Here is a 140,214-nt window from a genome sequence, read left to right as displayed (position 1 = left end):
TTCCCTGCAACCTCATCTCAACCAAGAGCAGGGCTAGCAAGGCCTAGGCAGCTGGAGGACAGGTGTCTGGTTTGAACAGGGACATCAGTTGGGCAGCCCAGGCCTGCACCCAGGAGATATTTCAGGGTAGGTGTCAGCCCAGCAGGGTGGGTAGGTAAGACGCCAGAAGGGAATGCAGCCTCCTCTCATTCCTGTGGCTTCAGGTACTGGCTAAGTCAGCCCTGAGTGACTCCATGGACTCATGGTGTCCGGGGCCTTGTGAGGGCTAAGGCACATCTTTAAAAGCTTATAATCACTAAATACTTCTCGTGTCAGCCCTGCCCTTGCCCAGCCCAGGAGAGCACTCTCTAGAGATGCATACAGACAGCTTCCCTGGGTCTCACTCTTGTGATACTGGAGATCCTGCCGGGGTCACCTCCCTCACACACAGGCCATGCTGTGAGCACCCTCATGTTGTCAGACCCTCACTCCCTCAAATGTTCTCCAGTCCCTAGGCACAGATGAGATTACATTTTTCAGGGACCTCCTCCAAGTGCCCACAGTTAACATTTGCAGGTGTGCAAAGTGTGCAGGCACCCACATGCTATCCATATGGATGTACACTTGTGTGCACTCAACATTCACACAAACACGCATATCCTGCTGCAGACACTCAGGGAAATCACACACACACGTTGGAAATATGCATACTGCCTACGTGACGTACTTTGTCCAAGTGTCCACAGGCACTCCTGCACAGCCCGAGATTTTCAAGTGAAACCTCACCTCCAGCCCTACTACCACTGCTAACCAGTATAAGCAAGGAGAAGCCTCAGCTGCTAGGAAGCTGCTATCTCTCTCTTGCCTCTTGGCGGAGCTGTCAGGTCCCCGACTCCAGCCCTCCCCCAATCACAGCTGCTGCCTGGGGAACCAGGTGAGCAGCGGGCAGCACCACTGGGCTGCACGCTGGGACCTAGCCAGGCTTAATGAGGGAGGAGAGGAAGATCCTGGTGATCCTGGACTCCGATAGGGTATGGGATGACCCCCTGTACAGATACCAGGTGCTCCAGGAAGGGAAAAGAAGCAGTTTGAAACAAAGTGGGGAGAGTTCCAGTAGGGTCAAGTGAGTGGAAAAGAACTGGAAGGTACCAGCAGGAGGCTCAAGAGGGAAGATGTGAGCGCTGTGGAGACAGGAGACAGGAAAAAAGGACTGCGGGGCGGGAAATAGGAAGATGGATCCCAGGAGGTGCATAGGAGATGAGGAGAAAAAAGAAAGGACAGTGAGGAAAGAAGGACCAGACAGGGAGAGAGAAGTGAGGGACAGGCTTGGGGCAGGAGGCAACACAGGGCAGAGCCCCAGCACATGGGGCAGGCAATATTGTGCCGTGGTCAAACAGTGCCAAGCCAGCCCTGGCCCCTGCTCTGCTTCCCTTTGCCCCTCCCTTATCCAGGCCCCAAATCTAAGGCACCCAGGCTTTGAGACCCCGCAGGCAAACAGGACTCACCTACCCACATGGAAGGCAGTGATGTTGGGGTACACTACCCTAGCATGTTGGTGGCCTCACCTGCCACCTTCCTGGCACCCACACAAGAACTGCTCCCAACAAGATCCAGGTGCCTGAAGACAAGTAGGAAAACTGAGAGGCACAGGAGGGAAAGCACCCCCCATCCTCTACTGTCCTAGCAGCTTCTGCAGAGCGTGGACAAAGCTGGACTCGGAGGCAAAGTTCCTGTTGCCTAAACCCCACCCCCAGCCCCCACCCTGCTGCCTGTGGAACCAATGGTGAGCACTAAAATGCAGAGGTGCAGAGCTGGTCAGTCTCATCTTTCATGACCCCCTCCTTCTCTTCCCCTGGCCCCACTCACAGCACTGGATAGCTCACATGTCTGAGGGTCTGGGAGGGTCTCAGAGGCCTCATGTCCCAGAGGGAAAAAGAAAGCCTGGACCCCAATCCCCTGCACCAGCTCTTTTTCATGGACACTTTGCTAGAACTCCTTTCCCGCCAGCCCCGCGAAGCACTCTCAGCTGGTCAACATGCTCAGAGCCCGTCTCAGCTTCACCATGTCATGCAGGTGCTGCTGGGCCCTGGGCTCTGCTTCTCTTTCTTTGTGTGCCCCAGAACTTGGTGCCCAGATAGAAGCACATTCATTAATCAGACGCTCTGGGTGGCAGGAAAGGGCTCCCCATCTTTCAGCTGAGAACACTGAGGTTCAGAGAGGCAGCATGTCTAGTCTAACATCGTGTGAAGTGGACCAGCCTTTGAAACCTGAAGGGAGGAGCTGGGGGAACCACTATCACAGCCTGGTCTTTCTCCAGGGGCAGCCTCCGCCTCACCCTTGTCCTTCAGTCAGAGTCCCACCATTTTTCTGTGCCCCTCCAGATTCAAACCCTCCCACTAGAGCAAGCCCACCTCACACTCCCGAGCTCTGAACTTGCCAAACACACACCCTTGATCATCCCACCCCCAACATCCCCCAAGAGCCTTTCGTGACACCTGAAGGCAAATTCGCCCTCTTCACTCCCATGGCACTGTAGCACCTGCCTCTGACCTCTTCACTCCCCGCTTAGAACCTTCCAGTAGCTCCCAGCTGCCCTTGAGGTAGAAGCACACTCAGAGAGGCATTCAAGACCCCTGATGCCAGAGATATAGCTCCATAGCACTGTCTGCCTGGCAAGTGCATGGTCCTGAGTTCAATTCCTAATTCCAAGAGGAAAAAAAAGACCCCTGCCAGCTTTCCTGGCTTCATCCCCAACCCTTGTTCTCCTCTACCCTCCCCTACTCTCAATGCCCCCCACATCTGCTCTCACATCATAAAACCACTCCCAGATCCCCAGCTCAGGATTCAGTTACATCTCCCCAGGTGTCTGCACCCCGCCCTTCTGTGTGGATCAAGTGCACCCCAGAGTCCTGCAGCCCCTGCGCCTCCCCCTTCCTAGGAGTATTCACCTCTGCATGATTGTCTGGGTCCCCTCTGGATTGTGACTGCTCTGCAGGCAGGGACACAGTCCATTCTGCTGGATGATTTCCCCAGCATCTCACACACTACTCAGCACCAAAGAGGTGTGCTATAAATATTGCCTGAAAGATTGTTAGACTCTAATGAGTCTGTGTGTCGGAAGGTGGGGCGAAGGGATGCACACTGAGGGTGAGAGAGCTGACTGTCAGTTTCCTCTGAGCCCCCACCCAGGGTTCCCTCTCTGAGAGCTAAGCCAGCTCCTCTGTGGAGTCTATGAGGAGTGACAGGCTCACTACAGAGCCTGAAGGCCCAATGACCACTCCAGGCATAACTGGCTGGAAACCTAGGGAGACGCAGGCACACGCTGTGTCCACACCAGGCTCCCTGGGCTCCCAGATTCCCTTAGATACCACAAGGCAATGGATGGCCTTAGGGGGCCCTGGATTCTCCAGCCTTCCAGCCAGACCGTAGGCCACTGTAGAGCTGTCCAGAGGCCCCAAGGTGACATCACTTCTTCTCAACAAAAGGTAGAACCAGGAGATGATGCATGTGGGCCCTGCCCTTGGGAAGGTCCCAGGTTGAGAAATAAGGAGTCAGCCTGATTCTGGGGCCCAGGAAGACCCAGGCACGTAGCCAGGCCCAGGCACAGACAGATACACGTGGGTGGGGGACAACAACAGCGACCGCGACTAATCTTCATTAGGCACCACTAAGGACGAGACTCCAAGCCGAGCAATTTGTAGATGTCTTTTCATTTCATCCTTACCATAACTCTCCAGAGTCAGGGATCATTCTTGTTTTACACAATGGAAATGGAGACTCGGAAAGACCTAGCACTTTGTGCCTCATCCCACGGCTCGCCGGTAGCAGACCTGGAACTCAAGCCCAAATCCACCAGCTCCAAAGCTATGCCCTTTTCACCCCACTTTGTGGTGACTCCAAATTCGAGGTGGGGAATTGGTTCTTCCGTTCTCCTAAAAGCCTCCCCACAGCCAGCAGCATAGCCCCCGCAAACCGAGGCTCCCCCATAACCTGGTTCCCACCTGCCTGTTCACCATCCCCTCCACCCACACCCACCACATCTTAGATTTCATTCTTGCCTTCTTCTAAGTTTTCCTCTCAGAACCTCCCTTTCTGCTGCTGTTGCAGGCTCAGCAGCCTGCCCATTCTACAGAAATGGAAACAGCTTCTTCAGTAGGTTAAGTAACTAGCCCAAGGTCACACAGCTGGGAAGCAACTGAGCCTGGTTAGAACTTAGGTCATTAGAACATCAAGTAATAAAACATTAATTTGTGTTCCAGATAATTAGGGAATGAGAATTAGCTGCTAATCTTTCAGGGAAGAAAAATCCAACAGGTTTCAGAGTAGACAAGGGCCAGCTAGTCCTTGAGAGGAAGGTAAGCGCTGAATGGTGAACTTGAGAAGAGGAAGTATAAGAAAAGTCCAGGGAAGAGCAAGGAGACAGAGAAGAGAGACACTCTCAAAATTAGGGAGACAATGTCACATGGTGGGAAGAGTTGGCATAGTGGCATGGGGGTCACTTGCTGTGTCCCCTCCAACTTGCTATATGATCTTGGGTAGTCACTCTGTCTCTGTCTCTGTCTCTGTCTCTGTCTGTCTCTCTCTCTCCCTCTTTCTCTCTCTTTCCTTATAGGATGGAGATACACTCCCAGGGCCAACCACTAAGTTACATCCACAGTTCTTTTTACTTTTTATTTTGGGACACCCTACTAAGTCACCCCAGCTGACCTCAAACATGCGATCCCCTTGCCTCAGCCTCACAGAGTGTATGCCACCATGCCCAGCTAGCCCTCCCCTCTCTTGATGCCTTATCTACGAATGAGGAAGAAATGAGCCTGGATGATCTCTGGGGTTCCACTTGCTCTGAAAAGCTAAGATTCTGATTGTATGTGTGTGTTGCTTCTGGGCCTTAAAACTCACAAAATCTGTTACCAGACTGTTGACATGGGGCAAACATTTGGACCCCAAGCACATACAGGGGCCAGTAGTCAACATGGCACCTGACAAGGGTGCCCAGGTCCTATACATCTCCTCTCACCATTAATGCATCTGTGTGTGTGCACTCACCACTGGACCCTCAATGGGAAGGGTCCTGCCAAACTGACACCCAGGGAAAAGGAGCCAAGATGGAACTGTAGCTCATAGGGAAGGACTAGAGTATGCCTGCCAGCAGCTAAAATACTAGGTCCCAGTTCATTCTCCAGGAGAAGAAGGGGGTCCTTGGAGAAGGGACCAAGGAGTAAGGGTGGAGTTCCAGGATTGGAGTGAGTACACTGCCAAATGGAGGAAGACTTGAGGTACAGGAGAAGCACCCAGTCACACCTGCACTGCACCAAACAAAGTACATTCCAGACCATCGGCAAAGGGACAGCCTTCCCTCAAAGCCTGTGGCACAGCACAGATGCCATGGAGAACTCAGAGCCGGTGGGTGCATCATCAGAGGCTGTGGGCATGAACATGTGCACACACACTCACCTTCACACACGAGCCTGCACAGACCCCCAGCTTGGACAGCCATGCCCCCTCTTCCAGACAGAGCCCTTTGAGCTGCTGTCCCTCCAGGGAACACACCCTGCCAATGACATACAGTCTTGGAAGCCACAATATCTTGTTGTCTCTTACTGTCCCTTTGTACTTCTGATGTGCCTGCTTCCTTTCTGACTCAAGATGTGCCATAAAGAGGCCCACCCAAGTCCACGGGACTGACTTCCACCCTCAGGAACACGAAGGCTGCTCTCATCACTCCCACCCATCTAATCTCCAGCTCCTGCCCTCCAGCACCCTGTCTTATTCACCACCAAGGCAGCAGGGAGCTCAGGAGTCCATGGTTCTCTAGTCTCCCCAAACTTCGAGATGGATCCCAGAGCTAGAAGCCCAGGTGTCCCACCAGCCCTCCTCCTGCTGGCTGTGAAAACTCAGGCTGACCTTCTATGTTCTACAAGGTCACGGTGAAGATTCTGTGAGAAATACCTGCAAAACCCTCAGTGAAAAGCCCTGAGCTTTTATCATTGTTTGTCTTTAATGCTACTTCCCTTTGTCCTTATCACACCACCGCCCCTTCTAAGACATCCTTCTTGGAGTCTAATCTCAAGGCTTTGTGCACTTGACTAGAATCTGAGGACCCAAGGTGGGGACCCAAGCCTCCTGTAGGAGGCTCAAAACGGCTGGTTAGAAGAGCCACCTCCTTGTAAGAGGACAAGGCCAAGAGGGAGATTACAGAGGCGCCGGGCCCTGGGCTGTGACATACACCTGCCACAGCTCCCGGGAGATCGGGGACCTGCCAACTTACCCCACCCCATGAGCTCATGGCTGCATCTGCCAGGCACTCTGGGAGCTGGTGCTGACAACAAGGCCTGGGCACAGAGCCCAAGGATGGGAAGGAAGGCAGGAAGACAGCCAAGAACCAGCCTCAGAGCTGTCCCCACAGGGCTCATATACAGCTTCCCTCCAGTTTCCACATAGGCTCGGTGGCCACCGACCCTCCATCTCTGCTTCTCTCAAGAGTCCTGGTACTGCTCAGGGCCTCACTGCCTCTGCCCTCTCCCCAAAGACAAGGGGTGAGCACGGCACAGCTCACTTTTCCTCCCTGACGGCTGGGCTCCCCTGTGGCCTTGCTGCAGACACAGGATGGAATGCCCTCCTTTTAAGAGTTTGCTGGGCGGGAGACAGAGCTAAATGCTGTCATTCCTGAGGTTACTCCGGGTATGCACCTAAATGCCAGTTATAAAGGGACTTTAAATCCCCAAATAGATGCTCTTGTCCCAGTTTCGGGGTGTCACTACAGATAGGACAAACCAGGAATCAATCCGAGCCTCAATTTTCTCCTGAGTCTTGAACTTCACCCCCTCCTCCTTCAATCAATTCATGGATGCACCTTCCAAGTAATCCCCCAATCCATGCCTGGGTCAAGAGACCCCTCACCAAGACCTCGTCAGACCCTGGGTTCAGCTTCCAGGACCCAACAAGGGATACCAGCTTGCAGCCACAGACACTGAATGGCAGGGGCTCTCTGTATCCCCTGACTTGTGGCCAAAGCCTCAGGTCAGCCTGGGGCTCTGTCTATGCTCTATCTGCTCCCTCTTCAGGGAGCAGATACTTGCATGTCCCAGCCCCTGTCCCCACCACAGAGCTGCCCTTCTAGCTCCCCATGCTGCCTCATGGCCCACTGTCTCTACAGGGACCCCCATGCCAGCTCAGCTATCTCTCCCTCTCCACTCACCTCCCGGGTCTAGGGCCAGGGCCACCCCTGCTCCCACTGGAGACCTCCCTGAGATGTGGCCATCTTCTTGCTCACAAGAGAAGTCCCCAAAAACCAGCAGTGTCTCTTTCTCACACAATGGCACACACACACACACACACACACACACACACACACACACACTGTCCTCCCTCCCCACCCACCCCCATGTTCTTTCTGTAAAGGAAGATCTCCGCCAGTTCAGGATCTCTATCTATCTGTGGTTTTTCTTCACCACCCAGGCCCAGGCTCTAGCCAGGAAATAGGCATAGTTGCAGACTTCTGGGTCCCCCAACTCCTGAGCAGGTAGGTAATGACTATCGAAGCATCCTTGCTGTCTACCCAGAATCTCCCTCCATCCCCACTTCCTCCTCCCTCTCCCCCATACCTCACACCCCACAGAAAAGACATATTTCCATGTCATTTTTCAAGTGTCACTAAGTGGGCTAGGCAGGCATGAGGCTTGACAGTCCCCACCCAGGAGGCAGGGTAAATTCCCAGGAGAGCAGGTCACTAAGCTGGGTCTCTGGGGTGGGGCCCCTAAAGATTGGCCAGTTGTGGAACAGTGCTGCTGTGGTGCCAGCTGCTTGCTGCTATCCCCATCTGCCCTCACCCCAAGAAAAGCCTTGTCCCTCCCAAATTCACTCCACGCTCCCCTGTTCTCAGAAGCTTTCCCTGGTCAACTCCACCCAACAATAACCACAGGCTTACTCGGAGTCCCCTCAGCACTTAGATCCAAAATTGGCTTGTGCCCATTTACTCCAGTTTATATATTACTCTGCAAATGTTCTCACAGAGCTATGCCTTCCATGATCATCACTATGGGTAGTTGTGAGAGTTCCCAGAGTTAATTAAGCCCATTTTGCTAGAGGATTAGTCCCTACCCTTAAGGAGTGCCAATGAAGACTCTGGAATCTAAGCCACATCTCTCTTGGTGCAGTTTTTTCCTCTTGATAATCAAGCAGTCTCACTCGATGCCTGATTAAACTTGATAAAACTTTCAACAATGAGCAGCTTATTCCTACATTCAAGTGCTTTCTTACTTTGATTGTTGGGGAGATAAGGTCATATAGAAACAGGAATCTGTAAGTGTACCCGGAAGAGATCAGCTTCTTCTCAGAAGCAAATTTCTTCCTTAGAGTCCTGCAAACACTTCCAAGACCAGGTCCCCAGCCCTGCCTGCAATCCCAGCAGTCTGAGGAACACTGAGACAGGAGCATTACAAGTTCAAGCCCAGTGTGTACAATCTAGCAACTTAGTGAGGCCTTGCTTCAAAATTTTAAAAAAGTAAAGGGCTGGGATGTAGCTCAGAGTAGAATCCTTGAGTTTATTTCCCAATGCCAGAAAAAAGGGGTGGGGGTGGGGGGAACGGGTTTACTCTTCCTGGTCTCAGAAACTCAGCTGCCCACCAATGCTTTGTCCCCACTAGCATATCCAGGGCTCCCTCGAAGGCCCCAGCAAGCTCTGGGCAGAGACCTGGGGTGGAATCTTGGTTCTATAGCCTCATGATTGTGTGGACTTAACTGTTCTGGACCTCTGTGTCACTTTCTGTAAAATGAACACTGGAAGAGGTGGTCGAGGCTGGAGCTGAGAAGTGACCATCATGTCAGACAGCAGGGTGCCGGAGCTATTTTGGTGAAGAAGCCACCCCACTCCCAGCCCACCACTGTCCTCAACAAGGCCCACACCAACAGTGAGATGGCATGTTCCTGTGGGCAAAAGACTATCCCTGGGATTCAGGGTGGGGCTGGGTTTTGTTTTGGTTTTTGGTTGTTGTTTGCTTGCTTGCTTCCCTCCCGCCACTCTCTGGTCTGCTTTTGTGGGAAGCAGTTTCTGATATCTTTACTCCACCCATGAGTCTGGCTGGCTAAGGCCCAGGATCATGGGGCTCTTAGCAGGGTACAGGTCCACAGGAGGGGGATGCGGGAGGCCCGCCCTACACCCTGCTGTCCAGCGCCTGTCTCCACGCTTCCTGCTGCTCCTGGATGCAGAGTTTGCACCTTGTGCAGGTAAATGCCAACGGCAGTGGCTCCTGGAAGTCGTTGGTGTCGGAGGGTGTGTGGCTCCAGCTGAGTATAAACCCTGCCCTCTGGGACCCAGTCACCCAGTCAGCACACACAGACCCTCAGCACAGGCTGCATGGTGAAACAGAGGAGCAGGGAACAACTTAAGGCCCCTCCTGTCCTGCCCCTGCTTGGAGGCAGTGGGCCAGGTGTCTCCAGCTTTTTAACCTCAACCTACAGGAAGAAGCACGTGTTACACAAAGACCAACACACACGCCTTCATTGGCAGTACTCCGCAAAGTCTGAGGACAGCACACGTCCTAAGGACCCTCGTCCTTTGGTCCAACCTGTGGCTTTGCTTTAAAGCCCTCATTGTTTTGTTTTGCTTTGCTTTACTTTGCTTTGTTTTGCTTTTTGAGTGAAGAGGAATTGTCTTAGACCACATATAAAATAGATATTATAAATAATATGTGTAAGTAACAAAACTTCCATATGTATACAGCATTATTATCACACCTTTTTTTTTTTTTTTTTTTTTGTCTTTTTGAGACAGGGTCTCACTGGGCAGTTCAGGCTGGCCTTGAGCTTGCTTTGTAGCCCAGGCTGGTCTCAAACTCGAAACGATCCTTCTGCCTCAGCCTCCCGAGTGCTGGGATTACAGGCATGAGCCACCACACCCTGCTTCACGGCATTTTTTTTTTAAAGAAGAGCAAAACAAAGACAAAAACAGAAATGACCAAGGCACAGGGTCAGTGCACACCTATAATCCCAACACTTGAGAGGCTGAGCCAAAAGAAGCACAAATTCAAATATAGCCTGGGAAACTTAGTAACTTAGTGAGCCTCTGTTCCAGAAATAAAAAATAAAAAAGGACTGGAGATACAGCTCAGTTAAAGACCCTGACCCCAGTACTAAAATTTAAAATAAAAAAAAAAAAAAATAGTAACGTGATTGCTGGGTGCCCAGCCCCAGTCTGAGTGTTTTTATACCCAGTTTGTTTGGTGCCCAGAGCAACCCCAGGAGGCAGGTGCTACTGCACCTCTATTCTGCAGAGAAGGACAAGGCCAGCAGCTTGCTCAAGGACCCCCAGATGTGTGTTCCCGAACTCGTACAGCCTTTACAAACCCCTTGTGAATGAGGCAGAGTATGAAGCCCCTCGCCTAAGCAGCCAAGAACCTCAGACCCGCAAGTGGAGCCAGCAGGTCAGTGGATCCAAGGCTGTAAGTGTACAAAGGAAAGATTGGCAGTTTGCAAAAAGGGGACAGTGGCCCTTCCCCAGCTCTTCCGTTCCCAGAATTCAGACAACCATTTTAACTTAATTTCCATACAACAGGAAGACTGGCGGCAGGAGTGACGCTTCCTTGGTGGCTCAACATAAGGCAGCTTCCCTGGACCCTGCCACCCAGGGACAGTCCCCGATCCCTTGCTCCCAAAGGTGGCCCCAGAGCATAGGTGACCTTGGGCACATGGAGCACTGCTCAGAAGGCTCACCGTGTTCCTTCACACAGGCAAGCGGGCATGCAGCCCAAGAGGTAGATGACCATGCTGGTCAGGCTGCTAGTGGGGTCCTGTGCACCCCTTGGGGAGGGGCATTGTTAGGCCCAAGCAGCAGTCACCCAGTTCTGCCCAGACAGAGGGCAGGGCCCAGACATGGGACTTCCTGCCCAGGAATGCCACCAGCCAGCTGAAATTCCCAGCCCACACGGCACCCGAAGGCTGCGGGAGGGGGTGGGGTCGGTGCTTCCCCCACCCGCACTGACTCCCAGCGGGAAATGTGTTGAGCTCGTCAACATCTCCCTGGCCACAGGGCCAGTGTCCCTTTGGCTCCTAAATGATGGGCAGGAGCCAGGTCATTAGGCAGGGAGACTGTCATTAGTGCAGGTGATGCCACCACGCACAGACAATGGCAAACAGTCATTAGTGACTGTATCACAGGGTGAAGCAATGCTAGTGGGGGAGGGACAGTGCGCTGCACTCATACAGAGACCCAGGGGACACATGTTCACACTTAGTCGCACACTCACCCAGGCATACACACCAGCCCTGTGACAAGAAACATGTGCACACACACCTCATCCAGGAAGTACACAGGGTCAAGCAGAAGCACACGCTTTCCAGGCCCAGAAGGAGAGGCCCACGTCACCCCCACACACACACCTGCCTCAGGACCCACAGCAGGGAAACCAGCTCAAATACAGGAAGGCAGTCTGGGCCAGAGCCCCTTGCGTTCACCCCTGCAGCCTCTCTGCTCCCAGCCTCAAGGCCAGGGCTGCCCCGGACTCTCATGAAATGGGCTGCAGTAGGCAGCTTCTGTCCCCACAGAAAAGGATCACAGGAAGGTGGCATGGGAATCAGAGGGGGAACCCTGGAAGCCAGTCTGTTCCGGTTTGGAGTTCCTCTCCCACCCTCCTTCCCAGGCACTGTGGGTCAAGCTGCAGGGCTGGAGGAGAGGAGAGGCAGACAGAGAGTGAGCAGAGCTTACCATCAGGCAGGGAGGCCACAGGGAGCCAAGTGGAGGCTGAGTCCTCTGGTCACTTCCTCCATCAGCCACTCACGGACTGGGTATATTCATTTCCTGTTGCTGCTATAACAATTTGCTATGAATTGAGTTGCTTAAGACAACATAATTTCCCTTACTTTTTATTGATTTATATGAACTGTGTTTATTCCTACAGCTTTGGACATCAGAAGCCTGAAGTGGATCTTACTGGGTCAAGTCAAAAATGACAGCAAGACTAAAGGCTCCAGAGAAGAATCCAATGTCTCATCTTTCCAGGCTTCTTCAGGCCACCCATAGCCCTTGACTCCCCATCCACCTTGAAAGCCAGCATGGCCTACCAAGTCTTTCTCAGCTCACACAATCTTCTGCCTCTATCTTCCACATTTAAAGGACTCTGGTGGTGACACTGCTCCCCTCCAATCCAAGATCATCTCTGATTATTCGCTTAATCACATCTGCGAAACTCTTTTGCCAAGCTTAGGACGTGAACCTATAAGGTATTACTCTGCTTACCATGTTGAGTGACTTTGGACAAGTCACTTAAAATCCAGAACCTCAGTATCTTCAACAACAAACTGAAAATGGCCCCAAAATGGTCATAGGAATTTAAAAGCTACAGGTAGCCCGGGATTTAGCTCAGCAACATAAGCTCCTGCCTGGCAAGCACAAGGCCATGAGTTTGACTCCCAGTACCAAAAATTAATTAGCTAATTAATTAACTAACTAAAAGTTACAGGTGTACTTGGAGCTCTGTCCTCCATCCATGCAGTGTCCTCTCCCCTTCAACTTCCTGAGGATGGGCAAGGAGTGACACGAAGGTGGGTAAGGGGCCTCAGCGGCCATCAAGGGGTCTGTGTGGACTTGGCCAAGGGTCGACAGTGGGGTAGGAATGGCAAGGAGATGTGAATGTCTGTGGGGATCCTCGCACTGAGGCAAGGGCAAAGACCTGTGGTAAGGCGGCCCTGACCCTAAGGGTGCACACCCCTGCAGTGACCTGGCACAGAGGGCAAGGCATGCCGCTTCCGTTTAGTCCTGCCTTCCTCTCCCTCACTGCTTCTGTGGGTTTCCAGAGCCTGGGGCCAGCAAGCAGGCAGAGGCCCCGACCAGGCTGCTATTACCTTGGTAAGTGCAGACTACGGAATGATGACCAGGAAGATACACGCCACGTAGGGGACTCGCAGGCTGGAAAACGGTCATTAGTCCTCCATCCTGCCCAGAACTGTTTGTTCATCTAAGAGGTACCCAATGGTATGGCAGAGAGGAGCTGAGGTCATCAGATTCTTATACCAACCCTGCTGCTGGTTAGCTGAACCAGTGCAGTCCCTGACTGAGCCCCTGTACACACTGGTTGGCACTCTAGCCTACACCTCTACTCCTCACCCCACCATCCTTTGTCTCACTTGTAGCTCATGCCAACCCAGTTTTCCCATCTTTCCCCCTTTCATCTTCCCCCAGCAACTCAGAGCTCAACTCAGCCTAAGGCCCCAGACAGCATGAGGGGGCCTGATGGGGCAGTGGATTATGTGGTGCAAGATCTGTGTACAAATGCCACTGACCCACACAATGGGGGCACAGTGGTTTGGGGCTCACCTTGATGTGCAGGGTGGTGACCTCAGTGACATGTGTGGGCACTAAACTTGGGCACTGATGTGGGCTATGGGGGCATAAGATAGTGCTTTAGGCCCCTCCTCCCTGAGATATAGCAGGGCTCAGGCTGTCCTTTCACAGACCAGCTACCTTGCATCCCACTGCATCAGAAGCTGGGCAAGAGGTGCTGGAGGAAGAACACAGAAAGATGGGAAGAGAATCACAGCTGCCTGCACACTGTAGGTCCCTGGTAAGCATCAAGTCCAACCATGGAGCTCCTACTGTGTGCTGAGCTCAGTGCTAGGAATGCAGAGATACATGATCCACCCAAGTAGATGAAGTTTCTGCTCCCAGGTATGCCCTGAGGCTCCCTGGATGAGGGGTCCAGCCGTGTACGGTAGGCTTGCAGGCCGGTGTCTCCTGGTCTGGCTATGGCTTCCCCAGGCTGCCAACCTGTTGGTTAGAGTGGAGCCCAGCTCCACCCCAGGCTGCTGCCATCCTGCCCAGATCTCTCAACAGGGAACAGAACATGGTTTCGGTCTATTATCAGACCAGATAAAGGCAGTAGCTGAAGCTCGAGAGAACGATTTGGGCTTACAAATAAGCATCTCCACATTCCCTACCACTCCCTCGGCCTCCTTTGTCAGCCACCCGCCTTCCAGTCCCTCTTTGTTCCTGTCTGAAAGCAGCCTCAGGGACAGGGACAACTCCTAAATAGCTGTGTGCAATGCTGGGAAAGGAAGGGGTGGAGCAGGAACCAGCTGGACAGGGGCAGCTGGAAGTAGGGGCTGGAAGGAAAGAGGTTCCAGAGGTCAGAGCACTGGTCTCAGAGGCAGTGGGGGGCATTCTTACCCCGAGGTTGCGAAGTGCACACCCCAGTCGCGACCCTGCCTTTCTCACCTTTGTATTTGCCCCATTCCTCAGCACAGGCATAGGCCCCCAAGAGAGATCCAAAACTCAAGGGCAGGTAAGACTGACGGTGTCTGCAGTGATCCCAATACTAGCAGTGTGGGCCGGGGAGGAGGGGAACAGGTCCCCAGACCCTGTCTCCTCAAGAGGACAGAAGAGGCCTTTGCCTAAGAGAAGCATAGAAACTGAAGCTTAAAATAGAGGGCACACTGTGCATAATTCAACAAATATGCATTGCATACCTACTCTGCCAGTGGCAACAGAACCAACAGCAAAGTCTCTTCTGTCATGAAGGATGCTCATGAGAGCTTTTCCACTCCGTGACCAAGGGAAGGGCTCTTGGTTCAGGGAGACTTCCTGCAAGAAGAGGCAGAAGGAGTGTGCTTAGGGCCACAGGGGACAGAGGGGGAGGAGCACTGAGTGGTTCTCTAAGGTTTATAAGGCTGTAGGAACCCTGCTCATGCCTCTGGAGGCATGAGCTGGACACAGAAGGTGGCACAGAGTTAGGCACCGTGAGGCTTTTTTCTGAGATTGGCATTTCTTAAAAAAAAAAAAAAAAAAAAAAAAACAGGCAAGAGGCCGCAGTGATTCCGCAGGAATCAAAGCAGCCTGGGCTCCCTTGGTCCTCCAGCTAACTGGTATCAATCCACAGGAGGAAGCCAAACTCCCCAGCTGGTTTCCTTTTGTGCAATCTTTCTTCCTGCTCCTCTCCACCCAGAAGCAAGTCTGGCAAGCAGGCCAAAGTGCCACCAGCATAAGCCAGCACCCACACAGACAGGCCCAGGTTGGGGTTTCCTGGGGAGGCCCGTCCAGGGAATGCTGCATGTGCCATTCTTGGGTTCTACCTCAGGAGAGGAGTGTGAGACCTCTGGCTTGGTCCCTGCCTTGCCCTTGGTGTATGTCTCTCCAAACTCCAGACCCAGTAAGTCCGCTGCCAGTTTGGAGAGCCTTCTTCTTTCTCTTCCTTTTGCGAGGGCACCCCACTTATGTCACCCATCAAGGCATCTGGTTGTGACAGGAAGTCATCAGAGTTCCCACTGGATACTGCCCACGAAACTGAAGGAGTAAGAAGCAGATCTCCAGGAGCTGAGAGGCAGTGTCCCACTTGACACTCGGAGCAGAGGACCCACGTCAGCCTGGGGCTCACTTGCATCAGCCCAGCTCAGTCTGGCAAGGAGGAAGACAGGTCCTGTGGGGCACACTCCAGAGCAGGCCCATGGACAGGGCATCCCATTTTGAACTCCTCAGCCCACAGAGTCCCAAAGCTCTTGTGGCATAGCCTCAGTCACAGCACAGTAGAACAAACAGCTTGTACAGACAGTGGCCTTTTACCCACTCCAGAAAGGCACCAACTGTGCGCCAGGCCCTGTGTCAGCGCTGGGACATAGAGGGTACAAACCTCTGCACTGTCCTTTGCTAACTGTGCTTGACCAGGGAGGCAGACACAAAAAACGTCAACAACCAACAATAAATAATTACAAATTGGACTAAGTGCTCTCAAGGCAGGAAAGTGTAATTAGCTGATGCTTCCTGCCCTGGCCCTCGAGGCTGCCCTCATTACAGAGCACAGTCGCCCAGCACCGCAGCAAGCTTCGTGGTCAAGTGCTTGGCATAGCAAGGAGGGTGACAAGTTTGAGGAACATTTATGGAACAAAACTGGAAAAAATAAGAGAAAGGAACTGGAGAAAAAGAATGATCATTTAATATAACCTACTTGTACAGGCCTTTGAGATGCAGAAAGGCCAAGCATTTGACCCCAAAGCACACAGCAGCTGAGTGGCAGAGCCCCAGGCCAGAAACCAGGCCTCTCCTATCCACAGGTCCCGGGTTCTTGGCCCCTCCATGCTGTCCCCAAGCCAGTCTTGAACTCTGCAACCTCCTAGCCATCTTGGTTGCCTTCTTTCCAGTCCAGTGCTGTCCAATAAAATTGTATGTGATGACAAGTTTGTCCTCTGTTTGCACCACCTGAGCAAACACACAGCACCCCTGCACTGTGCAGGGACACAGAGCTGTGGGACCAGGGCTGGGGGAGACAAGCTAGGGCTGAGGAGGAAAGGCAGGGAGGCACTGGGCCCAGAGCAGAAGCGGGCAGCAGGTGCAAAAGATCTTGCTTTCTATGACAACAAATCTTCTATCTCCAGAGCCACAGGGAGCCACTGAAGGACTCTGGGCCCAGGAATGAAATATTTTGATTGCAGCTTCTGTGAGCTTCCTAGGAAGCCAGAGTTCCTCTGAGTACTTCTGACACGCCAGTAATTCCAGCTCTCATCACCATCCCACACAGTTTCTCACTTTGCGGCTCATGATGACATGCCAGCCTGGACGAATCCTCCTCTCCCTCCAGGCCTTAAGCCACCGTCTCAGACACCCTCCTCAGGATCCACACCTTCCCTGCACAGGTCCCCAGAGTCTGTCTGGCCTGGGCAAAAGGCTCTGTTTTTCCATCCTTGCTGATATCAGTTTCTCTTTTTCGAGCCCCAGCCCTTCCCAAGCCTATCCTCAGTTCCCCAGCTCCCAGCTCTGGAGCCTTCAGAAATTCTTATCACATAACCACAAGTCACTCAAAGGCCCTTAGGCCCCATTACCAAGACTGGCCTCCAGGGCAAGGCTTCCCTTTTTCAGCTTTGGAACAGCCCTGTCATAGGGAACCCCCAGAGAAAGGAGGCCAGGCATTCCCAGCCTCATCAGGAGAGACCACTGAGCCCATGGGTGTGGATATACAGACACGTGTAGAGAGAGAATGAAGGATGAACAGCAGCCTAAGAAGACTCATCCGGAGGAGAGGCCCTCCTTTCCTTCATGCCCCTCTGCAGTGAGGCTGAGTGCACCCTAAAGAACCCAAACTCTTCCTTGGTTCACCTGCCCTGGCTCCCCAAGCCTCTGAGCCTGAGCCAGGCTGGTGTGTGCTCACTGGAACATTCATTCTGCAAGTATGTCTGGCTGTTCTGTGCTATGAGGCCTCCCTCCACAGGCCAGGCCTCAGGCCAAATGGGGAGCAGGGCAAAGAGGAGGTGCTGAAACTGTGACACAGGGATGCCATTCCCATAAGGCCATGCGGCCGGCCAGCCATGAACCAGATGCCTCTTGTCCCCAGGGATGAGGTTTTGGAGGAGGCTGGGCAGAACTCTGAGCTAACAGGAGACTGAGTGGGACCGACAGGCAGAAGGAAGGAAGGAGGCAACACAGGCAGCAGCAAATACAGGGGAGGAGGCAGATGAGAGGGAGACAGGTCAGAGGGCAGGAGCAGTGACATGCAGGAAGCAATGAGAGGCAGGACAAAGAGGACACAAGACAGCCTCCCCTTGGAGATTCTGAGCACTCGAGCCTCCTCCTGTTCCTGGCCTCTGGCCAGCCCTCTCTGTCTCCCGGATAAGCTGAACTGTGTCCTGTCACAAGTTACAGGGACCAGAAGCAACAGGGAAAGACTTGTGGAAAGAGAGAGGAGAGACTGAGATTCTCGTCCCTAGACCACTAAAGAACCAGCAAGACTCCAGAGTCCCATAAGATGCGCACACACACCCCTAGGTGAAGTTACCCACGCTCATCCCTACCTGAAGCCCTACACTGTTAATTAGGACACCCAGAAGGGATCTGGAGACTGCCCAGGTACATAAACACCCACCAAGAGGCCATCAGGCCTCTGCTCCTAGCTCTCAGCAGGCTTCCAGCTCCCCTGGGGCACAGGACTCTGGGTGGACCAGGCTCCTCTTAGGGGCAAGGAGGAAGTCCTGTCCAGGGATCGAGGAAGGTGGCGGTCCTCATGGATAATGCGAGGGGAGCCCCTGTTCAGAGTCAGTGGCCTGGATCAGATGACACTCAAGGTGTGGAGAGAGTCATGGCTGGAGCTAGGACAGGGAAAGGAACAAAGGACAAAGAAGGACAGGGAGAAGGAGGCAGGGCTGGACAGTTCTGGGAAGTTTTGTTTGTTTTAGGTTTTGTTTTTGTGGTTTTTTTTTGGCTGCCATTCCTGTTTGGCAGCCAGAACTGAGCCAGCCAAAGACTCCCTGAAAACGGCATCCAAGTTAGACTGCAGACCAGAGAGGAGGAGCAAGCAGGCCCCCACATCCCTGCCCAGGAAAGGATGCCCTCCATTTCTCAAGGAGGGAGGACATCTCCAAAGAGAGCCATATGGTGCCCCAAAACGCCAGCCTGGAAGCCAGACCTGTTAATTAGCTGTGACTTGACCACTGCTCAGGGACAGCAGTCAGAAAGCAGCAGCAGATTCAGGTGTGCAGAGATGTTTACGAGATCTGAGCATCTGGCTGAAAGAGCTGAGTGGGAAGATGGATCTGACTGGGGCCGACAGCAAGCAGCAGGAACCAGCCTCCCTTCCTCTCTTCTGCACTTCCTGGGGCTCCAGCTCTTAGAGGTAACAGCAGAAGGGTTAGAGCTCCTTCTCCAGCTGTCAACAGCCAATGCATGGAGGACTACCTGTGTGTCACTGACAACTTGTACACCCCAACGCCTAGCACAGACCCCTCGCCAGGCTCCTCCTTTGTACTGAGGGGTGGTAAGTTCAAGCAGCTCCCTCAAACAGTGGTCATAGCAAGCACTGAGGAAGCACTGGGGTCACAGCTGGCATCTAGTTGGTTGTTTTGGTGCTGACAGAGCCCAGATGCCACTGCCTGCCCCTTCACTTCCCCATGAAGCAGGCAAGGGTGACCAGGGTGGGGAAGGGCCTGGTGTTATTTGGTCACATGCCATTGGGATACCAGACCAGGGCAAAGATGGCAGAGGCTGGGGTGGCTGTGCTCACCGATGTTGAGTGGGGCAGGGTTCATGTGGCCAAGTGGAGGCAGACACCATCACACAGAGCATAGGTCTTTTGCAAATGGAAAGAGGGCTAAGAGATGGATGGAGGGAGGAAGGAAGAGGAGAGAAAGGGTAGAAAAAAGAATTAACAAGTCTTACATACACGTACCAACTTCCCACAATGAATGTAATTGCTGTGTACTGCAAATGTACACTAAAAATTTTAAAACATGTACTAAACAAAAAAATTTTTTGGTACTAGGAATCGAACTCAGGACCTTGCACTTCCCAGGCAGGCACAGTGCTGCTGAGGTATATCCCCAACAAAATTTTTTATTTTTAAAAATTAAAAAAAAATTGGGGGTGCTGGGGATTTAGCTCAGCGGCATAAGCACCTGTCTTGCAAGCAGGCGGTCGTGAGTTCGATCCCCGGTACCGATAAAAATGAAAAAGACAAAACAAATTTTTTTAAATTTTAAAAGACTATCACAGTGACCCAGTCACCTCGAAGTGCCTCGCCAACCCAACCCAGAAGCGGATCTTGGGTTCCAGGATTAGGAAAGGCCCATGGTCTCAGTGCAGAGTCCTGAGTCCTGGTGATGCAGTAACTACGTGTGGGCAAAAGGTTTGGACTGAGGCCCAGGATGCTGCTATGAGACTCCTGTCTTCCCTCTGGTCCTAGTGAGGGCTGGGACCCCTTCCATCCCTGACTATCTCAGTCCCTCTCAAATCCACTCCTCTCTCTGCTTGAGGGTAGTATGCTGTGCACAGGGAAGACACATAGAGCAGGCCACTGGGGCTGCCAGGCCAGGCAGAAAGGAAGAGTCTGGCAGAAGGGGTGGCAATTCCCTGGAAGGGAAGAGCGGAGACTCAGGAACTGGGGGGCTGAGAGACAGGCTTTGGCTGGCGGCTCTGCTGCCCCATAGAAGAAGCCTTATGGGGACCACCTGTGCCTTCCCCTTGTACTGCATGAAAGGGGTGAAAGGGCTAGAGAAGCAAGAGGGAATGAGCTGGAAGAGGAGAACATTCCGCAGCCCTGAAGAGAGCTACGCTTGACCAAGGCCATCTTGGCTGGGAAGGCGAGCACACTAGGTCGAAGCTGGTGACCCGACAGGTTCTTTGCTAAGTTGCCTATGGAGCCCAGGTTTTCATCCCCACTTCCCATATAAGGACAAAAGTCTGGTAACCTGCCCGAGGTGGCACCAGAGGCAGGCAGCCAAGCTGAATGTTGAACCCAACCTCACTTTGCCACCATCTCCTCCCGCCCTGAGACAGTGATGTGCACATAGCAGGCAGGAAATTATGAGCAAAGGCAGGCAGGAAAGGAAAACTAAACCAGGGAGACTCTTTAGCAGCTAGAAAATAAATAATAAAGGTGCTGTTTCCCAATGCCAGGCTGGCACAGTGCCCAGGACTGCTGCCCTGCCATCAGGAGCTCAGGGCTGCACTTGCCTCATCTTTTCCAGAATTACGTGGGCCCAGCTACATCAGCCTTCAGGTATGCAGGAGCTCTGTGGTGACAGGCTTCTCTCTTCTCTCTGCTTCCTTACTAAATCTGCCTTCTTCTTGCAGCCTCCCACTCCCAAACCATCCTGACAGCCCGGGCTTGGTCCCTTCCCCAAGCCAGCCAAGTTTAGTGGGGGGCCTGTGACCAGCCCTTCTGCAAGGCAGAGCCCCCTGCAGGGGAGGAGGCAGATGTGTGTGTGCTGGGAGAGGGGGAGGAGCACCACATCATCTAACAGGTTGGTCAGGCTGGGAGGCGTCCCGCCCTCCTGCAGCTAATGAGCATTGTGTGACAGGTGTTTGCATCTCAGTCCCCAGCAGGCTCTGGCTGCGACAGGAGGCGGCCGCCTGCCACCCGCCTTCCCTCTAAGGCTCGCTTGCTTGCTTGCTCACTGCACCCCACCAGGCCCTCCCGCTCCCAGGCCGGGGGTAGGGGCACCATGGCCTGCCGATCCTGCGTCGTTGGCTTCAGCAGCCTCAGTGGCTGTGAGGTGACCCCTTTGGGCAGCCCCCGGCCTGGGGCCTCTGGATGGAGCAGCTGCGGGGCCCCTGGGTCAGGGTTCAGCTCCAGAAGCCTCACAAGCTGTTGGCCAGCTGGCACCATCCCCAAGGTGACGGTGAACCCCAGCCTTCTGGTGCCTCTGGACCTCAAGGTAGACCCAGCTGTCCAACAGCAGAAGAACCAGGAGAAGGAAGAGATGAAGATCCTCAATGATAAATTTGCCTCCCTGATTGGCAAGGTGAGCAGACGTTGGTGGAGGGGCAGGGGACCAAAAGATGAAGAGTTGCCAGACGTGGGCAGGTGGTTGAGCTCTGCTTCCCTGAGCATTGGTCACCATGCCCCACCCCTCCCTCCAGCCAATGGGGTGGCAGCATGGCTCCCTGAGCAGGCTAACTCTGAGCAGAGAGATGGAGAAGGAAGTCCTGGTCCCTCCTGGTGTCAGGAAACAAAGGAACCCCAGGGTGGTCTCTGGGGGTCATGTCATGTGGCCTGGGTCACCCTATCCCCTCAGTGAGCTAGGGAGAAGCACTGAGCATTCCAAGGGAGTGGCTCCCTCAGAAAGGCTCAGGGAAGAACGGGCTTCAGTCCTGCTCCCATCCATCCCACAAGCCTCTGGCCCCACAGCGTCTCTCTCAGGGTAGCCCATCAGCTTCCCACGAGAAGAGCTGGCTGGGCCCAAGGGGTGGGAGGCTGCTGCTCGGACAGCGGCAAGTTGTGGGTCAGGGGAGCCTGGGTATATTAGGAGGCAGGAATGCAGGGAACAGATGCCTAGAGTTAGAACCATGCAGCCTCCTGTAGCCCACCTGAACAGAGGGAGCAAAGACCTGCTACCTGCAGCCCCCAAGCTTCCTTGACTCCACTGCCCACAGCCTGCAGCTGGTCTGGAGCACTCTTCCCTCAGGCAAGGGAGCTCCCAATGCAGCCCTGTCCGCCTCCCAGACCTGCTCCTCACTCACAGCTCTGAGAAGCCTCTTCTCAGCCCTCCCAGTCCACTCCTTCCTGTCCTGCCCAAGAATAACCATCATAATAGTAATTGTCATCATTGTAGCTAATTGTTTACTATACGCTGGGCACTGTGCTGGATGCTTCACATACTTATCTCTATTTCCTTTCACCGCAAGCAGACATTTTGTGCCCATTTTACAGATAAGGAAAACTTTGCCTTCCTGACCCTTCCAGAAAACAGGCTCAGCCTCCTGCCCCTGACTCTGCCCCTGTCTGCTCCTTGATCTCCTCTTCTCATAGCTGGTTACCCCATGGGTTGGAAGCTCACAGAGAGGGCAGGGAAGGAGTAATGAATGTGGAGCAGCTCTTCAAATCTGGGGTCCTGAGGGCCCCCTCCCTGTGCTGTCCTAAGGGTCCCCAGCAGGAACTTGGCAGAGGGGATGTGATTTGACCTCCACAGCAATACTGCACTGGCTGGTATTTTCCCACCTGTGGAGAACAGAAAATTGAGGACCACGGAAGTTAGGTGTCTTGCCCAGGGCCACATGACCAGCATAGGGTGTAGATCAGACTTGAACTCAGGTTGGTGAAGCACAAAACCTGCGCCCCTGAGACGGGGGCCATTTCTTTCCTCCCCTGCTCACATGTCTAGATCAGAGTTTCCCATACACATGTGAGGGCCCAGAGAGGAGTTGGGAGGGGAGGATGCTGCCTGGGGAGCAGAACGCTGCTTCCCACAGCTGCCGGGGGAGGTAGGGCCCTGCCAGGCGCCTCCCCACCGAACCCGGCTTCCTCCTGGCTTACTCCCTTAAAAGGAAGGCTGCACTCTGCTCTGTAATTTGGCTCCGAAGGATGAGTGGCTTTTCTCCCTTGAATGCCAGTGTTGATGTCAGCCTGTGCCTATGTGTGGGGACAGGGTGGGAGCAGGTGGGTATGGGCACAGGGAGGGGACACTCAGGGTTTGGGTCCGGTGCCCTGGGGCTAGGAAGGTCTTTAGTAGACCTAGAGCCTCCAGCCTTCAAACATGGCCTTCAAGCTGAGCGCCCTTTGTGGTGAAATACAGAAATGTCAGCACTGTGAGGCCCTTGTCCCCACCACCATCACCAGAAGGCTGTCTCCTAGTAAGAAGTGAAAGCAGGCAGTGGCTCAGAAAGTGAAATTTGGATCACCATCAATGGATTTAATCCTGGCTCCACCACTGGATGACTGTGCAGTCTCAGGCAAATGACTTAATCTCTCTGAGCCTCTGTGCATGTCAATATAATGGGCTCATCAATTCAATGGGACAATTTTTGAAAGCAGTTAGAACACACCTACTACATGATACATGTTTCATAGCAGGTGAATGAAAAGTAAAGTAAAAGGTTCTGGCCCCAGTTGCTCCTGGATTCCAGCTAGCTCCCTTGGGGGAGGAGCCCAGAGAAGTAGGGAGGGCGGAGGTGCCCTAATGGGGCGGATGGAGAGAACTTGGTGAGTAGGGATCTTCGTGGAGCTGGAGAGAGATGGGGAGGCCCAGGATAAGACGCAGTGCAGGGTGGTACCATTGAACAGAAAGGAAGGCAGGGTATCTCGCCCCACACTCCCTTCCAGGCCCTCTAAAGCAAGAGGAAGACCAGGAGGAAGAGAGGGGAGGAAGGGACACGTCCAGGAGCTGGCAGAGAGGCCTGGGGGCAGTGCTGTTTCTCCTACTTATTGGCTGTGTTTCCTCGAGGGAGCCACTTCTCCTCCCTGTGCCTCAGATTCCATGGGGGCCCCAAGTTCCTGCTCAGGGAACAAGTGGCAAGGCCACGGCAGTGAGATAAAGACAGGAATGGCAGCAGGAGGGCAGGGGATGAAGGGAAGGCAGGGTCCGCTTCCCACAGGGGCTGCCAGCCGGGCCTCTTGACCTGCAGACAGCAGAGCCCATGCAGGTGCACGGAGGAAGGACTGTCCAGGGACAGTCTGAAGAGGCTACAGGGAGAGACGCACCCCCAAAGAGTAGCAGCCAAGTGCCCAGAGACAGAGAGACAGAGAGATGGGGATCACATCTTCCTCTAGGATGAGTGACGGCAAAGGTGTCCATCTGCCTGGATGCAGAAGGACACAGACCAGCCCTTCCTGAGAAGGGGTTGTGTGGTGCATCGGTGAAGGCAAGAGATCTGACTAGGGCCTGCCTGGCCCAAAGGACTGCCAAGCAGACTCAAGGAGCAGAGTGATCTCCCCGCCCAGATGCTCCCCAACTCCAGCCAGCAGCTCCAGCTCAGGCCGCTCAGATTTCCCCTCTTCCCCACCAAAAAAAATTACCTTCCCCACGCTCTCTACTCAAGCATAGTCTAGAACCACGGAGTTGTGCCACACTGAGTTCTGGGCCTCTGGGCCTCAGTTTCCTCATCTGTAAAATAGAGAGCCAGCTAGACACCTCTGGAGCATAGAACATTGAAGTTAGACAAGGGAAGAACTTCCTGGTGTGAAGGTTTCTCTGTTGTTTATGGGTGGAGGAAGGAGTCTCACCTCTCTCTTGTCACCCCACCCTTACTGTAAACACAGGACTCCTGCTTGTCAAAACTGAGAGAAGGTGGGGTGAGCAAAGGCCTCCCCCCAACAACATTCCCTCTCACACACACTAAGCAAGCAGACACCTTCTTGCCCTCCATCCCCACTGAACCTGTTTGGCTGTGACAACAGTGGGTGGCAGGCTTAAGGCAGCTTCAAGAGGAACTTACCAGTGCAGATGGGAGGTGAGCAGAGAAACGACAGCCGACAAATGTCATTGTCAAATGCCAGTAACCAGCACTGCCACTGGCCTTGTCTACTATGAATGTCAAATGAGGCTTCCCAAAATCATGAGAGGGTCTTGGAAGATAAAGGAAAATGTGGAGTGTGGCTAGAGCAGCAAGAGAGAAGGGAGAGGGCCAGGGGTGGTCAGCCCAGGCAACAGCTGTTGGGGAAGCCTTTCTGGGAAGCTATGTGGCCCTAGACAAGTCACCCAACTCCTTGCCTCAGGGTCTCTATGAAACCCTCTGTAAATAAAGGGTAGAGAGTAGCTAGGCCCCAGGCTTCTGGCAGCTCTCAGCCGTGGTCCTGGAGCTGGGGCCAGCTCCAGGTCATATGTCTGTGGTCACAGGAAGCAACACAACTGATCACAGAGCCCTTATGACAAAAATAGCCCAACTGTGCAATAGCAGGGACAGCCATGCCTCAATAGCCTATCCATATCCTGGGCTTCAAGAGCAGGGACCCCAAACATGGAGCCAGTAGCTCCCAGTCTTCCAGGAGGGAGGCCGATAACCAGGACACATGAGAAGCAGAGGAACTGAGGTCTTGATGATAGAGGGAAGGAGGAGTTTTCCAAGCTGAGTCTCGGAGAGCTTCCTGCAGGAGGATTTCCGGGGCACACAAGAGGAGGAGAGGCAGGCAGTGCTGGCCACGGAGGAGAGGACAATGCCCAAGAGAGGCTGGAGGCTGGATGGACCAGGGAGGCCCAGGAACATCAGGCTGGCCTGAGGGAGGGGAGAAGAGACCTGAGAGAGATCCTGGATGGCATGCTGTTGCCTGGGATGTGGTCTTTGAGCCACCAGAGTGCTGGTGGAAGCCCCAGAGCAAGGCATGTGAGGAGCCAGAGGGCTCAGAGTCCTAGCATCTTCATCCTCAAGGCAAACCTGACCGGAGCCAGAGGCAGAATCCTGCTCAACAAGGGAAGCTAGTGTCTTGGGGCCCAAGTGACCCAAGAAACACTAGGAAACCTATGCTGCTATGGTTAAGAAATTCTCAGTGCAAACTGCCTGGATTCCAGGCCTGCCTCTGCCACTTGCTAATTTCATGACCTTGGGCAATTCTTTGACTTCTCTGTACCAGGTTCTCACATCTGTAAAAAGTGCTTGTAATACCAATGCTGTGGGCTGTTACAAGCAGCTGCCTAATGAGTTAAAGGTGGCAAACATTCAGAAACAGGCCTGGCACACAGTAGGTGCCACACAAACATGGGCTGTCATTACTATTCCAAGCACATCAGCAGGGTCTGCCCCCAACACCTCTCAAAGACAGGCAGATGACATCGTCCCCAGTTTCTAGCTGGAAAAACTGAGGCTCAAAGAGCCTGCAACTCTGGGACTGTTGAGAGGATTATCCCTGAAGTGCTAAGCAGCATAGACCTTGCTGAGCTTCCAAGGCAAGATGAGACCAGGCTTGCCTTGGGGGAGGAGCAGATGGGTCTCTGGTACCTCACATTCCCAAGGGTCTCCCAACCCAGTCCCAGATGGCCTTGGACAGCCAGTCCCATTGTGGGTACTGTCACACCCTAGTCACCTCCCTCAGCTAGCGCCCCAACAAGCCTCTGCTAACTTGCCCCGCCTCCATCTGCTCCTTATCTCAGCATCTTCAACTTGAATAATCAGAAACCGAAGGTTCCCTGCTCTCGATGCCAGAGGGAGGCCCCAGTGAAGGTGCACAGATGGGCAGCCACTTCCCAGGGAGCCCGTCCCACGGGCGCCCCGGCTCACCCATCCCTGGTCCACTCAGTGCCCTCCTGCTTTCCCAGGTGCAAGCCCTGGAACAGCGCAACCAGCTGCTGGAGACCCGCTGGAGCTTCCTGCAGGGCCAGGACTCTACCGCCTTTGACCTCGGGCACCACTATGAGGCGTACCAGGGCCGGCTGCAAGAGGAGCTGCGCAAAGTGAGCCAGGAGAGAGGACAGCTTGAGGCCAATCTGCTGCAGGTGCTGGAGAAGGTGGAAGAGTTTCGAATCAAGTAGGTGGCTTCCAGTGGGGGCCAGAGGCAAGGGCCTGAGGGTGGGGGTCAGGCTGTACTCAGGTGGGACACACTCCAGCCAGAGGAAGGGGCAGGAAGTTATAGAACATTGGTCTTCTTGAGATATTTACTGAGGGCTCATATGTGTCAGATGCCACTCTAAATGCCAGGGATGTGGCAGGGAACCTACAGCTGCCACCCTCCCCCCACTAGCTTACGATACAGACAGTGCTGTGTTGGCTTTTGTATGGCTGGCCCTTGAGTACTGCCATAGCCCTGTTCAAGAGGCCCCACTCTGGTGCTGTAAACACGCTTGCTTGTACCCCACACTGCGCTGGCATGGGGCACAACCACATTCCTAAAATGACAGCTGGGTTTCTGCTCTGAATATGGATTTGGATTTTGACTTCGATTGGCTGGAAAGGAGAGAGAGGCACCCAGTACAGGCAGGGGGCAGAAAGGGTGGGTTTCATCTGAATAAAGAAGCAAAGCCCTGTAGGTGACATGTGTGAGGGATTGAGGGAGCCCGGGAACTGCAGGACAAGGGAAACACAGCCTCCACATACCAAATGTGCTTACAGTTTAGCGAGACACAGACAGGCAAACAGCACATGAGCAGAGCAACCTGATGGTCACAGGCCAGGCCTGGGCACTAGACTGTGGGAGGGTTTAGCCTTTCCCACCACCATCACCTTCGCTAGCTCCTGTGTGAAATAGGAATGGCAGTGATTGATAGCAATCTCAGGAGGCAGGGAGAGGGAGAAGAGAACCCAGCATGGTGCCTGGAATTTATAAATGGCAGCTTTCCCAATCCCTAGAAGAATGAAGTTCCCAGAACACAGTTAGTCTTTGATATGAATTTGCGGGACTGAATTGGCAGGGTAGACCCTTGGGTAGCTCAGGGAAGAGGTGATCCCTTCTGTCAGGCAGTGGGCAGGGCTTCAGGGACACAGAGGCAGAGCAAGGGAGAAAATGTACCCTGCTGCACCCCTCTTTGGGTCTTGTCTGTCTGAGATGGGGCCCCAGCCACAGGAAGGGGAAAACAGATAGTTGAATGCCTCAACCCCCACTACTCCAGGACAGGGCAGCCCAAACCCTGCCAGTAGGAGAGGAAACCTACATTCTCCAGAGCAGCCAACCAAGCAGCCTATCTGACAATCTAGGGGTCTGAGCTGCGGCTTATGTCACCTACTACTTCCCCTGGGCTCTGCCCTCCCAAGTCCTAGGAAACACAGGCCTGACTGCCCATTCAGAAACTCTCAGCTTCTTAACACCTGACCACAAAGTCAGATCAGTCCTTCAGAACCCTCGGCCCCTGTCACCAGTTCCTAGGTCTTTAGCCCTCAGAGAATAACAGAATGGCTGAGTGGGATGCCTTGGTCCTCTTTCCATGAATAACACAGGTCCAGATAGGACAGGGCTTGTTCCTAGCCACACAGCCATGCAGTAGGACATCAGCCCAGCCAGACTGTGCCCACGAGAGCCCTACAGAGCTAGAGTCCTGTACAACCACTACTGGGTGTTTTCCTGTCTCAGCCTATCTGCCACACTAACTTGATGCCTTAAAATCAGGATGTCTCTCCCCCTCTGTGGGTAGGAAACCCACCTCCAGAGGGGCAAGAGAGACTGTGGGTCTACCAGCCAAAGCTGGGGAACACAGCCTGGCTGTGCAGAGCCTGGGGCCCCAGGAGAGGCGGGTGGAGCCCTGACAGGGAGGAGCCGGGCCCTGCCTCTGCAAGAAGATGAGATCAGCCTCACTCCAGAAATAAACAACTTACGGGGGAGGGGGACAGATGTGACAATCTAAAAAGGGCTTAAGACTGGTTTTTGAGAGCTGGTGGCTAGTAGACTGGCAGTGGATTGGGATAAGTGGGGGACAAGCTGTCTCCTAAAGCCTTGGTGCAGATGGAGGCCCCCAAGGACTTCTATGTAGCACGGACCCCACAGATTGGCTAGATTAATGCTTGTCTTACTAAGCACAAAACAAAGAGCCAGCAAGTGGAAACAACTGACTATGCCCACACAGCAAGTGGCTGTGGGATGCCACAGATGCTTGGGCAAGCTGGTGATGGATGAGCCAGCACCCGAGGGAAACGGGATTCAGATACAGCAGAGCATCACACTGTGTGGGCCAAGGCAGGCAACATACTCGCTGAGGAAGGGACCCACCCAGAGCCCAGAGGAGGCTAGCAGAAGCCTTAGAGGCACTGAGGTCCAGCCCCAGACAGGATGCTACGCTGCGTTCCTGCTGTGCCCCCAGCCTCAGCCCTGGGGCTCAGACCAGAGCCCTCCATACCACTCCTGGAGGGCCAGACCCCGCTTGGACTGAAGACCATAAAGAGGCTCTTCCAGCCTGAACTCCCAGCATCCTTCTCTGCTGGGCAGCGTTGGGGATTTGACTTCCCTCTATGCTCCCTTGTGTGTTCCCGGGGCCCTGGAGGGTCTCTATCCAGTAGCAACTCTCCCCATCTCTGGATAGGAAACCCACTTCTGGAGAGGCAAGGGAGACTGCGGGGTCCCCAAAAAGGACACATTGAGGGGTGCGAAGTTCTGACAGGACTCAGCAGCCCCAATCCAAAGTCTGAAGTTTCCTCCTAAGAGTTTTCAGAAGACAGAGCTCATATGAAGTCCGGGAGCAGGCCCCAATCAGAATTACTCAGTGACAATCAGAGCCAGGGTTATAAGACCTCAGCCTGGGAGGGAGAAAAGGGAACAACAGAAGGTGGAAAGGACAGAAGTGTGTGAGGACAGTATTGTGCCCCCAGCACACCTCTCTTTCCAGCTCCTGTCTGCCAGCTGGCAGGACTTGGCTGCCCCTAGGAGGTGGGGCTGAACCACTCACTTGCCTGTGAAAGGTGAGGGGCTCCCTAGCCCTGCCCTAGGGCAAGGCATTCCTCAGAGCCCCCCAGGTCCCAGGAGGAAGCTATACATGTCAGCCCAGTCCTGAGGATTCCTGTGTAGCCACCCCTGCTTCCTGAGGCTTCGCCCCAAGAACACTGGAGGACAGGGCTCCCATGGGTATCAGGGAGCCTTGTAAACACTTTATGTATTAACCCACTCAGTCCTCATGGCACACCATTATCACAACCAAAGCACACCATGGCAGAGGTTAGTCAGCAAGGAAGCAGAATCTGATGTCCTGTTCCACCAACACAGCACAAGTGCCCCTAGCCCTTCTCCAAACCAGTTTCCTCCTCTGTCAAATGAGGATTCACAGGACCTCCCCAGCTGGAGGCTCTGAGGGTCACAGGACAGGTATTGTGGGGGGCTTCCTAGCACAGGACCAACGGTAGCTCACATCACCTGTCACAGGGCATAGTCTCCCTGGTCTGCTCCTCTGGTCAGCACTAGTGATGCGGATGGTCAGAGCCCCCCTCAGACTCTGAACCCAAGGCATGGCCAGGGACCACATCTGTACCCACACCCCAAGATTCAGAGACCATATGCCCTGCGGGACCTGACCTCCCTTAGGTCCACTCTCCCTCAGCTCTTCTGTTGGGCTGGGTGACAAGACATGAGGGCAGGAAGGTCCAGCCAGTAGCACTGTGGCCATGGGGGCTGTGTGATTTGAGACTGGGGTAAGTGGGTGGCTACCCTGAGAGAGACCAGCAATCCAGGCATTCCCAGGAGAGGAGGGAAGGATGCAGAAGCCACAGGCTGGGGTTGGGAGTGTGAGGCCAGTGAGCTGGCCACCTGGCCATGGGGCCAAAGCAAAGTCTAACTGGAAGAAGAGGGAGGGTCAAGGACACAAGACTCCCACCCCACCTCCAACAGTGTCCTTGTTGCAAACACAAAGTGGGCTTGACTAGGGAAGAGACCAACCTGGGAAGAGATCTGGGGCACCCCTTAAAGTATGGACCGCACAGCAGGTACCCCAGCTACGGCAGCCAGGATGGACGTCGTCGACCTCTGTATGCACACATCCCTGGGCACCTGGGGCCCAGCACACACACGAGGAAGCCAGCAGATGAGAGATAAACTTACTCTGCACCAACTCTGTCACTCTGGACAGCGATGGCATCCCACCGGCTATCTATCGAGCAGGGGGAAGAAGGGTGGGGCTGTGGGAGAGAATGCAGGTAGAGGAGGAAGGAAGCGAGGAGGACTCGTGGCAGTGACTGTCTGGAAGGAACCAGAGAGATGAGGAGAGCACCCCAGGCCAGGTGAAGAGCTGAACGAGGTAGTACAGCCAAGCATGAAGAGAAAACCTGGGCAGTCATCAGAAAGAAGCCAGAGAACAGGAGCCACGTGCAGGGTACTAGGCATGCGGCATGAAAGACAGCGCTTTGCACCCCCAAAGGGGGAGCCACTCTCTCTAGTAAGCACAAGGCACAGAATGGGATAGCAGAGGCCCCGAGTCCCATCCAAAGAGAATGACCGAAACCCCAGCTCCTACCGTGTCCCCCTGAGTCCTCTCTTCTCCACCCCACCCAGGTATGAGGAGGAGATCTCCAAACGCACGGACCTGGAGTTCACCTTCGTGCAGCTGAAGAAGGTAAGCTGCCCCCACCTGGGGCTCTCCCTCCCGCTCTGATCCCCTTTCCTTCAGGCTTGTCCAGTTTCCTTTATGCCCGTGCAAAGTCCTCAGAGACAAAAGTCTCAAAAACAAGACACCAGAGTGATGCCTCTGTCCGCATCTTGCTCCTTTGCCCAGGCGTCAGTGCCCTTGGCCCTCCCTCCCTAGCACCCCACCACTCCCTCTCTCCACTTCTCACTGATGTTACTAACACCAGGATCTGGACACTGAGTGCCTCCGCCGGACTGAACTGGAAACCAAGTTAAAAGGCCTGCAGAGTTTCTTGGAGCTGATGAAAACCATTTATGAGCAGGTAAGTGAGGTCTCCTCCGTGGGCAGGGGACCCTGAAAAGAAGGAAGGAAGTCAGAGGGCATGGACCCGTCAGCAGCGCTCATTTCAGGGAATACAGGCAGCTCCCCACAGCCGCTCCCCAGGGATAATGTGTATGTCCTTGCATGTGCTAGGGTGCTAAGGGCATGCAGGGCTTGAGGTGTGTCAGGGCGAGGATTAGAGGCTGGCCTCAACCCAGAGGCCCTGAACAGCTATCCAGATGGAGCTGATCTTGCTAATGCCTGCCACCTAGAGCACAGGTGCACACAGCTCCAGATCTGATGGGCAAGCCTCTCACCCTCCCTGCTTTGGTCCTGGCTCCCAGACAATATTAGCTTCTAACAAAATAACCCAGGACTTGCAGAACAGGACACAGTAGCCTCCAGAACACACTCTCACTTTTCTCCTAAGTCTTCAGCTGCTCAAGGATAGACAATGACCCAGAGAGGCCTGTTGTGTTGCCAGCAGGTCACCAGGGGCCTCTGCTGGCCCCTGGATGCTGCCCCTCCACTCCACTGCTACCTTCTGGGCATCGTGCAGAATGAGCCTTCTCCTCTCTCCTCTGTCTCTCTCTGTCTCTCTGTCTCTGTCTCTGTCTCTCTCTCTCTCTCTGTCTCTCTCTCTGTCTCTCTCTCTCTCTCTCTCTCTCTCTCTCTCTCTCTCTCTCTCTCTCTCTGAGATGAGGGATTCCAAGAGATGCTCTTGTGCTCAAAGGCCCTTGCATGAGTATCTTCTGTATAACTCAGAGTAGGCAGAATGGTGTGTGCTTAAAACTGCTGATGCCAAGAGATGCCCATGTAGCCAAGCTCAGTCATCACACAGTAAAAAGGTCTGCTGTGGGCCCTGCGGTATGCAGACCCCGGCTTCACAGCCTCATCCTGTGGGAGACTAGACTTCATGGCTATGCACAGCCACAATCCTCACAAGTAGGCTCAGCCTGTCACCTGCCTTAACAGCCCTGCAAAGTGCCCTGTCCAGCACAACCTTCCCCAGCCAGGCCAAGCCCTGAGCACTTTCCAAGGCTCCAGGCCCATAGGCTGGCTTACATGGCCTAGGGGTTCCCCTGCCCAAATTCTTTGTGTAGCCCCATGGGACAGGGCTCCCCTCTGCTCCTTCAGCATCTCAGCATGCTCAGAGCTTGAGCTCTAACCCAGGAAAGAGGCCCCAAAATTGTGGAGAGCAGCCAAAGAAACCTCTGAAACCAGGGCCCCCAGGCAGGCCAGAGACACAAAAATTCTTGACCCCTGCCCCAAATGCCAGCCTCATGGACTCTATTTAGACCACTTCTGCTACTTTGGGCAAGCTATGTATCCCCTCAATTTCCTGATCTGCAAAATGGAGAGAGTCACGGTACCAACCTTATAGGCCTGTGATGCAAACTAAGCCCATTTCTTCACTGTACAAGTGTTTGCCACACGCCTATCAGTTGCCAGGCACTGCTACCCAACCGGAGCAAGGCAACTGTATGGTGTCTAGTGCTCCTTTTGGTAGCAGCAAGGTGGCAAATGGCAGTGGAAAGTGAATTCTGTTTCTTTCCATATCCAAGACAGCTTTTTTCTCAAAAGATTCCCCACCCCATTGGATCTTGAAACAACACTAATACAAATGAGGCACAGTTGCAATTTTAAGTTTTCTAGTAGCCACACTTTCAAAAAAGGAAAAAAAATTTGGTAATATAGTTTAGCTCAATACATCCAAAATATGGTAATTTCAATGTGATCAATATAAAAAAAAAGGTTAGTTTACACTCTTTTTCCTATACTAAATCTTCAGAATTAGGTGTGTGGTTTAGGCTCACAGCTCATCTCATTGTAGACCAGTCATGTTATGACTAGGACAGGTTTAAGCAAAGGGAGAGGCCACCACACTTCCACCAGGGCCGCCAGGGTGGAAGAGAAACACGGTGGAGTGTGGGGAGCCTCCGGAAGTCTCACACTCTAGTTTCAGATTTGGATTAAACCAGAAAACAATTGCTGTAAGGCTCATCCTGTGTCCCAGGAAACAGCCCTCCCCTCCCAACACACACACACACACACACACACACACGCACGCACGCACGCACGCACGCACGCACGCACGCACGCGCGCGTGCGCACGCGCACGCGCGCGCATGGCCAGGATACGCACAGAGCCCTTCCCTGCGGGCCCAGCAGGACCCTGAGCCCCAAGACAAAAGCTCACCCTCCCCCTGCCCACTGAGGTACCATCCAGCTCCCGGGCACAAGTGGAACCTGGATGCATCCAGCCTGAACGCAACCTGCCCCACCCATATCTCCTGGTTCCAAGGAGATTAGTTCTGGAATCTGCTGACAACCCCTGCAGCCAGGCACACCTCCTAGGAGCCGATCCCTGTGAGAGAAGCAGCGGCTGGCTAAACAGCACCCCACACTTCACCCCAGCTTCTTCACTTTTATCAGTTACGATAATGTCCTCAGCCAGTGCTTCCTGGGCACCTACTACATTCCAGGCACTGTGTTGAATGCTTTCCTGACTTAATCTTACTTAATTCCCTCAACAAGTCTGAATTAAAGCTACCAATTAAAGAGAGCAGCTTGGAGATGAACGGACTCAGTAACCAGGTGAATAGGAACATCTTCCTGTCTGGCTTGCTCAATCTTCAAAATGAAAAGAATGATAGCAGTACCTCACCAGGCCATTGTGAGGATTTTTTTTACCAAATTCTAAAGCACTTAAAGCAACATCTGGCACTGAGAAAACATCTAATAAACATTAATAATTTTCAGCTATATAATAATACCCATTTCACGGATGATAAAACTAAGGCTCAGAAGGGTTTACAAACTTGTCTAGGGTTACTTGACTAATAAGAGATGGAGGCATTGGAGCTAGGTATTAGCTTAGCAGCATAAGTGCCTGCCTTGCAAGGAGGCAGTCATGAGTTCGATCCCCGATACCAATAAAAAGGAAAAAGACAAAAAAAATTTAAAAAAAAAAGAGAGATGGGGGCATTCAGGGTACAGTGCCCTCAAGCTCTGCAGTTTACTAAGCAGCACTAAGTTACCCCACAGGAGTTCCTGTCTGCACTGTCAGGAGGTACTCAAAGAGGGCAGCCATGCACAGCAGCCTCCTCAGGCTCTGACTACCAGAGAAAGCCCTAAAGTGAACCATGGGCTTAATTCTTGCCAACTTGCAGATAGATGCTGGGGCCCCTCCCAGTGAGGCCCTTCCCCACCACAATCCAGCATTGTTATACCCTCTTCTCCAGAGGGGGGCAGCAAGTCTGGACAGATCTTCAGATGCTGTAAATGCTCCAATTTCTGCTTCTGTTTTCCACATTGTTGCCTGGTCTGCCTCTTTCCAGAAAGGGTGTGAGGCTGCCCCATCAGCTAGATTTCGCAGATTCCTTCACCCCTGTGGCATCTCTTGGCAGTACCCTGCCTTTTCCTGGGCCATATCAATTGCCAAATCCAGCCAGGACTGAAAGCACCACTGGGCTCTATCCAGACACCCCCATACTCACTGGTCCCCACACCACAGGGGTAAAAGGAGGGTGAGCTGTGAGGCCATGGAGACGTAGTCTGGAGCAAACCTCGGGGAAGCAGTAAGCTTTCCAGACCCTCTGAGAACAGGGAGGGGAAGATGAAAATGTCATCGTATTTGGGGGCAAGCTCCCCGCTGCTAGAGGAGGTCTGGGCTGAACCTAACATCATAGCAGCCCCTCTGCCTCACAGAGCCTGTACCCATTTTCAATAAGCCAGAGAGTGGGGTGCAGGCTTGCCAGCCTCAAGCCCCACCCTGCTCCTCCATAGCAGCCTTTATTCCAAACTGAGGTGCCACCTGGCCAGGTGTGGGTCCCAGACACTGGCATGGCTCTGCCAGGCCCTCGGGGAGCTCCCATCCAGTGGGGAGCGGAGGCCTACCTCCCTGGGCCCAGCCTCGGAGTGGGCAACAGAAAGACAGTGAGGGAACCAGCATGGGGTGAGGTTCATGGAGTGGGCCCCTGGAGCTGCCCCTTCCTACCATCCTCGCCTTGATCAGAGAAATGGAAAACGGCTGTGTGAGCAGAGGGCAGTGGGCGGCCCCCTGGCACCCTAAGAGTGAGGATTGAAGGGAAGCAGGAGGGGAGCAGCGGCCCCGCTCCACCACTCCTGGGAATGGAGGCTGAGGCCTGTCTGAGGACCCCTGGGCCCTCCCCACTGGCCCTAAACCCCCACATCTGTGTCTGTCCAGGAACTGAAGGACCTGGCAGCCCAAGTGAAGGAGCTGTCGGTGACTGTCGGCATGGACAGCCGCTGCCACATCGACCTGAGCGGCATTGTGGAGGAAGTGAAGGCCCAGTACGACGCCATCGCGGCCCGCAGCCTGGAGGAGGCCGAGGCATACTCGAGGAGCCAGGTCGGGTCTCAGGGTGCAGGGTGGGACAAGAGGAAACACGGGGCTGGGGGCAGGGCAGCAAGGGCAGGCAGGCATGGAGCATGTGAGCTCAGCCCCTGCCCGGGGCAGCAGGAGAAAAGGAGGCCACAGTACATGAGCTTCCGAAGGTCAGAGTCCGCCTACCAGTACCAAGGCTCTCCAACCAGCAGGACCTGGAGGGGCAGAGGGAGGTGGCAAAGGGGTGGGCTGCAGAGGTAAAGATGGGGCTGGGGGCTGAGAGAAGCAGGCCAAAGGCAAGGAGTGTGACTTCCTCGTGCCCTGACAGCTGGAGGAGCGAGCTGCTCGCTCAGCCGAGTATGGCAGCACCCTCCAGAGCCACCGCTGCGAGATTGCTGACCTCAACGTGCGCATCCAGAAACTTCGGTCCCAGATCGTCTCCATCAAGAGCCACGTGAGTTTCTGCAGGACCCATACTCATGCGCACTGAGTACACACAAGACCCCACAGAGTCCCTGAGCAGGTTGACTAGGGCCTCTGTGCCTCAGTTTCCTGACCTATCAAACAGGACTGTGGCACAACTTGCTTAGGCTCTGCACATGAGCACTGCACAGAAACGAGCTCTGTAAGTGGGCCAGAGCTGCTTGGACCCAGAGCTCCCCACCACGTCACCCCCTTGCCTCCCTGCTACCCACTCCAGCCATACCAAGAAAGGAATGGAGGGCTGAGTCACTGGCCACCGGGAAGCACAGCTGGGTCAGCCTCCTTTGGTGACTGCAACACTTCACGCTGGCCAAGGAAAGGGTCTCTGATGAATTCCTGCTTGCTGCATTGCAACCTCGTATGCAGCCAGGAATGCCACTGCTTAGCCTTCATACACACCAATGACAGGCGACTGCTGGCTGCAGCCCCCTCCCTGACCCCTCCCTCCTCACCACCTCCTTTCCTCTGTCTTGTGGGCTGCAGTGCCTGAAACTGGAGGAGAGCATCAAGGCAGCAGAGGAGCAGGGCGAGCTGGCCTTCCAAGATGCCAAGGCCAAGCTGGCCCAGCTGGAAGAGGCCCTGCAGAAGGCCAAGCAGGACATGGCCCGGCAGCTGCGGGAGTACCAGGAGCTCATGAATGTCAAGCTGGCCCTGGACATCGAGATTGCCACCTACCGCAAGCTAGTGGAAGGCGAAGAGAACAGGTATGGCCCAGGCAGGATAGGTGGGGCTGCAGAGGGCTGCGCCCCAGGCCACACAGGTCAGCCTTCCCTCCAGTGTGACACAGGGGACCTAGCACAACTGTATTGCAGGCCTGGTTCAGTATTTGCTGAGATCTTGCCCTAATGCATTAAACCCTCCATTTGCCCTTTGGAAACCTCTGGATTTATCAGTTGTGAGGAAAGTTAATATGACCATGCATACAAATATACATCTACTTATATGCATTTATATGCAAATGTTAGCCATTTATACAGATGAAAGAAGGGGCGGGGCCAAGTTGGGTAGCCAGTGTCACACAACAGGGCAACTCCAGGGCTGAAAGTGACAACCAAGAATTGCCCTCAACCTGCCAGCCCCCAGCTCCCCACCCCAAAGGAGCTAAAGCCACGGGCTGCCTCCACATTCTGCCATGCTCCCCCTCCCCCAGGATGGACCTGCCCTCCGCCTCTGCCACCGTGGTCAGCACCGTGCAGTCCTGGCCCAGAACCAGTAAGTCAACCTGCCCAAGAGCGATGGCAGGGAGGGGCACGGGGTGAAGGGATCATGACTCTAAGGGCGACATTTCAGTCACTCTCAGACCTCCAGCCCCTCCCTGCCCTACCTCTTTTGTCCCCTGTAGAGTCCCCCAAGCCAGGCCTCTCCAAGGCCCCCTCCAGAAGGAAGAAGAAGAGCTGCAGAGGACCAGTAATCCAAATCACCGAAATGTCAGAGAAGTACCTCTCTCAGGAGTCGGAGGCCTCAGAGTAAGGCAGCTGGACCCCAGGAGCCCCAGGAAACTCCGACTGCAGCGGGAGGGACTTAAACTAGACTCAAAAAAAAAAACATTCAGGAACTCCAGGTTGGCAAGGGACACAAACCCTGATACTGACCTGAGAGTCCCAAACTGGGACTGCTATTTTATGGGTAAGCGCCAGGGTAAGCGCCACCAGCTCCACTCTGACTTTGTTGTCCCAGTCCTCTCTTCCAACCTGCTGGTCACAGGTTTTCTCTGCTGAGTAAACTGGAACTTGAGGGGTCAGTTTGTGTCCACCTCTCACTCTTCTGAGGCTCTTCTCCAGCATGGGCTCTCACACCAAGGTGCTTCAGTTCTTTTGCCCAATGCTTGCCCTAAACTCCTGTTTAAAGCCTTGCCTTGCCTGTGCCTCAGAACTGAGGCTGGTCCCAGTGCCCTTGCCCAGGCCTTGGAGGGGCTGGGAGGACCACTTGGTCCTATGCCATGTCTGGGCTTCCCAAGGAGGCTGGTGCTGAGGATCCTTGGCTTTCCTGCACTTGGGCTCCCCTGACAGTATTAGGGACTAAGGGGAGAAGGGACCCTGGCCACTCAAGACCTGAGCCTGGACCTTAGATCAAACTGGATGCCTGTGCCCTGCTGTCCTCCTGTGGGCCCCTCCCAAGACACCACAGTCAGAAACAGGCAGGTGCCTCCAGCCAGCTCCCCCACCTCTCCAGAAGCTCCTCCTGCCGTGGTCTCCTTCCTGCACTTCTGGGCTGAGTGTTCTGCCCCCAGCCCAGGTCTCTCCTAGCCTCGACACCTGGCTCTGGTGCACTGGGCCCTTCGGACTCCTAGCCCCATCCTCGTGGTAAAAGCCCAGGCCACTTTCCCTGACTTCCGCTTCTCAGGGCCCTGTTCTCCTCCACACTTAGCCAAACAGCCTAGCCCTCCCCTCTCTGCATTCACTGAAGAGCCCAGGACACCCACCCCAAGGACTTACATCTTCTTTTCTTCCCTTCTGGCCCCTACCCTTCCCCATGTCCACTCTCCTTACCTGCAGCAGGCCATGAGGACGGGAGCTTCTGAGCCCTGATTTGGCCTGGAAACCCCGTGACCCCTTAAAAGGGCTCAGCCAAAGAGAAAACTTCTAATCCACAGGCAGACCTGGGATTGGTAGGTATGTTCCTGGCCCCTCTCTGGGGAAAACCAGCAGTGCCAGCATCACCTCCTCAAGCCTCTTCCCCTCCCTCTGCCCCAGCTACCCCTTCTCTTGCCTCTTCTTTTAGCCTGTCTGATCCCTTCATCACATTTTCCAGGACAGAGTGGCCTAAGTCCTTGACCTCACCTAATCCCCAAGGCCCTAGAGGCCTGCAGGGTTGCTGGTGGGCTATCAACTCTCAGGCCAAAGGAAACTCAGCCAGGTATTCATCCCTGAGGTCCCCAAACAGGGTGCTGATTGCTGCTTTCTTCTCGGGCTATTTATTGGTTTCCAAGGGAGCAAATCCTCAGTGGGAATATGAGATATGTAAAGTATATATTATTTTTTCATAACTTATGTGGCTTTTAACTTATTGCTTCCCTTCCTGTCTCTGCATGATCAGTGCTGTGTACTATCTGGACTTTAGACAACACATGTGCCAGCCACCCCACCTGACTGGGAAATGTACCCCCACTCCCTGCCAAGGGATGAATAAAGTGTTGAGATTTTTGTCCATGGATGAAACTGCATCTGCTTTACATCGTCTCTGGTCAATCAGACTGAGCACAAGATATTATAGATTCCTTCTGTCTCTTGTGGGGGAGTCTAAAGATCTCGACCCATCTGTGTTTCTAGATGTGATCCTCAGCTGGTTCAAGGGGCTACAGTGACACAAGACAATGTCATGACAGAGAGGTCTGGGCTAGGGGAAGTAAATTCCAAAGGAGTCTCTATTATAATCCAAATATTAAGTATTGTAATCTAAGTATTATAATCCCTTTTCTAATCTGCCTCACAACGGAAGATTTTACTTGTAATCCCATAGAAATGTTATTGGAATCCCAGCAAGTTAATTCCAATCTACCACCTCCAGTGTAACCCATGGTGAGAATAAAGACACCAAGAAATCCAAAGTTATGGGCAGCCAAGGGTCCTAAGTCCCATCCAAGTGAGGATATGTGGACAGAATTTATTATCTTATAAAGATGGAAGTGGCTCAAGGATGATGGGAACTACGTGACTGACAAGCTGGGCAGGTGGGGAGAAAAGCATCTCTGCAAAGTGCAAGGAGAGAGATAAACATAAATACCAGTCTGCAAGTAACTCAACTGGGATAAGCATATGAATGAATCCAGGAGGCTGTTGCTTCAGTTTCTGATTGTAAACTTTTGTACCCTGGGGAGTCATAGCCTATTTCAAGGCTCAAACCCAGCTGACATTCCTGGAGCTGACTGACTCTGCCATCCACTGCATTCAACACAGTTCGAGGAAACAGGAAACGGTCAGAGTAGCCTTAAAAATGACAGACGTGGGGGCTGGGGATTTAGCTCAGCGGCATAAGCACCTGCCTTGCAAGCAGGCAGTCGTGAGTTCGATCCCTGGTACCGATAAAAACGAAAAAGACCAAAAAAAAAAAAAAAAATGACAGACGTATCAGTACTTCAGCTGGCCTTATTTGCATTGCTCAGAACCCAATGAAGAGAAGGAAACACCACAGCCAGCCCTGGACAAATCAGTGCCTAGAGACAAAACTCAATTTAACCAATGCTGAAGCAATTGTTCTATATTCCAGGGGAGCGGCTCACATTGTCTCCTTCAAGTCCCCACCAAGTCCCCACCAGATAAATGGAGGGTGTACAGCAGATAAAGATGTTAGTAAGTTTCGTATCCTGGTCCACGGCACCACAACTCCCAGGCAATGATAGTAAGGTTTATCTTCCCACACTGGCGCCATGCCCTCTCAGGACGCTGTTGGCTGCTACAGGAAGGCCAGGGCCATTCAGGTAGCCCTCCCTTTTCTCCCCTTGGAATCATCATTATGCCACGCTGGGATATTTGGGGGCCTTATTGTCTTTAACTCTTCTGGTCGGCACCGTGAAACGCCCGGAAGCCACAGCAGTGATTGGGATTGAGGCTGCTTAGTCTTGGGCACATAGTTCTTCAGGGTATGCAGTACCAGCCCATCAATTTGTTGTGACGCTTTAGAGAGATGATGCATGATAGAGGAATTTAGCTCCACGCTAAGCACCCAGTAAGTGCTTGATAACAACGACAGCAAACACTGATTCTGAGACGTTCCCCCCTACCCCCGGCAGGACTGATATCTGCCCTCTCCTGCATCAGGGGGGCCTGACTTTTGGCTCAGCTTTACCTGTTCCCCTCCTCCCCAGGAGCAGCAAAGAGAGTTTGAGGGAAACTGAGGATTAGAGAGGTAAAGGAAGTGACTGCCCAGGCCACATTCCATTGAGGAAAGGTCAGCCGGCTGGGGCCTGCCCGGCCACGCGGACCACTGCCCTCTGCTGGCAAAGGCGAGAACGTTCCCAGCGAACCAGCTTGCCTTCCTCTCTCCTAGACCAAAGGGAGGGAAGGAAAGAGGTGGGGTGAGGTCGCTAAATTCTAAACCTAGGACTCCGGTTCCGTCACACTTGGCTCAAATTTTAGGTCTCAGCTCTGAGAGACCGTAGGGCTGAGCACCTTCTCAACCCACCCCGTGCCCCCTTCCCTGGAGGGCTGCTATGGCCTACTGACCTCAGTCTCTGACCCCCACCCTAGAACTGGCCCCTCACTTTCCAGGTCAAGGTCAAATGTCAAGTCCTCCAGAGACCTCCCTAAGTCCCCTAAGTCGCCCCACCTGTCTCCAATAGAGGACACAAGGAATCTTGCCTCACTGATGCCGGAAATTGAAACTCAGGCAACAGTATGAATCCACAGACAAAAAGCTTTGCCTAAGAAAAAAGAGGAAGAGACTTTAAAGGAAGAGAGACGAAGGAGACACAAGTCTGACAGAGAAGATCAGATTGGCCCATCAGCCAAAGGATGAAATAGTTTCTATGGCTTCCCAGAAGAGAGCTAGGGGCCAGGAATTTTGCACGAGCGCAGCATTTTTCCTTGTGTTTTGGGAGACTTCCTCCCTGTGGGCTGTGGATCGAGGCCACCGCACCCTGGGAGACATCCTGCTGTGTGTCCTCCTCCTCCCCCTTTTACAGTGGACCTGGTCTCTGTAATAAGGGTAAGGGGTCCGGGGCGTACGGTTCGTACATGGCTAGCAAGGCAGGAGGGAGGACAAGAGACACATCTTCCTGTTTACCGGGCCGCAGGTCACAAGTGAAGGCCGAGACACCTCCATCTCTTGTCCCCCACAGGGATCGCTGTCCGACTTCACTTCCACACTTCTTCCTGGTCCTGCCTTACTGCCGTCCTGGGCTGTGTGCCCTGCTGCACTGGCCAAGCCTGCCAAGTGATACCTGCTGACTTTTCCTGGGTACGCCAGGTGGCATCCACTCAGCAAAGGAGAATCCAGCAGAGGGACTCAGGGTGGGAACTGGGAGCTGGGACACGGAAAGCAGAGGGGTAGCACTGTAACACGCTAGGTTAGAAACGCAGGAGACAAGACCAGCCTTAGATGGAAAGAGGATCCAGGGGCCAGGCAGAGCTGAGTGCCTGGTTCTTAGACTTGGGGCAGCAAGATTAGAGAAATAAAAGTTTCTCAACTGGAACTAAAAGACTGGGTAATCGTCTGGACAAGGGAGCCCAGTTCATGTGGGTCTGCAGAAGGTGGACAGATGTGCTGCATGGTGCCCAGGGAGAGTATATATGTCACATGCAAGTTCCCTGCCAGGGCCCTCTGTTCAGAATCAGTAGACACTGCCCCTTCTCGGCCAGCTTTCTTATTTTTCTAATGTTTTCGAGGAGAAAAACCTACCCCACTACGCCCCCACTAAGGTATGAGATTTTGGTCATGATAGCCACTCAATTTCTACCCAGAGTAGAGCCAGAATTTGAGTGTGGTGACACACACATGAAATCCCAGCACTTTAAAAGACTAAAGCAGGAGGACTGCACGTTCAAGCCCAACTTGGGCAACTTAGCAACTGACCAACACCTTGTCCCAAACGTTAGTAAGTAAATAAATAAGTGGCTAAGGACGTAGCTTCGGGTTCAAGCTCCAGTACAGCAAAAAACCAAGAGCCACAGGGCTCCTGCCCCACTCCCATGCCCACAGTGGTACTAGCATGGCACAGCCCAGCCCTGAAGCCAGCCCCCTCCTGTCACGAGCTCTTCATGAAGGAAAGGAGAGGCCTCAGGCCACACTCAGCACTCACTGGACAAGCAACTACTGATCCTCTTGTGTGCCAGGAATGCTCTTGGCCCTGGGGACAGGCAGTGAAATTCCTGGTCTCCTGGAGCTCACATCTCATGGGGAAAGACAGACCAGAAAGAAATGCAGTGGTATGAAGTATGCAGTCAGACAGATGGCCAGAAGTGCCGGGAGGAAAACTAGAGCAGAAGGCTCCGTGAGGAGCGCGGAGAGCAGCCCGATGCACCAGGAGGCGAGGAGAGCCTCCCGAAAGGACAAGGGGCAACAGCAGGAACTGGAAGGCCACCCGCAGGGGCCAGACTGTGCCAGTCTCGTGGCCACTGCTAGACTTCATCCGACTGAAGAAGAGGCCTCAGAGCCGAGGAGTCTGGGCCTGACCTCCAAGGTAAGCAGCAGAGGCTCAGAGCCACATAGGGGTGTCTGGAATGTTCCAAAACTGCATGTGACCTGCAGTAAAAGACAGAAAGGACCTTTTTTGCCCATCTGTTTTTGTCCCATAATTTTCATTTCAAAGAAACAAAAGGAAGCGTGGTTTGCACTGTGAGTCGGTGGGACATGCCTCCCCCACCAACATGTCAGCTCCAGGCAGTGCCACCATGACAAAGTGCTTATCCCCATAATCCCCAGCCTTGTAAAGGGCCAGGCACCCTGCGGTGCTCATTAAACACTCACTGAGATGGGTGCAGACACACCGGAAATGAAGATGGCCCCACACTGCCCCACTTCCGGACAGGCAGAGTGAATGTTTAGGTCTGACCCAAAGTCAGACTCCAGAGTCCTGGCCTCATTGTCACCCAAGGCCTGCTCACTCTGCTCACCAAAGGGACATGCAGACTCTAGGGTTACCCAGGGCCTCAAAGCACCAACCTAGAGCCTCAGGGGAATTGGCTGCCTGGGGAGATTTTTCTCTGTCTCTCTCTCTATTTCAGGAGTGTGTGGGAGCAAAGTGTGAGTGCACCACTTTCTCTCTCTCTCTCTCTCTCTCTCTCTCTCTCACACACACACACACACACACACACACACACACACACACAGGTGGGTGTGCACCTGTGTTTCAACCACGCCTATGCCGCCGATCCCCACATCCACAGTCTCCGAGCGCCCCCTGCCGACCTCTGTCACATCTACCCTATCCCTGGGGGTTAGAACAATCCCAGGAGCAGCTGCTGGAGTTAGGCTTTGGCCTGAGCCCTTTTCTTGGCTGCTGTGACCCATAGGGGAGACTTAGCATTCCCACCTTGGACATTCTCATCTCTCCATTCCCCCTGGTGTCAGGGAGGACCGCCTGGCACATAGATATGCAGACAGAGCATACATGTGTCTTCCCCAGGCCAGGGCCCCTTCAGAGCATTTCTATAGGTACTAGGAGCTGAATCTGCATGACACAGATAGAGAGGGCAGTGCCAGGCCTCCCTGGACAGAGCACAGTGGGTCCTCTGCCTCTGCCCCTGGCTTCAGTCTCTCTCCTCCCATGGCCCTTTCTTTTTTTTTTTTTTTTTTAATTTTAAAGACATTAAGACAAAACAGGACATAACAGAGCAGATCAGAACAGAACAATGTAAGCAACACAGGATTTCATCAGAAGACAACCCGTAATTAACAGTAACTACCACGATGTCTCTTTCTTTGAAATAGTTGAGTATAACTTCATATACAATACTATCAAACATAACAAAATTGTATAAAAACATTCAAGAGGGCCGGGTATGGTGGCTCATGCCTGTAATCCCAGCACTCGGGAGGCTGAGGCAGGAGGATCATTGCGAGTTCAAGATCAGCCTGGGCTACAAAGTGAGCTCAAGGCCAGCGTGAACTGCATAGTGAGACCCTGTCTCAAAAAAAAAAAAGAAAAGAAAAAGAAAAAAAAACGTTAACGAGAATGAGTGTATTACAGGGCTTTCAGAACCAAACAAACAGAAAACAAACAATGGTTACTATATTATCTCATTTTCCATAGAAAATTTGTTAATACTTTCACACATAATACAATCCAATAAAGCACAGCATGACAGAGCCAATGGAAACAGAAGAGCAAGAGCATGGTAGGACTTCAGAGTAAGATGATATTACATCAGTACTGGCTGTTATAATGACTTGTTTCCCTCAAATTAGCTGTTCATACCATCACAGATAATGAAATCAAAAAACCAGGACAACCCATTACAACTGTGATCATTATAAGGCTTCAAAACAGTGTAATAGGGAATCATGATTACCATAAACTCTTATGTACTCTGATGTACTCTTACCATTTCTTACACTAGGAAGACTATACGATATTTATACATGTAAGTTTGATTTATTTTGCTTATGAGTATGGTCTCAAGTTGTGCCCATTGATTAGTAAATATCTCACCATGGCCCTTTCTTAATCACTTCTTGTACTTGCCATGCTGCCCTCCCAAAGTGCCCTTCCTTCAGCCTTCCAAATCCCCTGTGCCATCCACTAGACCATCACACATCCTGCCATAGAACTGACCTGGTGGCACAGACCTGCAGATTTCATAATGTGCTGAGTCAAGATCCTACTGAGGAGTGAGGAATGCCCTTTGGAGACAGCTACACATGGCACATGGTCCTCTGCCAGTATGTATGCACATGCATGTGCACACACGTGTGTTCATGTACAGGAACACATGCACATGTGTGCAGGTAAATGTGTACACTGTCCGTGGGCACTGTGTTTCACACTGCTGCACAGTAAATCTGTGTGCACACCTCCGTGCAGGAGTTCTGAAGACACTGGCAGATGCAGGCACACGTCAAAGCCCTCATCTGCAAACAAGCTCACACACACCCTTGGTGCTCACAGGCACATGTGTCCACATATGCTGGCATACAACTAGACCCTGCAGTCAGGCAGACCTCATTCTGAACCTTAGTTTGGCATTATCACTTCCTTGCTCTGTACAACCTTCAGAGCCTCAGTTTCTCTAAGTGGGTAAAAAGGGTGCCTCTCTACAAGGTTGTAAAAACTAAAGGAGCCAATGTGCACGGCAAGCCTGGTACACACTAAGCGCTCAGCAGTGTCAGCTGGCAGAACCTCCCCTTCAGGCCTGCATGACTGTGACTAGAAAGGAGCATGGGAGGTCCCCAACTACAGTTTGAGGCAGTGAGTTTCCTGAGCCTACAGCCCTCAGCACAGGCACACACATGTACATGAGGAGGAAGTGTGCGTACATATGTGTGCATGTGTCTGCTATTACAGAGGCTACATAGCTGCAAGCTGAGCTCAGGAGCACATGGGCCCACACGGGAGCCTGGCTCCTCTCAGCAGCCTGTCGGGACACAGCCTGGCTGGAGTCCTGCATTCCTGCTGTCTTCCAGGTTCCTCTTAGCCACAAACACTTAGGATACAAAGCAGAGAGGCCTTAGGGGCCTACCTGCCCTATGGGCCGCCCTAGGCCTTGCTTTACTGCAGTGAGTTGGGGGAGCTTTGGAGGGCTCTCCTTGAGACTGGGGGAGCCTGGCAGCCCTCCCTCTGGCCTGACAGTCACCTCCCCAACCCCATCTCCCCACAAGCTCATGGCTGCTGAGATTACGCCTGGGCATGGCAGGAGGCCCATGGTGTCTCGCCACACACAGGCTCTCCTCATGGCCTCCTGGAAAAAGAAAGCTGGCCAGTAACTCAGTGTCCTCCCTTCTGAGTCCCTTCAGAAAACCTTGCTCCATCAGGTCACTCCCATGGTCACCCTAGAGCCCAGGCTCAGCAGAGGAATTCCCTGTCTGGCTGAGAACAACCAGAGCTGACAGACTACCTCTGAAGCCCTTCAAGGGATCCAAGCCAGCCACGTGGCCTTGCTGGCTTCAAGGTCACACCTCCTCGGAAGTGTAGCTTTAGTCACCAAGCTCCCAAGTTTCAGATTCCAAAGGGCTGATGTGGACCACCAGCTCCCCAGCCCTGGGAGGACCTGCAGCCAGGTTCACGTAGACAGGGGCCACTTTCCTTTGCTCTCTGAAAAATAAACTAGCCTAAAAGTAGCCAGGGCCACCCAATAAGGCTCCTGTCCTCATCTGACAAGTGTAAAATGGGGAAACTGAGACTCAAGGAAGGGCCTTGCTCCCTGCCACACAGCCTGTGTGGGGGTCCACAGCGGGAACCCAGGCAACCCTCTGTGCTCCCTGCCCTGTGCCCTGGGACTAGCCCTCTAGGGGAGAAAGGACAGAGACCAAGTCACACAGAGGAAAATCAAAATCAGTGTGTGTCCCATCTGCTGGAGAAGCCTGGGTGGGAACATCACTTCCCAAGGCCAGGGGTCCTTCTGGAACTACCAGGACAAGACTGGGATGGCCACAGCTAAGCTCGGACTTGAGAAGAGGGATCTTGAACATATTGTGAGACCCATGCCTCTCCTCCACTGTGAGATAAGAACACGGAAGAAGAGCACTGGACTGGGAGTCAGGTTCCCTGGTTCTGGTCTTGCCGCTGCCAGTAACTCCTCTGAAGGAACCCAAGCCTCAGTTTACCTGTCGGTAAAATGGAAACAAGTTTTTGCGATCTCCACAGCGGCTGCACTCCATGCTGCCTGAACCTGCCCTTTGGGAATGTGCTTCCCCATTCCCCTCCTGTGTCTAGGGCAGGCTCTCCAACTGCTGGGGAATGAGCCCTTTCCAGGCCTATCAGAAAGGAGAGGCCAGGCCTGGCCTGCAAGCACAGGTCAAAGCTTCTGATTCTCCCCTTCTCCTCACTCAAATCCCAGGAGCCATAGCTAGCCATAGAATGCGGTGAGAGCGACCGGGGAGGCCCCTTCGCTTCCTGGGGGCTGCCAGTCCGAGGGACGGAAGCCAGGATCGTCACCCTTGGCAACGGCCCAGGAAACTAAGGCAGGTCACGCACCACGCAGCAGAGCCTCGAGGCTGGGGAGAATGCCTCTCACTGCCGGGGTGCCTGCCCAGAGAGGAGCCCCCCCTCTAGCTCAGCCAGTCAGGCCCCGGGCTGGGCTGAGGGCACCAGTCCGCAGGGCGGGGCTCGGAAGCCTCTGTTCCCGCAGCGCCGACACCTGGGATCCGCCCGCCCGCAGGCCGGCGTGCCCGGGCAGAGAGGCTGCTCGGGGCCGCCCGGACAGGACCAGACGGGACGCGGGCGGCGCCGCCACATCTGAGCCCCGCCGCATTCCAAGCGCCCCGCCCGAGACCGGCGAAAGGAGCCTCCCAAAGCCGGCCGGGCACCGCCCCCTGCCGGCCGCCGCGGGCTGCCGCAGGCTTGGGAGGACGCAGCTGCTGGTGGACCGCGAGTGTGGGCCCTCTGGCCTCGCTCTTCTCTCCTGGGGAGCCCACTACAGTCAATTGTTCATCAAACAATTCCTGCCTGTGTGTGGGGCGCGGCGGGGGCTTCCGGAGAAGGACAAAACCAGAGTTTTGCTGACCTGTCAAGCCTCTGAACCATCCTAGCCTCCATTCGTGCCCCGCCCCCCACAACTTTCATGATCCCCATTTCTCATGCCCCCCACTACAACGTCAACGCCCTCTGCACCGCTGTAGCTAAGCAGCACAAGCGACCTCCTGCTTCTGGACCCCCTTGCCCAGGAGGTGGGCAGGACTGATGCCTGGCTCTGAGCCTCTGCACCCCTCCAAGCCTACGTGTCACGTTGCTACTGACACAGTCTTCTACCCACAGCCCAGGCCAGCTTCCCCTACCTGTAAAGTCCCCTAGCACCGCTGACCTTCCAGCCACCTAAGACACCTCAAAATAACAGAAGTCATAAGAATTAAGATGTATTGGGGGCTGGGGATTTAGCTCAGTGGCATAAGCGCCTGCCTTGCAAGCAGGCAGTCCTGAGTTCGATCCCCAGTACTGATAAAAAGGAAAAAGACAAAAAAAAAAAAAAAAAAAAAAGAATTAAGATGTATTTTGTGTATGTACCAACAGGGGTGTGGCCATATGTACTGCAAACATGTATTGATAAAAATATAAGTTAAAAATAATAAGTAACAAAGCCCACTGCTTTCCATAAGGAGACATGTTTAAGCAGTGTGCCCACAGCAACCCTTGTGTGCTCCTGCTTCCCACACACTCACATGCACACCCATGCATGCACAGTTATGCACACACATACACACACTTTAGTATCTGTTCCTAGGACTGGGCCCCTGTGGATTGCCTCCTGGAACCTGGATCCCTGCCCCGTGGTACTCCAGGACCTGAACACTGTCATTGCTCCCCGACCAGGGCCTCCTTTCCCCAGCAGTGTGAGGAAACTCAGGCAGTTCCCCGGCAGCAGATTCTAAGGAAACCGCCTGGACTCCAACCCCTGCCACCACACACTGCCATGTGACCCAGAGCACATGTCTCTCACGGAACCCTAGGTTTCTGAGTTGGCTGGAAGAGGCTGTTTGTAAGACCCACGCCAGACCTACCCCTTTGGGGTTCAGGATGGATCTGGGCTTGTTCACGGCTCGATGTGCTCTCCCTTTCCAGATCACTGTGCTTTGTATAAAGTGAAACGCTCACTGAATGCAAGAACAAACATTTGTTCACAGACTGTGGCTTGTCCTCAGCCAGGTCCTAAGAGAAACTGCACTATCTACCACCCACATCCTGGGCCTGATGACTGCTACAAGCTGGGTCCGTGGCTTGGAGGTAGCAGTGACCCCTGAACAAACTTTGCCGGCTCCTCTTCCCTCTAGTCCCTCCAGAGCCTAGCACAAGGCCAGCAGAGTAGGACAGTCCAAGTTTATACATAAGCAGATGTGAACTTCTAAATGTTCCCATTTACAGGACTGCGAACCAAAAGCCCTAGGGGGGTCAGACTCCCAGCATCTGCTCTGGAGTTTCCCACCTGGAAAGTTGGAGAGAATCTGCTGGCTGTAGGCCTCACCATATATGAAGGCCCGGAGGCCTGGAGGGGGTAGAGACCCATGTGGCTTCCTCCAAATGAAGGGTGGGGGGAAGCAGCTCTGGATCATAAAGGCTTTCTTACAACTAGAGCTTCCCACCCGGTGGTGGGGTGCCAGGGTGAGGTAGTGAGTTCCCCATTGTGGGGATGATTCAAGTCCTTAACAAATCCCGAACCCTAATGAGTGCCACATACTGCCCAATGCACTGGAGCCTCGGCTGGCAAGAGTTGCAGAGGATGCCTGGTACCAAGATACAGGGCACCATTCATGGGAGGGGAGGTGATAGAACACAGCATATAGAACTAAGGCTAGACAATGGGCAGAACTGGACTATAAACCAACAAGAAATGGGATTCCTTGAGTCTCAGCACTTTCAGGAAGAGGTCTAATCCTTTCTAGCTAAGCTAGGGGAACAAGGCAGGTGACAAGGGCCCCTTCATGTCCCAGGCTGAGTGTTAGAGAGTGGCTCCGCACGTGGCGTTCTCATGTGTTCGGTCTTGTTTTCTTCCCACAGCAGAAGTTGCTTTGTCAGCCTCCCTAGAAAAGTTCTGCGCCATCCAGAGCTGGAAGCGTGTGGTCAGGAGCCTCTGACAGAGCAGATGCAGGGCTTCTCCATGGTAGAGGGTACCAGGGCCAGGAGCCCTGGACACCAAGAGCCAGCCTGGGCTCCTTGGAGATGTGGAGTGGGCTGGGCAGTGTCTCAAGATGTTCCCAATTCCCATGTTAGGAGCACTGCGGGCAGCAGGCTGGGCAACCTGTCCATACGACCCACTCACCTGCCAGGTGTCCTAAGAGAGGGGCTATCGCAAGGACCAAATGAATTCTGCCTTTCTGGAAAGGGCTTTGGGAGTGTGGATCAGAGCACATACCTCCAGGGCCAAATTCCAAAACAAAGCAGGGACAGGGAAACAGGACAGTGCAAAACATGTCCCATCCAACAGCTGGTGAGCATGGGGGGGGGGGGGATGGGAAATAAGAGCTGCAAAGGACCCTGCAGACAGGGAAACAGGTCCAAGTGTTGAGGGAAGGTGGCAGCATGGAGTCCCAGGCCCTGCCCCTCCTGAGCCCCACTGCTGGGATGTGGCTGACTATCCTCCCTGGGGACTAGACCTGGCTCTAGAACCCCAGTCCCCCAGCAGAGAGACCTTGAGTGGGCCCTAGCCAGAAGCAAGCACCTGGGTGCCAAGGAAGAGGGCCAGGCCTGAGCCCGGGTATGTCTGGTGTGCCTTGAGCCTGAGTGTCCACAAGCAAAGGGACCCTCATTGGAGCTAAGGGTCTGAGGACCCTGACCCACCCCTCACTGTGCAGAAAAGGAAGTGAGTCTCAGAAAGCAGGGGTTGCCCAGCCAAAGTCACACAGCTACTAGGCTGACCCTCTCCAGCCCAGCAGCTGCCCCTTCTACTGGCCCAGGAGCCCCCACCTCCAGGGGACTGGATGTCAGATGCCCTCCAGGGCCTGGGGAAGTCAGCAGTGGCTGCATAAGACAAGAGACCAAGAAACAGGGGTCTGGGCTCAGTGCCAGTGTTGGGACACTGAAGCTGGGGTTCTGCCTGGGCGGGTGACAGCAGCTGGAGGCAGGGAGGCGGGCCTGCCCTCACCCCACCTGACAGGAGGCTTTTGTTACCTAATAAGGAGCTTTCTCCTGGCCTCAGCTCCTGACAGAGAACCTGGAGGGAAGGAGGGTAGAGGGCGGGGCAGCGCCTTGGAGCAGAGCCTTTCCCAGTGCCACAGCAGCAGGGGCTGGGAGGGCAGGTTCCAGCTGGCCAGGGCTGACCACAGGCAGGATAGGATCCTTTTACCCACCCCACAATGGCTGACCTGGCGCTCCTGACACATATCCAGTCCCCCATGGGGAAGGAGGTGCACCCATGAGAACCCGCACTGCCTGTCTGTCCCTGGGGGGAGTGAAAGCAGACTCCTGAGGCAGGAGCTGCCCTCTGGAGCCCAGGGTCTCCTGCCTTTTCTCAGGGGCACCTCTAGGAGGGCAGCTGCCCAGGCCATGTCTGCCCCATCCTCAGAGACAGGCCTAGGACCCAGAGCCAGAGGTAGGCAGGCCAACAGTGCAGTCCAGCTGCCCAACATCATTCCCAAGGGCAGGACAGGCCCTGGGCAGGGGTGGGTGCTGACTTAGGAATGGAGTCCTCTGTGTACTCACAGCCATGTCCTGGCTGAGCCTGCCCGGAGACAGACTGCCGATGAGGAGACACCTAGTGGTGGGTGCCAGACAGAGGGATCCCCTGGGCTAACAATGGAGACGGTGCCCTGAGAGGGGCCCTTTACAGGGAGGTCTCTGGCCCTCAGGCTCTCTGGCTGAGTCAGCTGGTGCCAAACCCTGCTCTAGCCCCCCACCTCCTCTACCAGATCTTCCCAAGGCGCCACCAGGAAGGAAGGGGACAGCTTAGACTGTTCCAGGGCTTTAATTACCAAGGAACATCTTGGGAACACTCACAGCAATACCAACAACTATACCAACCCCACCCACCCCAGGCGGCCTCTCTGTACTCAGGCCACATGGCTGTATGTATCTGTTTGCTTCCCCAGGAGCTTAGCCACACCCTGGTGACTCAGGTCACCAGGCATGCACCCACCAGGACAGTGGGAGAACAAAGCCACCAGCTCAGGGCCTGGGCATCCGGTCTGAGTCATGAGCAGGCATATACCTAGCCAGGTGTCTCCACCACTCCCTGCCGGTCCCGCCCAAGGAGATGAAGAGCCCCTAGCCCCTGCAGAATGGAGGCAGCCCCTCACCCTGACCAGGCACGCCAAGGGCAGCTGACTGCAGGACAAGAAGCTGAGCCCTGGGAATCCAGGAGGGCTCCAGATCAGCCCAGGACGCAGCCCACTGCTGGGCCCCAGGTTCCAAATAAGCCCAGGAGGCAAAGCACCAGCCTGGGAGGCTGGACCTGGAGGGAAATGGAGGCAGAGGGGGAGGGTACTCTATGAAGACCATGGGCCAGCTGGTCTCTGGACAGGGACCACTTTGGACAGAGCCCCCACCCTGGCCCTGAAGTCTAGCCCTCCAATGCATGGGAATCACCACAAGGTGAGACAGCCAGGCCTTCACGTGACTACCCTAGTTAAGAACTGTGAGGTACACCACTGAGAGATGGGGGTGAGGCTTGTGGGAGGACAGGGCTCAACCTGCCATGCCTCATGCAGCAGCTCAAAGGAGCCTCAACTGCTAGACAAGAGTCTACAGTAAGGGAACAGGTAGCAGGTGGGTTGGGGATACTGCGTCCCCTGGTACGGAGGGACTAGAGGCCCCAGGTCCCTTGCAGCACCTGCCACAGCAGACACCAGGCCCTGGAAAAGCTGCAGTACACCTTAGGGGCCAAATCTGATGCAGAGGGTGGTGGGATCTTGCTGCCATCATGGACCCCAACCAAGACCACAGCTGAGAGCAACCAGACAACAGGGACAGCACAGACTCCACAGGCCAGCACCGCCAGGTCCTCCGAACCCTCCACAAGCCCAGGGTACTCAGCCTGTTCTGTAGCCTACCTCACCTGCCCCAGCCCAGCCTGGCCCCAAGCTGTGTCCAACACTGCTCTGCACGCTCACCCCAGCTCCCCTGACACTGAACTGGCCCCCACCCTAAATCTATACCTTACCCCAACTCCCCCTTAAAGCCATTTCAAAGTCTGGGCTGCTCTATGCCTAAGCCTCACCAATGAGCCTCAAACCAGTCCCCTCTCTAACTCTCATACCACACTGTACCCCAAATCCCAGTGTCAAATACCTGTCCCAAACCCACAGCAGCTCCCCAACACTTCCCTTCCTAAGCAAGCCCTCCCCTAACCCTAATCCCTACCCCACATCCCAGGAGCATTGCACTGCCTCTGCCCTCATCACCAGCCCTATCTTAAACTCCCTTTGCCTCAAGAACCCCACTTCTACAGCTCCCCCACTGCCTCTCAGGAACCTCGCTGCCTGAGAGCTTAGGCAGGGCATGGACCCAGACTAGTGTGGGGTAGCTCCCACATGCCCAGGCTCGGAATCACCACAGAGAGGCAGGGCGAGGGACAGCACCTATCCCCAGGTGAGAACAGCAGGTTCTGCCCACACCACAAGCCCCTCGCCCCAGGGGCTCCCCGTGGCTTCAGTCAAAGACTCCCTGAGTCAATCAAACTAGGGACCCCTGGCCTGCCTCTCTGCAGAGCTGGGGCAGTCAGTGCCACTGTGCCTGCCCAACTAGAAGCCTTCTATAGTGCAGGGTCCAGGCCTCTCTTCCACCCAGACCTGGAGGCACCCAAACCTCAGGGCAGGAGTCAAAGCCAGGACCTCAAAACGACTGCCAAAACACCCAAAGGTCAATACCCTACAACACCCCAGCTCTGCCCCTCCACAGAGCCCCCCGCCCCACTAAAGGCCCCACAGGCTGTGTGGGGGTCACAGCAGGGTCCGAGGGTCCCCCTCCACCTCTCCACTGTGACCAACTCTGATGGCCCTGTGCTGCACCTGGGCATGGGTCTCTGTCATCCTCCAGGCTCTGAGCCGGACTCTGGTCACAACTGCTACTCCCTGGGCAGGGAAGCAGAGGACAGGGCTGTGAATTCACCTGGTACCTCCATTCCTCCTGTCCCTATGTGGACAGGGGCTAAATGCTTCCCCGCCAGCTCCAGTCATCAAGACAGCCCTGTGGCATGGGTGTCAGTGTCCTCTTTCTTACTACAAGGACACTGAGGCCATAGCAGTTGAAGTTTAAAACCAAGTGGAACAGTGAGGCTTACATCCCAAAGCCTCCCTTTCCAAGGGGGCTGGGCCAGCTCCACGTGGTGAAGAAGATCCTTCCCAAGGATCTGTCTTTCAGGCAAGTGTGGTAGCCGCTGCAGGGGACCCTCCAGGCTTGAGGGCAGCAGCAGAGGGAGCCAGGGCACCTCTAGACAGCCCCTGCCATAGCATGCTGCTCCCCGCACCTACAAAGACGCGCTCCTCCAAAACCCTGGTCTCCAGCCTCCCCGCACCCTTCCTCCTCTGCCAGCAGGGTCCAGACCGGTCCTGCAGGCTGGGCCATCCACATCCAGAGGCTCCCCGGCCTCGCACGGCCTCGCACAGCCCGGACTAGGAGCTGGTGCAAGTTTTCCGCGGGGGAGGAGCGTCCCCTGCTGGTGAGAATTGGACAGACAGAGACCCAGACCTAAGCCAGGGCACAGGGCCCAAAGCGGGGAGTCCACCACTCACTGAAACCCAACCACAACCGTTATTGACTACTGAGTACCAGGGGCCAAACCAGAGCGAGGAGAGAAAGGGCAGGACAGGAACACACAGGGGAAGGACCGCAGAGGGCAGGAGCATACGACAGCGGTAGCATGGACTCGGGCCTTGGCTGGGCTGGAACTGGAGAAGGTGGCACTGAGGGGCATGGGCAGAACAGGGCCCTAGGAAGGTGCCTGCACATCTCCTTTTGGATGTGCTGGGTGTGAGGGTCCTGAGTAGATTCCTAGGGGAGACAGGCCAGAAGCGAACTCTCCTGTCTGTAGCTCTGGGTAGTCAAGGACATGGCAGGGAGCAAGGAGATTCCTATGGCCCACTGTTTTCCCCTCTGGCCTCCAGCCAGACCTTGGGCAAATCTTCTCTTCTCAAAATGGGCTTGGTGTGGGTAAGATGCTTCTGGGGCCCCCTTCTTCGCCTGGTCCTTGTTATTACCCAGCTGTGTCTCTATCAGACACAGTTCCTGTGAGGTGCCTCACGACACATGCAGAGGATACAGAGTACATTACTTCCACTTGTTGAGCACTTAGTATCTGCTAGGCACTGTAACAGGGGGTAAAAACTGGTCACTTTGACGTCAACAATCAGAGGGACTCCAGAGTCCCTCTTTGTGGTGCAAGGCCTCGGGCTGTCTATCATGATGCTCCCCTCATTATTTCAAAGACATAGTTTTGCACAAGGGCCCTTCCTCTGCTGAAGCAGGCACCCAGCCCCTTCCAGTGGCTGGCTGAGTCCTTAGCCTCAACGCCTTAGTGGCCAAGGATGGAAGCAACTCTTGCCTCTCTAAACTCCATGCCGAAAGCCCATAGCTTAAAATCCATAGCCCAAGATCATTACAGTTGAGGCTCCCTCATCTCCTGGTCCCAATGCCCGTAACCTCTATTTTTTTTTTTTTTTTCTTATTGAGACAGGGTCTAGCTAGGCTCATACTGGACTTGAGCTCACTTTGTAGCCCAGGCTGGTTTCAAACACAACAATCCTCCTGCCTCAGCCTCCCAAGTGCTGGGATTACAGGTGTGCACCACCACTCCTGGTCCCCTATCTTTTAAGAGACCACAAGCACCCTTTGGGCCCCCAGGTGGGACACAGGGCCTGCTCATCCATCGTCTCGTTCCCCGCTCTCCCCAGGCACCTGATGCAGCACACAGCTCCCACCTCTGTGACCAACCCAGGCTCCAAATGCACTGACACCCAATATATCATGCAGTCATTACCCTGTGCCGCCCCATATATTCTGGGCATGATACTCTGCCCTGCATTATTCCTGTAACAAGAGAGACTGAGGAGATTGAGATTAGGGGTTAAGTAACCTGCCCAGGGTCACATAGTGTGTTAGGACTCAGGCACAAGGCCAGGGATTTAGCTCAGTGGCTCAAGTACCTGCCTGGTAAGCACAAGGTTGTGAGTTCAGTTCCCAGTACCAAAAAAAGAAGAAGAACCAAGCACCTGGTGGTACATGCTTATAACCCCAGCACTTGGGAAACTGAAGCATGAGGACCGACATAAGTTTGAAGCCAGCCTGAACTGCAAAGCAAGACCTTGCCTCAAAAAAAAACAAAGAACGAAGGCACATTCTACATTGTTTGGAGTAGCATGCCAAACTCCATGAAGTGGCTCTGGTCAGCACTTTTTGTTTGTTTGTTTTTGTTGTTGTTTTGTTTTGTTTTTCAAGACAGGGTCAGGCTAACCTTGAGCTCACTATGTAGCCCAGGCTGGCCTCAAATTTGCAGCAATCCTCCTGTCTCAGCCTCCCAACCACTGAGATTATGGGCACTCACCGCCACATCTGGCAAGCCTTTCTTCTTTTGAGCTGGAGTCTCACTGAGTCACCAAGCTGGCCAGGCTGGGTTTAAACTTGCAGTCCTCTTGCCTCAGCCTCCCAGAGTGCTGGGATTACATATGTGTGCCACCACACTTGGCTATCCCGTTCCTAGACAGCTCAAGCTCCAATTCATCCACCCACCTGCCCCCCTGGGAGTCCCTGCTCTCAAGGATGAGCCAGGCCACTGCAAAGCAGGTGGACAACGAAAGGAATATTTGATTTCACTGAGTGTATGCTGGATGCTGTTCTATGTTCTTCCCATGCAGTAAATTGTATAGCTATCCCCAAACACCTTCAAGTTAGGCTCTGTTATTCATGTCACATACATAAATGAATCAACTTAACTCTGTTAATTTGGGGTCAGAGTTTCACCTCTCAATGTAAAGCATTTCTTTCTTCCATCAGCCTTCAAAACACAAAATGCCTTTCCTCCCGTGTCCTGGGACCCTAACCGTGGTGCTGTTACGCCATCTGGTGGCAATAAAAAGCACTACAGGACCTTTAGTGCAGTGGTGGAGGGACCCAGAGGAGCTTGGGATCCTTGTTCCCTGGATCACTTCCCTATTGGAGATCTGTCCCTGGTCTCTTTCTGTCCATCCTTTATCATTTTCTTGCCATAACATGAACTAAGACAAGTAATATCAGCAAGTATGTAAAAGGTGATGGGGGACAAAAGGAGGAGGGGGGAGAGGAAAGGACGGGATTAGAGAAAAAAAAAAAAACAGCTGTGATATATGCGTGTAACCACTCCCCACAATTGTAAACGGCATGAATTGAAAATATATGCTAATAAAATCTTGAGACAGGGTGTCACTACGTAACCCCGGCTGGCCTTGAACTTGTGGCAATCCTCCTGCCTAAGATTTTATTTTTTATTTTATTTTATTATTTTGAAGGTAGTAAAATACAACAGAACAAGACAGAACAAAGCCAATTGAGACAATGTAGAGAAATTGGTACAGAACTCCACAGCAGGTTACCAGGATAACAGCAGTAGGTATCACAGTATATTTCATCATCACAATAGTTGTTCTTTCAATTCCTTATAGCAAAATAAAATGGAATACAAAACATTATAGAACTTAATAAACAGAACATTGAATAGAACAGTACCATTAATCAGAATAAAGCAAAATAGTAAAAATATTTGCCTTCAAAAAAGATGGTAGAGGGGCTGGGTATTTAGCTCAGTGGCATAAGCACCTGCCTTGCAAGTGTGTGGTCATGAGTTCAATCCCTGGTACCGATAAAAAAGAAAAAAAAAAGATGGTAGAAGGAAACCCCCCTTATTTGCTATATTGCATATGGTCAGCCTCCCAAGAGATGCTCAGATCTCTGGCTCCCATTTGCTAACGGGGGGGGGGGGGGGGTGTGTGGAATGTTTGACTCTAAGCCTGTGCACCGGTAGGCTCACTATTGCTTACCAGGGAGGTGAGCTGGTTGCTTGTTTTCCCAGCATCCTAAGTTCCAACACGGCACAGAGCTCAGGAAACAACTGGTGGTTTTCTCTCTGGGGCTGCCACAGCCATGCCTAAGATTTTAAAAAGAAGAAGATCCTATACTAATTAGGTGTTGTGGTGCATGTCAGTAGTCCCAGCTACTCTGAAGGCTGAAGCAGGAAGATCTGTTGAGCTCAGGAGGTTGAGACCAACCTGGGCAATACAGTAAGATCACATCTCAAAAAAAAAAACCAGCTCCCTGCTGCCCATACAGATGTCATTCAGCTTTTGCTCATCGAGTCTCCTTAATCTGGTTACCAATCAGAAGACAGCTTGTAACAGAACTGAAACCTTGTCTTTTGTGCAAGGATCTCAGTTGCTAGGTAGCATGAACACAGGCAACATGCAGAGCTCTGAGACCTGACAGTTCCTCAGGCTTCCCGTAGTCCCTTGTCTTTGCCTTATGCTGGGTGGCACATGAGCCAGGCATAGTGGTACATGCCTACAACCCTAGCACTCAGGAGGCTAGGGCAGAAGGATCATCACTAGTTCAAAGCCAGCCTGGGACACATAGTGAGTTCAGCCTGAATGACAAAGGAAGACCTTGTCTCAAAACAAAAAAAGTTGTGTGTGATAACTTACAGATATAAAATATGCTGTTTGAATTTCATTAATTGTTTTGTGTTGTTCACTTTATGCATTTCTGTACTAGGAGTTGAACCTTGGGCCTCAAGCATGCTAGGCAAGTACCCTGTCACTGAGCTGCTCTTTTTAACTCCATTTTGAGACATGGTCCCACTAAGCTGCCCAGGTGGCCTCAAATTTGCCATCCGCTTTCTTCCACCTCCCAAGTAGCTGGAATTATAGGCTGCATGAACGCACCTAGTTCATTCATTCTTTAAGATAAAGTTTTCAACATTTCAAACTGACTCTTCATCACACAAGGATTCAGACCACCCACAGTGAACCACAGCCATCCCAGAGGAAAAGACCTGCAAGGAAACCTGAGCTTGTTCCTGCACCAACTCCATTCCACCAGAGAATGAGATCAACTCCAAGGTCAGAAAGCTGTGTGGCTGTATTTTAGAATCCTGCCGCTGGAGCTACTGAACAGCAATACGCAAGAACTGCAAAGAGATATTTTACTCATTTGAGTTTGTTTGTTTGTTCATCAGGGCCTTGGCCTAGGCCCACCAATCTGCTCAGAAGTACAACAGAATAAAACCCAGAAAAAACATATATTTTAGTTACAAAGGGCATCTGGAAGATCAAAGTCCAGTGACGGGCTAGGACATGTGGTACTGGTGTCCTTGCCTTTTTCTGATGCACAGCATGATTCGGGGTGTGCTGGTGGGCTGCAGGAATCAATGGAGGTGAACTGCCAGGTGAACCCGCTGCAATTCAATGTTTAAGAACTGAGGAACAATGCATTTTTGGAAAAGCACACAGGAACAGATCGGGGTTAACTACTAACCTGATTGTCTGCTAACTTTGACTACTGTGTTAGACAGAATTTGCAAGTCAAGTCTTCCATGGTCCTGTTATCTTGGTTTGTGGTGCCACAACTTCGCAGACTATTTGCCAGCCTCAGCTCTGGCCAGCAGCTTCACTTGATCTCAGCCAAAAGGCCAAGAAGCAATGGCATTGGTTTAAAGATTAATCGGTCCTTAAGCCAGCCAGGGGTCTCACCACAAAGCCATGTAGGCCTAGGACAGGCTCTCAATTTATTTTTGTGTCAATTTATTCATATTAATTATTACCTGCTCTGTACTGTGTCAGGCTGGGCCTCCACATTTGTTTGCTTCACACGCAGTAGCCAAAATGCTGTACACTGAGCTGCATCTCCAGCCCACACTTGGAAAAGAAAGCAAATGCTATGTGCTAAACACTGTGTGAGATGCTTAGATCTAAAAGAGAGCTAAAACAGTAATAATAATAAAAGTGAACTGATGCAGCTCTTGACAACAGGGGTGACCTCAGTATTAGAAAGGAGACCTGTGCATAAATAGCAAGGGGACAAGATGGAAAGCAGGACGTGACTTAAAAGAGAGACAGGATACAAAATGGTCACGTCCACCTTGGGAACCTGCAAAGGCTGCTTACAAGAAGAGTCACAGAGCTGGGATTTACAGATAGCTAGGGTCTGGGTTGCTGGAAGGAAGAGATTCATTCCAAGAGAGGGCAGTGTCAGAAAGAGCCCAGAGGGAGAGCGTCTAAAGGTAGCTTCAAGGAACAGCCAGCAGGGAAAGCATTTTAGGAAAGGAATTCTGTTTTCACAGGCTGGAGAGGCAAAGTGGCTTGCTGTGATGGCAGACTCTGAAAGTGGTTAGATGTTCCTTACCAGGAGCAGGGAGCCTTGGGACGTAATTGGCCAGGATTGTGTCCCAGTCAGAGTTGGCAGTTGGGCCAACCAATGAGCTAGCACTGTGGGCCTGAGCTGAGAGGCATGTGAGCCAATGGAGAAAAATCTGTCTGTCCAAGGTATTTGGCAGACACCTCCACCCCCACCCCACCCCACCAGCCAGAAGAGGTGGGAGTTAACAAGCCCAATGACAGCGATGCCCACTCCTTGCCTGTTGGCTCTGCAGCCCCGTTGCTCAGTCCCCCCTTTCGGCAGCTGTCTCAGCCCCTCGGCCCATGTAACTCGCAGTCCTAGGAGACTGGGAGAGGTGCATTTCAGCCTGCAGCAGAGGCAGCGGCCAGGCAAGCTTCAGTCATTTCAGTGATCTTTAGGAGCCCACAAGGCCCTCTCCTCTTCTCTCTTCTCACTCACAGGGACAGATTGCTGAGATCTAAAACATTAGTCCTTGTAGTGGGTAAATGATGACCTGGAAAGATAACCCATGTCCAGAACCTGGGATTAATGTGGCACAATGTCTTTGTAGATGGAATGCAAAAGTTCCCAGGGAGGTCACTGTATTGCAAAGAAGGCTCTAAATGCAATAACAGATGTCCTTGGAAGCCAGAAACAAAGGCATGGACACGGAGGAGGGGAAGGAGTTGGGGAGGGGGGGCACAGTTAAGAGGGAGGCAACCACAGCCAAGGGACGCTACAGCTGCTGGAAGTCAGGAGAGGCGAGGAAAAATATGCCCAGGAGCCTTCAGATGCCTTGATTGGCCCCTGGAACTGTCAGGCTAGTGATAATATTAGGACAGCCCCACAAGAAATGAACAGTGTTTAACGTGAAAACCCTGCTGCGAAAAGGCTGCCCACCTTTAACCTTCCTTGGGTGGGAACTGAACAGCAGGGCTGGACGGGGCCTGAAAGGTCAATGGATCTAATTACCCAGTTTGAAACATGAAGAAACTGAGACCCAGAGAAGGGAAAAGCCTTTTCCCACAAGGTCAGGGCAGAGATCAGCTTGGAACCCAAGCTCTGCCAGTCTCCTTGTGCCCAGGCTCTACTAAAAAGGAAGCAGATTTGCCAGCAGAGAGCAGAAGGCATCAAGGGCTCAGAAAACAGGGCCCTGAAGCTCCTGGACAAACACTGCCCAGCTTTTGCCTATGCCACATGGGCAAGAGTTCCCTGCTGCTTCCCCCCAGCCCTGGGAGCTCAGCAGTGACACTGTGGGCCTGATTGTGTGAATGCAGTGGGTCACAGGAGACAGGCAGTGATCAGGGAAATGCAAGAGGTAGAGACGGAGAGAGATGCCAAGACTAGAAAGCATCACAAGTACAGATGGCAGTGAAAGTCAGTGATGATAGATACCTACGCTGGCTCCATTCCCCCCAGTGACACGCACAAGAGACACATGGGCTGAGCTCCAGACTCAGCCTGGCCCACTCACATCTCCACTAGAATACCTCAAATACTTCCAAATAATGCATCAGAGAAGAGATCTCCCAATTCCCCCTTCAGTTGCTTTAGGAGAGACATCCTGCTCTCTGATCACTGGACACCTGAAGACTCTCCAGTTTTCACAGTCCACTGGCTCTTTGTGGGATTTATCTCCCATCCCTTGGAAGCCCCTGTGTGTTGCTGAGACCTCCCGGATAGCTCAGTAGCTCAAGCGCTTGCCTGGTAAGTGCAAGGTTGTGAGTTTAATCGTTAGTAACAAAAAGAGAGAGAGAGAGAGAGAGAGAGAGAGAGAGAGAGAGAGCGAGCGCAGGAGATTTGAACAATCCTTGGCAAAGTTGCCAAGTGTACTAGTGCCCCATTCGCCCCGTGAGCGCTGTCTCATCATCCTCTTTGCTGATTGGATTGGAAGAGAACACATCTGTACAATCGGTGTTTATATGCTAAGTATCTGCAGCAAGGCCCATCTTTTCTAGCCAACCCCACAGCTGGCAGGGCAGTTCTAAGTGGAGCTCCTGCTTGGTCACATAGGTGGTGACCTCATCCTTCTGCCAGGTTGTGCCTGTTTCTGCTGAGACCAGGTAGGTGAGTTAGGGACCATTACCTCTGAGCCCTTTGGATGCTGAAGGATGGCGTTAATGATCATCCCTGCAAGAGAGATTGGTTTTTAATTTATACCCTTGGTTAGGGGTGGTGAGGAGCATTGTGGAGCGCTCCACTTGGCCTTTTCCCCTCTGGCAGCCCTACCCCACAAACCAAGGATTCAATGTAAGACTTCCACTTGTTCCAAGTGTGTCAACCCCAATTATACACTCGGAAATAACCACTAGGTATGTAATAAATTATAAGCAATTTTAACCCAGACTTTGCCTATGACACCTGCCTACCTGTGCCCCTTTCATCCTTCATACTGTCACTGACTAAGATGGATTCCTAGGTAGCAGTCAGGCCTGGGCCAATTCTTGAGCCACTATGACTATCGCCACCAGCTGCCCTCTTCTTTAGAGTTCTCTATGGGGGAGGCTCCATGTACAGGCTAAGATGTTACCAAATGGCCGTGGGTTCTTGCTCAATTCATGTAGAAGTCACTAATTGGCCAACTGTAGCTCTTTCAGTGTTAACCACCTGAGCTATGAATGCTGGTGGCCATCAGTTGTTAGTATTACTGGCCTCCTTGCTTCTACCAGCAACCAGCAACCATTAGCATCCTCAGAACTCTTCCTGTGACCAGAGATAGCAGGTCCTGCAATTCTGTTTTTCTCCAAAGTGCTCTGGCTGCGAGCTGCCTTCAATACTATGAGCCCCAGCCACCGGCCACTTTTAGCACCAATAACTTTTAAACTTAGAAGGTCTGGGTGCCGGTGCTGGCTGTGTTCAATATTAGAGGTCTTTGGGGTTATCAGTTCTTGGTGCTAGCAGATCAACAAGCATTGCTCAAAATAGAAATCATACATAGGCAAAAAAAAGAATATATATATATGTAATCCAGAAGAGGATCTATTAGGACTTACACTGCAGCACAAGGGGACAACTGAACCCATTAAGGGAATGGGGGGTTGGCTTGTATAGGCCATCACTGGTAGAGAAGGGGCTCCTTGTAGACTTGACCGAAGAGGGCTGCAGAGGGGGAAAGTCACCCAGAGGGGCCACAGGGCAGTCAACCTGGATACATCCACATCCAAAGCCCGCTGCAGCTAAAGCAAATATCTTCCAGAAAGGCCTCAAGGTTCCTGGGCTAACTGCAAGGCATTGGGGCAGCTGCAGAATAAAAATAAAAAGGACCAGCTGAGGAGCCTTGAGCCCTTCTCTCCTGTTCATTTTGTTTTCATTGCTGGTGGCCCCAGGCCTCCTCACTGTGGTCAAGAGGCTGGCAGGGTTGGCTGTCATCTGGAGGCATTACAGAGGCATGCCTGTTTCTGATATAACTCCTCACATGGCTACTCACAGAAGGGCTCAGGTCCTCAGCCGAGCCCACATGGACCTCTCTACAGGCTGCACATGTCCTCGTGATATGGAAGCTGAGTCCCACCAAGAGTCACAGAGCCCTTACAAATGAGACCAGGAGTCAGTGTGCTACACCTGTTGGCTAAAGCCAACCCAGTCTAGCCAAATCTGGACACACCTGTTCTTTTAGGTGGCCTCTATGCTAATTTCCCATTGTGGTGGCTGAGTTAAGAAATCAAAAAGAAGCCACTTAGATCACAAGGCCAAGAACATTTACTCAGCCCTTTTCAGAGAATTTTGCCTATTCCTTAGCTCGCCTTGGAAGTGAGTCATTGTCTTGGTTACTTTCCTTTCATTGCTGGGACAAAATGCCCAATCCAAAATGCCCAAAATGAAGGAAGGAAAGGTTTATTTAGCTTACAGTTTTTAGAGGTTTCAGTCCATACCCAGCTGGTTCTAAGGCAGGGTAGCATGGCTGAAGGGCATGGTGGCCACCAGCAACAGCAGTGGAAGGGACAAAAGGGAAAAGCCCGCCTCATTCCCTCCCCTATATTGTAGGCCAGCTCCCCACAGCTGGGCAGGCACAGTGCTCACGCTGCCAATCCCAGGGCTAGACAACAAACCAATCACAAACGCTAGGTTCAGCTGCCTTCAAAAGGCCCATCCCCATGACTACATGAGGCTTTGGGGAGACATTTAAACACAAACCATAACAGTCATCTTCCCATTCACTAGAAGCGAATCACCATCCTGGGCATGGTGGTACTCACTTGTAATTTGAGTTACTTGAGAGGCGGAGGCAAGAAAATTGCAAGTTGCCCAGCCTAGTAACTTACCAAGATGCTGACTCAAAATAAAATAACAAGGACCAGGGATGTAGCTCAATGGTAGAGCATTTGCTTAGCCTACACAAAACCCTGGGTTCAATGCCCAGTACCCAAAACATAAATGAATAAATGAGTTGTCATACTCAGGGAGGACGATGAATCCCCCAGCCCAGGAGAAGTTTCAGTGAAACACAGGCCACCACTATCTGGACACATCCTACAAGACTTAAATGTTTGAGTTTTTCCCCTTTCCCACAATACAGCTGTCCATGTAAATGGCTGAAAGTCTTGCTGAGACTGTGCATGCTGCAGTGTCACTGGTGATTTCTCAAAGAGCTGTTTCCTCCTCCTTTATTCTTCTCCTTTGTCTCTAGGTCTAGAACCTGAGTGAAGCCACAGGCTGCCCAGTTCTTGTACACCTTCCTGGCTTTTCCAGACTGGCTGTGTGTCTTCTTACCTGAGGGCCCCCACATGCTGTAAGCATCCCCAGCTCTCTGCAGATCCCTGCACTCATTTCATTCTGTCAAGCAGCACCTCCAGTCCCTGCCAATCAAGCCCTGTCCCCCAGAGCTATCACCAGCCTGACCTGCAGAGGAGAAGCCTCCTCAGAGTGTATAAGGCCCGTGGCCTCTCACCAGTTCATTTCTTTGGCCCTTGGTGTATAAGCACTGTGACCTTTGGTCCTTCCCAAGAACCATGTGTCACGATGTGGATGATCTTCTGGCTGTACATAGTCTACCCATCCTACACTGCCCTTCCCAGAGCTCTCATTCCCTTCCTCCACTGCCACAGCAGCTCTGGCATTTCAGCTTGCTGTGGGCCATCTCATTCCAAGGGTCCGGATCCACCAGGCCAGTGAGTTGACCCCATTCCCAGCAGCCCTGCCAGGAGTTGGTGTTCAGCTGGTGTTCAGTCTCCTCCCACTGTCCCCTCCAGGGAGTCTCTGTTCCCACTGTAAGGGATGGGCGGGGGGGGGGGGGAGGCAGGCAGGCAAGCAAGCACATGCATGGAGGGAAGGAGGAAGAGAAAAATGGAGGGAGGGAAGGAAGGAGGGGGAGAGACAGAGAGAAACTTAACATTAAACTATTTTCCAAAGTGACTCTACCAACTTATACAATCACCAGGAGCATGTAAGAAATTCTGCTGCTCCAAATCCTCACCAACACTAATGCTTGTTCATCTTTTTAGTTTTAGTCAGGCTGGTGGAAACCTCATGGTGCTTTTTCATATCCCTAATGATCGTTAAGGGTAAACCATGTTTTCACTTTTTGCCACTAGCCATTTGGGTAATATCCTTTATAACGTGGCTGTCTAATTCTCACTCATGTTTTCTTACCGAGTTATCACTTTCTTAGTTATGGAAGTTTTTTTTACAGCTTCATTATGATATAACTTATATATAGAAACATGCACATGCTGAGTGCACACAGCTTGATGGTTTGGATAAAACACACTGAAAGAGTTTTGGCCCGGCCGAATACTGTAGCCGGTAAAGCCAGGAAGCTCCCATCTCCCCCCACCCCTAGGAATTTACCTCTGGCGCCAAACTAAGACCAATGGGCTACCTGTGCATCCCTAATGCCCCCTTAGGTTCCACCCCAAGCCGAGGTACTTATGTGCCTCACTCCACGTGTTCCACGGAGAGATAGCCACCCCGGGATGGAGATGCCACGCCCCAGGGGGTCAGGGTTGTCTCTCCCCGCATTCCCAAAATTAAGGTTATTTATATTTCATACTTCTTATCTTTTCAGCCGCTGCCGGTCCTCCTCCTCCTCTTTCTCCCCCCACAGTTCTATCACATACCTCCTGATACCATTGCTGCAATCCAGATAATAAGTTCCCATCACTTCCCAAAGTGTCCTTATAGCCTTTCCTCTCAGCCTCCCTGACTGACCCTCCTCCCTGTCTCCTACTTTCCCCCCTGATCTCCAGGGTCCTAACATCTCTGATCTCTAGAGCTCCTGCTTGCGGCCTAATTCCCAATCCTAACTGCCTGACAGTCACGTGGTTAACAGAGGCCTGGCCTTTGTCAGTGCCCACCCTCAAGTCCCCTGGGTGTTTGGAAGGAACACTCTGTTCCCAGCCTGTCCTCACAGTGAAAGGACCAGGCCACCTTCCTTTGGATCAGGGCCCATTTATCATCAGGGTCAGCCTGAGGGCCTGCCTCAAAGGGCCAGTGCGCCTCGGAATCCAGCCCTGCTCCCACCCCAGGGCAAGAGGAGGGAAGAGGGATGCAATGCAGGACCCAGCAGCTCACAGTGAGGCCGGCCTGGGATGCAGCGCCTGAAGCAGCGGAGGCCAGCACCCACCCTGACTCCCTGCTGGAATCCCAGGCTCCATCTTCTGAGGGCCAGAACACACTGGCGGTTTACACAGCTTCATCCTACCCACACTCCACTTCTGCAACTTTGGCAGCTTTGCTCAGAGCCAGATGCCTCTGGAGCACCTGCTCTTCCTCCTCCCCGTCCCTCCTCCAACCATAATAAACACAATGCAAGCTCCCAGTTATGGGGCATTTACTAAGCACCAGGCTCTATTCTTCCCTCTCCTGTGTATAAACTCAAACAGCAAACTCTCCCAACACCATGTGGCAGTTTCTATTACTACACTGATGCCCAGAAAAGCTGAGTGACTTGTCTAGGGTCACACAGCTTCAGTAGTAGAACTGAAATCAGTGCCCAGGCCCCTCATCTGCCCGCACTCTGGGGTGCTGCAGACCGCACCCCACCTTGTCATCTCAGGGCTTCCTGTTTTGCTGCCTTGAAACTCTCCCCACACTGCTTGCTTCTTTCAGAGCGGGTCTCCTAGCCACTCCCCTTTCCCCCCTGCTGCTGGGAAACTCAAGTCTACACCAGTACTCCAGTCAGCAACAGCACCACCCCTCACGGCTGCTGGTTTTGTTTTCTTCCAATTAAGGATCTCTTGTTTTCTATTTTATCACTAATGATAGCCTGCTTCTTTCTAGGGAGAACGTGGGAGGTAGCACATTTCAAATTCATAACTAACACATAGAACTAAAGGCCAGGCCCTGGGAATGGAATATAAAAGGCCTGCCTGGCAACAGAGGCTATGAGGAAGTCTCCAGGCAGCCAGGCCAGAAGAAGAAATCCGACCCCTTACTATCTGCAGGAAGCAGTCTATTTGCTCTGTGGAGACAAAGTTTTGCCCTTACAATACACTCTAATAAAAACTGCTTACATGGCTCTGATGTGAGGAATGAGGCGTGATGTGATCAATTGGCTATGTCCTAGAAAAACATTTTGGCAGTGAAAGGAAAGCATATTTCACATGACTGTTGACCAACACTGAGGACACGGCTCCAGAAACACCCTCCAGGAGAGGCCAGCACTCCAAGGACACAGCCTCCTGGTGCAGGATGCCCTGATTAGGCTCAGAACTCAGAGTGCCAGAGGCTGTAGCCAGCCCCATACATCAAAGCTTGGCCTCCCAAGGGCTGAGTCCGCTCAGGAATGAGCTGTTCCTTGAGGGTGGGCCGTCCTTAGTCTCTGTAACTCCACCCTGGTTTTGCACCCTTCCTGTGCTTCAATTTAAACATCCAAAGGAAAGGGACCCAAGAGGTGGAGGAAGTGGTGGAGGGGATGCAAAAAGAATTAAGATGCGTTGTATACCTGGACCAACTCCCCACACGAATGTAATCATTGTACTACAAACATGTACTAATTAAAAAATGAAAGAAAATTAAAACTAAACATCTAGCCCTCCCTCCCAGTGACTCAGGCAGCAGTTATTACTCTCCTGCTGCACACAGAGGCTAATCCGGGATGACCAACAAAGGTTGGGCCCCCATGCCCCCTTGCCTGACTCCTTGCCTGACATATCAGACCCTTTTTTGCCTCCAGCACCAGCTGTCCCATCTATAGATGCAATAAGTCCTAATATTTTCCCAGCAGCCTCTGCAGCTGAGGATGTCACAGATGCCAGCAGGAAGATCAAGGCTTCTAATACAGTTCTTGCCTTGTCCCTCTCTTGCTCGAGCACAGAGGTTGTAGTGGTCGCCTGGCTTGGCTAAGACAGCCTGAGACTTTGACTTGAGCTCCATTCTGCTCCTAGAAGGGTAACTAAGAAAAAGTTGAAACTAAGGTTTCATCTTGTTTAAGTCACTGTCATTTGGGTCTAATGCAACAGGCAAAGCTGTAGACTAACTAACATCCCCATGAGACCATGAAATGTCCTTGCTTTGTCTCCTAAGACTCACCTGGGCCTCGTGTCCAACTGCATGGAGATGCTTCAAGGCTACTTGACCTACAGCAGTTGACAGAAGAGGGCAACACCTCGCAAGGGACTCAGCCTAGTCCCTGTTTTACAGAAGGGGAAACTGAGATGTAGAGACATAGGCAAAGCTGCCTCTGGGCTCAGAAGCAGTGAGGCCAGAGCCACTCTCAAATCCTGGTCTGCCTGCTCAGGCTCTTGTGTCCATCCCACCCCCAAGAAATGAGGGTCCCTGTTCACCTGCTCAGCCAATCGGAGGTGAGAGGTTCTAACCCCATTTGTGAGGTCTGTGCAGGAAGCTAGAATAGACTTTGAGGGACAGCTCTTCTTGGATAGAACAACACTGGTGAGGGGTTGATGGGTAAAGGGTGGGGAGAAATGGGGAAGACAACCATGGCTGCAAATTGTCCCCCAGTACGGTTCAGTGAGGGCTTCCCAAACTCACAGCACACTAGGATCTGAGCTCTCGCATGCCTTGTAGGGGTGGCTGTCCCATGAAAAGAATGGTCTGTGACCTTCCAGCAAACATCAGCCATCGGTCAAGTCTCACAAGCGCTGGCTGGGATTTGTGACTCTAATGAATGTTTGGCCCTAGTATCACAGCAGAAATAGTCTAGGCAGTCAGACAGTCCTCAGCGGACGGAGCTGGGCCCTGGAGGAGTCAGTGCAGAAGGTGAGAACACAGTACAGCTGTGGCTGGAGGCGCATCTGCCGGGGGCCGGGCTTCAAGATGAAGACAGAATGACCAGGCCTACATGCCTCTGTGGGGAATAAGCAACAAATTGAAGATAATTGGTATCACCTAGTCCAAGAAAGCCTAAATAGACATCAGTCACCCAAGTGGATGGCCAGGACTTTCCGATCCATCCTTTCCTAAAAAGGTCCAGTTCTTTCCACTGTAAGTGCTACGTGAACTGCTTCCCCACTTGATCAGTATTACCTAAGCAGCTACTATACTAATCTGATTGGCTGATCATAGTTTTGACCCACATTGTACGCATCCCATGATTTTGTACCCACCTCGTGATTGTGCTGTGTAAAACTTCCTCTGTGGCAACCCACTTCTAGCTCCCCTCCTGTCTCTCAGAAGTTATCTCTCTCAATAAATATCTCCTACTCTTAGCCTCCGTTGTTTCTTAGAACCCACTGTGCGATTTTGAGAAGCAGGAACTCAGCACATCTGACATCCGCAGGTGGGGAGTTACATTAATTCACCCTATATCACTACAACAACCCACTGGGTGTGGGGCTTGGCAGTGATCTCATGAAAGAGCCCTGGTATGGACAGTGGGACCACATGGCTCTGGGCTTCTGCTTTGCTTAAAACCTCTACCAACTTTGGGGCACAGAGTAGCAGCTGCCTCATCATGTTAGGGATCAGGGGTTAGGGGTTATCATGCCAGGAGGGTGAGGGGCTTGGGACAGAGGTGATAGCGATGGAGCCTGGAGTTGCAGCTACAAGGGCCCACATCTGGGGATGACGCAGGAATGGGGACAGGGACAGGAACTTCAGTGTCCGTGAGAGAAGACAGTACTATCTGCGGCCACCACAGGTGACTTCCTATGGATCAGACTGCTCACAGCTTCACAGAGAGCTGGGCCCCCAGAAGGAAAACCCAAAGAACAACACCCCAACAGGCCCTGGGGTGTGGCCTCTTGTGACCTAACCCTGGAAGTCACATGGCCTATCTTCCACGGGGTTCACTCAGTTTTAATGCGAGAAGACCTAGACCTCACTTCTGTGGGAGAATGGGGAACCTTGTCTGAAATTGCCACACCCCATAACATAATTGAGGCCCTGTTAATGCATCTCCTCAGCCAGATTACATCTAAGATTTTGGGGTGGGAAACATCAAAAAACAACTCCCCTTCCCACTGCTTATGCGTGGAAATCTCAGGGAGAACTTTAGTGTTTGCTCTTAGGGGACTCTTACTCTAAAATGGCTCCCCCTGCCCCCTCGCCCTTGAGATTCAAATTAAGGCCTGAATCCTCTTATGCTTTGGAGACCCTGAGCCTGCAGAACTATCCAGACAACAGTCATGGCTCAAAGACAAGGAGGCAGCACTAAACCAGTGCTACCTGAACAGATGCCTGGGGACTGGGGTATTGTCTAAAGTTCTCACAATCAGCCTGACCTATGCCCCATTCAGCTAGGGGCTGGCCCTTCCTAAGAGCTTCTGCCTCACCCGCTCCACACTCCCTGGACCCTGCTGCATGGGCTTCTGTGGGACAGGATTCTCCCCAGCCCTGAACCACTGACGAGACTTCCTGTCTTCTGCCCCTAACCTAGTTCTGTCCTTCCTTCTAGAGCCAGTGACTCTAGAAACAGATTCAACCATTCAGGGAAGTTCTAGCTGGATGCCCACTATACCAGCAGTACTGGAAACAAACCATTCTAGGAAAAAAAGAAACAGTGAAACCCAAGGAATAGGATGCTTGTGAAATCATGAGTGAGACGGAAGCAGCTAGAGAGCAAACAGGCAGGAGGCTCCCTGCTCGTGGGACTGTGCACTGCAGTGACCTGGCAAGACCACCATGTTGCCTTCAGGATCAGGAGTGGCTGCAGCTGAGTTTCCAACCACAACTACCTGCCCAGAACCTACGACATTCACAACCGGACACTGGAACCCAGTGCAGAGGCTGAAGCCACCTGACCCGAGCTTGCTGGTCAGTGGAGATGGAGTAGGAAATAGTGTCCCCCATAGCACCAGCACCCCACCATGCATAAGCACCTCTGTTTGGGGACCCAGCACACCGCACTGCTACAGCAGGGTGGCATTTGCTTTTAGGTGTCCACAGCACCAAGAGGCACTGAGAGGGAAGAGGGCATGGGGCGGAGTCCACACACTGCACTGAGCGCCAGTGAACAACAGGGCAGGCAACCACTGCACCTGTCCCCTTCTCAACTCTCTACTCTCTGGGTGCCACCAGAAGACACCACTTATCTGTCTCCAGCACGCACCCTTTGGTTTATTTCTGCTATTTCTTTGCCATTGTAGAGCAAAGGTAAATTGCACCCATAAACCTCTCAGCTTCTCAGCAGCTGATGACTCCCTTCTGGAAAGTGGAAACGGAGCACCTAGGGTTCCCTTCATCATCCTATCCCTTGAATCTCTCCCAAAGACACCTTTCTCACATATGCATATTTCATTACTGAAGTGTCAGAACAATTTCAAGGAGGAATTAATCCTTCTGAGAAGAAACGAACTCACAATCGACCTGGACTTCAAGATTGGGTCTTTCCAAGAGAGAGACTCCCCAAACACATTTCCCACTCCCCTCTGCTCTCCCGCTCCCCAGGGGTCCCACCAACCCCTTCTCCCTCTCCCACCAGCTTCCACTCCTCTCAGGAAACGATTTTTCTCCAGCACCCTTATAACATGCCTTAGCTCTGAGTCCTGCGGCCTTAAATAACGGCGCAGGCCCTGGAATGGAGGGTTTCCTCGGTGCTTTCTACCGTCAGGGGCACTGAGGAAGGGAGCTTAGAGTCCCCCAGTTAACAATGGATTCTCAAAATCAGTTCCTTTTCAAGACACCCACTAGAGGGCACTAAAGACCCACCAGTTCCTTTTCAGCCGGCTCTAGCCTGGTTGATGTCTGAGCATCACAGGGGGAAAAGCTCAAACTAATGAGATGGAGAAAAAGCTTTTCCACATCTGCAAGGCACCAGTCCTGATCCCGAGGTCCCCGTTGTTCCGTCCAGAGTACTTTCTTACTTCCCGGTCCCCAGGGCTTACTGGAATCAAGACAAGAGAAGGGATTAGGCCTGGGTTTCTTTGATTCAGAGCTCCCCTGTGAAGAATGGAGCACCCCCAGCCCCTTAACCCCATTTCCAGAGTGCCTAGGCGAGGATGGGAGGGATGTGCATGCAGGAACAGCTTCCCCTCCCAACCCACTGCACAGAAAAGGGATCATGGCAGGGATCCCTGTAAGGGATGCATTACACGCTACAGGTCCACCTGGAAGACAGGGGCTCTATGGAGACAGACTTGGGGAAGTCAGTCAGATTTTTCCATTTAGCAGCAGTAGACAGTGGCTGTCTGAGGATGGAGGAGAGGCTGGGGTGCTCTTCTGATTTTCACCCACTCCTAGATGGCGGGGAGGAGGGCATTTATCTAGAGGGCTGCAGTAGCCCTCGAATGCCTCTCCAGCAACCTCTACTCCTTCTTGGGAAGGGTGATGGGTCACTTTTCCAGTTTTATTTCAGGTGTACACTCTGTCCCAAACAGCCCTTGGGCTTTGTAGGGAACTGACTCCTCTGTGGGTCCAGGTGGTGCGTACAAGATGATCCCGGCCACAGTTTTACAGCCAGGATGCGTCTGTGACCCTATCTGGACCCAGGGGACTTTTACTGTGTGCTTCTTAGTCACTTCCACGCCCTCCTAGGACAGGCTCCAAAAACAGCATCCCTCCCTCCAGGAACCTGAACTGGAAGCGAGCCCTGGGTGCGCTGTGCTCTTTTCGCCACACGGGGACGCCAGCAGCAACGGGACAGGGCACCATGCCTGACTGCAGGAGGATCCCACCACGGAACCGCCACCCGAAGGCTCTAACCAGCCTGCAAGCTGCTCCTAGGCATTGGACAGCCAGTTGGGCGGATGGAGTTCCCTACTGTTAAACCCATGTGAGTGAGGCATTTCCTCGCAAATAAAAGCTTGTTGCTAAGCCTGGGGCATTTCTCAAAATGTAGTAGTCCCTGACATGTCCCTACCTCCTCTGAGGAATGCAGGCAGAAGAAAACAAGAGGCAGACACATTAGCCACAGGGTAAGGGGTGCTACAGCAAAGCTCTGCCTAGGTGCTATGCCTGTGATGCAGGCGGGCAGAGTCCTGGGCAGAGGCCTGCAACCCCCCATCAAGTGCAGTGCTTGAACAGAGGGAGAGGTGGACAGTGGAGGGGAGAGAGGTTGCCCCGACTGCTTGACAGGGGGCACCCAAGTACACAGGTAGGAGAATCCGCAGGGCCAGGAATCTCAGGAAATGGTGTGGTTTGGCAACAAGATGGGAGGTATAGCTGGAGAGGTGAGGTGGGGTGTGACTGAGGCTAGGGATGTTCAGAAAGAAATGACAACCACAGAGGGGCTGGGGAAGTAAACTGATCACAGGGCAACGCTTTCCAGTACAGATTCCTGCAGCTAAGGAAACCATCTGCGCTGGTGCTGACCAACACAGAAGCTGCCAGCCCCATGTCAAGCACTCAAAAATGTGGCGAGTAAGACAAAGGAACGGATTTTGCCATTTTATTTAATTTTGATCAATTTAAATGTCTTAAAGCCACAAGCAGCTGGTGTTTACAACATCAGACCACAGAACCCACAAGGAAAGATGGGGAGAGAGGAGACTGGAGGCTGCAGTGAGGGGGCTATGGAAACAGCCCAGGTAATGAAGGCCAAGGGCCTGAAGCCAAAGGGAAGCAACTGCAGAGGAGGCACGCCATAACCAGAGCCGGAAGTCACGGGGCCGGCTCCGCGGGGAGGAAAGGCAGGGGCTCCGAGAAGGCCTCAGGTGTCTAACCCAGGTGATGGGATACTTCGTGCCTCATAGTGAAGAACAGAAACACAGGACCAACCAGCTTGGAGCAGGTGGTAAGTGCAGTTCTGGAAGGCCATTCCAAAGCAAGTGCTGATGTTCAGGGAAGCGAGAGAGAGAGGTCTGAGGACAGACCTGGCAGTTGTCAGAGGCCACAGCTGGTAACCCTTCAGTCATCTCCCAGGCACAGAGAAGTTTGGATTGCCTCGCATCACTTTTCTTCCTATTAGAGCCTACATTTTTAAATTGATAGATAAAAAGTAAATAACATAAAATAGGTAGATGCTAAGCGTGTTCACACATACTAATCACTGTAGTCAGGAGGCTGAGGCAGGAGGAATGCCGTGACTTCAAGGCCAGCCTGGGCTACGTAGCAAGTCCAAAGCCAGCCCAACTACATGGCAAGTCCCTACCTCAAAAATAAATAAATAAACATAAAATTGGCAGGATGTATGGCAAAAATCTGGATTTCCATCTCCTTTTGAAAACCAGAGGTCAGGGATGTAGCTCAGTGGTATAGTGCCTATCTGACAAGCACAAGGCCCTGAGTTCAATTCCCAGTACCAAAAGAAAAAAAAAAGGAAAGGAAAAGAAAAATCAGATCTAAAAACACTGAGCCTAAATTTCCTCATGTGAGTCATCCAGGGTTAGCTGTCCTCCTTGTCCTCCTTAGTCCATTTTCTGGACTATAACAAAATACCACAGACTGGGTAATTTATAAAGAAAAGAATTTTAGGGCCAGCCAGGGATTTAGCTCAGTGGCATATGTGCCTGCCTGGTAAGCATAAGGTTGTGCGTTTGATCCCCAGTACCACAAAAAAAAAAAAAAGAAAGAAAAGAATTTTGTTAAACCAAATGTCATGGAGCATTCCTGTAACCCAAGCACTCTGGAAGACTGTGGCAGGAGGGTTCCAAATTTGAGCACAGACTAGGCAACTTAAAGACTTAGAAAGACCCTGTGTCAAACTAAAATTTAAAAAATGTTAAAGGGTGCCAGGGATGTAGATTAGTGTGAAGGCCCTGGAAACCCCAGTACATAGTACTGTTGGGAACCAGACTGTGTCAGGGTTAAATTGCTGACTACAGGGAACCTCTAGCTTTGTTAGAAAAGCCTGTGTTCACAGTGCTCTGAAGTCAAAAGGATACCACAGCTGATCCTCCTATTCAGGAGCAGTAAAACTGTCAACTTATAGTGCAAACAGTTCTCTTAATTAGCAAAATTTGCTGCCTTTGTTCTAACTTCCAGGGCTCTGGGCTTTCATACTCTCCTCTTCCTGCACGCACACACCCCAAACCTGTGAAAACCAAATAATTACAAGTGATCTGGAAAGCTCAGGGTCTTTACTCCCAGAGAGACCCTTCCTGGATCCCCCAAAAACCACACCACTTGTCTATTTTTATTTAAGCCTTCACTGTAACCTATTCTAGGAGACTGGAGACTAGGCCAATCCCTGATTATGGTACCACAGAAAAAGGAGGAGGGGGAGGAGGAAAAAGTGTGGGGGAGAGAGAAAAGAAGAGAAAGATCTGGGCATGAGGCACAGCACATGTTTATAATCCCAGCACTTGGTAGGCTGAGGCAGGAGGATCCCTGTGAGTTCGAGCAGTTTGAATTGCATAGTGAGATGCTGTCTCCAGAAAGAGAAAAGGGGAGGGGAGGGCAAAGGAGGGAAGGGAAGGTAGAGGGAAAGGGAAAGGGAACCAGAAAAAAGGAAAAATTGGTGCAGTCTATGTTCCTTCCTCTTGAATCTAGGCTGCCTTGTCACTTGTTTGACCAATGTACTGAAGCAGAAGTGACACTGTGTAACTTCTTGGAACCTAACCTCCCCCCCCCCCCCCCCCCGCCGCCCAGGAAGCTCATTCTAAGCTAGTAATGGTGCACCTTTTAGACCTCTCAATGATACAAATAATCTGCTGCCGTATGTGTGCTGTGGGTTCATCACCACTGGTGCAGGCTATAAAAAGAGAAATTCAGAGGACGGGAAGAAAGATATCCAGCTACTCCAGTCTCCCAGCAGAGGTTCTAGCATGGGAGTGAAAATACCTTGGCTCTTCCAGCCCTGTTGTGGCCTTTCGGTACCTCTCAGAACCCTGACCAGAATCATGACTGCAGAACCACAGGCAAAGCAGCTGTGGTACTTGTCACGAGTCACTGTGTTCAGGGATGATTTTTGATGCAGTATTAGACAACTAAAACATGGGCACTCAGCAGACTGAGGCAGGAGGACCTTAAGTTTGAGGCCAGCCTGGGCTATACAGTGAGTTCAAGGCTGACCTGTCACCTGGACTATATAATGAGACCCTCTCCCCACCTCCACCCCCTCTAAATAAAAAGGAAAGAAAAACTGAAACCTGAGATGGACATGGTCATGGAAAAGAACGCCCACGGGCTGGGCTCAAGCCGAGGCAAGGAGGGCAAGGCCAGGCCCAACCTTGATCTACAGCTTTGATATTGGTTCACTGTGAGGGTATTTTTGCATTAATTTTTATTTTATCAAACATTGCATTCAAGTAGTCCTGATTACTGAGTGTTTTGTGTTCAAAACAAGTGTTTCCCTTCCTTCTTCCTGGTCCAGTCTCTGGGGCAGTGTTGATGACCTCCCTCCCCACACCTGCACCTACAGAGGACCAGACAGAGGTGCTCAGTCAGGAAACCACCTGCCCAGGGCAGGGTGCAGAGCCCGAGCAGGGAAGGGTGGGGAAGACAAGCAGGCCGTGCTCAGCGTTGGTGGTCCCTTGGAAGACCAAGCCAAATGTGACCAACATTCTGGGAGGTGACAGAGGCCCGAACATGTCTGGGTGACATCCCCCAGGGTGAACGTCAAGAAAAAAGCTTTGTGAGAAATTTTCAAGTTCAAAAGCATCCTTAGTTTTGTAATAAAATAGCTCCATAACGAATCTGCTCATTTCTATTACAACATGAACCAACATGCCAACCCCCAGCCATAACCACAGAAGCCAGTGTCACAACTCAGAAACTGAAGATCAGAAAACATAATGTGATAAGCTGTACCGAAGTAAGCTCAGATTAACTTAGTAGAACATTACCAGTCAGTCTGCAAATGCAGCCAACTTCCGGGAGAGCCACAAATCAGCCTCCGGGTGCCCTTGCCTTGGCCCCCAATCCCCGCACCTCAGCCAACAGCCCAGGCCACTGACCCTTGGCTCTGGGTCGGTTCATTTCAGGCAAAAAGGTCACTGGACTGTCACAGTGACTGGCCACACCGCAGCTCCGTGAGGAATGGGTTTCTCTGCAACAGCCCTGCAGCAAAGCCAGCCAGGGTCTGTAGCAGTGGGGGCAAACCTAGGGTACTTGTAACAAGCAGGCTCTCTGCTATCACTGAAAGTTCTAAAAGATTGCAACCACAGAGTACACCAAACTTTGGATAAAATACATTGTGGCAAAAATGAAACTGTAGGGCCAAATTTGCATTCTGCATAAAATTCTTTGAACATATTTGGCTATTGCTCCACATAGAAGTTCATGTTAAATTGTAGTTCAGAAACTTTTTTTAAATCACTCTTTGGGGAAAAAAGTAAATTTAAATTTAGAAATGTGGCATTATAAACTTTGGAAATGAAATGTGTTTTACACTGTGGTTCTGACAAAAGAAAGGAAAGTGTGTTTGAAGTTAGTCTGGGCTACCTGTGAGTTTAAGGCCAGCCTGAACTACATAGTGAGACTCTTGCCAAGAGAGATAGGAAGGAAGAGGAGGAGGAGGGAGAGGAGAAAGAGAGGACAGGAGAATGGTTTCAGCACATTTCTCAAAGCATGTCTTTTAGAACAGTGCCCCATGAGAGGTTCCTTTAAAAAAAAAAAAAAAATGAGGGTATGGAGTGCTTGCCTAGCAGGCTCAATAACCTGGGTTTGATCCCCAACAACTCTCCGTCATGCTCCTGTATTGCCCAGGCTGGGCTCAAGCAATCCTCCCTCTTTGGTTTGTATCTTTTTTTTCTTTTGGGGAGTGGGTGGGTGGGTGAGACAGAGATTTTTTGAGACAGTCTCACTACGTAGCCCAGGCTGGCCTTGACCTGTCTCAGCCTTCCAAATGCTGAGATTATAGGTGTGCCCTACCATGCCCAACTCCAGCCTCTCTTTTATATTCTTCCTAGTATCAGCATATCATTGCTTCCTAAAAGAACTACAGTGGCCAGGGTTAGATGGCACATGCTTGTGATCCCAGCACTCCGGGAAGCTGAGGCAGAAAGTGTCAGCTCAGCCTGGGCAACTGGCAAGGTGGTAAGACCCTGTCTCAAACTTCAATTAAAGGAGCAGGGGTAACTTAGTATGCAGGCCTCAGGTCTACCCCTACTACAGGAGGAGAGTATGTGGGACTGCAATAAAGAATCCTGTGTGACACAACCCTCCCGCCAACTGATTAGACCGTAGGTTTCTTTGTCATATCACACCCATTAGGGCCCCTCAGGGCCACAGGAGCTTGGACCCTCCTTGAAGAAACACTGCCTTACCCTTGGGGAGGGGGAGGGAAGACATAATCCCCCGCTTCCTACCAAATGGTTTTTAAATATTCATCATGTCTCAAATGACAATGATGAAATATTGTTTCTACTTTTAGTTCATTTCCCCTACAATTCCTGTAACATTTGGTATGTGATAAAGACATTTTAAACAAAATGATACATTCGAAATTGGGAACCAACAGGCAGCAAACTGTTCCATTTAGCAGCCACCTGTGCCTTTGAAGTGGTTGACTGGGCTCCCAACATTTCCATAACCTTCCAGACGCTTCCTAGGTCCCTCAGGAGGTTTTCATATTTCAGCCAGTGACACAGCTGTGTCCCTCTCTGCCTTGCTAGCACACCTGGGAAAATACATAGCTTTTTTTTTTTTTTTTTTTTTTTTTTTGCAAGTTCATGAAGAGTGGGGTCTGAAGAACTGACAGTACTGGAAACATTCTGGAGTTATTTGATTTACTCAGAAAACTTCATTAATGCTAAATCAAAAAGATGAGCACGACCGTATCTGCCAATCTACCGACCATCCGCCTTAAACGCTGCTGTTACTTCTCTAACTCTTCTGATCATGCCAGTAGCTTATCACATGATCAAACCCCCACGCACACACCTAGGTTCTAGCAGATTCAGGGAGTTGACACATGTTTGTGCCTGAGAAAACTAAAGAGCTATTTTTCCAATTCCCCCTCCTCTCTCCTCTGGGATCAAAGAAGAAATTTAAAAGGCAATGTCACCCATTCAAAAACACATTTTCTAATGGTCCTGTGTGTACAGTGAATAACACTCTTCTCCTAATGGAACTGGCATTTGAGCAGATGGCTCAAACAGAGAAGTTTCCAGCTAATCTGATGGCTCTTATCTCAAAAAACCAGTCCAAGAGGGAGGCAAATGCATGTTGAGCCAGGTTGTTTTGTAAGAAATAGCTTCAAAGTCATGAAAACAGGAGGGGCTGCGTGAACTGTCAACGGCCAGTGAACAGAGGCTCCTCGCAGGGTGCAGGGCCTGGGCTGCTGTGGAGGATAGGTGAGGCCTGATGGAGGAAGGCTCTGCCTGGGAAACAGCAGAGTACCGGGCTGAGGTCCCGGCCGTCCACGGGTACCTGAAGCAGATCTGCACACAGACCGAGATGAGACCGAGGGGAACCACAGAGAGGGAGAGTGGGGCCAGCACATTAGGGAACCTTCTACGATCAGAGATGAAATGAGGTAATTTCTCAGAGCTCTGGGAGCCAGCGTGAACCTTCCCTAACAGACACCTTGGGGTCCAGTGAAGTTCAGTGTGTCTGAGGCCAGGAGAGAATGGCAGCAAGAATGGGACAGCATGTAACGGGCTGCCCCACTTGCCAGCCATCTCTGGCCTCTTGCCCAAGGGGACCACAGCCAGCAGACACTGGGCCCAAGAGCCTGTGAGTCTGGGCACCTCACCTGTCCTCTCTCCCGGGCACAAAGGAGCCCATCTAACCTCATTTCCAACTCACTCCCTGGCTTGGGTAAAGCAGTCTTGAGAGCCTCAAAAGAACAAGTACATCTTGGTTCCTCGGGCAGCAGCCTCTCACTCATTCTCCCCACCAGGACCGAGGCTGCAGGGGCTCCGCATCCTGCATCCCTCAGGCTCCGGACCTTCAGGCACCATGGTCCTTCGCACAGGCCCCTCAGCCCCTGCACCCAGCTCCCTGCTCCTTCCCCAAACCAGGCCACTGGTGGACTGGTGGGCTGGCACTTGCTTCATGGTGTGGAGTGCTTCCCCCAACTCGCTCCTCTGCTTGCTCATTCAGACTGTGGCTCAAACGTCACCTTCTCCCTGCGCCTTCCCAGAGGACCCCCTTAAAGCTTCAGCCTTTCCCCTGCACTTTCATGCACCTTCCTTGTCTCACTTTCTCCACAGCAATGGCTCCCATCTATGACAGGTTGAGTTGTGACTTTCCTCCCAAAACAGACAAGTTGAAGTTCTAACCCTCAGTACTTCCAAATGTGACTTGGTCTGGAAATAGTGTCACTGCAGAAGCAGTTAGTTTTGTTGTTGTTATTGTTGCTTTCATTTTCCAGGGCTGGGCCTTCACAGTGAGCTACATTTTTTATTTTTTACTTTGAGACAGGCTGTGAGTAAGTCACTAAATTGCCCAGGATGGACAATGGTTTTCCTGCCTCAGCCTCCCAGAGTTCTGGAATTATAGGTGTGTGCCATCACACCCAATTTAGAAGTCATTAGTTAAATAAAGATGAGATCATACCAGACTGGAATGGAGTAGAACCCTAAATCCAAAACAACCACTGTCTCTGCAAGAAGGAAGACACAAAAAAAAAAAAAAAAAAAAGAAGAAGAAGAAGAAGACACTTGGAGACAGAGCCACCAAATATTGCTGCCACCACCAGAGGCTACTAAAAGGCAAGAAAAGATTCCCCACCAGGTTTGAGAGGGAGCATGGACCGATGGTACCTGGATTTGGGACTTCTATCCTAGAGAACTGTGAGCGAATCAATTCTGCTGTGAATCATTTGATGCAGCCGTCCTGGGTATGGATGCACCATCTGCTGTATCTATGTTAAATTACGCACACAATTCATCACCTAATCCACTTCACAAAAATCAAGCAGCACAGAGGCAGGAGTTCCTGGGTGTTTGGCTCATCGCTACACCCACAGGCCTAGAGCGAAGGCCAGCACGCGCTAAGTGCTTTATAGACAGAGGTAGATGCGTGAGTGAGTGAGTGAAGTGCAACATGCCTTGACCTCCACGGCAGACTTGGTGCCTGGCGGCCAGTCGCCTGCTCCTCTCTGCTCCCAGGAATGTCCTGTGAGGGCTGGGGGAACCTCCAACAATATGCCCCTTGTCTTGGTCTATTTTCTGTTACTGTAACTTAGTACCACAGACTGAAGAATTTTCAGTATTCACTATTCTAAAGGCTGAGCTGCTCAAGATCAGGCAGCCATGTGTGCTAAGAATGTTCCTGCTGGTAGATACTCTGCAGAGTCCCAAGGCAGAACATGGCCAGATAGAATGTCCCAGCCCACATCTCTTCTTCTTTTTTAATTTTAATTTAATTCAATTTAGTTATTTTTAGACACAGTCTCACTAAATTGCTCAGGCTGGCCTCGAATTTGCCCTCTTGTATCACTCTCACAAGTTCCTGGTATGGGCCACTAAAAATCCTAATGTTTCTCACTGTGTAACCCAGGCTGGCCTTGAACTCACAGCAACCCTCCTGCCTCAGCCTTCCAAGTGCTGGAATTACAGGCATGCATCACCATCAATGGGCCCAGCTTCCTCCTCTTCTTCTAAAGTCATAGTCCCATCGGATTAGGGCCCCACCATTATGGCCTCATTCAACTTTACCTTCCAGACATCTCATCTTCAAAAGTTATAGTTGCATTAAGTTTCTGCCTTAATTCTTCATAATAGGATAAATTTCAACATGAGACCAGCTATGCAGGAGGCTGAAGCAGAAGATCATCAGAAGTGCAAGCCCAGCCTAAGTGACTTGGTGAAACCCTATCTCAAGAAACAAAAGAGGGCTGGGGATATAACTCAGTGGTAGAGAAGTCCAGTATTAGATCTCTAGTACCAAAATAACAATCAGAATAAAGAAAAATACATCATGAGTTTCAGTGAGAACATTCAAACTACAACACTGAGCAGAGCATGGTGGCACTGCCTGAATCACAAGTTCATGCCCAGCGTCGGCAACTTAATGAATTATCGAGACCCTTTCTCAAAATAGAAACTTCTTTCAAAAGTTGAGGAGGAAGCTCTGGGGAGGTCATTCAGTGTATGGACCCTGAATTCAATCCTCAGTATTCAAGGGGAAAAAAAAACAAACCTGCCAGCATTCCCCTTCAGTGTACTCCCCTCAGCCCCACAATGGTGGCTTTGGCATCACCTGGAACTGGCCCAGCTGAGCTGGCTTTGGGGTTGGACTCAAGACCTGGCTATCAGAAGTGTGATGTCTCCTAGAAAAGCCAGAAGTAGTCATAATCCAAGAAGAACACTAGTCAAGGAAACAAGTCAAAGAACGCTAGTCAAGGCCTGTCCCCCAGAGCAGCAGCATCCTCCTCCACCAAGAGCCAGAGGAGCCACATGGAGAGCAGGAACAGGATGTGGGTCTAAGCTAAAGTAGGACAGGCTATGAGGACATCAGCAAACCCAGGTCTCATCTTGTAGGGTGAGGGTCAGTGGCTAAGAGGGGTGAGCCAGCTGCAAGGTGCTAGCAAACCAGAAGACACTTCACCAACCTCCTGCAAAAGTCAACTGGCTCAGCACTACCTAGGAACTAACAATGGACACCCAAGAGGGCATTTGACTTCCAAAGCAGCAGCCAACGTTAAGTATCTGTGGAGAAAATGAAGTGAAATCCAGGGATCCAATCAGATGTAGAGAATGTGGATACAGAATAATATACAAGAAAAGACCGGTGAGTTTTGATTCTCAGTGAGCTATGGAAATTCCAGGAAGTGTTTTTCATTGGAGCTTGGATTTGTCCCTTAATATTTCTCATTGTATAGCTTTTAATTTAACATACTTATAAATATAGCTATGCACATATTATTTTATTTAAAAACTAGACTGTATTTAGGTACCTATACATTTTATAAAGCATATTTAATTATTTAAAAAAGAGAAGTTGGGCTGAGCATGATGGCACATGACTGTAATCCCAGAACTCAGGATGCTGAGGCAAGAGGTTTGTTGTGAGGTTGAGATTAGCTTGAGCTACAAAGTGAGTACAAGGTCAGCCAATTAATGAGACCTTGTCTCAAAAAGACAAATAAATAAATAAAGAGAAGTTAACTGTTTATTCAACACCTATTTATTGAGCAACTCCTAGGCCAAGCCAGTGAACAAATAAGTCACAAGTCCTATTCTCATGGGCTGAGCATAATTTCAGAGAAAAGGCACTCCATGTACAACTAAACACTCAAAGGGAGACTCCAGGATGATCCCAGGTTGCTATGGGAACACGTGACTAGACCCTCACTGCAGGGGGTCAGGAGAGTTTCCCTGAGGAAGGAACCTCACACCTAAAAGAAGAGATGGGCAGGGGCTAGGGATGTAGCTCAGCGGCATAAGTGCCTGCCTTGCAAGCAGGCAGTCTTGAGTTCGATCCCTGGTACCGATTTAAAGGAAAAAGACAAAAAAAAAAAAAAAAAAAAAAAAAAAAAGAAGAGATGAGCAGTGGGATAGGAACAGCATTTTCCAAGGCACAGTGGATATGAGATGACAGAGTACAGGTGCGATAATGGCAAGAGATGCAGGCAAAGGAGCAGAAACCCAGGAGGGCTACAACTTAGGGACCACAGGAGGATTTAAGGGAGCAACAGGTATTACACAGGGAAGTGGCTTGACAAATTCATTCTCATTCGTTCTCTCTCTCGTTCTCTCACTCTCTCCCCCGCTCTAAGTTTCTGCGATGTAGTCCAGACCAGCCTTGAACTCACTGAGTTGCTCAAACTGCCAACTCTTCCTGCTTCAACCTCCTACCTGCAGGGACACACGTCCATCCAGCTACAACTCCCTTTTCAGAGATCACCATGATGACAGTGAAGAATGGGAGGCCCTGAAGCACCGAAGGGAACCAAATGAGAGAGGAGGCCAGAGCAGAGGGGTGTAAAGCCCTCTGAGAGGTAGAATGGACCATATTTGGTGACAGACTAGCTGTGAAAGAGTGGCGAGAAAAACCAGGGACAGCTGTTATGCAGGTGGCCACACTCACTGGGAGCAAGAAAAATACTTCCTCGGGGTTCCTTGGGAAAGAAGGCACACTGGGAACCAAAGCCAGCACATGATCACCCTGCCCTGGCTGCCTTCCACCCTGCTACATACATGCTGCTCTCTCCCCCACCCTGCAAGGCCCGCCACACTAACCTCCTTTCCACCCCTCAGACTCAACAAACTCATTCCCACTGAGAGCCTTTTTACACGCCTTTCCTCTGGCAAGAACACCGTGCCTCCGCCCTTGCCTGGCCAGGTCCTGCTCACTCACTGTTCAGGTCTCGACTCAAATGTCACCTCCCCAGAGACGTATCTGTAGCATAGCCATTACCTGCAATTACCTCATGTCTTCTTTTACAGGTCCATCGAATGTCCCCTGGCACCAGAACACAGGGCTCCTCAGGGAAGGGATCTCACTGTTCTCCACTCCAGCGCCCTGCTCCACAGGGCTCTGCAGAATGGACACTCAAGGGCCGGGCCAGGCAGGCTGCTGACTTCAGAGCTGCAGGCACAGAGAGGGCCAGCCCAGTGCCAGAAAGAGGCAGGCAAGAAGGTAGATCTGTGCAGAGCCCTGAGGACTTGGGAAGAAGTGCTGGGAGAAAGAGAGGAAAGGCAGGCAGAAGGCAAACCAAGACTCCCCGGGGCACAACCTAACAGCTGGGGAACCCGGACTAAACCCATGCAGGGCTCAAGGTCAGGTGCCTAGACTCAAAAGCACACACCTCATCATCTGAGTCCCACTGAGTGCGTTATTACAGTTTCCTACTGCTGACCACAGAGAGCGCAGAGGCTGCTTCTCACAGAAGTCAGGGGAAGCATCGCAAGGATGATGGACAGGTCAGCACAGCAGAAGCGGCCAGGAGAGACTAAGACAAGGATTGAAAAGCTGTCCCAGGCTTTGGTGGAGAGGGGTAATCAGGCAGAGAGGGGTGGAGGCCAGGCTGGGGAGGACCAAGAGACAAGTTGGAGGCCAATAAACAGGGGTGGCAAGCAAGGCAGCTCCGAGAAGCTTGGCGATAGGAGAGTAACTGGAGGAGCAGTGGGGGCAAAAGAAAGCTATTTTAAGACAGAAGAAACCTGAGTGTGTGTTGATGCTAGAGCCAGCAGAGGAGCCATTAAAGCAGCATCGGGAGGATGCTAGGAGGGCAGGCTGGGGCAGGAGGAGTACAGCGGTGGGAGCACAGCCCTCCTTACTGGCTTCTCTTTTCCCTAAGAAGCAGGAGGGAAGGGTCTGAGCAGAGCTCTAGGGGGCAGGATGCTCAGGGTCTGAGCCTGGGAAAAGCTTGAAGGAAGACAGCTGAGAAACAGAGAGCTGCTGGCACCATGGCCAAGCAGTGGCAACAGTCCCAGGGGCCTACGTGACCATTCCTGCAAACATCAATCTGCCTAGAGTACAAGGTCAAAGAACAGGACACTGCACGGCTCAGGTTTTATAAGGGTAATTCTACAGGGAAGTGAAGTTAGGACATGGGCAAAAGAATGCTCCTGGAATCTAAACTGGAAGGCGCAGAAATGGTCTGGGAGACAGGGAGAAAGCAAAGGCCACATGTCAAGTGACCCTAACAAACACATCTGCCTGAGCAGGCTGAAAGAACAGGAGTGGGTGTCAGGCACAGCACATGAAGTAGGGTTCTCAAAGGTGTGTGTGTATGGCAGAGGGGGCCCTGAGCAGGACACAGTGGACAGAGGAGCCACACCAGTGGGGTACACAGCTGTAGCCTCTCCAACTGCAAGGAAAGGCTGGTGGCCAGAAGTAGGAAGCGATACCTTTTTCTTCTGGTTTTGGCTTTTACTTTGCCTAGGTGAGACAAGTGCATGGTATAGCATTAGCACAATATAAAGGGAAGAACTATAAAGAAAATAAATCCCACAGTGGATTCTTCAGCCCTGGGGGACCACGTTACCACTTTCTCCTGTGTGAGGGCTTCTTCCTCTGAGGTCGAGCTGAAAGCCATAATGGTGTATAGCTCAGGTACTAGCTTCTCCAAGGAGGAACCCAACTGTGGGCCCTTTCCCACCATCCCAGAACTGCTGGGGACACTAATACTCCAGACCAACCTCCCTGTCTCTGAAAACCTCTCTCCCCCAACTCACTGAGGAACCCATCCCTGGCTTCCTCCATCTCCTGGTCAGCCTTACCCCTTGCTCTGCCTTTATTTAAGTGGTAGTCAAATAGGTCAGTGGCCCAGGCTGCAGCCCTAGCAACCTTGATCCATTCCACGCTTTCATCTCTTGAAACCTCAAGGTTCAAATCCCTCTGCTGAGCTCCAGCCCTCTAAACTACCTGTCCACCTAACAGCTCCCTGGGACATTCCTCAAATTCAGTGCACCAGAGCTGCTTTCCTTGGCCACCCCCTGCCTGTGTCCCCTCTGCAGCAGCTATGCGTTGGTTAATGGCCATCTAGCACCTACCTGTTTGCTCCAGGACTGGACAAGTACAGGTATGCTGAGGAATTGTACCTCTGAGTTGGACCCTGTAGTTGGGGGTGTCCCCCCAGCACCTCTTTCCTGATAGACCTGAAGCTGAGAGGCCATAAATCCAATGTCCATGAGACCAGTACCACTGACATGCACTGTGCACTTGCACTCTGCACACGTCAGTCTCTGTCCATTCCAGTAACAGATGGACAAGCCAGGTCCTGTAATTCCCCAATCTGAAAATGAGGAAATTAAGCTATAAGAGAGCTTTAGGACCTTGCTCAGGAACTTTATTATCTTTTTCTTTTTTGAGACAAGGTCTCACTGCATAGTTCAGATTGGCCTTGAACTCACCATGCAGACCTGGCTGGCCTTGAACTTGAAGATTAGAGGTGTGCATCACCACACCTGGCCATTTTATTGTTAGTTTAAATGTGGTGTCAAAACCTGAATCCAGTTCAGGAACATTTGTACTTGCAAACAATTTGGTTTTGTTTTTTGTTTCCTGTTTTTTTTTCGGGGGGTACTGAGGATTGAACTCATGACCTTGTGCTTGCCACACAGGCACTGAGGATGCTGAGCTATATCCCTGGCCCCAGCAATTTGGCTCTCAAACAAATGAGATCAACAAAACTTTGCTTCTGTTCACAAATTGCACATTAGGTAGCAAACACAACTATGGCCATCTTCCTCACACAAACAGAAACATAGCCACCTTCCCCCAAATTGTAAAACAAATTAAGTTCCTGAACCAAGGTGCCACTGTACTGTGATTGAACTGGGAGGCACACTCTACCGTTGAACCCCTTCCCAACCCTTTTTTTTTTAAATTTTGGGACAGAGTCTCATTTATTTCTCCAGATGGGCCCCAAACCCAGCTTCCCTCAGTGCTTATATTATAGGCATGCGCCACTTAAAATGTCTCATCTTTTGTTAGAATCCTTGATCGCAACCATTAGACAACACTACCCAAAGCAGACATAGAGGCAAGCAGAATCAAGCTAGGGAAGGAAAAATTAGGGCCTGCTTCCATTTGGGCCCTAAATCATGCCAGGCCTGAGGCCAGAACTACCCTTATCCGTTTGAATTATACAGGTTAATCAACTCCCTCCTGTGTCCTCCTGTTTAAGTCAAATAGTTTGGGTTTCCTGCAAATTCAGACCACAAAATTCCTAACCGATAACACATCATCGGTGCAAGACATCACCGTCCACTCAGTATTCAGACCAGAAACCAGGGCATCCTCCTCCCCGCCTCTGCTTCCTCCTTCATATCCAGCCAGCAACCACAGCCTGCATCCCAAGCTCTGGGGACTCGATCTGGCTGCCTCTTTACTTCTAGCTGCTTCCACCCCAAAATATACCTCTGCCACGGAAGATTCAGATCTTACCACAGCACTTCCTGGCTTGAAAGCCTCCAGTCACCTAGCTATCCCTGGGACACCCTCCAGCTCCAGGCCATGCCAGCCCCATTCATTGCCGAGGTCTCCTGTTCCTTCCACTCTAACTACCAACTGCTGAAGCCCCCTCTGCCCACAGTGCTCTTGTTCCCTCTTGCCTGGACAAGCCCCACTCCTTACTGCCCCGCCTCTGGTTAGGCAGCTCCCAGCCGAGCTCCCCCTCTGCGCTCATCTGGGCACATTATATAGCCCACTTTAACTTCCATCTTGTGTGCCCTGTTTTTTATGACTGTGAGCTCTGTGACAGCAGGGCTGATCACTTTTTTTCAAGGGGAGCATGGACTCACTAGGTCCTCCTGGAAGGGATAAAAATCAAGTGCTTGCAGGAACAGAGTGGGTGGTTCCACAGCTCTGTTCCTTTCTCTCCCCTTCTCTTCTTTGCAGATGGTCAGGTTCCAGAAAAACAGTAACAAGGTCACATGGTAACAAAAGTACAGAAAGTCTCATCAATGGACAAACCTTATCTATTGGCTCCTCACCTGAACATTGTTGCTCCCACTTCATGGATGGAGAGACTGAGGTTCAGGAAAGTCTACAATCTGAAACTGAGTGCACAGACACAAACAAAGTGCTCTCATCTCAGCACCAGCCTCAGGCCAGACTCTGAAGGGAGCAGTGCTTTTTCTCATACTGGCCACAGAGAAGCAACGAAGTGCTGGCACAAGTCACTTTGTGTCCCATTTCACACTCACCTTCACAAAGCGAGGGTGGAAACAGATCCAAGGCCAGGCAAGGTGGTATATGCCTATAATCCTTGCACTAAGGAAACTGAGAGAGGATCACCATGAGTTCGAGGCCAGCTGGACTATAGAGTTCACGGCCAGCCAAACTGCATAGCAAGATCCTGTCTCAAAAAAACAAAACGAAGTGTCAAAGGCTAGAAACACAGATTGTATACCAGAGACTTGCGTTAGCAGCTTATTTAATAAGAAGCCATAGAAAGTGATGGGGAATTACAGGATTGTTTTGGCACCCTGGGCTTCCAAATGGATGGTACTGACCGATAGCCCACAGCAGGGATATGTCATCGACCTCTCACATCAGTGCTGCCCACACCAGGCAGGTAGCGGCTGCATTCATGTCCACAGAGGCCTGGTGAACAGAGGCCACAATCTACATCTCCTTCTCTGAACGCCAAGGGTATGTGGCCACTTCCCGGGAGACACACAGCAGTCCCCAACTATTCCTAGGGCCCAGACCACACAGGCCCATACCCAACTGTACTTCAGAAGGTCACAGGGAACAGCTCAGGGGCAGCAGCCCTAGGATGAGTCACCACAGTCCAGATGCTTCCCAGTCATCATCTGTAGGGTGAATGGGTTGAAGGTAGCAGAAGTCCTCTCCGGAGGGCAGCTAGCGGGCAGCACTCCCGAAGGCAGACCAGGCCTGGCTCAGGAACCTGTAAGAGACGGCCATACCCACCCTTGCTGGAGGGAAGCTGCACTGCTGTGGAGGTGAAGGGAGAGACCAGACAGCCCCTGCAGCCTAACCCAGCACAGGGTGAACTCGGGCTGGAAGAATGTTAAGGCATTCTGTCAGCCCATCAGTTGCCTTGGTCCTTCCCCAAGCACAGACAGATGGACCTCTTGAGGGGACTCACATCTGCACCCGGCATTCATCTCTCACTTCCTGCTGGTGCCCGACAGGGAGTGACAAGAGCACTCACATTGCCATTTTCTAAATTCTCTTCACTCAGCCTGATCAGGGTCAGAGTCCCACAGAAAATGTCTCAGATCTTCCCCCTAAAAACACTGAGGTCCCCAACACACCCCACACCTACTTCAAACACTTAAGATGAAGGGATATCAAGGCGGGAAGGTGAGGAAAGTACTTATCCCTTTGTCTCCCTCACCCCTGGCCTGGATGTGAACAGACATCATGATGCTGTAGACACAGCCCTTCCTCTCACCAAGTCACTTTACACCCCTAATACATCAAGCACTTGAACCAGAGGCCATACCGAAGGTCATCATCATCCTTCAGTTCCGACCCCTTGGACTTTCCCTATGGGTTTTTATTCTAGTAACTCTCTCAGCCATTTCCCACTCCTCAGGTTCTAGCCAGACAAGCTGCATCCAGCTGCCTGTGGAGCTATTGCTGCCTGGCATCTGGAAAACTGTTCCGGCAGAAAGCGGGCATCTGATAAAACCAGTGGGTGAGCAGAGACAGAAGCTGTGATAGGGGCTTGGGCTGCAAGTCTCTGACTCGAGCTGGTCATCACATGTATCTGAAGGTTTGTTCTTTGGGGCAGAGAGGCCACATTTTGTAGCAGCCTCTCAAACAGTGGTGGAAACAGGAGAAGGAAGGAAGGCTGCAGTAGGATAGGCAGCCCAGGGGAGGAAAGAGCCTTAGGATCCAGAGTTCCAGCTCAGCCATCTCTTAAGCATGTTTTGTGCTTCTGAGTTTTTGCGCTTTTCTCAATTCTCTGAGAAGCTCCCTCTTTGTAAAATGAAGAGTTCCTGAGAGTTAGGAGTCCCTCTATCCCAGTTGGTGTGGAACACCAAGGCGAGTAAGGGAAAGATGTTCAAGCAGCACAATGCATCAGGCCAGAGTTAGAAGAACCGGAGTAAAAGCAGTTCTCCCCACCCAACTCCGCAAAGCCCAGCAGAGTAAGGGGGAGAATGTCCCCTGGGTCTAGCCAGGAGTTGGTGCCAGGCGCAGTCACACACACCCTTCACTGCCCTGGACAGCCCTCTTTCCAAGGGTGGAGGTGGTGTCCTCGAGGTGAGAAGCTGACAGCTCAGCAAGGCCACTGTGACACAGCTGCCCAGGGTTAGTGCCAAGTCATGAGCTGCTCAACAGGAATCACACATCGTAGTCAGCTTCACAGCTGCTGAGCTGCACCTGCCCATACCTTCCAGTCCCTCACCAACCCCTCCTCCTAGTACCCCGCAGGGCTGCTTTCTCAGAGGGTCATGGGCAAGAGGTCAGTCACCCCCAACAAACACTGACACCCACAGAAACCTCCCACAGCACCTACTTACATCACTGACCAGAGGGGACAGAGAAAGCCCCCCCACACTCACACACTCCACCCAGTCGAGGTAGCCTTGGCCTGAAGTTACCTTGTCCTTTGGGCCACCCAGGCCCTTCCTTCCAGATGGTTCCTGTCTCTGAACAGCCGGGGTAAAAGAGTCAGACACAGCTCCGCAGCTGGGACTCCTTAGTCCCACTTCCTGGAGCAATGTGCTCCTGAGGCGCGCCAGCTGGCAGCAATCTTGCCATCACACACCTCTAACTTATGCCACACAAAGCTCCTTGCTCTGGGTGACATCTGTCCTCCAGACCTGAGCAGGCCACACTCCCTACTCTGAAGATGTCTGTAGCCGTCTCTCCCCAACCTCTAGTGCAAAATGCAGTACTGAGGCCAGGGGGTTGTCCCTTAGTACCTCAGGGACAGGGCAGTCACAGTGATTAGAGGGGTGAAGGGAAGAAGGGATCCAAAGCACACTGTAGCCCCCAAACTCTCTCCACTTTGACCTGTCCACTGTCCCCTCTTCCAGTTACATAGTAGCTATCTATTCCTAGAAAAAGGACATAGAAATGGGGGATCCTTAAGTGGAAAGGGACTCCATGCTGCCCGAGACAACCCTGAGGAGGCAGCACATCCAAACAGGAAGCTGTAGCCCCAATCCTCAAACTGACTGGGATTGGGGAGCTCAGCCTTACTGAAGGCTGTCTCCCCTGGGTGCCTGGCTACACCCAGAGACCTGTCCTCACGAGGAAGACTGTCCACCCTCCCACACCCCCACACCCCACCCCCGCTGTCCCCTGCCCCTACCCTCTCACCTGTGCTTGGCATCCTAGTTTGGGGGAAAGGCCTCACAGGTGTAAGGCATGCAATCTCCAACACAGCCTAGCACCTAGTTGTCACCTTCACTGGTGCCGCTGGTCTCAGCCTCAAGGGATGCATGCCGTTCATGAGCCAGCAGCCCTATCAGGCCATGGACACGGAAGAGAAGGCTGCCACCGAGGAACAGGATCCCGAAGAGCACAAGCAGCGACAGCACACCCAGCACTGTAGCCTGCACAGCATGAAGTCCCCCCAGGGACTCTGACAGTGCCCCTGACTGGTTGCAACAACTCAGCCAGGCAGCTTGAGCCACAACGCCTGCCTGTGAGCGGTTCATGCTCCAGCACCCCCTGCCCAGATGTGTGCAGGACAGCAGATGTGTAAGAACTCCAGCTAATAAGTGGGCGTGCTGCTGCGCAGGGGAGGGATCTTAGGGGCGTGTCCCAGAGGCCCCAGTCCTCCACTCCTTGCAAACAATGCTCAGCCCCTTCCTTTTACAGAGGGCTCCTCCAGTGTGGACTACTTCCCTTCTGCAAAGGGAAATAAATGGTCCAAACTTGTTTCTCCTCCCAGGTCTCATAAAGCCACACCCAGGGGCCCTGTACACCAGGTTCTCTTTCCCTGGCAAAGGTCAAGAGTCAACACTTCCCTGAGATCCTCAAACCCCACTCAAGCACCGGCTGGGATGCTGCGCACTCCTTAAGACAGAACAAACAAGGATTTTCTGCCCCTGGACCAAACTCTAACACTGCTCCTGAGACAGAAGGCCAAGGAGCAGCCTTAAGGATCTGAGTTTCCCCTGTGACGGACAATAGACCAGTGCCTCCTAAAGACGCCAGGGCATGGAGAGATGGAGGGCAGAGCAGTGTAACCCAAAGCCTTCTCATGTTCCTTTTGTCCATCACACTAGGCTTATTTATCTATATACCAATAAGAAGTCACAGATCTGTGCCACCTCAGAGCAATCTATGACAAAAGGGATGGCGATGTTACAGTTCTGTCCACCATGGGCAGTCCACTACGAGCAGGGCATCCCACAATCCAGCCAGGATAGGAGTGGAGCAGAGTCTGGACACAGAACAGGAAAGCCAGGGTGAAAGCAAGATACTCCTGGAAAATCCTGTAGCTATTTATTTTTTTTTTCTTTTTGGGGACAGCTTCACTTTGTAATTCAAGCTGCCCTTAAACTAATGACAATGGGGGCTGGGGATTTAGCTCAGCAGCATAAGCGCCTGCCTTGCAAGCATGTGGTCTGAGTTCCAGTACTGATAAGAAAAAAAAAAAAAAAAACTAATGACACCCCTCGTCTCAGCCTCCAGAGTATTGGGAATACAGGTATGTGCCATGGCACCTAGCAACAATCTTTGAGCCTGTGTGTGTGTGGGGTACTGGGGACTGGCCACAGAGCCTTGGCACTGAGCTACATTCCTAGCCCTTTTTCCTGTTTCTTGTTTTTTTTTTTTTTTTTTTTTTGAGGCAGGGTCTCACTAAATTCCCTGAGCTGAGCTTCAAAGAGCAATCTTCTTGCCTCAGCCTCCCAATGCACTAAAATTGTAAGTGCCACCATGCCCAGTTAGCTTTTTTTTTCTTTTGTGCCGGGACGCGACTTATGTCCTCGAGCTTGCCAGGCAGGCACTTAAGCCACTGAGCTAAATCCCCAGCCCCAAGCCTTCTTTTTGAAAACAGTCACTGCTTATGACAAATGCCTGTGATCCTAGCACTCAGAAGTCTGAGGCAAGAGTACTGCCTCAAGTTTGAAACCAGTCTGGACTACACAGCTAAGTCTAGACCAGCTTGAACTACATATTAAGAATCTGTCTTACAAATAAGTAACATTTAGGGCTAGGGATTTAGCTCAAGGGCATAAGCGCCTGCCTCACAAGAGGGTGGTCTTAAATTCAATCCCCAGTATCAAATACAAATAAATAAATAAAATTTAAAAAAAAATAAACAGGGGCTGGGGATTTAGCTCAGCGACATGAGCACCTGCCTTACAACCAGGCAGTCATGAGTTAGATCCCTGGTACTGATAAAAAAAAATTAAATAAATAAATAAATTAAATAAACACTTTCTGGCCATTTTGGCTACCTACCCCACCTCCAGGACCATTAGTAGGACAACCTCTCTCACTTCCCCAGCACACCTTCTGACATACAATTCATTTAGTCAGGTTAAAATTGCTGGAGATGGAGTCAAAAAGCATTGCAAGACAGAAAATAAACCCATAAAAATGTACCACGAGAGGGAGCTTTGAATATGCTTGTGTAAAAATTAGTGAGTTACCAAAGTAACACTCTAATAATCAGCAAGGACAGCCCAGGCTAGAAGTAGTACACTAGCCACCACCATCTCAAGCAGCCTATGCTCTCCCAAGACACCCACATCAAATGACTGTGGTATTCCATGACCACAGAGAAAATATTTTGTGAGGTATCATGAAGTAAGACAGATAATATAAAAGCCAGGGATGTCATGGCTTCCTCAGCAAGAGAAATAGCTCATTCACATCCAAAAGCAACAGACCTTTCCCCCTTGCTCTTATTCATGGGACTAACCATGATCACATCTGGGTACATAACACCTGTCTATGTGAATGTCCACCTAAGTACAAATTATGAATGTTAATCTGCTTTTAATACCATCCGTCTTGGAGTCATGTCCCTACCACACATGTGTCCTTTTAGGACTGCCAGGAAGTGTTAATACTTCAGGGCGGGCCACAGCAAAAGAGAGATGGTTGCAACAAAACTCATGTCTCAGCTTTATTACCATCTTTGTGGTGGCTCTTCTGTACAGTGAAGAATGAAGGGGACTCCCTACAAGAGAGTGGAGAGACTGTAGGCAGGACCTGACCGTCAGCAAAGGCTCAGGAATGACCAGAGGCTGGCAACAACAAAACAAGGAAAGAAGCCAAGGGCCACCCTTTCCAGGTTTCACCAAGAACCCAGAGCAGGCTCAGACTCCCAAGGACCTAACAGTACAGTCCTTAGAAGCCAAGGTCTGGACGCTATAAAGGAGCTCCCACAGCTGAGCAAGGCCTACAGGGCAAGGGTGTCTTTGATAAGCCTGCGCATGGTGGTGGTGACGGAGGTACCCAGGGCATCAGTGATCTGAAAGGAGATCTTATAAAGGTAGGGCTGCACGTCCCGCAAGCCTGTGTCAAACACGTTGTCCACCTCCGACTGTGTGGGCATCTTGGGCAGGTACTCATGCCGGTTCATCACCTCCACAATGTTGATGATTTTCTCACAGAGCTTTTCGCCCACCTTCTCCCGGCAGATCTGCCGCTCCTGCTCCGTGGCCAGGGCCACCACGTGCACCTTGACTGTCCACACTTCCCATGGGATGCACTCATCTGAGAAAGGCCAGCGAGATTTCTTCTTCTGATAGAACTCCAAGGACATCTGCCCCAACCCATCACCACCTGAGTTCCGCAGTGCATCCTAAGGAAGAAGAGGTAACAGATGAGCAGGCCGAGGCCTCTGAAGAGCTCCCATCCTACCAGTGCCTACTTCCTAAACCCCAGGGAATTACACTCTCCTAGTTCTTATTGGTCCTTCAGAGATGACAGAGAATGAGACTGGAAAGGAGAAAGTACTTGTGTAATGTGACACAGCAATCTGCCAGGCTAAAACTGAGTGGTTCATTCAAACCAATACCACACCCTCCCTAAACCAGCTCCTTCAGCTTTGTGTGTGTTTTGCTTGTTTGAGACAGGGTCTCACTGTGTATAGCAGGCCGGCCTCGAACTATGTAGCCCAGGCTGGTCTCAAACTCAGTGATCCTCCAGCCTCACCTTCTTGATTGCTGGGATTACAGGTGTACACCACCACACCCAGCATCAATTTTGTTAACCACTTAATGAGTCCAATTATTTAAACACAGGATAACCAAAAATTGCATATCTTATGTGTTGATTTTTGTAAGATAATATTAACAGTAAACATAAAAATGACAATTTTACCAAACTTCGTCAATATAAGAATTGACTGAGCCAGGCATGATGATGCACACCTGTATCCCAGCACTTGGGAAGCTGAGACAGCAGGAATGCCTCAAGTTCAGGGCCAGCCTGAACTACTTAGCCAGACTGTCTCAAAACAAACAAACAAACAAAGAACCAGTTGAAATGACACTTGCCCAGTGACACTCAGGATAAACTGTTTTGGGTCCCACCCCCAACCCATTTTTTTTAATCTCAAATAGAAAAAGAAGAGAAAAAAAAGACTAAAATTTCAAAACATGTCAATCGGGCAACAATGGTACATACACTGTACATTGTCATCCTCAAATCATTCACCCAGAGCACAAGACATCTATCTGCATTCAACTGAACAACACTGGCAGGGTGAACTGTTAAATGGTTAAGAACTGACATTAACTCCCCAGGCACAGTAGCACACATCTATAATCCCAGCAACAAGGAAAGCAGAGACAGAAGGCTTGAGAGTTTGAGGCCAACCTGAACAACTAAGTGAGACCTATCCCAGAGTAAAAATTTAAAAGGCTGCACATACAGCTCAATTGCAAAGTGCTCGCCTAGCATGAGTGAGGCCCTGGATTCAATCCCCAGTGCCCACTCCCCGAGGAAAAAAGAGAATTGACCTTACAGGACTTACTCTGGTCTACAGGCACTTATACTATCCCAAGAACTTTAAACAATCCACTGGCTTCTCTGAACAACACATGATGTAGATATATGATCTTTATTTCACTAAATCAAAATGAGGCTCAGAAAAGGAAAGTAATTTTTGCCAAAGCCACAGGTGTATGAATAGCTGTATCAAGGAAGGGTGACACTAGACTCCAATTTCAAAAACCTTTTCACCTTTATATTAAGGGCCTGCTCCTTCCATAACCCGTCTTTAAGGTCCTTATCCTTCAAAACATTCTCCAGCATCTCCTTTTCCACAGGTAACTGACTCTATTAGCCTTCGCCACTGCCAATTATACAGCACTACCTTATCTCATGGACAATCCACTCTCACAGTCTCTTTTAAAAAGAGCAAGAAGGGACTGGGGATTTAGCTCAGCAGCATAAGCATCTGCCTTGCAAGCAGGCGGTCGTGAGTTCGATCCCCGGTACCGATAAAAAGGAAAAAGACAAAAAAAATTAAAAAAAAAAAAAAAAAAAAAAAGAGCAAGAAAAGCCAGGCATAATGGCACATGCCTGTAATCCCAGCACTCAGGAGGCTGAGACAGAAGGATTACCCCAAGTTTGAGGCTTGTCTAAACTACAACAACAAAGCAGGAAGTAGGGGATGTAAGGCATAGTGATCTTTGTTGAAAAAGGAAGCCAAAGAATGGAATAAAGAAGGGAAGCTCAAGGGCAGACCACACCCTGGCTCCTTCTCTGAGAAGAAAATGGGATCAACTGGCCCAATAATTCTGCCTATTCCATCCCAAGAACGTGGGTGCCCTCTATTCTACCTTTTAACCAGGAGCCTGATGCACCTTTCCATCTGAGTTAGTCCCAATCCAGAAGGTAAGGATGTCTCCTTTATGCATCAACCAAGCTACATGTCCACCCTGTTAACAACAGTTAACATTAGCTGGGCATGGTGGTACACACCTGTAATCCCAGCACTCGGGAGGCTGAGGCAGGAGGATGGCTGAAAGTTTCAGACCAGCCTGAGCTACAAAGTGAGCTTGAGGCTGAACTGCACAGTGAGACTCTATCTCAAAAAGAAAAAAAAAAAAAAAAAAAGGCTAACATTTCTATAGTGCTTACCAAGTACCATGCTGTTCCAAATTGGACCCACTGGATCCCCATTTCACCCTTGAAGTACATGAGCCCTGTGAGGTAGATATGACACCAGTCCAATTTTACCCACAGTGGAGTCACTTGCCTATGTCACAGACTTGTCAGTTGGCACAGCCTATCTCGAGTCTGTGCCTCTCAGAGACATCTGGAGGACAGGGGGATAAGTACCACTGCCTCTCTCAAGGGTGATTGGGAACCACAAACATGCCCTTTTGGGGGTTGCTGTGGCCTGAGAAGGTACAACTGAAACAGCAATTCCTTGCAGTGGGTACACATCATCCAGCAATGGAAGGGCTCTGCAAACAGACGTGGAATAGAAATCAGAAACAGTCTTCAAAAAAGATAAAAGATTTAAAAAAAGGTATCTCCCTTTGATGGTTTAAAATAAAAAAAAAAGGAAAAAAATCTACTCGTTGAAATAGTGAAACACCGTGACTCTCAATGAGGACAAAATAGAAAACTACACTGCCCGAAGTAACCAACATTAGCAGCATTTGAAGGATAAGGACCTTAAAGATGGGTTATTAGAAAGCCACAGCTTTCTCCTTGCCCACGCAGGCATATAAAACACACACCACACTGCTTAACAGGAGAGCCCATCATGGATGGCAGCCACAGCAATCTTTCCTTGGAGGGAGCTGCAAACAAGTGAGAAAAGTAGATTCATAAACAGAAAAGGCCAGGTATCATGGCCCACACCTGCAAGCCCAGCACTCTAGAAGGTAACCTAGGAGGACCACAAGTTAGAGCCCAGCCTGGACAACCTGGAAAGACCCTGCGTCAAGAGAAAAAAACTTCTTTTAACTAGGAATGCAGCTCAGTGTGAAGACCCTGCGTTCAATTCCTGCTGTTGCACAATAAATAAATAAGTAAACAAAACAAAAAGGTGTCATAAGAGTTGGATAGCCAGAGAAAGTCAAGACCACAGAAGCAATGACCCCACTCTACAAGGGGACCTGACTATACTGGCTTCCTGCTTTCCCTTCTCCCTTGGGGATCTGTGCAGGCATCCTGCACCTCCCCATCCCACTCTACCTGACCCTGCCACACAAGTCCTCCCACCTATGGAAAGTTCTCAACAGGCCTGTATCTTAGTGTCTGAAAGAACACAATTCACACTTCCAGGAAGGGTAAACAGGCCCAAAGGTAGAGAGGAATTCCAGCTCCTCCTGCCACTGCCTGCCATCAGTTGTACCATATCCCTACCTTGAACTCCCCAACAACCTTGCGCAGGGCACGGTCCAGCTCCTCAGAGGAGACACGCACATAGGTGAAATCAATGAAGTCACAGTCAACATCCTGGGTGCCCACGGTACCGATGGAGTAGGTGCCCTCTTTCTTGTAGTGGAACTTGCCTGTGCTGCGGTGCAGGAGCACTGTGTGCAGCACAGCCAGCATGGCCTCCTCCACCTGCCGTCCCTCCACTGACACCTCTAGCACCTCCGAGCGACAGTTCATCCTGCAGCCAGTGGCCCACACCAGGACAGGGGGCCAGGATAAAGCCAGTGAGCTTCACCCCACCTAGGGGCCACCCTGCAAGAGAAGCCCAGGTCAGAATGCAGACATCATGTGAACCATCTGCACGCTCCCTCTTTACTTCCTGCTCAGTTCAGCCCCTGGCTCCACTGTCCCCTACGCTCTGGCAGCACATACTGTCAGAAAAATCACAAACAGAAAGCGCCAAGGTTTCCAGTGCAAACTGCCAGTGGAAGCCTGCACTCCATTAACAGCATTCACTGCAGTGAGCAGCAAAACAGCACCTGTCAGGCACTCACCTAGCCTTGGGAGCTTAGGGAATGCAAGAGAAACAGGCAGGTGAATGTCCCTAATGTGTAAAAGCACAAGATGGGAATAAGAAAGAAAAACCCAAAGTCTGATGTCTTAGAAGCTTGCATGACCAGGTCAAGACACTTAGGATTCTGTCCTGAAAGCAGTGAAGAGTCACTGCATCCCATGCCAAAATCAAATCTGTACATAAAAAACTTAATTCTACCAAAGAGTGGTTCCTAACTATTTTGGGGTTACAATCTGCTTTGAGAAATTAATGAAAGCTACGTAGGCTCAGATTTAAAACCTGAATTGAGCCAGGGGTTTAGCTCAGCAGCACAAGCATCTTCCTGGCAACAGTTCGATCCCCGGTACCTAAAAAAACCTGAATTGAGGCCAGGGATTTAGTTCACCAGTGTAAGCACCTGGCTGGTGAGCACAAGGTCATGTGTTCAATCCCCAATATAAAAAAAAAAACCCTGAATTGCGCCAGGTGACATGGCACAGGCCTGTGATCCCAGTACTCAGGAGGCTGAGGCAGGAGGACTGTTCAAGGGCAGCCTTAGCTCCACAGCTCAAACTTGGCTTCTGAATTGCATGGCAAGACCCAGTTTCAAAAACAAAACAAACAAAAAAAACCTGCACAATACACATAATACACACCAAATCCCACACATGTCTAAGGTTGTCCAGGCTCCAGCATAAAAATGGACAATTTAAAGCAAAGAGACTGGGCAAGAAAACCATGTAGAGATCATTACAGTCATGGCAGATACAGTTACAATCAGGTGTGGGACAGTGAGGTCCAGAATGCAAGGAATTTCCATGTTCAGGGTCCTGAATCTGAAAGCCAATTCTAAATCTTTTTTTTTCTTTTTATTAAAAAGGCCTGCCAGGCATGATAGCACAGGCCTATAACCCCAGCACTTTGGGGCTGGCTGAGGCAAGGGAATCATTGCAAGTCTGAAACCAGCGTGGGCTACAAAGTGAGTGCAAGGCTAGTCTGAACTGCATAGCAAGATCCTGTCTCAAAAAGACAAAAAAAAAAAAAAAAAAAAAAATTGGTTCTATCATGTTGCATCTTTTTTTTTTTTTTTTTGTCTTTTTCATTTTTATCGGTACAGGGGATTGAACTTATGACCACCTACTTGCAAGGCAGGTGCTTATGCCGCTGAGCTAAATCCCCAGGCCCTATTCATGTTGTATCTTATTGGATTTTATTATGGACTATGAGATAATACAGTAGCCATTGTTTCTGTTATTTGGTTCTGAATGCCCTGTAACACTTTCATTCTCTTGAATGGTTTTATACTATTTTGTTATGTTTGATACTATTGTATATGAAGATATGCTCAACTATTTCAAAGAAAGAGACATTATGGTAGCTACTATTATATCTATATGAAATATAGATGAAATATAGATGAAATACTGTGCTTACATTGTTCTATTCTGACCTGCTTTGTTATGTCCTCTTTTGTCTTTATCTCCTTAAAATAAAAAATAAAAAAATTTTTAAAAAAAGAAAATGAACTCATAGAGCTGGGGATTTAGTTCAATGGTACAGAGCTTTTCTAGTATGCATTGAGGCCTTAAATTCAATCCTTACTACCACAAAAATAAATACATAATTGTTGTCTAGGGCAGTGCTGAACTGCTGGACTCTTAGGCAATCCTCCTGTGTCCACTCCTGAGAAGCTGAGCCCACATATGTGTGCCATGTCACCTAGCTCTCCGGATTGCATCTTAAATGTCCCCCAAGGCCTTGCGTTAAAGATTTGGTTGACAGCCTGTGGTGCTAACACAAAATAGTAGAACCTAAAGGTAGGCCCTAGCAAAGGACACACTGGTGCCATGCCTTTGCAGGGATACTAGGACCCCAGGTCCACCATCCCAATCTGCTCTTGATTCCTAGTGGCCATAAGGTAAACAGCTTTGTTCCAACTTGTACTCCCCACAACAATGTCCTGTTAGCCACAGACTGTAAAGCAGGAGAGCCAGCAGACCATGATGAAACTATGGAACAAAATAAATCTTTGTTCCTTTTAAGTCATTTATCTCAAGTATTTTGTCACAGTGGTGACTAACATTTTGGGACTCTAAGGAACCTGCTTGCTACCTATAAAAAGGGATTTGTAAGGCAGGCACTGTGGTATCCCTGTAATACTTTGGAAGCTTAGGGGCTGGAAATTTAGCTCAGCGGCATAAGCACCTGCCTTGCAAGCTGGCAGTTTTGAGTTCGATCCCTGGTACCGATAAAAAAAGACCAAAAAAAAAAAAAAAAATACTTTGGGAGGTTGAGGCAGACAGAAAGTTCAAGCCCTGCCTGCCAACTTACTGACTTAATGAGAATCTGTCTTTAAAAAAAAAGTGGGGGGGCTGGGGATTTAGCTCAGCGGCATAAGCATCTGCCTTGCAAGCAGGCAGTCGTGAGTTCGATCCCCGGTACCGATAAAAAGGAAAAAGACAAAAAAAAAAAAAAAAAAGTGGGGGGGGGGGGGCTGGGGATTTAGCTCAGCAGCATAAGCGCCTGCCTTGCAAGCAGGCAGTCCTGAGTTCCATCCCTGGTACTGATAAAAACGAAAAAAGACAAAAAAAAAAAAAAAAGTGGGTATGACTCAATGCAAAAGCTCTGGGTTTAATCCCCACGACCACAAAAATATTAAATTTTTAAAAATGGGAATGTGGTGCTGGAGGTTTAGCTCACCGGCATAATCGCCTGCCTTGCAAGCAGGCAGTCTTGAGTTCGATCCCCAGTACCGATAAAAAGGAAAAAGACAAAATAAATAAATAAATTTTTTAAAAAAAGGGAATGTGAGCTGAGGATATAGCTCAACTTGTGCCACTGAGCTAAACTGAAGGACCCCACAAAAATTTAAAAAATAAAAAATAAATGGGAATGTGGCAAGGACTAAAGAAATACATGCACCTAGCACTTTAGGAGGCTGAGGCAGGAGGATCACTGTGAGTTTGAGATCAGGGTAGACTACATAGTGGAAGACCAGCCTGAACTACACAGTGAGACTCTGACTCAAAAACAAGAGAAAAGGAGCCAGGAATTTAGTTCAGGGGCATAAATGCCTGCCTAGCAAGCATGAGGTTGTGAGTTCGATATCCAGTACCAAAAAAACAAAAGGAAAGAATAAAAGAAATACACGTAAAACACAATATACTGGTCAAGAACAATGATTCAAAAGCCAGAGCTAGCCTAGAATGGAACTTCAACTCTGCCATTACTCCCCATCTTAGTCAAGCTGCTTAACAATATATGCCTCAGTTTCGCCATCTATAAAAGAAAACTAGTAATAGCTCCCTCAAAGCATTATTCAAGGAATGAAAGAGTTAGCATGTGTAAACCAATTAAAGCAGGACCTGGCAAGTACTAAACATTCACTGAGCATTAGCTCCTGTAATTCATTATTATGTTATTATTGCCTAGAGATAATGCCAGGTCACACTATAGCAGTGGCAGGGAAAAGTCGGAAGGTAAAGGTAGCTGAGAAAACTTAGTAAATAGTCAAATATGAGCCAAACTGGGATCTAGCTCAATAGCAGAGTGTTTGCCTAACATGCTCTCAGTGCTAAGAAGCAGCAGGGGGAAAAAGTCCAGAGAAACAGCCAAGTTTCATAGCTGTATATTCATCTTGCAAAGTGCCCCTAACAGGAAATTCACTGCTTCTTACATGAGACTATCCCATCTTTAAAATGGGCATGGAGGCACACACCTGTAATCTTAGTACTCACAAGGCTAAGGCAGAAGGCTCACTGTGAATCTGAGACCAGCTTGGGCTACAAAGTAAATTCAAGGTCAGTCTAAATTACACAGCGAGATAATGTCTCAACAAACAACAAAAATTCGATCCCCGTTATCAAAAAAACAAGGAAAAAAAGAAAACACTATCTTGTCTCTAGACAGTTCTATTCAGTTACTCCATCTCATGCTTCAAACCAGGGAGCTTTGGCTATCTGAAGCCACATAAAATCAGTCTCACTCTTTCCACAAGTGAGTTTTTCTGATATTTAGAAGTAGCTATTTTGCCAGGCACTTCCTCACTATTCTACAAGTTAAATGTCCTCAGTTGCCATAAACATGCCTGCCCAGTATTCCAGGTCCTTCTAGGAGTTGCTGCATTCGTTTGTCTTTCATCAAGGATGAGATGACCTGCCCTCTAGTTTAACTTTATCCCCCTAGTTTCCCACCTAGGGATTCCCAGCTCTAGTCCAGTTCTTTCCTAACTTTCCCCTTCTGGATTCCCCACAAACTTCCATATACCTCCCCATTTTGGCCCCAAGTTCAGGGTTCTCCCTCAGTCTCAGTGTTATTCCAGGATCCACTCCCCCAGAAAGTCAGTCCTAACCAACCCTAGCCTCTCCCTCAGCTGTATTTGATTGTCCAGTCACAGCACTTTGATTAGCAATGGAATACAAGGCCCGGGAAACCGCGTGCCTGAGGTCCCTGCAAGGGGCTGAAGTTGAGTGGAGTGTGACTGAAACTCAAGACAACCCCTTCCCCACCTTACGCGTCTAGGACGGAGAGCGATTCCCTCGGGCTCGATCGCCCCTTTTCCAGCTGTGGTAGGACCTCCGCAAAGATGCTTCCAAACTCTGCGCGAGTGCTGAACGGCGAGAAACGGACTAAAACAAAGACAGAAGACTATGAGTTTCGTGTCGAAAACTGGGAGAAAACGTAAAAGGGTCTCCCGCAAAGTCACTTGCCCCTAGCCGCTGTCCACAATCTCTACAGTCTGCGGAGACCCGGAGAAGCAAACTGCTCAGACTTCTCGGGGGCGGCGCCCTGAACTAAGCCTCGCCGAACTCTGGGAGTCGACGCGCTCCTTTAGGCCCGCCGCGGTTGGAGGTACCCGCACCAGCACTCGAAGAAAGGCAGACGGTTAAGACGGTCTCCTACCTCTTGGAACTCAGGTCTAGAACCAGTGAGCCACGACACAACCGCCACTTCAGGTGCCAGACCACCGCCGCAACACCCGAGAGGGACCAGACGCCTCGCCCCACCCGGGCGAGTGACGTATCGGGGCGTGCTACTTGCGATCTCCAGCTGGGGAGCGCGGGATCAGTCCAGGCCTCTCACCTCTGCCGCTGCCCACGGCATCTGGAAACTCATCAGAAGGTACGCTCATATTCATGTTCTGCTCAGAAGCTTGGGTGCTTATTTTTTTCTCGATTATTTCTCGGATCGTAGGACTTTACGGTATAAAGTATCCCCCTTATTTGGACGAGTCCACTTACTCCCACCAGCGAGACTTGTTTTGGCTGGAGCAACTCACTTCCGCCATAGAGACGGGAAAGAAAGAGAGGTCAGATGGGCTCTGCGCTGCCTCCCCTGGCGAAAAGGTGTCTTGGCCCCTCAAAAGGACGTGGTCCAGAACTCTGGGCTGAGAACTAGGAAAAAGGCACCGATCCCCATAAATTCAGGGGCATAACCATTTATAGACAAGAGTCTGGGCAAGAGCGCACTCCGATATGGCTGCGTGACGCTGAGTGGGTGGCAAATACGTGGACTTGTCCAACATAGTTAATGAGAAAGATCCCTGATACTCAATCCATACAAACGTACTGGAGAAAGGGACTTGCCCTTTCTGAGGGTTATCTTCATACTGTGGCACTTACTACCTGGCGCTCTACCATGCCCGATTTGGACAGTTCTTGTGACGCTTTTAATTTGGTCATTGCTTCCCTGACATCACTCATTCTGATTTGCTCTATAAAGAGGCAGCTGCTCTGAGACTCTCAAGCGTTAACGCAAATGAAAGTCTGTGACCCAGGGCATTTGTGACCCAGGAAGCATTCAGTTAATGTTAGTGCTGTGTAACTGCCAGGGAGCATGATTGATTCTTCACACAGATTGTAAAGCCAGGGCAGATGAATTTGGCAATTGCTAGCTAACAGAGCCAGGCATGCTTCCTCCAACAGGGAGCACTCTTGAGTTGTTTAACTTGAGGATTAAAATGCCTCTTTGTCTTAAACACACTTTATCTTCCAAAACAGTAACAGGTAGGTAACATTTATTGAGTGGCACAAAAAGGGCATGATTCTAAACATGGTGTGGTGGTACATCCCTGTAATCCCAGCACTAGGGATGCTGAGCTAAAAGGATCACCTTAAATTCAAGGCCAGCCTGGGCTATATAGTAAGTTCAAGGCCAACCTGAACTACCTAGAGAGACTTTATCTCAAACAAACAAATAAACAAGTTCCCTTTTTGGCCTCCAGCAGCGCCCTCCCTGTGCACTATCACTTTCCAATGTGTAACCCACTCACTAGTAGTGTGCTGACCCACATCTAACAGAGAATTCCCTTGATTTGTACCTTTTTTTTTGAGACACGGTCTCCATATGTAGCCCAGACTGTCCTTGAACTCACTATGTAACCCAAGCTGGCCTCGAACTTTTGGCAAGCCTTGTACCTCAGTCTCACAAGTACTGGGATTACAGGTGGCTCCATCATGCCCAGCTTGATTTGTAGTATTTTTTGTTAACTTTCTACCATACGAATTTTTTTTTTTTTTTTGTCTTTTTCATTTTTATTGGTACCGGGGATTGAACTCACGACTGCCTGCTTGCAAGGCAGGTGTTTATGCTGCTGAGCTAAATACCCAGCCCCTACCATACCAATTTCAACCTACAGGATATCACTGAATTCAATCTGTACTGAATAAATTATTGCATACTTTTTTTCCAGGACTGGGGATTGAACCCAGGACCTTTCCATTAACCCACATTCCAAACTTTTAAAAAATATTTTTATTTTGGAATAGGGTCTCACAAGTCACTAAAATGCCCAGGTTGGGCTCCAATTTTCAGTCCATCTGCCTCAGCCTCCCAGGGTTCTGACATTACAGATATGTACCACCACACCTGGCCTAATGGTTACATCTTTATCATCAGGGGTGCAATAGACTCCTAAGTGGCTCCAGCTGGCTCCAGCACCCCACCCTTTAGGTCCCTCTTCCCATCTGTTCTTCTAGACCCAGCTGCATACCCACCTCCTCTTGTTGGCCTTCTTCCCCTCGTCTGTTCCTGATACCCTTTCCTTCCTCCCTATGAATCTGTTCTTGTTCAGCCCTTGCCTCTGTCCTAGGGAGGAGTGCCTCTTGTTGGGCAGCTAGGGATTCCCCCTAGGACCTGGAAAAAGAGACAGATGGTCGCTCTACAGACCAGACACCTCTCTAGAGCATGTATAAACTAGGAGCCCATCAGGAGAAAACTAGTGAAAGGGAAAACCTGTGAAAAGCTAAAACGGTATGGAGAATCAAGAGCTTAACCCTGCTACAGAAGAGGAAGCAGAGACCAACCCCTAGATCCTGCCAGTGATGAAGAGAATGACTTACCTCTACCTATGCCTGATGTACTGTCTCAAGCCTCTTGCTGACACCATCCTGATATCATTACCCTCCTCATCATCAAGCCTTTCTAGTCATTAGACTTTATAGTCACTACTGTGATGATTTCTAGCTCCAGTTTACAGATAATGAAACCTCAGTAAAATGCAGTGACCTGCTGTAATGGTTAATTTTATGTGTCAACTTGACTGGGACATAAGGTACCCAGACATTTGGTCAAACCTTCTAGGTATGTCTATGAGGATGTTTTGGATAAGATTAACCTTTTCATTGGTAGACTGAGAAAAATGGGTGGCCCTCTCCTGTGTGAATGGCCCCACCTACTCAGATTAAAGCCTGATAGACCCAAAAGCCCAACTGTCCTGTGAATAAGGGGAAGTCCTTTTGGCTGCTATAGGGTCAAGACTTCAGTCCTTTCCTGCTCTTGCTGGGTCTGAAGGACCTGAATTCAGACAGAAGCTGTACCATCAGCTCTGCTGGCTCTCAACTTGGTGGTTTCAGATCTTGTGATAGATCAGCCTTCTTATAATAAATCTGTATATCTCTCCTCCCTCTTGTGTGTGTTTGTGTCCTTTTAGTTCTCTGTCTCTGAAATCCTTGACTAATTATTCACCCAGCACACAACTGCTCTTTCTTTGTTCCATTATGGGGGGCAGGACTCTGTTGGGGATAGAACCCAGGGCCTTTGCACTGAGCTATATCTCCAGCCCCTTTTTTGCACTGAGCTCAGCCCTAGGATCTTAGTAGGTTACTAAATTGCTCAGGCTGGGCTGGAATTTGTGATCCTCCTGCCTCAGGCTTCTTGAGCACTGGGATTAAAGGTATGTATCACCATGTTTTTCATTTTGGTGATGGTGGTGGTGATTTTTGTTTTGTTTTTATTTTTTGAGACAGTCTCACTATGTAATTAAAGCTAGGTTTTGTTTTGGTTTGTGTGTGTGTGTGTGTGTGTTTATTTATAAGGGAAATCAACTAGGACCTTGCGCTTGCAGGCAGGCTCTTGTACTGCTGAGCTATATCCATTAAGGCTAGTCTTGAATTTACTATGTAGCCTAGGATGGGCTCAAATTCACAGTAATCCCGCCTCAGCTTTCTAAATTCTGGGTTTATGGATATGTATCGCCAAACCTAGCCAATTTTTTGGTTTTTGGCATAGAATCTTATTACATAGTCCAGTCTTACCTTAAACTCAGATATGTAGCCCAGGCTAAACTTGAATTCCCTATTGCTAAGATTACAGGCAGGCACCTCCATGCCCAACTCCATTAGGTTTTTTGTTTGTGTTTGTTTGTTTGGTTGGTTGGTTTTTGTCTTTTTGCGACAGAGTCTTGCTATGCAGTTCAGCCTGGCCTTGAGCTCACTTTGTAGCCCAGGCTGGTCTCAAATTTGCAACAATCCTCCTGCCTCAGCCTCCCAAGGGTTGGGACTACAGGCATGCACCACCATACCTGGCTCCACTAGTTTTTTACCCTTGACCCTACTCGAAAACTCATCCTCCCCATGGAGCTTTTCTTTGTGCTAGTGTCTTCTCATCTGTCTGGTCTCACCAAGTGGTAAAGCTTTGCTGCCTGTACTTCCCTAAATTTTTTCAGGGTAGTTCTCATTAAAGCTGAGGCAAAAGGTCCCACTTCCATCTAAGTCTTCTGGTCAGGGAGGGGGTCTTGGCCAAAAAATATGAGACTATTAAGGTGAATTTTCCTATCATACACCTTTACCCATAGTAATCAAGATGCAATTGTTGGGAGGTATTGGAGAACGTGTCTGTAATCCCAACACTTAGGAGGCTGAAGTAGGAAAATCATGAGTTCCAGGCCAGTCTGGAACTCGTAACACTGTCTCGAAATAATAATAATAATTGTTCATTTATTCATTCATTCATGGCAAACATATATAACTGTGCGTATGCTAGGCTCATGTAATACCTGTAATACCAATGGACAACTCACAATTATAGTCCTCTGGGAGCTCCAGGTCTTACAGAGGAAATGAACCAAAGGCAACACTGGGCCAGAAAACCTAACAAGTAGTATGAAATAAATGACAGTAGAGTCTTTGGGGTAAGAGACCGCCAGGATGGCTGCTGTCATCCCAGAGAGATGGCGTGATGGAAAAGAAAAGTGACACATTTAGAGCAAGGAAGGGTCCCAAGCCCTGCTCCCAGCAAGTTAGGAAGTGCCTAGGTACCAGAAGTAAAGCAACTGGGCTATAGAGAAGTCAGGACAATAGCCCAATGGGCAGGGGAGGGGGCTGGGGTTGCAGGAAGAAGGAGATATTTTGGGAGATTACTCTGGGAAGACTTTCTGGAGAAAGAAAATGCAAGGCTGGAGGAAGAGGTCTCACTGAAGTCTGAGAGGGGATCAGGGTTCCCTGGCCTGAGAAGTTAGCAGAGAGGGAGTGAGCACTTCTCAGCCAGAGCCCGGAGCCCCAGCCAGCCAAACAGATAGCCGCTCACCAGCTCACCAGGGCTCCTTTAGCCACGCCTGCAGCAGAGAGGCCTGTGGAGGACCTTGAAGGCCAACTCAAGACCTTGGGAGTATGCAGCTGACGTTGCTCGGGGAGTGTGGCCTCAGATAGCCCCACCTCATCCTGGGTGCACCCAGGGGAGAGCTGAATCCCAAAGTTGGCCCTGAAGGCCACTCCAGCCGCTCTGGAGCTGACCCCAATGGCGTCACAGGGAGTGACTCAAGTCCCAGAAACAACAATGAGTGGGACTGACGTCAGGCCAGGGGCTCCTGATGGCCAGCCTGGCTGGATAGGCAGCCAGCACCCTGTCTGCTGACCCTCCAGCCAAGGGCCAGGCCACAGGGGTGAAGAGGACCAGCTGTCTCCTCTGACTTCTGCCCCTGGGATCCTAGGCAGGGGCTCCTCCACCTCCCATCCTTGCTAGGATGTCACTCCCAGTCCCCGCCCTCTGTGGCAGAGGAAATGGCTGGGCGGAAGAGAAGGCAGAGAAAGTGGCAGAGGGCGTGAGAAAGAGGTACCTCCCAGCCCCAACCTGTTAACCTCATCTGGCAGCCTCTAGCCCTAGCCAGGCGGGATTGCGTGTCTACCTCTTTGTCCTGCTAGGATTTAGGGATCTGTCCTCCATGTTGGGGAAAAGCTGCCTCGCTGCTCAGGGAAGGTCTGTGTTTGTCTAGTCTAGCTGAGTTGGGGGTGGGGCTTTATTTTTGTGTATATATCCCTAGGGAGACTGTTTCTCCCTGCAAGGGCTGTGTATCTGTTCCTTTGGGAGCTGTGTGTATCTATCATTCTTGGAGTAATCTATGTGACTGCCCCTGCAAACAGCATTGGTGGTTATCCACCCTGGTAGGGGGAGAATCTGTAGCTAGCCCTGAGGATTGTTTATCTGAGCCTGGTTTCCTGCAGGGCAGGGTATGTCTGTCTATCTTCATAGTATCTTAGACTCTCTGGTTTAGGGTCTAGGGTTCTAATTTGGTCACCCCAAAGCTAGGCTCCTTGGGTGAGGGCACCAGGCTAAGCGGGTGGCACAAGTCAGCACCCTGCCTGCCTGGCTTGCAGCTGGGCACTGCTCCCTGCTAACGCAGCATGTACCAGAGAGGGCCCCCCCACACAACCCCCGCCCTGGCCCAGCTGCCACCCCCAGCCTCCATAGCCTGGCTGAGTTTGATTTATGGTCCCAAGTTGAAGCTGGACAGTGCCAGCACCTGGGTCAGACCTTGAGAAAACCTCAAGTGCCCCCCAGCCTGTGACAGGGTCAGGGCCCAGTAGGAAGTGGGAGGGAACCAGGCTCAGGGTGGTGGGCGTTAGGCAGAAGGTAGGGCCCAAGCCCCTGTCCAGCTCTGAAGTCAGCTGGGGAGCCTCCTGCCCTCAGAAGAGGCAAGACACACTGAGGAGCGAGGAACCTTTACAAAATTCAACCTGGTACTGACTCTTTCCTGTTCCCACTGCAGGGGCCAAAGGTTTCCAAATCTACACTTGGGGAAGAGGGGGTGGGGGGAGGCCTGGGCAAAAGCCTGAGAGCCTACACCTAGGGCAGGGCTGGAGGCACAGTGTCAGGCAGAGCTCACAACCTGAGAGCTCACAACCAGAGCCAGCTGCCTTGGTGAGGCCAGAGAGTTGCTGGCTGGGCAGCTGCAGGTTAGAAGCTGGGTGGACAAAGGCTCACTCACCCTTTCAGCTTGGTCCTCTGAGGAGGCTCGGAGACCCCCAGGGGTTTGTGAGGAAGAGACTGAGGCTCATCCCAATTTGTATGCTTAAACCTTCTGTGGAGTCTCTGGCCCAGCTTTCACAGGAAGGCAACCCAGCTGCCCTTAGGCCAGACACAGTTCTGACATGTGTCACACAAGTGCGTTGTGGCTGTGAAGGCCATCGTGGCTTACCATCCAGTTACCACAAAGGTTTTGTCATCTCTGACAGGGTCTCTCAGGGTTCCCTCTTGGTTTGTGTGTGTGTGTTTGGTTTTTTTTTTTTTTTTGAGACAGGGTTTCAAACTATGCAGTTCAAGCTGGCCTTGAGCTCACTTTGTAGCCCAGGCTGGTCTCGAACTTGCAATGATCTTCCTGCCTCAGCCTCCTGAGTGCTGGGATTACAGGCATGTGCCACCACATGGGCCCAGCCTTTTGAGTTTTTGAGAACAGGGTCTTCCTAATCTGCCTGGACTGGGCTCAAACTGTTGTGTTTTTGTTTTTGTTTTTTGAAACAGGGTCTCTGTGTAATTCAGACTGGCCTTGAACTCACTATGTAATCCAAGCTGGCCTCAAATTTGAAGTGATCATCCTACCTCAACCTCCCCATACTGCAATTATAGGCATACACCTTCTTCTTGGGCCACAAGCTACTACCACGAAGCTGAGCATGCTGGATACTCCATGGATCATGTAGACAGCACAGTTCACCACAGCATGCTTGTCTGTGACCTTCAGAATCTCCTAGCCTCAGGGAGGCTGACTTTTACCACCTTTCTCCATGACTAAGACATAGTGGCTAAAACCCAGATATGGAACAGCTTTCTCCACCTCAAGCCTCAGAGAAGGGCCATGGGTACAGACCCCAGGGTTTACAGTGCCCCTCCCATCCTAGACCTCAGATCCTCCCTCCTGAGTCATGGTGTCATCTCAAGGCTGAGGAGGGGTCCAGGGCCTCTGGGCACAGTGCCCAGCGTGGGTGGGATGGGGAGACAGGGAGGCAGGCTTCCTGGGTCTGCATGTGAGGACAAACAGCAGGCTTTGAGGCCTTGGAAAATCCCGCCCCGGGATTCCAGGCCCTGTCGGCGTCATTGCCTTTTGACTATTGTCCCTGTCGGAAATGGGCCCAGCCCCCGGCTAGCAGGGACAGAGCAACCATTGTGAGGTCCCACCAGGCTCAATGCCCCCTTGTTCACACTCAGGGGCCCCTAGCAAGACTTGGAGGCCAGTTCCTCTAGTTGCTGAGTGGAAAGAAAGGACCTGCCTCCAGCCTTCGCTGGGTGGGGCAGGGTGGGGCTGGAGGGGTAGCCCCTCCCCCACCACACTGTACCCCAGTAGCCAGAATCCTGGAGAGTAATTGCCACCAATGCAGCTTTTATTTACAAATCACTGTGCTAGGAAGTTCAGCGGTTAAGAAACCAGACATAGCCAATCACTATTTACAAACCAGGTGACCTTGGGAAAGTCACTTCCTTTTCTCTGGATTAGGCTCTTGGAAAAACAATAGCTAATATTTACTGGTTGTTTACTCCATGCCAGGCACCGCTGGAAACACTTTTATGTATACATACTCATGTAATGGCAACATTATGAAAGAGATAGTTTTTTCTCATTTATAAATAAAAACACCTGGGGACAGAAAGATTAAGTAACTTGCCAGCTCTTAAAAGTTAACACCAGGCCAGGCATCATGGGGAGTACCTATAATCCCAGTACTTGGCAGGCTGAGTCAGGAGAATTGCTGCAAGTTCAAGAATTGCTCATGACAGTGAGACCTTGTCTTTTTTTGTTGTTGTTGTCTTTTTCTTTTTTTATCGGTACCAGGGATTGAACTCACAACCACACACTTGCAAGGCAGACGCTTATGCCAATGAGCTAAATCCCCAGCCCCGAGACCTTGTCTTAAAAAGTAAATAAATACATACCTGAGGAAAAAATCTAAAGAGCCAGCACCAGGATTTTCTTCTACTTCCTTTGTGTGTATATTTGTGAGCCCACCTGTGCACACTGGGAATCTAACCCAAGGCCTCACACACACTGAGCATGCATGTGCTTTATCTCTGACTTACACTCGAAGCTCTGCAGCCAAGATTGATTGATGGATTGATTGATTGATTGATTGATTGATTGATTGATTGATTGCAGTACCGGAGATCGAACTCACGACCTTACGCTTGCCAGGCAGGCGCTTATGCCACAGAGCTAAATACCCGGCCCTGCAGCCAAAATTTAAACCAAAGCAACCTGGATCCAGAGTCCTTAGTTTTACTATGCTGAGTGCCCACCTGTGAAGTAGAAATAATCACGCTTTCTTCACTGGGTGTTAACGGAGGCCTGGAAATAAAACATATGAAAAGGAGCTAGCTGGTAGCTATTACCATCACAATGGTGCTTTGAGAATTGCAGGGACCAAGATTCTCCTTTGCCCCACCCATTCCTGGCTCCTGGCGCCACTCCAAGCACCTAAGTACTGCAGTCCTTCTGCCTTCCCCAGAGGCTTACCGAGTCTCCCTATCTGTCTGTGCTAAAGGTACTAGGAGGAGAGTGAACCAAAGTGAAAGGAATAAAGTTTAGCAGCAGTGGTGGGTGGTTCCCTGTAAGCTCTGTTCCTGATCAGTGCATTGTCACCAGACCGACACCCTCACACACAGCTTGGGTAACTGAGGCTCCTTGAAGAAGAGGGTCTTCTCTGGCAGCAGCAGGCAGGTAGAGGCAAGCCCCTACCCACTGCCCCTTCAGGTGCTGGTGCTATTGACCAAGTGTACAGGGCAACGAGGGGCAGTCACTGCTCTCCCTGCCTCAGCCACATGCCAACCTTTCAGAAAGCTGATGCTGGACTGCATTCCCAAGACCCAAGTAAGGGCATGTGGCTGGAGGTTACTGAGAAAGGCCTTGGCTTCTCCCAGCCTCTAGAGCAGAGCCCTATTGTGCTCAACCCACATGCAGTGGGGCTGGCCCTATCCAGCCCATCCCCAGGACTCATGCAGTGGCAATGAAGGTTCTGGGCCAGGTGTAGTGAGAAGCAAGTGTTCCTATAGGTCCAAGAAGGAAGTAATTAGGCTAGGGTGGGCACTGAGCACAGTGGAGGAGCCACTAACTTCAAAAGGGTAGCCTGCCCCCAAATGTGGGCAGCAGCTAAAGGACATATTAATGGCCTCATCCCTCAGAGTCTGCCTTTGGAGAGTAGAGCCCAGGAGTCTACATTTAAAGCTAGCTGATAAGCTAGCAGAGGGGTTGAAGAAACCACATGGAGGCACTTAGACATGGGTAAGTCTCAGAACAATTTTCTTGCCAGAAGGCCAGGGATACTATTTGTATAGAGCCTGTTGCAGAGTGAGGAGAATATTGAGAATGGAAATCTAACAAAATTTAAACATTAGCTACTGACATTTTGAGTTCTTCTCTACTCTATCCATTCCCATGCTGAGTACTATACAAACACTCTTCTAATCCTACAGCTCTGTGAGGCTGGATCTATTCTTCACAGATGTGGAAGCCAAGAATTAGAGAGCTGAAGTTATAGCTCAGTCACAGAACAATAACCTACCTAGCATTATGATGAGGCCCGGGTTCAATCAAATTCCTAGAAACTGTCTACTTGTTAGAAACTAGCGTGAGTGAAGCATGATCTGCTTTCTATAAATGTGTAAATTGAGGCCTGTTAGTTCAAAATGGTAATATCTGGACGAGAAACATAGTACATCAGCATAAGTGCCTGCCTAGCAAGCTCAAATTCCCGAGTTTGATTCCCAATACAAACAAAAAAATTGTAACATCTAAGATCTGCCTAGAGCCACTGCTCTGTCTCATGTAATTACAGATATGTGTAGTTGTAGTGAATGTCAGAGACAATCCCACTTTCAGCTACATGTCTATTTTTTATTCAATATATTAAATATATTAATCAGAAAAGTCACATACTATAAATCCAAGAAAAATACACAAATATAAATGTCAGAATCTGTCATTTGTCTTCTTCCTCGGGTGACAGTTTATGTACATGTGAAAGGAGGGTGGGAAGAGAGAACAAGTTGAAGGAGGTTGGGAAGGTTTGATTGGCTGGTAGGGGGCCATCCCTTCCTCCCAACCCCCACCCTCAACCTCTTCCTGTATTTACAGCAGCATTCGGCTTATTTACAGCACAGCGGCACGTGTTAAAAATGGTTTATCTTACAAAAAACACGAAGGCCAGGGCCAGGTTGGGGTAATAAGACAAATTGTGGGGTCACCACCATGAATGCAGCCCCTTCCCCAGGACTTGAGCTTCCTGCCAATCTCCTACAGCAGGTATGGAGATGAGTCAGTCTGCAGCCCAAGCCCAGGCCAGAGGATGCTCTGGGGGTCCGTGGGCCGTGGGCTAAAGGCACGTGGAGTGGCGTAAGAGCGCACATACTTGTGCACACATGCTTGGGGCCAGGGTCAGAAGGGCAGTGTATCCATGAAGATCTTGTCAACGATGGGTGGAGGGGGCACCAAGTCCTCCAGCTTGAGGTAGAAGATGCGCTGCAGGCCCTGGGTGCACAGGGTCCGCAGCTCGGGCAGTTTGCCCAACAGGCGTGATAGGCAGCTGGCCGGCTGGGGCTCACCTGCCACGGCTGCCATGTGCTCCTTCAGACAGCTGGCAATGCGATTCTGCAACTCTTCCACCCGCCGTGGCTCCTGCAGGCCATGCCGTTCTGCAAGAAGGGTGCAGGATCAGCCACACAGCCAAGGACTAGCCACCACTAGAAGGCCCAGCTTTCCCCAGGCTTCCATAAGAATGACCAGTGACCTTCATCCAGACTCTGTTCCATTTTCAAGCCTCATCAGAAGGGACACTCATTATCCTCACACTGCAAGGGAGGAGCCTGGGCCCAGTGAACTGAATCACTTGCCCAAGGTCACAAAAGGAAATAAAACTCTAACCCAGGTTTTCTGGCTAGGCTAGGCTAGGGTTTTTTTGTTTTTGTTTTTTTTACTTTTTTTTTTTTTTTTAATCGGTACCAGGGATCGAACTCATGTCTGCCTGCTTGCAAGGCAGGCACTTATGCCTGCTGAGCTAAATCCCCAACCTCTAGGCTAGGGTTTTTCCAGGCTGTTCCTGCAAGGTCCGGAGTTGAACAAGCTTATTCTAGATCCACCATCAAGAACAGCTGACTTCAGATCCCACTACTTCTTCTCTTGCCCTTATACCTCTCTAATTCTGTTCTACAGAGCTAGGTCTCCTAAGGAATGAGTGCAGGGGCACATGCTGGTTCTTTATAAAATAAGAGACCTGAATACCTCTCCAATTAACACCAGAGCCCCTCCTGCCTAACCACACATAACAAGTCCCCAGGAGCTATGGCCAGTTTGTGCTGTTGGAAATTAATGGTGGCCACCTTACACAGAGATAGTGATCACAGCAGGGCACGAGGAGGGTTTCTGGGATGCTGGTCATGCTCAGTTTCTTGACAAGGGACTGGTTATACCAGTGTGGTTTCTAAAAATTTATCATGTGTGCACTTTCCTATATGTTGTATAATTGACAGAGATTTTTAGTTTTAGATGTCAGTTTATTTTGTATCTTCTTGAGGCAGAGTCTCACTAGACAGTCCAGGTTGGCTTCCACAGGTATTTCAGACTGGGCTGGAATCTGTGATCCCTTGCCTCAGCATTTCATGCTGGGATTACACATGTGAGCCACCATGCCCAGTTGATAGGCAGAATTTGAAAAACAAACCAAAACCCTAAGCTAGACACATGGCACCCATGGATTCACAGTGGGCAGTCTGGGGTCATTCAAAGGCCAGCTTTGGAGTGGAATGAAGCTGAGACCTCTGGAGTGCTTGTCACCAACATGTCAAGTGGGTACCAGCAATCCACAATGTAAGAGCCTAAGGAGTATTAGATGCCAGCCTGCTCAAAGTCCCCTAGAGTGCTCTCCTGAGAACCAATGAACTCCAACACCCAGGTCCTAGAACCCTACTTGGTACCAACCACTCACCAGTGATGAGGACAAGAGCAGAGAGACAGGCGAAGGCAGGGACATCAATGGCCAAACTGTGCAGAGATCTTGAGAAGGCCAGGATGCTGTCAATCCAGTCACCGAAGCCACGAGCGCACTGCAACCTGTGCAACACCAGGCCTGAGCAGAAGATGAGTTTCCCTTCGCCTGGCTTAGATCTGGCAGGAGAGGTGCAGACAGTGGTCAGGGCTTAGCACTCATGGGAGCAGCAGGAAAGAGGCTGGAAGAATGACAGGCATCTCACCGATAGGCCAAGCGGAGGATGAACAGCTCCAGGAAGGCTGACTCCAGCAACAGGTCCTGGTCACCCGGGAATAGCTCAGCAAAACCGGGGATCTTCTCAGCCCATTTTCGGATAACCTCCAGAGAACTGGAGAGTAGGTCATAGAACTGCTGCACGTCGCCAGCATCTTCCTTCCCAAAACAGGGCAGCACCAGCTCCTGGAACTGGAGAGTGGCCCTGGGGTAAGCACTGCAGGCAGGGCCCACATCAGCCACCACATTCCAGGATGCCAGATGGGGCCCATGTTCTTGCCTGACATTTCCCATCTTCAATCCAGGTCTGCAGCTACTGGGAGGAGCATGTGTTTCTAACTGGCTGTTAACCAAAGGGGTACACCTTTCCATCCGGTCAGCCCAGAGGGGGCTCCTCTTTTTCTGATCAAGTGCCCAAGAAGGAGTGCCTTTCCTAACATGCACAAAGAATATGTTCACAGTGACTGTCCCCAAGTAGGATGGGATGGGCAGGGCCTCACCTTGGAGTAGTCCAGTTTGGTGGTGCTGGGCCCTGAGTCCAGGTGTGCCCGGACAAGGGAGGTAAGGAGATTGGCAGGGGAGGCATCTGGGGGCTGCTTAGGTTTTGAAGGTAGCCGGCCCCGTCGACCTTTCAGGCTGTCTGTCCGGACAACTGCAAAAAGGTTGAGCAGGAGTGAAGAACGAATCTAAGGAAGAGACCTTCAGACCGAGCAGTGCACACACCGCCATCGAGAAGCATACGACCCAAGATCCAAAGCCCCTGAGACACAAGGAACCCTACAAGGCTCCTACCACCACTTCTTTCACACTGCCTCCTGCCTGAGCAAGGGTCTAGAGAGAATGGAACACAAGGGCAGACTTCCTCTCCTCTGTAGGCCCTCAGGGCAGATGCCTGGAAACCCTGCCCTGCCCCACCCTCCTAGGCTGCTGAGTCCTGACACCCACCTTCCTTCACCATGCCCACAGCCAGGCACTTCTGGAAGCGGCAGAATTGGCAGCGGTTCCGCCGCCTCTTGTCCACAGGGCAGTCCTTGTTTGCCAGGCAGATGTACTTGGCGCTTTTCTGCACTGTGCGCTGGGGGGTGCAACACGGAACAGGCTGTCAGAGTGTGGGATGGGGAGGGGGAAGCCCAGGGGAGGGGACTGTCCAGATCCTGCTGCTGAGGACGCAGACAAAAGCGCTCTGTTCATGGCTATTTTTCTAACATTTGGGTGGCAGGGGAGGGAGAGCTGGAGGGGAGGGAGAGAGAAGTCCTGAAGTTCTTGGGGGAGACTTCTCCTTCAGAAAGAAGACTCCAAGGCCCAAGACTAGGGGTCAGGGACCCCCTCCTCAAGCAGTCCTCAAGCAGTCCAGACACCTGTGTCTTTTAAGGAGCCTGTCCGCCAGTTTCTTCCCTAAGGCTCACAGGAGAGGGTTGGGGGTGGAGGGTGGGGTTGGGAAGCTAAACAGGCACCCAGCACTGGGACAAATACACAGCCTGTTCCCAAGTCCACCCCCAGTGCTCAAGAACCAACCCTCTGCCCAGATCCTTTCATCTCATGCCAGGAACATGAGTGCCTGGGGCCCCTTCCTACCAGGACCTGGGGGGATGGGGAGAGGACAACTAAAGGTTGACCACGGGTACCCTCTGGGAAGCCCTGCAACCTGCAACCTCCTCCCTCTCTCAGCCTTATGTAGTCCCCTAAGCACCTGCCTACCCCAGTGAAGGAAAGATCCTAGCCTGTGCCATCTGTAGGTCCCTAAGAAAGTGGCCCACTTGGTATCCCATTTCTGCAGGATAAGATGAGCTAGGAAGAAAAGATAAGAAAGCCCACCAAAGACCCCACTTCCAACAGACCCAAAGTAGCACAATACCTTGAAGAAACCTTTACAGCCCTCACAGGTTCGGACCCCATAATGCTGGCAAGAGGCATTGTCCCCACACACAGCACAGCGGCCCTCACTTCCACCTGAAGTGCCACTCCGGGACTTGGCTGAAGTCACAGGTGCATCCAGCATCCCTGAGCTGTCGAGGTGTGGGGAAGTGGGCGCCAAGCCTGGAAAAGCAGCTGGCATGGAATAGCTCTCTCCCTCTCCCAGCTGGTGGGTGGCCTGGGAGGGGTACAACTTCAGGGAACTTTGGCCCAGGCTGGGGCCAGGACCAGTCGGGGGACTGAAGGAAAAGAAGGCTGCTGGCTGCAGGGGCCCAGAAGCCTTGGGCAGCTGCTCTGTCCATGCCCGCAGGCCTTCATAAGTCTGGCTGGGGGAGAAGTGGCCAAATGAGCCATCCCAGGGAGAGAGCTGGGGCGGCTGGAAGCTGGGTGTGGATGGCGAGGGGGCTGAGCAGGGACTGCCATAGTAGTCAGAACCACTGGAGGACAGGGTCTCATCTAGTGGGCCGCTCAGGCTGCCAGGGTAGCAACCGTACACCTGGAAGTCCTCAAACTTGAATGAAGCAGAGGCGGGAGAGGTGGCTGAAGATGAAGACGTGGATGAGGCAGAGGAGGAAGCTGAAGAGCACGGCTGGACTGTTCCTGGCAGCTGATAGAGGAAGGTGTCAAACTCTCCTGTATAGCCATCCATGAAGGTGCTGAAGCTGGGTAGGGCAGTGGGGGCAGCAGGGGCCGCCTCAGGGCTGGCCAGGTCCATGGTTGGTTTGCTGAGCTCAGGGGTCAGAGGGTCACTTGCCAGGTGATCACAAGGTCCTGGGCTTGGTGCTGGTGTCCCATATTGGGCTTGGATACAGGGCATCTCTAAAGAAGAAACAGACCAAGGCATAGAAGGCAAAGAGTGAGTGAAGTCTGAAGCCTAGTGTCAAAAGACAGGCCCAGTACAGCCAGGTGGGGGCCTACAGATGGGACAAAGGCACCAAGGGCACAGTCTAGAACCCAGGGTTCCTGATCCCTGCCTAGTGCCACAAAAACCATGGGCAGTGGCCCAGACTCAGCGGGCTCAGTCAGAAGGCCAGCCATATCCAGCCAGCCTGGGAACCCCAAAGAAGGCATCCAGCCAGCTCTTCTCTACTAGAAGAGGCCAAAGCTGTGTTCCTCCAGCCTCTAGCCCCTCCCCCACCAGAGAAAGCATGGGGAGGGGTACAGAAAAGCCAAAGGAGCCCCAGCCCAGCTCCCAGGTACAGATTTGTTGTTTCTCAAACCAGGTACTTCCTGGGAATATTCCCAGGTTCACTCCAGCCTCTGCATGCCCTATCTTCTCCTACCTCCGTGATGCCTGAGGAGACGGACATCCTGAGGATAGAAGAGAGGCTGGGAGTGGAGGTCCAGATGTGTAAGGTGGCCCAAGTAGCAGTGCACTGGAGCACTGGGGCCTCGCACCTCCACCCTGTATGCTAAGCAAAGGCAGCAAATCCTGCATGCACCCCATTCTTGCCATTTGGCCCTGGTACTTATACTATTGCCTGGGATACGTTCAGAAGCAAAAAAAAAAAAGAGAAACCAGGGCTCCTCACCATCCCCAGCTCCTCAGAGGATTAGGTAACTGGCATCAGATCTTTGGGGGCTTTTCTGTTCATTTATGTGTTTGTTTTGCCTTGTTGAGACAAATTTAGACTGGTCTTGAACTCCCTATGTAGCCCAGGCTGGCCTCAAACGCATGATAATCCTCCTGCCTCAATCTCCAGCACAGTGCTTTTTTTTTTTTTTTTTTTTTTTTTTTTTTTTTTGTCTTTTTGAGACAGGATCTCACTATGCAGTACAGGCTGGCCTTGAGCTCACTATATAGCCCAGGCTGCTCTTGAGCTTGCAAGAACCTCCTGCCTTGAGCAGGGCATGGTGGCTCATGCCTGTAATCCCAGCACTCAGGAGGCTGAGGGAGGAGGATCTTTGTAAGTTCGAGACCAGCCTGGGCTACAAAGTGAGCTCAAGGCCAGTCTGAACTGCATAATGAGACCCTGTCTCAAAAAAGACAAAAAAAAAGAAAGAAAGAAAGAACCTCCTGCCTCAGCCTCCTGAGTGCTGGGATTATAGACGTGCGCCACCACACTTGTCTCAGTGCCATATTTTTAATGGCCATATATGCTTGAGAAAAGTGAAAAAGGAAGCAGAAGTCTACAAGAACAGCCCTCTAGATGTCTAGAAGGGACAGTCTCTTAGAGGAATTTCTGCGCTGTTTGTTTTGAGACAGGGTCTCCTTATGTAGCTCAGGCTGGCCTTGAAATTGTGGCAATACGCCTGCCTCAGCCTCCTGAGTGCTGCAATTACAGGCATGTGCCACCACACCCAGCTTCCTAATTATTTGTATAAAAGAACTTTTGGAGTCCCACAAAAGTCTTAAGGGGGTTATGAGAAAGAAGGACTCTCTATCAATGGATGGATCTAAGACATCCTGTACCTCCCTAGGTCTAAGCCTAAATGTCAGTCCTGAAGCCTTTAGGAGCTTGGGCAAAGGGGTTACACACCCCTAATTCTGAGGCCCTGAAGGAACAGACATTTCATTCAGGAGAGACCCTTCAATTCATAGACTGCCCAAAAATCATGCAAAGAAGGCATCAGGACAGTCCTGTCCCCCTTCCACTGTCATGTGGGTGATCTACACACACTGAGCTCCCCTATCCAGCAAGCAAAACTAAGAAATCAAGCTGGAATGTAAAGTACCGTAATCAAGGGGATAGTAATGGGCCAAAGGCTGTTACCAATTCCTAGCCAAGCACCCAGGAAGCCCCCTGACCCCAGACAAAAGAGCCCCTCAAAACTCTGGCCCCACCTGTCCAGTGGTGGTGTCTACAGGCACACAGTACCTGCAAGAGATAAGGGCAGCCACATCTGCCTGCACTAGGACAGCCTGGGCAGGGATGGGCCTAGGTGAAGGAAGAAAGGTGGCAGCCATGCAGGACTGGGCGTTTGTTCCAACCTTATTCAAATCCTGTTTCTCCACTAGGACGTCCCACATCCGGATCAACCCCCACCAAGTCACACACACACACACCCCCACGGCCATGCAGGTATTCAGCAACAGGAGATGCATCTAGCCCCATGGTGGGGGCATCCCACAGGGAGGAGGAAGAGGCGGGGCTGAAAGAGGGAATCCGGCTTCAGGCAGGTCCTGGCAACAAGGTAGTTTGCACTGTTAGACTGAACAAGCCTCAGACTGCACTCTGCCTGAAAAATCCAACTGGGACTACTGGGGGAGGGAGTACAGAGGCGATGAGCATACAGGCTGGAATGGAAGACAGGGAGAATCCTTTAGGTAGCAATTAGCAACTTCCAAACAGGTTTCCAAGGAAAAGGGTTTCCACATATCTATCTGTGCAAATAGGAACGCGCACAAGCAAACACACACCTACCTCACCGGATCCAAGCTACTGCTAAAACGACCCTCCCTGTGCTTCCAGATATTTTGACCCTGACTCTAAACGGACATATTCTAATATATAGCACGCACCTCTCTACCGTTCCAACACCAGACTAGCCATTTCCTTCAGTAATCCAGAGGTGTTTTGCAGGAATGCAGACAAAAAGTTCGAAGTGGAAATCCCTCCAAACTAATACTGCCTTTAAAGTGCTTAAATCACACACAGTTACACACCCACATACACCCCACACTGGGGCATGAGGCGAAGGGCTGACAGCCTGAAAGGATCCTTTTGGAAATCAAATCCTAGTTGGAATCCGAAAGATCCCAGCAGCACCAGAGCTCTGTACCTTCTCCCCAGTGTACTAATACCCCTGTCAGCATCAAGTCCAGAACGCCGAGGACCTAACTTGGGGCACCCGGGGAGACTGAACTAAGACCAGCTGCTTGTTGGACAAGTCCCCACTCCCGACACCAACCTCAACCCCCTGCGGCTTCCACCGTGCTGCAATTCCAACCACCCTACTTCGCGTCCAGTAGACTCCACTCCGATACGGATCCTCATTCCGCTCCAGTCTCTCGCCATCAACACCAGAGCTACACTCTCACCACGCTACTGCAAGTCGACCAACAAGCGTTTCTGCCCGCGCGTACACCTTTCTCTTTCATGCACCGCCCAGAAAAGATGCACGCTCCGCGGTGGGGCACCTACCCGGCCAGCTCCTGCTCCCCCTACCTGGGACCAGCGCCCCGAATCGCAGCTTCGTCCCGCGTGCGCTCCGTAGTCCTTCTTGCGCACTCCCCCAACTTTTGCAGCCTCCGCCACTGGGGCTCCCCGGGCGAGCCAGACCCACCTCTTAAGCGCTCCGTGACGCACGGGGAGGGGCGGGGGCGCCACTGACGCACGCGGCCCGGCGAGCTTTGGCCATACAAGGGCGCGGGGGGCGGTGCGGTTCCGGCGGGAGGCGGACAGGGGGAGGCGCGGGGCCGGGGAGCCCGAGGGGGCGGGGCGAGGAGGGGGGCCTGGAATGTCTGTGCGCGTGACGCACGCGGGGTTCCATTGACGCAGGGAGCGCGGATTGTTTGATCTATAAATAGTCTCCTCTCACCCGCCGCGGCGGCTAAAAATAGTATCTCCTAGATTCACTAGGCTCCCTCGGCTGGACGGAGGACCCAGTCGGGCCCCCCAGGTCCGAAATAACCCGCAGAGAGGGCCAGAGCCCGAGGAGAGGGCGCTCCAGAGCCTCGGCCGGAGGGTTTCCCCGACCAGGATCTCCTCACCCTCGGGCTACCCCCGACCGGGCCCCGCCTTTGCACCCTCCCAGCCCTTCCTGTAGCCCTTGAGTGTCACCTTCTGCCGCTTCTGGGCGTCCAGAGCGTTCAACGCCGAGTTGCCTGCACCCCCACCTCAGCCTAGGGCACTGCCTGCCGCGTTTAACAGGTCTTCTCCTGCGTGGCTCTGAGAAGTGGCACCCGGGACAACACTGAGAACCCTGAGGATTCCCTCCAATAAGGTCGCCTGCAAAGTCCCTTCCAGAGACAGGGTCAGCCAGGCCCAAACTGGGCCAGTGGACCCAGCTCCACACGCTGTACTAGGTTTCTCACCATCCCCTTCCTCCCCATCCCTTACAGGGTAAATGTAGTCTAGTTGGGAAATTACCGAATTTCAGAACAGGGTGGAGCCTGAGAAATCTGTTCAAACTCGTGCCAACTCTTCCCCATTTTATAAATAAACAAGGCTCACAGAAATAATGGCCTTTACTCAAGGTCATGCAGCGAGGTGGTCGCACACTGGGGTGTAAACTAAGTCCATGCATTGCATTTTCAGGGGCTCATCCAACCCTCCTGGCACTGCCTCCACCTCTAGTCCAGAATCAGGGGCACTTACCCTCCCAACTCACCTCCAGCACGAGTGGAGAGAAAAGCTCTGCCCAGTTACCACCTGCCCGGTGGAGCAGAGAAGAGCCTGCCAGGGCTGTATCAGGGCACAGCCCAGAATACAGCCACCTGGTGTCTTTCCTGCTCTAGCTGTCAGCCCTGCGCCCCCATCCTGCTCCAGGCTCAGGGAGCCCTTACCAAAGGTAAGAGAGAACAGGAAGGGCTAACATAGACAAGAGCGCCCCTCCCACTCTACTGGAACCTCCATACCTTTCTTGGTTAGAGTTAGCAAGACTTTCTGCTGCCACAGAGCCTGCTATCACCTCCTCAGGGCACCCCATGGTACCTCCCACCACAAGTATGGCCAGCTTCTTGCTGCACCCACTCCCACCTCCCATCACAAGCCTCCTGCTGCCTCTCCAGCCCCTACTTCTGCCCACTCAGAAGTTCCCCTAGTACCTCAACCTATTCCAGGAAGAGCCTATCATCTCCGCACCCCATACCCAACACCCCAGCTCTGCTCCTGATGCCTCAAATGCAACTGTTAATCTTTTCCTGAAGTTCTCTTTGGAATATCTCTTGAATCCCTCACACCTACACACATCTTCTGACTTCCTACTGCTGGCCAAAGGGCACAACACAGACATTCTGGCCCAGAGCCATTAAGAAAACCACCCTTAGGGCTTGGGATTTGGCTCAGTGGCTTAAGCGCCTGCCTGGCAAGTGTGAGGTGAGTTTGATCTCGGGTACAAAAAAAAAAAAAAAAAAAAAAAAAAAAACACACAAGAAAACCACCCTTGGGGGTTAGAGGTGTAGATCCATGGCAGGGCTTTTTTTTTTTTTTTTTTTTTTTTTTTTGAGACAAGTTCTTGCTATCTAGTTCAGGGTGACATTGAACTTACTATGTAGCCCAGACTGGTCTTGAACTTGGGGTGATTTTCTTGGCTCAGCTTACCTACTGCTGGGACTGAGGCATGTGCCACATCTGGCCAGACCATCTGTTGCATACACAGAAGAGAAAGAATCCTTAACCAGCCTGTCTCTAAATCCTTACTGCCCACTACAAATGGAGCAGGCTTCATATGACACTAACCTTGCCCAGCAATCTTCCCTATCCAACATGCAATCCCTAGCTACTCCACCAAGTATTTGTTTTCTCAAATCAACTTCCAAAGATTTTTTTTTTTTTTTTTTTTTTTTTTGAGACACAATCCCACTATGTATTGAAGGTTGGCCTTAAACTCACTTATGTAGCCCAGGCTAGCATTGAGCTCACAGCAATCCTCCTGCCTCACCCTCCCCAGTGCTAGAATTACAGGCATGTGCCAGCATACCCAAAGATCTTCAAGGATCTTCAAAGATCTTCGAGGACACCTGAATGAAGGTGAAGGGTGGGCAGGATGGTGCCAAATAGGACCCATCTAGAATATCCATCCCACCTGAGCCAAGATTTTGTTTTTCTTTTTCTTGGGCTTTTGCACAAGATTTCACTCACATTTTTGTGGAATCTTTGTGGAAAATGATTCCACAGCTTAAAAAATGTTGGAAACCACTACTATAATTCAAGTCCTCTGAGTTTGAAAGTTAGGATCCAAGGATTCCAAGAGGTACAGCATCTTCACCCCAGAGCTCACACCAAGTCTGTGCTGGCAAAACCAACAGCTGTGTCATGTCTGGCTCTCCACTTCCCCACCCCAAGCCCTAGATGCCTCCTTGCCCAGCAGGCCTTTCCTAAGAAAATAAAAATAATTTTAATATCTCAGCAAAATCAGCCAAGACAATGTTCTTCCCACCATCCAGTAAACACAGATGTATTACCATGTCCGGACCAGTTTGTTCTGAAACTCAGCTTCAGCCATCTTGAGGAGCGAGCACCTCTCTGAGCTGGCGCAGTTGCAGAGGCTATAGACAGCTCCCCTCAACTCAAGGTGGGTAAGGAACAGCAGCTGTCACCTGGCTATGCTTTGCAAGGCAGGGATACTGGGATCTGAAGACACCATACTGTAAAAATAAGTACTGTAAATGAGAAAAAAGCCAACAGGAGCCACCCATGCAGACACTTGTGCAGAGTCTTTAGTTTACACAAAGGGAAAAAAGGTAAATGGGTTTGTGGATCACTGCTGGTTGGGAAGTTCCCCAGGGTGGCCTAAAGCTCTGCAGGGTGTAAGTGGGGGTGGGGTCCAGCCAAGTAGAGCTCCAGGAAAAGGCTTAATTGATGGCCATTTTAGGAGCCTTAGAGAGACAGCCGGTCCTGGGTGAAACAGAGACCATGGATGGACCTTGTAATCCAGCATTCAAGGACAAAACTGAAACAAACAGCTCATTACCGAGAGAGGGAGAAGGTAAGGCCAAGTTATTGTAACACAGAACAGAAAGAGAGTATGTCAAATCAGACAAAAACCAGCCCTGCCAGGCAGAGGATTTAGCTCAGTGTCCCAGTGCCTGCCTGGCAAGTGTGAGGTCCTCAGTTTCCCAGTACTCAAAAACAAAAACAAACAAAAAACAAGTCCACCCAAGTCAAGCCTCACACCATGGTACAACCACCCATCCCACCTCATCACTGGGCCCCGGATAAGGTTCTTGAGCTAATAGTTCCTATCACCCACTTCTGCACAAGATGTTTTACACATGGGCACAGGTTCCTCCTCTATTTGAATCCTGTTTATCTTCCAAGGTTTCAGCTTATATGCCCCCCCATCCCATCTCTTAATAATAAGCACTTTCTCACTGCCGAGATCAGGGGAGGTAGGTCCGAATAGAAGGTCACATTTTGAGCCAGAACCCCACACATTAAACACTTCCTTTAACACTCTTCCAGGTTTGGAATTACAACTTGCAGTTTGATTGAGGAAATAAGACACTTGTGGGCAGGTGCAAATTGTGATCCTCTAACTCCTAGGTTCATGCTGACCCACTGCCTTGACTCAAGCTGTGCTTTGGGCCTCGAGGGTATTAACGATTCTAGGATTCTAAGTGCACCACAAAATCATGAATACACATCAGCTGTAAAAGATGCCTACAAGGTGATCTTTGATGGGACTGGAAGCACTTTTCCTGATCTGGACAATGGGACTTGAATATGTTCACTGTAGAAAAGTCTGCAAACTGTACTCCTAAGATTTTATGCTTACGATACACACACTTTCCTACATGTGTGTTATGCTCCCCCCAGAAAAGTTTATTTAAAGAAATAATCACAACTAAGTGGAAAAAGACAAATACATTTATTTTTCATTCATTCTCTGTGTGTATGTGTGTAGCACTGGGGCCTGAACCCAGGGCCTTCACACTAAGCTACATTCCAGCCCCCATCCCCAAACCTCACATGCCACCTTTCTCTTTTTGAGGCAAGGTCTCGATAAGTTGCTGAATTGCCCAGGCTGTGCTCCAACTTGCAATCTTCCTGCCTCAGTCTTCTACAGGGTACTAGGGTTACAGGCATGTGCCACCACGCCTGCTGAGAATGTTTATTTAAACAGATGCAGATGCAGCTGGAATTTACTGAGTTCAAATTCATTCAAGTGCATGTTTCTAAAATCAAAGTGGCTGTTCCTCATTATCCATCTGTTCTATCAACAGATACTCAGAGCACAACTAGAGTTAGGCCCAGGAATTTCCATGCTCTGATTCGCATCTCCCCCACCAGTGTGCGAACAACGCAAAGGTATGGGTGCAGTGTCTCCACCTTGGCAGGAGGACCTTTGTACATCCACAGCATACGCAGTCAGGGCAGGCCCCAAATGGATGACAAATCAATGGCCACTATCTTTCCCCATCCCAAAGAGTAGGCATGAAATTGGGTAAATAGAGAATGGGGGAAGTAGAATTGCATACCCCCTTTCCCACGCTGCCCCCCACCTCCAGCTGGGCCCCACCCTTGCTGAGCAGAGGGCAGGAACTTGCCCTGCTTTCACCAAGGCAGTCCCCACCCATGGGCCTCTACTCTCTTCCCACAGGGTGGGCAGAAAGAGAGAGTTTTGCCTCCTCCCACTGAGAAGTGGCCCCTGAGCTTCCCCTCCCCAGCCTTAGAGCTTGCTGCCAGCTCTGACCCAACCACTTCCTCTTCCTGCCCTGGCAGTGGACAGGGGGATTGTGCCATGGGGTGGGAAGCGCTGCCTGCTGCCCCGGGTTTCCCATGGACAGCTGTGGATACAAAGTATGGAAGGTCAGGCACAGGCTTCGGCTCTCATCACCCAGCCCTGACCCTAATCTGCCACTGATCACATATGCAGTTGCCTCCCCTAGAACAAGTACCCGAAGACCCAAGGTTAGCCACTTCCACCCCTACCCCAGTTCTCAGCAGGAGCAAAAGATGGAAGAACTACCAGAGGCATCTTGTGCCAGGGGCCAATAAGTGTCTGTGTGGCGTACAGCCAGTCCCTTGCCTTCCTTGAGACCATTTCCTCAGCACTGAAATGGGGCATTGACTAGAGCCTGGACTCCTGTACCAGAATCAGTGGTGGGGGGTTAACAAATCAGGTCCCTAGTTGGACTGGAAGGCCATTAGATCTCCCACTCTGAAAACCATCCCCACTTGTCCCCCTTCAAGGATGAGTGAAAGTAAAACAGAGTGTGTCCAGAGACATGGCTCCACCCAGCAATGAGAAAATTCTGGGCTCTAATTTTTTTTTTTTTTTTTTTTTTGTCTTTTGAGACAGGGTCTCACTATGTAGCTCAAGCTGGCCTTGAGCTCACTTTGTAGCCCAGGCTAGCCTTGAACTCACAACAATTGATCCTCCTGCTTCAGCATCCCCAGTGCTGGGATTACAGGCGTGAGCCACCATGCCCGGCTCTTTGGGCTCTGTAATTCAACAAGTCTCAATTAATATTCTGGGGAAACCTGATTAATTAAGGGCAGTCCATGGCCACTGAGGCCATCTTTAGTCTAGTGATTTCACTCCCCTATCTTTCTCAAAGCCATGTAGCACAATGGAATAAGATCAGACTTCAGGAAGAACAGCTCAAAACTGTGAAGCACAGGCAAGATCAGTTTCACTGGAAAGCTGTACCCCCTTCTGAGCTCCCTGTGCTCCACAGTCCATTCACCTGCTGGCCAGGTCCCCTCTGCACTTGAAGGGTCTCTTTCCACCTTGTAGAACATTGACATCCACCAGATTCCCCCACAACACCAAAGGCTCCACCCAGCCTCCATGGGCAAAATTTCAAATTCCAAAATAAAAACCCTCTGATAACGAGCCCCAGCCGGAAAAACTGATGCATTTTCCTATTGTTAACATATTTTTAGTTGCAGGCTCTGGATTCATTTAGAGACTCACGTTCAAAAAGGGGGAAAAAATTTTTTTTGTGAGCTAGGAGGAGAGCACAAGAGCCTCCCACGTAAGGAGCTGCCACTAATTCTGCGCCAGGCCAAAGCGCCTGGCCCAGGTCCCAGGGAGCGTGTTTGTGGCAAGCTGGTGGGGGACTTGCCAGGCCTCACTCAAGCCCTGCTTCTCAGGCACCAAAAGCAGCTGGAAAGCCAGACAGATAAGGAGAGGAGGCTAGCAGCTGAGGGTTAGCAGGGTCCAAGCCCTAGCCCAGTCATCCAGGCCCACGCAGCTGGGGGCCTCGGAATCCCCCTGGAAACCAACCCTCAGGGACTCTGATGGCCACCAAACTCACACATCTGCCCCTCCTATCAGAGCAACTCCTCTCTCATTCAGGCCAAGCAGATGGGAGAGGAGGACAGAGACCCTGAGGACAGTCTCTAAAGAAGAAGATGGCCCAGTCGATGTTACCTATTCCTGCACTCTGGGTTCTCAATTCAGCTCTTGTCACCCATTTATGGCCATGCTGCACTTTCACTCCTCTGGCTACCCCTACATGCTTCCTTCTCTTTTCTTTTCTTTTTTTTTTTTTTTTTTTTTTTTTTTTTGTCTTTTTCCTTTTTATCGGTACCAGGGATCGAACTCACGATTGCCTGCTTGCAAGGCAGGCGCTTATTCCTTCTCTTTTCAACGCCAGAGTTTGGCAAGACAGTCACACTGTAAAAAATCAAAACAGCCCAATTCCTGTGCCTTAGTGGCCCCATTCCCACCACTTACCAGCTTCCCTCCTCTCGATTGGCTTTGACCCTCAGAGATCCTTGACAACAAAAGCAGAATCCAGGTCCATAGGACCTTGGCCCACAGCCTCGAGGAGCCTTGCGGGGACAGACACAACTACCCGGTCAGCCTGTCCTCCCAGGCTGAGGCCTTGCACCAGCTGAGCGGGCTCACGATGTGGAACTGTCTTCAAGCCAGCGTGTCCTCTTCTGTTTATATAGCAGAAACCAGAGCCGGCCTCTGGGGACGGGGGGAGCCGCCTCAGGGCCCTCTTGGCTGGGCCTGACTTTGGCCCAGGTCAGCAAGAGCCCAAAAATAGTCAGCTGATGGGAGCCCCAGAGTGAGCGTGACCCTGGGCCCATGCCCAGGCCTGGCAGACAGGTGCCCACGTCACAAGACCAACAGCTCTAGCACTCATGGGGCCTTGGTTGGCAGCCCCTCAGGGTGGCCTTGGCAGTATATCTGGCATGGGAATTCCACCGAATCACCACCATCACCAAGACAACAAGGTAAACACGGAATTCTGCCCACTGGTACTGCTTTGTACCCAAAAGGGAGACTGGGTGCTTGGGAATCCAGGCCTGAGCTGGATTCATCGGTGGGGGCTGAGTGGAGGGAGACACCTGACCACTGCTATCATCCTGACTCACGTGCTTCCCAAGTCCAGATCTCCAGTGACCAGGAACACCTACCCCTTCCACTTACAGTAATCCCTCTCCCTGTCCCCAATACAAGGTTAGTGGCATGCAGCCTGCTGTCCTCAGAAATCCACGTGCACAGGCAGCCCAGCACCAGAGGTTCTGCTTCCCAAGGCTTCCCCTCCTCCCACCCAGGCTCAGATTGTACCCCTCTTTCACATCCAAGTCACCTCTCAGGAACTCTGCATCCTGAACACCAGTTCCAAATGAGCCAGTGTGCTAGGGGTGGGGAGGAACCGGGGAAGATACCGAGTCCTGTTGCATCTGGAATCACCTCAGCCTGAGAGAGCTGCTGCTCAGAGATGGCGCTCTGCTCTAAGGAAGGAAAGAGGGAGGGAAGGAAGGTGTCTCAGGGCTCTGTCCAGGATGGCAGATCTAACTATAACTCTCTTGGGCATAATAATCCTTAAACCCAACCTAGCATCTCAGGGCTCAGAGAAAGGTCTGTTGGAAATCCTATTCCCTCACCCGCAAATCAGCTTGTGCCTTCTCAGAAATTATCCTCAAGACAAGAAAGCTGTGTCTTCCACCATCAGACAGAGCTGGACTTGCCAGGAATCCAGCAGATCTGGATCTTAGACCTGAATACACATCCTCACTGCAGGACCCTGGGAAGTTGTTTCCCTCTGTAAGGCAGTAGGGGAATTAGATGGTCAAGGATCCTTGTGGCCATGACCAAGATGTTGGAGGTATTATGGAGGTTCTATCCCTATTTCCACTTGCACACCTCCCCACACCACAGATACCACAGGACCTACAGACCCACCATGGTGATTGTGGAGAACCAGAGATAACTCTTCTCAACTTTCCTTGAAAAGAACAGCAACTATCTCCATAAACTTGGTCCCATCTCCAAGTATTGCTAGGTACAGAGCTGGCTAGATTATTTCTTTGTCCCTTCAATAGGTTTTAAGCAATGTAAATTGGGCTAGTTGAGGAGCTGATGTGTAATCTCTGAAGCAAAGTAACAGGTCAGTGTTACCCTGCCCAGGGACTCCCCAAATACATGGTTGAGCTGGGTGGGATGGAGAGCCACGGTCCACGGCTGTGGACTGAGACTGAGCCTTGAGAAAGAAACTATGACTTCCCAGGGCAAAAAGGATTGTGCATCAGAACTGAAGCACCAACCTCAAATTATTAGCTGCTACCTCAGTTATACAGATTGCCCTCTCCACATTTCTTGCCCTCTGCAGATCAGAGGTGATCTCAGACCTCCTACCTACCCCAGTTCACAATAGTCATGGCAGTCACATATTTCTCACCACTCTCACTTGCACTCATCTCTGAGCCACTCCTCTCATGGAAAATTAATAAAGCCCAGGTTGGGCCCTGGGTCATGGCCTTTGTTCTGGTGAACCACCATCTTTGAAAGAACTTAGGACCCCCTGATTCTCCATGACTGTATACATATCTCAGTGTCTTTCTTCTCGTTGTGAGTAGTACTACAAGTGGTAGATTGGAATTAACTCACTAGAATTCCAATAACATCCCCTAAGGATTACAAATATAAACCTTCCTGGACCGTGACAAGGACAGGAAAGGGTTCTCTACAGTGATGATGGGTAGTCACCACTCTTTCAGGAAAGTATAGTCCAGGCCTTGGTATTGTCCATTCCCTGGAAACACGCCAGCCTCCCACAGTGCCTACATGCCCCCAGCTTTACTCACAGCTTCTGGAATCAGGCTCGTGCTTCTTTAGGAGCAGATGTCATCCTTAGCCTCACCTGCCCATGTGACTGGGCCCAGAGCCTCCAGCCTACGGTAGTAACAAAACAAGGGTTTCCCATCTCCACCCCCACATTATCCTCACCTCTGAAGAAATCAGATCTCCCCAGGCTGAGCAGTACCCTGTCTGCTGCCTCCGCTAAGGCTTCCCCCTGCAGCCCCCAAACCACATCCGCTTCAGGCAGTTCCACGCCTGCCTCTGTCTCCCAACCCCAGCTGCTCTGCAGTCCCAGAGGGGCACTAAGAATGACAGGAGGCACTTACCACACTGGATGGTCCAACAACCTTGGCCTTCAGGGCCTGGCAAAAGTCAGGATACCAGGGCGGGGCTGGGGCAGGGCTCTGTCCATAGTGGAGGCCTACGGAAGGACAGTGGATGTGAGAGGAGGGAAGAGCATCCAACAGATATTCCTTAGAGACAACACAGCCAGGAGACACAGGAGTCAAAGCAGGCAGGGCAGGATGCAGGCCATGAGGAAGGAGCCAGCCCCTGGGCCTCCCCAGCTGGGCTTTAGTCTGGGGGCCCATGCTCCAGGTAGTCAGCTCAGCGAGATGTGAGGTTTGGCCATGAGCTGCAGACAGCATTGCAGAGCCATAGTGGTGCAGAGATCCAGAATGGCACCTAACGTCTCAGCCTCTAGGTCTTCAATGTGCACAAAAAGACATGTGGTAAACAGAGAGGATGGAGCTGTTGTGAGGACAAAAGCTAACTCCAGATGCTCGTTCCTATTCCAAACCACTTCAGGACACCTGGCCTCTCCTGGAACAGAACCAACTGCACCCATCAATCCCAGCTTCTTCATCTCTCCCAATCTCACTGATGCCAAGACCCGGTCAACCAGTCCACCCTGATCCCACATCTCCCTTTCCCTTCTTCTGTCCTTGTGCAGGACTCTCTTCTCTCAACAGGGCCCACGGTGAAGGGAGGACCAGTCAATGCATAGCTATTCGCCTGCTCTTAAGATCTAGCGGAGGGGCCGGTGATTTAGCTCAGCAGCACAGCACCTGCCTGGCAAGTATGAGGCCTTGAGTTGGTTCCCCGTACCAAAAAAAAAAAAAAAAAGAAAAACCCAAAACAAAACAAAGATCCAGAGCAGTTCTGAGAAAAGAGAAGTAGATCTGTCCAAGGTGGGAGGGAGAGGCAGGAGGAAGGGCTCAAGGGTGGGGCACTGGGGCACTCTTGCCCCTGATCCCTACTGCAGGGCAATGGGCCAAGGGCAGTTCCTCTGCTGTATGCTACCCACACCTTTGCTTGCAGAGGTGCCAGCATCCTTCGTGTACCTGAGGGCATAACGGGAGCAGGAAGGGAGGGGCACAGAAAAGGAGTGGGGGAAAGGAGGTCAGACTGGAACAGCTGGAGCATTTCCAGTGCCAAAGAGAAAGCAAACTGAGGCTTCAAGCCTGCCCTGGCCTGTGTGGTATTTGCTTTCCAGAATGATGTCATCCACCTGCACCTCAGGAATGGGTCTGTAGGAGGCTGGAGCCCCAACCTCCCTGGGGAGAAAGGTTAAGGCAGGCCCTATACCAGCTATTACTAGCAGGCCCATTCTGAGTACCCAGGTCTTCTCCATCTGTGCGTGAGAAGAGGCACAAGAGCCTGGAACCAGCAGGTGCTCAGGCAATTCACACATCATAGAACAGGTACCTGATCCCATCTCCTGTCTCAGATCAAACTTCTCAGTCAGGCATAGAGGCATACAGCTGTAATCCCAGCATTTGGGGAAGTTGAGAAAGGAGGGCTCTAAGTTTGAGCCCTGCCTACAACTTACTGAAACCCTGTCTCAGTACAAAAAGAGCTGGGGATATAGTTCAATACTGAGGCCTTAGCAATCTCCAGCACCGCAACAAAACAAAACAAACAAAACAAAACCTTCCTCAGCAGTCACAGCACAAGCATTTACTGAGAAGCTAATGTGAGCTGGGTAGTGTGTCACAACAGAGAACGAGCAAACCAAAGTGCTAAGGCCCTGGGAGGTTCCAACCTGGGAGAGAGCCAAGCTCAGTTACCATCAGCACTGTGCAGAGGGCTGAGTAGAAAAGGAAGTAGGAGAGCATGAGACCTGACCTTAGCATACACCCAGCTTCTGCCTTCCCAGTCACTTTCCCTGCCCTCCCTGTGCTCGGGTCATGTGGGCCTTCCTCCTCACCCACAGCCTTGGTATAGGCTATTCCCTCTGCTTGGAAAGTCATATGTAGCTGGGGGGCTGCTCCTCTTCAATTAGGTTTTCACTCCCACCTCAACTCCTCAGACAGCCTCCATCCCACATCCCACCTTAACCTATTTTCACTCTTTCCATAGTACTAATGATTATTTGCTCACCCATTTATTTATCGTTACCTACCCAACTGTACTACAGGCAGACTGTCTAACACTGCAGCCCGGTCTCTAAACTGCTCAGCACTAGCAAGTGCTGTTCTTCGTGGAACAAAGTGGGGCCCACAAGCCTGCCTTGGAGCTGGGCTGGAAGGAGGAGCGAGGTAGGAAGGACATTGCAGCTAAGGAACTATTCCTTTCATCTGGGGGTAAACAGTCCAGTCCTTCCTTATACTGAGTCACAAACTACTTCAAACCTCTCCTCCTCCACATTCTAGGCCATTCCTGCATGGACCCACCAAACTCCTCTTCTAGTCCAAGTTGAGGTTTGAGTCTTTTTTTAATTTATCCCTTATAACGAGACATAGGTGATCCTTTCTGTACACTGGTGGCTTCCTGGGCACAAGCACTGCACTGGCCAATGCTCCCACTGAGACATGAGTATACAACACTACTATTTTTTTTTTTTTTTTTTTTTGTACTGGAACTCAAACTCTGGACCTTGCACTTGCCAGGCTGGCTCTTGTGCCACTGACCTTGATCCACCACCCTTTTCTGATCTTTTTTGAGGCAGAGTTACACTATATGGTTCAGGCTGGCCTTGAACTCACTGTGTAGCCCAAACTGGCCTTGAACTCGTGGCAATACTCCTACCTCAGTCTCCTGAGTGCTGAGACTATAGGCGTGTGCCACCATGCTGGCTCTATAATACTATTACTATTATTATTATCGGTACCAGGAATTGAACTCAGGACTTGTGCCTGACAAGCAGGTGCTTATGCCACTGAGCTATATCCCCCATCCTGCTGTCGTTACTGTTGGTAACACTAATACTGCTGGGGATATAGCTCAGTGGCATAAGTGCCTTCCTGGCAAGAATAAGGTCGTGAGTTTGATTCCCAGTACCAAATATAATAATAATAATAAGAAGAAGAAGACAGCAAGTGATAGTTGTTGAACAGCCTGTGGTAAACATTATTAAGCATTTAAATGCATTTTCTCATCTCAGCCTTACAATGCTATCAGAAATGGATTATGATGCACATTTCACTAACAAAAAATTAAGTAAGGCCCAAAAATGTAAAGAAACCTGCCCAAGCTCATACAGCTAGGAATTGACAAGTTGAATTAGCCAGCGTTCCTAGGCCCAGGCCTGCTCCCAAAACAACTCCTTGGACCAACACAGTGGGAAGAGAGCTCCAGTTCCACGGAGCAGTCTCATGGCCCTTATCCAGGGAGCAGGTGGAAAGCTCAGAGCGCCTGCCTGGTTGGTGGGCCTCTGAGCTAAGGCCAGGGCCTGAACTCCTGAACTGCCTTTCTTATCTCCTCCACAGCCTCAACATTTCTCATCTGCCACATTCATCTTGTTGGCCTTGGCCCATCCTTTTGCCCCAACAGCATGACCCAGAATTTTGTTTTTTTTATTTTACTGCAATTTTGTCATTTTCTCAGCTCTGGTTCACTATAGAAGCAGCTGGCTTCCTTTTTAAGTCTTCATCCAAAGAGTCATGACCTGCACGTTCATTTAGATCAGCTTTGGGGCCACTAGACCCTAGTCCAGGCAGCCAGCCTGTAATGCATTGGTGCCCTTGAATTTAACTGTTCGGGACCTGACCGCTGCAGCACAGTCTGGGTTTTCCCAGCATGTATATAATACTTGCCTCAAAACGAAGGTAAAAACAATGCCATGCCCATAAACCATTGTACAAGATCTATCCCGTCCATCGAGTCGTCTTATCAAACAAAAGCGCAAGCATAAAAAGGGAAATGTGCCCAGGTCAAGGAGATCACAACACGCTTCTCAACTGCAAGACCACTGTCAAGGGGTCTGGGAATCTAGTCCAGTGGCACAATACCTGCCTGGCAAGCGCAAGGTCGTGAGTTTGATTCCCGGTCCAAAAAAAAAGGCCATTGTCAAGAGAAAAGAACCAGAGGCAGAAAAACACGCCTGGGAGATACAGGCTGAGCGACGCGTCCACCCGTGAGGTCCCCTCCAAGTTCCGGTGCTCCCCTCGGTCCCACGAAGTGCTGGCAGTGCGAAGCTGGTTCCCCTGGGCTGGGTCTGCTGGCAGCCGGGTTCCCGAGCTCCTGGAATCCGTTCCCTCACAGCCAGCGGGGAAGTGGAAGGAATTTCTCTAGCCTGGCCACTTCCAGTGCCCCTCGCGGGCCAAACCCCACCCTTGGCGGGCTGAGGAGAGAACGCGTTGGCCGTCGCACTTGGGTCGGACTCGAAGCCAGCAGGTCCCGCGGGGAATCTAGGCCCTCTCCCCCCGCCCGCTCCCCAGTTTCCAAGCAGGACTCCCAATGTGGCTGCAAGCCCGGCCCAAGCATCCGCGAAGGTCCCGGCCTCCCGGAGTAACCCCCTCCCGGGCCCCTCACCTGGCCCGGCGGGCTCGGCTCGCCTCTGCACCCCCGCTTTCCGGGGTCGCGCCCCTGCCCTCTCGGAGCCGCTCAGAGCCGCCGCGGCGCCCATGCCCAGCTGGGGTCGCGGGCGCTATGCGCCCCGCCAGTCCCACCGCAGCCGCCTCGCGCTCCTGCAGCCGCGCCGCTGCGGCCGCGCGCCCCCAGCCCGGGAAGCCCCCCGCCCGCAGTTCCGGCTGCGCCCCCCGCCCCCGCAGCCCGCGGCCGCCCGCGCGCAGTCCCAGCCCCGGCGCGCCTCCCCCGGCGAGCGGGCGGGGACCATGACGCGAGCCCATTGACGTCTCCGGAATCCCGGCGGCGGCGGAGGACTCGGCCTCATCAATGGGGCTAAAAATAGCGACGCCCGGAATAGCCGCGGGCGCCCCGCCCCGCACCCCCCCTGCCCCCCTCCCCCGCCAGCGCACCCCAGTCGCACGCCTTGTTACATAACCTGCCTTGCCTGGGCCGGATGGGGGAGCTGCTTTCAGGTGAGGGTGCTGAAGCCTTGCAAACCCGCCCGAGGACAGTAGACATACAAATAAATTTACCCGGGGTTTCCCCCAGCCCTAGGTGGAAAAAGTGAGCCCCAGAGAGGTGAAACCCAAAGTCACACAGCAGTTAGGCTGCTTGTGAGAGAGCTGGCCCCCGCCCTGAGCCGCCAGGAACCCCAGGTGTCACGAGTCCATGGGCCTTATGTCAAGGGGGTAGCAGAAGCCAGGTTATAGAAAAAGGACTTCCTGGGCACCTGGGAGGTCTTTCTCCGGAAGAGAGGTGCTTCCAGAGGCAGGGGGCAGGGCGGCAGAGCCAATGACTGCTCTGGCTGTTCCCATACTGCTGAGTGATCAAGTCACCTAAGAATAATAATTTCCTCCACTTTCTCTGATTATTGGGAAGCTGAGCAGCTGTGGAGAAGTCTTGTGCACAGTAGGCACTCAGGTTTAATTTCCCTTGCTCTTTCCTAGGAGTCTGACTACCCTAGTCCACTAGTGTATTTAATTCAGGAAGAACTTAGAACACTCTCCTACTCCCACCCCAGTGGCTGGGAAGTCCACCCCCCTCTAACTGTAGTCTCTGAACTCAGGCCTCTCTGTAAGATCCTTCCTGGGGGTGTGGGTGCTTGGAGGCTGTGGCTGTCTCTGCCACCTGACTAGAATCCCTAGAGCCAGGGAGAACTATCTAGTGTGGAGCAAATCTTGATCCCCATCAGCTGCCCACTCTGCTGTGCTGCCACTGGAAGCCACTGGTCAAGAAAGAAGGCCAGGCAGAGGTGCAGCAGTTTGGGGGGCAGCTGGGTGGGGTTGAGAGTGACAACTCTGCTTCTCTCCCACCAGACAGCTATGGCTACTGAGAAGCACCCACCAGAGGTCTCTGTCTTGTGCCCTGCCTGCTGTCACCAGGCCCCATATAGCTAAGAACTCCTTCTACATTCAACACCACAGTTTTCCTCCACTTTGTCTTTCTGCCCCAGAAATCCTTTTCTGGATTCGTCCTAGTCTCCTGGGGCAACTCAGAAGTCCCTTTCTCTTCATGTTCATAATGACCCCAAGAACCTCATGCTTATCTCAAAACTGAGTGAATTTGAAGGTATCCCAGATTTAAGTATTAGGTCAATTACACGTGATGCTGAGGCTTTAGCATTGGTGAGGTGTCATGGGAGCCTTGGGACTGGCTTTCCGTCAAGCACCTCTCCTTCCCCTCCTTGTGGCCCAGCAGCAACTTTTAATGGGGTTCCCAAAGGAGCAGCTGGCCCACCATCTCTTTTTCTTTTTCCAAAAGTCTAGCTTTTGCAAAATACATTTAAAAATATTTGCCAGTGTAGGAGAAATACATTTATTTAGACAGGAAGGGGGAAAAAAAGGTTCAGTTACCAGTTTTTCCGTGAAGGCTTCCAGCCCACAGAGGTCTCTCTTTTCCATAAATACTCTGAGCACAACTTGCCTTGATTATATATTCCCCTATTTATAATGAAATAAAGCATATTAAAATGTGCAGCGCTAACACATGCCAATTTGTGCTTGTGTGGCTTCTACAGGCAGGGAAAGATGGAAGATGGCGGAAGGAACGGCGGCCAAAAGGCTTGGGATTGCTCCTG

General features: G+C 51.3%; 4 protein-coding genes, 1 long non-coding RNA gene and 1 pseudogene across 11 annotated transcripts; 3 read left to right on the top strand and 3 right to left on the bottom strand.

Moving 5' to 3' along the window:
* Positions 1 to 20,696: 20,696 nt before the first annotated feature.
* On the top strand, positions 20,697 to 39,441 carry Krt80 (keratin 80). Its single transcript, XM_003475771.5, has 9 exons — positions 20,697 to 21,189; positions 26,413 to 26,621; positions 31,056 to 31,116; positions 31,355 to 31,450; positions 35,660 to 35,824; positions 36,129 to 36,254; positions 36,767 to 36,987; positions 37,434 to 37,495; positions 37,626 to 39,441. The coding sequence occupies exons 1-9, from the start codon at positions 20,890 to 20,892 to the stop codon at positions 37,751 to 37,753; spliced, it is 1,368 nt and encodes a 455-aa protein (XP_003475819.1). The 5' UTR covers positions 20,697 to 20,889; the 3' UTR covers positions 37,754 to 39,441.
* An 18,272-nt stretch (positions 39,442 to 57,713) lies between these two features.
* Positions 57,714 to 95,090, bottom strand: Smim41 (small integral membrane protein 41). 2 transcript variants are annotated; one of them, XR_010049287.1, is made up of 4 exons: positions 91,775 to 92,476; positions 85,174 to 90,108; positions 72,684 to 72,858; positions 57,714 to 69,882 (listed from the first exon to the last, which is right to left on the bottom strand). XR_010049287.1 is itself a non-coding variant. In XM_063254800.1 (2 exons), the coding sequence occupies exon 1, from the start codon at positions 92,837 to 92,839 to the stop codon at positions 92,573 to 92,575; it is 267 nt and encodes an 88-aa protein (XP_063110870.1). In that variant the 5' UTR covers positions 92,840 to 95,090; the 3' UTR covers positions 89,615 to 90,108; positions 92,499 to 92,572. The 2 variants fall into 2 exon arrangements, 1 of the variants encoding a protein (XP_063110870.1); XM_063254800.1 differs by lacking the exons at positions 57,714 to 69,882; positions 72,684 to 72,858; positions 91,775 to 92,476 and adding an exon at positions 92,499 to 95,090 and having other exon boundaries at positions 89,615 to 90,108.
* LOC134477312 (DNA-directed RNA polymerases I, II, and III subunit RPABC4-like) lies at positions 83,400 to 83,647 on the top strand (annotated as a pseudogene).
* A 150-nt stretch (positions 95,091 to 95,240) lies between the features above and the next one.
* On the bottom strand, positions 95,241 to 105,091 carry Atg101 (autophagy related 101). Of its 2 annotated transcripts, none has more exons than XM_005006459.4 (4): positions 104,944 to 105,091; positions 104,550 to 104,669; positions 99,474 to 99,800; positions 95,241 to 95,946 (listed from the first exon to the last, which is right to left on the bottom strand). In XM_005006459.4, exons 3-4 carry the CDS (start codon positions 99,723 to 99,725, stop codon positions 95,542 to 95,544), a joined length of 657 nt encoding a protein of 218 aa, XP_005006516.1. In that variant the 5' UTR covers positions 99,726 to 99,800; positions 104,550 to 104,669; positions 104,944 to 105,091; the 3' UTR covers positions 95,241 to 95,541. The 2 variants fall into 2 exon arrangements, with proteins under 2 accessions (XP_005006516.1, XP_003475820.1); XM_003475772.5 differs by having other exon boundaries at positions 104,555 to 104,669.
* Positions 105,065 to 113,481, top strand: LOC134477313 (uncharacterized). Its single transcript, XR_010049288.1, has 2 exons — positions 105,065 to 105,162; positions 112,057 to 113,481. It is a non-coding gene; the product is annotated as an uncharacterized LOC134477313 (long non-coding RNA).
* Positions 113,482 to 115,396: 1,915 nt separating this feature from the next.
* On the bottom strand, positions 115,397 to 138,225 carry Nr4a1 (nuclear receptor subfamily 4 group A member 1). Of its 5 annotated transcripts, XM_005006462.4 has the most exons (9): positions 138,102 to 138,225; positions 133,673 to 133,767; positions 133,352 to 133,439; positions 119,635 to 120,512; positions 118,725 to 118,854; positions 118,280 to 118,431; positions 117,769 to 117,971; positions 117,504 to 117,682; positions 115,397 to 116,214 (listed from the first exon to the last, which is right to left on the bottom strand). In XM_005006462.4, the coding sequence occupies exons 4-9, from the start codon at positions 120,508 to 120,510 to the stop codon at positions 115,958 to 115,960; spliced, it is 1,797 nt and encodes a 598-aa protein (XP_005006519.1). In that variant the 5' UTR covers positions 120,511 to 120,512; positions 133,352 to 133,439; positions 133,673 to 133,767; positions 138,102 to 138,225; the 3' UTR covers positions 115,397 to 115,957. The 5 variants fall into 5 exon arrangements, with proteins under 5 accessions (XP_005006519.1, XP_013014777.1, XP_005006518.1 ...); XM_013159323.3 differs by lacking the exons at positions 133,352 to 133,439; positions 133,673 to 133,767; positions 138,102 to 138,225 and adding an exon at positions 130,986 to 131,801; XM_005006461.4 differs by lacking the exons at positions 133,352 to 133,439; positions 133,673 to 133,767; positions 138,102 to 138,225 and adding an exon at positions 123,803 to 123,959.
* Between the last annotated feature and the right edge of the window lie 1,989 nt (positions 138,226 to 140,214).

This window comes from Cavia porcellus, unplaced genomic scaffold (assembly GCF_034190915.1).
Source record: "Cavia porcellus strain 051 isolate PalLab524CR breed Dunkin Hartley unplaced genomic scaffold, mCavPor4.1 scaffold_8, whole genome shotgun sequence".
NCBI lineage: Eukaryota > Metazoa > Chordata > Mammalia > Rodentia > Caviidae > Cavia > Cavia porcellus.
This window is presented reverse-complemented; position numbering and strand designations above follow the sequence as displayed.

Coding starts and splice junctions, on each gene's coding strand:
- Smim41 (XM_063254800.1), bottom strand. CDS start 92,839: ATGAACCGCTCACAGGCAGGCGTTGTGGCTCAAGCTGCCTGGCTGAGT.
- Atg101 (XM_005006459.4), bottom strand. CDS start 99,725: ATGAACTGTCGCTCGGAGGTGCTAGAGGTGTCAGTGGAGGGACGGCAG. Junction 95,947..99,473: donor AGGTTGTTGGGGAGTTCAAG/GTAGGGATATGG, acceptor CTTCTTCCTTAG/GATGCACTGCGGAACTCAGG.
- Nr4a1 (XM_063254799.1), bottom strand. CDS start 120,537: ATGCCTTGGTCTGTTTCTTCTTTAGAGATGCCCTGTATCCAAGCCCAA. Junction 118,432..118,724: donor TGTGGGCATGGTGAAGGAAG/GTGGGTGTCAGG, acceptor ACCTTTTTGCAG/TTGTCCGGACAGACAGCCTG. Junction 117,972..118,279: donor CCAAACTGGACTACTCCAAG/GTGAGGCCCTGC, acceptor GCCACTCTCCAG/TTCCAGGAGCTGGTGCTGCC.
- Krt80 (XM_003475771.5), top strand. CDS start 20,890: ATGGCCTGCCGATCCTGCGTCGTTGGCTTCAGCAGCCTCAGTGGCTGT. Junction 35,825..36,128: donor AGGCATACTCGAGGAGCCAG/GTCGGGTCTCAG, acceptor GTGCCCTGACAG/CTGGAGGAGCGAGCTGCTCG. Junction 37,496..37,625: donor GCAGTCCTGGCCCAGAACCA/GTAAGTCAACCT, acceptor TGTCCCCTGTAG/AGTCCCCCAAGCCAGGCCTC.